The 104480-nt window shown below is 44.3% G+C and overlaps 3 protein-coding genes and 1 pseudogene across 4 annotated transcripts; 1 reads left to right on the top strand and 3 right to left on the bottom strand.

Moving 5' to 3' along the window:
- Positions 1-845: 845 nt before the first annotated feature.
- On the bottom strand, positions 846-33959 carry LOC114704273 (protein argonaute-1). Of its 2 annotated transcripts, none has more exons than XM_028885423.2 (19): positions 33878-33959; positions 29080-29263; positions 26622-26742; positions 26025-26206; positions 25491-25627; positions 25124-25258; positions 24903-24990; positions 24154-24301; positions 20022-20141; positions 19531-19653; positions 19272-19396; positions 15598-15782; positions 10068-10227; positions 9814-9904; positions 8728-8922; positions 6982-7116; positions 6375-6476; positions 5881-6080; positions 846-5672 (listed from the first exon to the last, which is right to left on the bottom strand). In XM_028885423.2, exons 1-19 carry the CDS (start codon positions 33900-33902, stop codon positions 5564-5566), a joined length of 2565 nt encoding a protein of 854 aa, XP_028741256.1. In that variant the 5' UTR covers positions 33903-33959; the 3' UTR covers positions 846-5563. The 2 variants fall into 2 exon arrangements, with proteins under 2 accessions (XP_028741256.1, XP_037058830.1); XM_037202935.1 differs by having other exon boundaries at positions 19522-19653.
- LOC119087452 (translation initiation factor IF-2-like) lies at positions 33717-34776 on the top strand. The gene is made up of 2 exons (XM_037202934.1): positions 33717-34291; positions 34582-34776. The coding sequence occupies exons 1-2, from the start codon at positions 33760-33762 to the stop codon at positions 34662-34664; spliced, it is 615 nt and encodes a 204-aa protein (XP_037058829.1). The 5' UTR covers positions 33717-33759; the 3' UTR covers positions 34665-34776.
- Positions 34777-61274: 26498 nt separating this feature from the next.
- On the bottom strand, positions 61275-100488 carry LOC114704270 (protein argonaute-4). The gene is made up of 18 exons (XM_028885421.2): positions 100231-100488; positions 91138-91303; positions 87810-87930; positions 84642-84823; positions 84341-84477; positions 84114-84248; positions 81709-81796; positions 78832-78979; positions 78343-78462; positions 78099-78227; positions 77777-77910; positions 76318-76502; positions 74879-75038; positions 73039-73354; positions 72793-72927; positions 67673-67774; positions 67113-67312; positions 61275-65048 (listed from the first exon to the last, which is right to left on the bottom strand). Exons 1-18 carry the CDS (start codon positions 100247-100249, stop codon positions 64940-64942), a joined length of 2586 nt encoding a protein of 861 aa, XP_028741254.1. The 5' UTR covers positions 100250-100488; the 3' UTR covers positions 61275-64939.
- LOC114704272 lies at positions 95327-96324 on the bottom strand (annotated as a pseudogene).
- Positions 100489-104480: the final 3992 nt, after the last annotated feature.

Consider the following 104480-nt stretch of genomic DNA (forward strand, 5'->3'; position numbering starts at 1 on the left):
CTCCCCTGCGCCTCCACCTTCTACCCAGTGTGACTCCAGTGTTTCTAACAGTAGTTTCCTATTTTGCCTAAGCAATCTTAGGGTATGTTTATGGAAACTTTATTCCTACCTGAAATCTCAAAATCTGAGGCTGGCAGGGTGCTGTGGGCTTCAGATTCCAGTACACAGGAGGTGGAGCTCGGAAAGTTGTGAGGTTGAGGGTCCCCAGGGATACAGAGCAAGAACCTCAAAGACAACTCTATGTATACCAGGCTAATCATCTTTCATCAGGAGAAGTACCATATTCCTTCTATAGTCTCACCGATCCCATCTTGATGAGAATGTCTCAGTATACTCATGTTCAAGTAGAAACATAAGCTCTAGATTCTCCCATCAGTCATGATGTCCTACTAATGTTACGTCCTGCTTCTCAAATCTGCCCTTACCTTTCCCTCTGCACTGCTACAGCTTCGAGCCAGCCACTTGTAATCTTTTGTACTGGAAGACTTTGTGACCAGTGATCTCCCCAAGAAACTTTTTTTTTTTTTTTTTTTTCCTTTTTGAGACAGGGTTTCTCTGTGTAGTTTTGGTGCCTGTCCTGGATCTCGCTCTGTAAACCAGGCTGGCCTTGAACTCAGAGATCCACCTGGCTCTGCCTCCCGTGCTGGGATTAAAGGCGTGTGCCACCACCGCCTGGCCCAAGAAACTTACAAGACATCCTGTTTTTATCAGTTTTGAATTGTGCCTATCTTCTTCAACAATACTTCTGGCACAGAGTTTTGCATGTTTGTGAAATGAAGAATACACAGAGACCCTGTGAAGTACGATTGGACGACAATCTATTACTCCATCCTAAAGCCTATTGGTGATGTAATTAATCCCAACAGTTTATTTTGCTGGTAGGAAAAAAACAAAAAACAGAGACTGAACTTTAGAAATAAAAGCCACTGTTGTCTTTATAAAACACAGAATTGTGCTGCTGCTGTTGCTTGCTTGAGAAGGAACTGTACATTACAGCTGCTGGGGTAATTCACAATGGACGGGACAAGGTACAGCTCAAAGCAGGACACGAACACAAGTCTCAATGGGGAACATCGCAAACAAGTACAGCCGTGGGGCTCGAGGGACTTCCCCATCCATGCTGGACTCGAGAGGAATAAAAAGTTCAGAAAATAAAGTGAAACCCAGAGTAGTCACACATGCCCACCACATGGCCGCTAAGTGCAACACCACACATCAATCAGGCTGGACTGTGTGCACAGGAAGTCATTTCATTCTTCCTTATTGCTATAACACCAGAGGACTCAGTGCATTGAGACACATTGTCTTTACTTACACAATTCTTGGAGACGTTCTGATTTCCCTTTTTAAGGAAGGAAATCTGCCTTCCTTACATTATTCTGTTTTGTTTTGAGCCCATTCTTTCCATTCCCTTTCCTGGGCTATCGTACAGCAGCCAGAGGTTCTAAGTCAGTAGGAGCAGAGTAAGGGGAGAGCACCAACCCAGCCTCTCTCCTGGCTCAGGGAGAAGGCAAGTCCTAGTAAGTGGGGAGAAAGAGAAAACCAGAGAACCCCTCTTTCCCAGTCTGCTTAGAAGGCCAAGTAGCAAAGACTGCCTTGCATATCCCTGCCATGACCCCTGCCCAAGGAAGGCATCTTAACTACCATCCTGGGTTATCCAAAGCCCAGGAAATTAGAAAACAAAACAAAACCTTTCCTGACATAAATTTCCAAAACTGCCTTTTGGCTAGGTGAGAGGTGACTCTTCTACCCTGAAAGGGAAGAAACGCCATCCTCCTTTGTGATGCCTGATGCCAGGTCTACAACATTGAGCAGCCTTGTAGACATTCCATGGGCCAACAAAGAAAACCGTGTCCCTGGCATCATTCCCACAATTCTGGTTAAAAAAGAAAACTGTCCAAAAACATTGCTGCTCAGTCAAAGAGGAGGCCATAGAGAAACTACGCTGCAGTTGAGAACTAGATCTTTAGAGTAGTTCCATACTTTTAGGTTCGTTATGTTCAACTGTAGTCATATTCCAAGCGTACGTTCCCAATCACAGTAGCTCCAGGCCTATCCGAGGTGGCCAGCACTAGCACCTCAACCGATGGTCACACTGGACTGAATACAAAGCAGCACTCTCCTTTACCACTTCTAATCCAAACTCTCTCCATTCTCTTTTCACTCTCTTCTTCTAAATCCATTCTCTAGCCGGCTATTCCTTAATACCCAAGTAGGACATTCTCAGCAGAGAGAGGTCCCAGGTAGTGAGAAAGAGCAGCAGTGCTAGAAACAAGAGAGGAATCGCTTCCACAGAAGGGAGAGGTGTTGAAACTGCCAGAAACCCTACTGATTTTGTCGGTTAGACAGGCCTGCTGGTCTGACCTACTGTAAGCTTGAGGACAGTGCGACCCAGGGTTAACACCCTGGGCATGAGAAACAGGTTTTTGGTTTTCTGTAGTCAATGAGCAAAGCCTGACCTTGCCAACTAACAGTGGGATCATTGCAGCCATGCAGAGAATTCATTATCACACAGGCAGACAGGCAGGCAGGCCAGCCAGCAAGGAAGCTGAGTGAAGAGGGAAAAGGGAAGCCAACAGAGGGGTGAGGGAAAGGAGAAAGAGATCGAAGGTGGAGGTGGACTGACTCCTCCAAGTGCCTCCGTGGAGCTTGGCACCACGCACCACTCAAACCAAACCCAAACGAGCTGAGCCGCGCGGCAACACCACTTTTACTGCGTGCACAGCGCCTCTGAATGAGGAGAACCCACATGGTCCGGAGCAGTGAAATCTGAAGGATTTGTTTTGTTTTGCTTTGTAATCACAGCAAGAAGTTGTATTACTCACGTTACTTTTCTCGATTTTCCTTTTTATTTTTTTCTGAGACATGGTTTTGCTATGTAGTGCACCCTGGCCTGGAATTCACTGAGCAGCCCAGGCTGACCCTGAACTTGCAAATCTTCTGCTTCAGCCTTATTGCTGGGATTATAGAATTACAGACATGGGTCATCATGCCCAGTATTCTCTTGCTTTTATTTCTTGAATGGCACATAAATACCAAAGAATTAAAACTGCTTTCCAATCCCTAGCTTGAAACCCAACTGGAGAGAGTGAGGCAAAGAAAAAAGGAGAGAACAAAAACGTGTTGCTGGAGTTGTGACAGTCACCTGTTCCCTATGGGCATCTGCAAATGCTGGTGAATGATTGGACCCTCCAGGAATAGTGCCCTCATCCAAGCCCCCTAATGCACCCCAGTTGACAGCACACGTCTGTGGAGAGCTCCCTCCCCTAAGGGTGACGGAACAAGAAGTAGACTGTATATGAAGGCGATGGACAGGGCAGATGGAGTGTTGGCATCACTCTCTTTAGGCACTTGTGTAAGGAATGTAGGCTCTCCAGTGAGCTGCCTCTTCCCAGAGCCCTCTGTTCTGTTCTTCGGCTGGGACTGTGCCCATGGGGCACTCCATACTGTAGCCAGCAGAAAAAAAAGTACAGGAGGAACTACTAAACAGTCCTGGGCTTTTTCCACAAGGAATGTTTGTGCTACCTTTTGGGTAGTTACTAAACCACGTAGCCAGCCACAACTGAACCTGGACTGTTTGCATAGCAAATCTGGGTCTGTACAAGGGCTACTGGAGAGAGGTTTGGACTCCACAGGCCAGGATTCAGACCTTCCTTTCTCCAGCTGGCCTCTAAGCCTGGGCTAGATCTAAAATATCATGGCTTCATCACCAGAGTAGGGCAAACCTAAGCTCAGGCTCCTTTGAAGGGGACTCTGTACACCAAAGTTCAAATTCCCCATCCCAAGCCGTAGTGCAGGAAGGAAAGAAGGACAGTCAAGGAAAGAGGGCGCCTTGCTTCAAGGTCAGCAAGGACAAAGCTAGAACCCACTTCATTTCCAGTCCTGCAAGACAGCTGAACCCCAGAATCTCGAGAGAGGGGACGAAAAAGAAAAGCCTATGCCACCCACTCACATGCCCTAGTGGGAAACAGGAAAAATTCATTTGTGTAAACAGAAGCAATAGGGAGCAGCAAAATTCTCCAGCCTGTCCAGAGGACATGCTGGAACCTCCGTTAGTCAAAGGATCGAAGGGCGGTCCAGTGAGAGACAGGGGGGATTCACTTCCAGGAGAGAGTGCGGGGTGGAGCAGTGGAGGTACTGTCTGCAGAGAGGGAGGGCAGAGGCTGAGCCCCGCCCCAGGGAGCCAACCACCCCTACTTAGCCAGGCCAGAATACAAGTCAGGGCCACAGTCCCTTCTCATGGCTCCATGTTTCTGGGATGCAAACTCATCCAGTATGAGAGGGATTTCCAGATTTTGGCAATAGACTCAAGTTATGGTATAAAAATAACATTTAGTTTTCTGTTTTCTTATTTTAGTCCTAAAGATCTTGTGTTATGAGACACCCCAGTTAAGAAATATTGAAACAAAAGAGACTTGATCATCAGGGGGAAAGAAGCCAAGCATGAGAAATGCTACCACAGTAACTCTAGACCTGGCAGGGTGGGGGTGGGGTCAAGGAAAAGAGGGAGCGAGAGGGGAAGGCCAAGGGCCAGTCATCTCAGCAGCTCGGAGACTTGTCACATCTGAAAGTGCAAATGTCAATGGATTTTAACCATCTTGAGGTTGTAACCTTTTTTAAAAGCTCAATGAATATGGAAGTCAATTCCTTCAAATGAAAGACAGCTGGCATTCTAGCTGGAGGCTTGCTGGCGTTGGGATATTTCTTCCCTCCCTCCTGACCACCTCTCCCCCCCACACCCCGTCCCACAGAGAAAGGTACAAAAGGTTGCAGTTCTGCAGCATTACCGTTACAGGGAAGGCACTGTTACCCACCGGCCGGCGGGAGGAAGACAGGGTCGTGTCACTTCAGAGCTAAGTGCCATAGTGCCTTAAGTGTTACTGGGGGCTGGATGTCTGTCAGGGAAGAGGCATATGGGGTAGAAAATATGGAGAGGAATAATTGGGGGGTGGGGGGGTGGCAGCTGGGGAGGAGCAACCCAAACCATTAGCATTAAAAATCTCCCTACAAACTGGATTCTGAACCCATGAAAACATCTAGTATCCTAAAATATTGATCTGAGTCTGTTTTCATTTTTCTTCTTAAACAAATCTAGACCTTTTCTGATTAAGGCTCCTAAAAATTCCTTCCCTCCTCCCACCCGCTTTCTCAAGCCCCTCACATTCTCATCTAGAATTATCAAACCCAAACATACCAGCATTTGACCACAGGACTGCAGAGGCGACCCTAGCAAGCTGTCAAGCATGAGTCTGTAGCACTGTGAGGCACACGAGACAACTGTGTGTATGGTGGGCACTAATGCTGCCCCTTTTGGTCCAGTGGGGTCAGATGTAACACGATGGGGAGGCGGGGGAGGACATGAGGTTGCTATCAGATTTCTGGCTGGTAGTCTGTCTTGCTGGTCCTCTTCCCACCCTTAGATCCCCTCTGTAGATAGAAACAAGGTCTCCTATACGCCTCCCGACCCCACCTCCCTCTTCCTTGCTTCCTCTGGATTTGGGTGGTACAGCTCCCAGGGCTTGGAAAGCTTTCTTCTATCCAGTGAGGTAACAGCGTTCTGCCTTCAAGCGAAGTACATGGTGCGTAGAGTATCCTGGTGAACCTGCACAGCTTTGGCCAGGGCCTGGGGGTCTCGCCCATTGCTCTGCCCCGATATGTGGCTCCCCTCTCCACTGAAAAAGAAAAATATGCAAAGTCCTTCCTGGTAAACTGAATTGCTGCTGATTCCCCCACCCATCCCTACAGCGCCAATTCACATACCAAATTAAGAGAAAACACCAACCCAGGTTCAGGTAGGATAAAATTCACTTCCTTCTTCCGACAGAAGAGGAAAGGGTCAGCACGAGAGGCTGAAGCCAAAGGAAAGCAGCCAGCCTTTACCTGTCATGCTCCTTGTCTACCAGGTGGTATCGTGCCCGGAAAGCCACCAAACGGGCGTAGTAGGCAGGTGCTGGGATAGAGACAGAGCGTGTGCATCGTACGTAAGTGTGGCACAGCTGGTATGTCAAGATCTGGAGTTCATCTGCTGTGAACCGGTTGTCATCCCACAGGACATAATAATGGGATGGTCGGCTGGTACCCTAGGAAAAAAAGGTGGGAAGTAGTCTGTGATTGGGCAAAGGGGATGGTCGCTGACCAAAGAGCAATACTAATTAAGAATGTGGCAGGCTGGATGACCATACCCTACCCCCCCATGAAGACACAGACACAAAACTATTATAAAGCGACCTGCAGACCTGCAAGTGTCCTAGGGGTGTACTAACAATAGTTCCGCTTTTAATGTACAAGGCTGTAAGACATATTCTAGATGCAGTAGGGATAACCAACTAAGCCTTGACCCAATAAAAACCCCAAGACCTGTGCAGTCCAGCTACCTGGATGCCTGCATGGCTGCACAGATAGAAGTCAAACTCGAACGGGTGGGTGATGTTGGTGTCGACCGTGGTCCCAGCAGGGATGTTTCCACTCTTCCCAATCTGTAGAGACAAACACAACCAAGATCCCAAGACCTGCCTGGCCCTGACCAGGGCCTTAGCTGGATTCTACTCTTTCCCAGAATTCCAAGAAACAATAGGTTTCTAAAGTCAAGTGTCTGAATCCTGGTTTTGCTATTTACTAGCGAGTCATTTAACCTTTCTGAGGTTAAACGGAGATACTACTAGTACCCTCTTCACAGAGCTGCTGTGAGGAAGACTCCTTGAACAGGGTCTGGCACATACATAGGAGAAGTTCCCTTCCCCTTCTCTGGGAGCTGGTCTACATACAGGGTCTAGGCCAGGGAGCTAGGAGGAGGAGAGGAGTACAAGGGAAGGAGAGGGGGAGGAGGCACCAAGGGAAAGAAAGTGGTCAAGGATGGGCCAAAAAGCCATGGGGAAAACAGCCGGGGAGGACACACGGGAAAAACCACTAAATTCCCAGGCATTCCCTCAAAGTAAAGGGGACGGAGGAGGGTACTGGTGGTCTCCACACTTCTTCACTCACTCGCTCATTCTTGTCAGCACAGAAAAGGCGGGTGTGATGGCGTTTCTGCACCACAATGTAAGTGATCCCAGGCTGGTAGTCTTTTTCCAGTTTGATGCAGGCATCTCGAATGGCAAGCAGCTCATAGTGAAGGATCTAGGCACCAGGTGAAGAGGGAGAAAAGGACACATGGTCCTAGGTGAGTTCAAAGGCACCACTGACCTAAAAACATCACATAAGCTTCATAAGCGGATGCTCAACAATTAGAAATGAGAGGTCCTGATACTCATACTCATTTGATATGTTCCTAGAAAACCTAGGAGCCTTGGCATCAGAAGACAGTACCTATCTGGTCTCCATGCAAAAAGAGATCTTACAGAACTACATTAAGACGTGGAACTAGAAAGGTGTGGTGGTGCACACCTTTAATCCTAGAGCTCAGGCAACAGAGGCAGGCAGTTCTCTGTGAGTTTGTGGCCAGCCCGGTCTACATGGTGAATCCCAGGCCAAACTACATAGTGGTTCCCTGTCTTGAAAGAAAGGAAAGGAAAAAAAAAAAGAGACACAGAACCAAAAATTACAGAGAAGACACCAAAAATTACAATATCCAAACTTAAGATGCCAGGAATGGTGGCACATGCCTTTGATCCCAGTACCTGGGAGGTGGAGGCAGAGGCAGGCAGATTCCATGAGTTTGAGGCTGGCCTGGTCTGCAGAGTGAGTTTCAGGACAGCCAAGGCTGTTAAATGCAGAAACCCTGTCTCAAAAAACCAAAAATAAATAAATAATCCAAATTTAAGATCAAGATTTCTAAGAGTAGACAGGGTTCAACTACCAGAGAGGAGTAGATGTATACAGTTCCTGAAGTAGATACAGAAGGGGATGAATATAAATTAAAAAATAAATAAACCATATCAGGATTATAAGAAAATAGACACAGAAAGTCAAAACAGGTAGGGACTAGACTGTAACTTAAAGCAAATTGTGTGCCTTGTACGCACGCAGCCTTGGGTTCAATCTCAAGGGACATAACAGAGAAAAAAATGTTTATAAACTGGGCACAATGGTGCACACCTAGAACCCCAGCATGGAGGAGGTGGAAGAAGGGGAACCACAAGTGTGTGGCCAACCTGGGCTACAAAGAAAAAGAATTATTTGTATGGTAGAAAATGAACTTTGAAATGAGCTAAAACTAGACTTCAACAAGTTTTTAACACCAACACCCCTAAGTCTCATTTTTACCACATCTATTGACTTTACTAATAAGAATTATCTCAGATGGCCACTATGATAACTGGTAAGTAAAAAAATGAAGGCATAGAAGTCTCAGGAGCTTAATAGCTGCTGATTGCTTGGTGAAAACAGTTGAATTTTAACATAAGGCTATGGGAAACTAGGTTCCAGGTGAGACTCAGGTATGTTAACGCTGATCTGGCTGCAAATGGTGGCAGACACCTTTAATCCCAGCACTCAGGAGGAAGAGACAGGGAATCTCTGTGAGTTGAGGCCAGCCTGGTCTACAGAGGGAGTTCCAGGCCTGCAGAGCTACTGGTGAGACCCTGTCTCAAAAGAAAAAGAACCACTAGTCTAAATGGTCTTCAACACTAACTACCAAAAGGCACTAGGAAATAGGGTTGAAACAAAAGTCTATAGATACTTACTACTCTACTCCTCAGTTGTGATTCATGGCCTCTCCCAGCACCATTAGCTTTGAAAAGCAGTCCTCTGGCCTCAACAAGAAAATGAACCAGCCACTAGGAACCATACCTGGGGGAGCTGGCCCTCAGGGACCCCATCTCGGTAGAAGATGATTCGGGTGGGCTTGAAGCGGGTGGACTTGTAGAACTGGATGAGCAGCTCACGCACCATATAGGACAAGTCTTCAATGATCTCCTGCCGGGGGCGCTGCACACGCACGGTAGCACAGTAGCGGCTGGGGTGTGCGTCCATACTGCCGACCACCTGACAACAAAGAGAAAGCAACAGTGTCTAAATATCCCCCTCTCTTGCAGTGACATAATGGGTGTGGGAAAGGACCGCTAGGTAGGAATGCCACATAATTGGACAAGTTCATTTGATGTGTTCCTAGACCAAGAGTCTTGACATCAGAGTACAAAGAGATTGAGTAGGGGTTAAGATCCAACAAACACTGGTTTTAGTCTGTTCTGCCACAAAAGCAGATTCCCTTAATATGTGGTAAGAATTATTGCTTTCAGTGCCCTTGCAATACACAGAAAATACCTACGCCCATCAGAATGACATGAGCCCTAAGAATCCTAAGAATGACCTTGAACTTCTGATCCACATTCATGCAGCTGCATTTTATATATATATATATATATATATTCCATTGTTCCTGTCAAATTAAGTGCCCTAGAGACAAGACTCTCTACTTCAGAGGTGAAATGCTTTCCTAGTAGACCAAGGTTCTGGGTCTGGTACCCACTATAAAACGGAAAGGGGAAAAAAAACTAAGTGCCCCAGCTACCGTAAGGAGTAGAGACAGTTAATCTGCTTGATGGATTAATGGTCAAAGTGAAGTAGAAGTAAAAGAAAGGCCAATCCTGAAAGTAATTCCCTCAAAAGAGATTCCACAGAGGAGATACATAGTCACTTTCTTACCCTCCCCAAAACTGGAGTGAAAAAGAAAAACAAAAATGTAGAGAAAGAGTGACTGAAAGACAAAGTTTCTGGCCACAGGCTATATTATCCCTACCCTAACTCCCAGATCCTCCTCCCGCAACCCCTTCCTCCACAAGGTGCCATTCAGAGTTAGGTTAGTGGGTAACAGGGACGGTGCACTGAGAGAGCAAGGCTTGGGCATGGAACTCAGAGTTAAAAAGAATCACTCACCGCTGTGATAGACGGCTTCTTCCCGTCCCCAGCTGGGGGGTGTGTAACATCTGCTCCCAGGAAAATCACAGGCTGTTGAAAAACAGCAGAGCTGAGCAAGGAAAGAAAACAAAATGGTGAGGGACTGAGTCTTCCCTGGCTGGTACCACCCAGACCCCATTCTAGTCTCCTCCCTCTTCTGTTCCGGTCACTCTGTCTTTTCATCAACCCACAGCAGGCTACCTAGACAAAAGCAAGTGAGTAAGAGTTCATACCGCTGGTGTGGGACGAGGATGTTGTTAATGCCACCGAGTTTGACATTGATCTTGAGGCAGAGGTTGGACAGAGTCTGAGGTGAGGTCTTAACCACATTCTTCACCTGCACACACTGTGTTGCCATTCCCAAGAGTGTATCTCCAACACGTTTCACTTCAGCTATGGGCAGAGAGAGAGAAAACTGATCAGTGCATTCGGCAAATTTACTGAAAGTCTACTAGATGTCATACCTATATGAAGTTCTAGGGAACACAATGACTAGAAATATAGGGTTCCTGGTCCTTATTCTTCTAGTGCTTAATATCTAATACTAATCTTTAAAACCACAAAAAAATGTAACGATGGTAAACAAAGCTATAAAAATGTGTAAGAGGGGTCATAAGGAGCATATGATAATTGAACTGAAATCTGGAAAGGAGGGGTTTCAAAGAGGGCAGTCCCAGCAGAGGGGAAACATAAATGATGGTTGACACCCACGACCCCAGCAACTGGGAACTGAAGCAGGAAGAGCATGACTTTAACGGTAGCCTGAGTTACACGGTAAGAGTCTCAAAAGAAAACAAAACAACAACAACAAAAAAGAGCAAGCAACAGTCTATCTGAAAATAGTAAGGTATTTTTGAGTAATTCAGAGCCAAAAGAAAAGAATGTGACCCCAGTGCTGAGCTACAGAAAAGTAAGGGTAGCTTACTCAGATAGGTAGGTGAGGGGCTGGGGTCTTAGGAAGTGGTACAGTGTGTGTTTAACACCAGTGAGTGGCTGGGTCAATCCCTAGCACAGAAAAAGGCAGCCGAGTTGTCGATAAGGAAACATATGAGTTCAAGAGATATCTAAGAACTTGGTTATAGACTCTATGCATAAGGGAAATGAGCTTTCGGTCTAGTACAGAACAATGGGTTCCATTATATTTTCACACATATACCTTGTTAATGGATTAATCTTAAGTCTTTAGTTTTCCTAACAGAAATAGATCATAAATTCTTTGAGTTTGAAGCATAGTATGGATATAACTAGGCAAACAAGCATGGTGGTTGGAAGCTTTTTTTTTTTTCCCAATTGCAAATTTGTGCAATACTGAAGAACAAGTAGTAATTGAAGGCATGCTCTTGGTGGATCACTAACAAAGATGGAATTCAAAGAGAAGATAGTTTTAGAAACTCCTGGGGCTAGGAAGCCAAAAAGTCAGCAGTTAAAAAAAAAGTTGAAGAAAGCCTTGCATTTGCAGAACAAGCCAAAGAAGATGAGTGCAAAGAAGGAGGGTTCACCAGAGACAGGGGAGCCCAAGGCAGTGTAGCAGTGTGAGTACCAAAGGAAAAGAAGAAACAAGTAATTCACAAAGTCAGATGCAGCTGAGAGGTCAGGTAAAATGGGAAACATTAACGTTCTTTGTATTTAGTGATACTGAAACAACAAGAAAAGTTCGTAGAAACAAGAACTGTTTTAGTGATATATAATACGAACATAGAGGAAGAGTTTGGTATGTTTTCAATGGGAGCATATTTAAAAGGCTAAAGAAATCCTTTTTACTTCTCTAAAAGAGTGAAAAGTTAGTTACAAATCAACATTCAGAAAAGCCAGACAAAACATCTTTTTGAAGACAGCAGAGAAACGCTAACCACACAACTCAAGAGACTGGAACTTCAGAGAGGGAGGAAATCTCACAGCCATGAACTATCCACATTCCGAAGATAATGTCCCCTGTATCCACTTGCTGACTCTAGGAGTGAACAGAAGGCTGAGATTCCAGCCTCAGCAACAGCAGTGGGCAACTGCCAGGGACAGAAAAGCGGCAGAATATTTGCTCTCTTTACATTTAGATTATTTCCAAATGGCAACATGAAAAACAAATTAAAGAAAACAAAACAGTATCTTCAAGCTGGACATGGTGATATATACACAACAGTAAGTTTGGTTCCAGCATCCACGTCGGGCAACTCACAACTGCCTATAACTCACATGCTTATATACAGGCACACATACACATACTTTAAAATGCAAAAAAAAAAAAAAAACTTAAAAGAAGAATCTCAAATGGCTGAAAGACATTTAAAGAAATGCTCAACATCTTTAGTCATCAGAGAAATGCAAATCAAAACGACTATGAGATACCACCTTACACCTGTCAGAATGGTTACGATCAAAAACACTAATGACAGTCTATGTTGGAGAGGATGTGGAGCAAGGGGAACACTCCTCCACTGTTGGTGGGAATGCAAACTTGTACAACCACTGTGGAAATCAGTATGGCAGTTTCTCAGAAAATTGGGAAACAATCTACCTCAAGATCCGGCCATATCACTCTTGGGCATAAACCCAAGGAATGCTCAATCATACCACAAAGATACATGCTCAACTATGTTCATAGCAGCACTATTCATAATAGCCAGAAGCTGGAAACAATCTAGATGCCTGTCAACTGAAGAATGGATTAAGAAAATGTGGTACATATACACAATGGAGTACTACTCAGCAGAGAAAAACAATGACATCATGAAATTTGCAGGAAAATGGATGGAACTAGAAAATATCACCCTGAGTGAGGTAACCCAGATTCAGAAGGACAAACATGGTATGTACTCACTCATAAGTGGATACTAGATATAAAGCAAAGAACAATCAAACTGCAACCCACAGAACCAGGGAGGCTACCTAGCAGGGGGCACCCTAGGATGACTGCGGCTTATAATAAGTTTTAGTTTTGCCCAATCATGGGGCAAGCTTTAGTGAAACATTTCACTATTAGGATAAGAATTTGTACTGTATCAAGCTGATGAAAGAAAATGCTGGCCATACTTTCAGGAGGGGGGCTAAAATCTTTTTAGATTATGGATTAGCCTATAGAAAAATGTCTGCCACAAATCAAACAGTGAAGGGGAAGATGAATAGGAATCTCACTTACACAACTTAAGTAAAACACAGCTCTCTGAACAGATGAAGATAGGTCTCTTCTGTATCCCAGAATCTAATCAATATTTATATGTATAATTCAGCTATCATTTGGCTTAAAAGGGCTTATTGGGAAATGTTATCATTTTTACTATTTTCTACAGAGAAAATATTTTACTGTTTAAAATAACCCTGGACTTTTGAATTATAACCTGTTTTTATGTTCAAGCTATCTGTGTATTATTTCTCCTACAGTTGTACATAAAATGTTTTTACATTCAAAAAAAGGACAAGTAATAAAGAATTGTATTACATGAAATATATAGAATATACAAATTTATAGAGACAGAAGGATTAGACGTTATCTCAAAATAGAGAAGAAAATATAGAGCAATGATTTCCTAAGTACAGAATCTCTGTTTTTGTGATGGAAAAGTCCCATAAATGGACAGTAGTATCAGGACATAATATCGTGAATATAATAAATCAATATAATTAATGTAATTAATGAATATCATAAATAAAATTATTGAATGAATACTGCAAATGTAATCAATGAATACCACAAATGTAATTAATATGAGTATAATTAATGAATATCATGAGTGTAATTAAAAATTAAATGATTAAGTAATTAATTAGTTAATTTTAAAAAGAAAAAAAAAGCCAAGCATGATGGCACATGCCTTTAATCCCAGCATTTGGAAGGCAGAGGCAAGCGGATCTTTGGATGAGAGGCTATAGTAAATTACAGCCCATCCAAAAAAAAACAAAAAAGCAAAACAAAAAAAGGACATATATATCCTCTAAGTAAAATGATGACAACAGAAAATAAGTATAATTTGAACTAGGTTTTGAAAGGTGGAGAAAACTAAGGGTAAGATGGGCAAAGAGCATATCCAGACAGTCCAAGCAAAGGGGAAATGATGGGAGCAAAACACACCCAGAGAGGAAAGGACAATCACAGAGTGATCGTTTAAAGGCCGGCTCTTGCCAAGGCCTCCCTAGAAGTTGCTTTCACATAACCAACTCAGCAAGCCTCCAGCAGTCTGGCGATCCGCCTCAGCTGGTACACTGGTATAGAAGGACTGGGATTGGGATCTCATTTCAGAGCAAGTGACTTTACAGTACGTTTGTTACGTGAACAGTACAGGAAAAAGGTGAAAGGTTACACGACATCAGGTCCTGAAAGTCCTTTATGCAGTACCGAATGAGGACCTGATCTTTCTTCCTTGAGAAGAAAGATTAGAAAAGATGATCAATAAACCTGCAGAAAGAGAGAGGACAAACAAACGGGAACTGAAGAGAATTCAAGAACTGGTTTTAAGATAGTAATAGTACTAAACCGGGTAGTGGTGGTGCACGCCTTTGATCCCAGAAGCAGAGGCAGGTGGCTCTTGGTGAGTTCAAAGCCAGCCCGGTCCACAGATGGAGTTCTAAGACAACCAAAGCTATACAGAGAAAACCTGTCTGAAAAAAAAACAAAACAAACTACACACACACACACACACACACACACACACACACACTCTCTCTCTCTCTCTCTCTCTCTCTCTCTCTCTCTCTCTCTCACACACACACACACACACACACACACACACACACACACACACACACACATATATATTATCATATTACGGTAATAGGTAATGGCCAAAGCAACCAAAATGAGTGAGAATATCAATAAAAGACAGATAGAAGGAAAAAGAAAGAAAATCTTAGAATACCAGGTATTCCTGGTAATGACAAAAATAGAGACAGGAAATGTATTCAGAAGTCAAAGAAAGAAGAGAACAAAACCAGGTCCTCAATCCTAGACCTGCCTGAGGAGAAAAGTAGACAAGACAGAGGGAAACAAGTTAAAAAGTAAGAGGCTGCTGAGGGAGTGTGCACAGAGAATGTAAAAACAACTCTTTCAAAGGGAGAAAAGCAATGGGAAAAATGCGTAAAGACATTGCAAAACTGTTGCAATGTGCTTCAGGACAGTTAATCTGCAGATGTGTACAGGCTGAGAGGCATGAAGTCCCAAAGGTACCAAAACTGGATGAGAACAAAACCAGAAGTGAAGGAAAAGGACAGCACAGTTTCTGAAGCAGGCAGAGATAAAGGAGAAAAATGGAGTAAGAGACTTACTGTCATTTGTCAAATGAGAAAGAGGAAACAAGGAGAAATGTTGCAAAAAGCCCAAGCTACTACTAAGCAGAAAAGTAGCAGATGCACCACATGTTCAGCTTGAGCTCCTAACATCCTAATAAATAACACACTCCTAAGTGACAGCTACCTGGCCTGACCCATCTCTGTATCCCACTACCTCAGCCTGCCAGAAAGACCCTGTCACAGAGGGGCCTAGGAAATGGGATGGAGTGTAACAGGTAAGTAAAACCAAACGACTCAATTGTTCAGACAGAATATTTCTCTGACTTAAAAAACAACAAACAAAAACTGAACATACTGAAACACTCACAAACAAAAAAAAAAAAAAACAAAAACAAAACAAAACAAAACAAAAAAACAACAAACAAAAATCTGACATTAGTGAACATCTCTGGCTAAAGCCAAAATCCTCCACTGACTCCTCCCTAGAAGCCCCTAGAGGGCTGCTGTGAAACGAATCCCATCATCACTGTCCCCAGAGAACTGTACCATACACAGGCGTCTTCCCTGGCAGGATGACGATGATGAGCTGCAGTCCCGAGTAGGTGTTCTTGAGATGTCGGAACATGGGCTCCACGCTGTCTGCACCTTGTGCGTACTTGCAGAAACAAGGCTGACCCTGGATGGGCATCCCTGCATCCTTGGAAATCTTCCGCAGCTGATCTGTGAAGTTCCTGTAGCACAAACATGGTCATGGCAGAGTGTGATAAACCCCACTGAATCTGATGGACCAAATGCCTCCATCTTGGGTGTTCAGCACTGTGAGAGTCTAACATGAATGATCCAACCACAGCTGACGTAAAAAACTACATTTATAGTAGAGGAAAAAAGACAGAGCTTGCTCAACTAGAGAGAGCATTAAGGGAGCTGAAGAGACAACAGACAAGGAACCTGTGGGAATTCTCAGGGCTCTTGTCTTTCTGTGTGAATGAGACCTGTGGATATCTGTACTCCATTACATGTCCACAGGGGAAAAACACACACACACACACACACACACACACACACACACACACACACGCCTAAGTGCAAGGCTCTTGTGCCCAGAGTAAAGGAGGGTCTACCAGTGATGAAGAACAGAAGGTGCTCAGGAAAAGATGAGCTAGGCCCCTACTCGCTCACTAAGGCCAAGGGCCAGTCATTACGCAAGCCTCTTTCCTCTGGCTCTAGGCTTTATCCTGAGAAAGGCCGCAGAGTTGGTAAAGTGGGTGGATGTAGTACAGTAAAATAACCAAGTCACATAAATATACAAAAATGAAAGGCAAGCAATTAAATTTGTAAAAATCTTATCATTTAAAGTAAATCAATCAGCAGTGAAGTGCCTGTCTGGCATGTACAAAGATTCACACTCAGCACTGAAAAACTTAATTAATAAAAGCAGTAATCAACAAAGAGAACAGAAATGAATGTTTCAAAAATATATACCACATATATATCAATGACAGTTCAGGATGTATTTTTCACATATTTAATAAAAATATGTAAGGTAGATACAGTATATTTTATGCAAGTTTAAAGTCACATATACATCCATAAAAATGTGTAAGATTATAATGTTATTTTTAAAAAAAATCTTTTAAACAAACAAAAACTAATAAATAATAACATTAAAAAACCCCAGGAGAGTCCTTGCTCTGGAGGAGGTGGGAATGGGGATGGATTGGGGGGAGTGCAGGGACGGGGGAGGGAGGACAGGGGAATCCGTGGCTAATATGTAAAATTAAATTAATTATAAAATTAAAAAAAAAACCCTACAATCTACAGGTCTCAAGGCACACATACACTTATAATCCCGACATTTGAGAGTGAGTCAGGATGACTGCCATGAGTTCAAGGCCAGCATGAGAGATACAGAGTGCCACTCAAAAACGAATGAATGAATGAATGAATGAATGAATGAATGAATGAATAATAACTCACTAAAAGCTAACCATTGCCTCCTGTAAATAAGAGGGCTTTAATGGTCTGCTAACAGCTTTCTTCCTTTACTCTGCTGCACACAACTGTAGTATAAGCTGCCAAACGTTCATCAGTCATTTTCCCAGACTTCATTACTGACGGGTCTTTACTTCAAGAATGAGTATTCCCTTCCTTCCCTCCAATACCAGACTGTGATCAGGATACTATGTCAGATGATCTAGAATATAGAAGGCCGTATCCTAACAGTGACCCAGCTACAGTGATAAGGCAGACAAAAATCAACAGACCTGACTATGTTCATCCATCACTGACCAATCTCCAACTCCCCAGGCCTCCGGCTCCCCCAGTCTTCGTGAAAAGGACGCTTTTCTCTGTGCTGAGCCCTATGTCCTCCTCTAGACTTGGGAGCCTTTGCTTTATTTACTTCCCAGAGTTTCTAAGTTCTAGTTCTAACTTCTACTTCCTATGCATAGTCTCCCCAGAGTCTCCTCTGCATGCCATAGTTTTCATGGCTGAAAACTCAGGAATCTCTCTCTTTGGCCCAGCACCACGCACTGTGAGGTACCACTGATCCAGATCCACAGTCATGTTTTTATGCCCTGCATGTAGGAGTCACTGAGAGAAAAAAGTGCTTGATGCGCTGAACTCCTCCAAACAAGAGGCTGAAGCGATAGATTTAAAGACAAGCAAACAACAAAACACCTAGACAAGCACAGGACAAAGGGGCAGAAAAGAGACCGAGCTACCAATGAGATACAGGTGAAGAGCTGGGAGCCTTCCAGTGCAGCTACAATGCCAGACCAAATACCAGACCAGCCTAGACTAAACCCGACGGATCCAGGAAAGGAGACTAGAAAACAAATAAGAAACAAAAACTCCGATGAAGAGAAATGACAATTATGATGGTGGTGGCTACGTGTCTGTGTGTGGTACGGGGAAGGGAGGACAAGGGCCTGGAAGGTCTGGATCCGGCAGGAGCTGACAGAAGTAATTCTATCAAAGACACAAAGGGCACAAATCTCCGTTACCCTTTGTCACAACCAAAACGGTCAGCTCCACCGACCTCCCCACTACCAGAATACGATGATCCAGTTCTCATCCACAGAGCCACCGCTTAAAAGACAGCAGAAACTGAACCGCACCTTTTATGTATGTACACTTATTGGTACTTTAAGCTAACTCAATAAAAACCAAAGACTGCAGGAAAAGTGTCAAGTGACATTTCTGTTTACTTATTTACTCACTCGGGTCATTACTTCTCTAACCTGTTTCGTTAAGACAGACAACTGTCTTTCTCTTCCTCGCTGCCATCTACTCCCAGCCTCAAGGACGATGATGGGCCTCTCAATTCATGTGCACCTACTGCAGGTCACTTGGATCTCACTTAACTGTGTACTGAGGAGCACAGCTCAGAGGACCAGCTGCTGGTCCTTGACAGGGGAAAAAAAAAAAAAAAAAGCTTCTAATTAGAAATGTAAGTTCCGCAGCTCAGATCTGATTGGCTCGTAACTCTGACCCTTTCCTGATGCGCACACTTTGGCCCCCAGAGGCTCACACACTTGAATGCCTGGTCCCCAGTCGGGAAGACTGTTTGGGAAGGAGGAGTGGGGCTTGTTAGAGGTGCGTCACTGGAAGGGGGGCTTTGAGGTCTCAAAAGCACATGCCATTCCTGTTGGCGCTCTCTCTTCCTCTTGCTTGATCAGATGTGAGCGCTCATCTATTGCTCCAGCGCCATGCCTGCCTGCCTGCCGCCATATCCCTGCCATGACTGGTCAGACTCATCCTCTGGTACTATAAGGCCCAATAAACTCTTATTTATAAGTTGCCTTGGTTGTGGTGTTTTATTATGGCAATAGAAAAGCAACTGAGACACCACCTACTCGCTACCAAGATGAAAGAACATAAATTAGTCACTTAAGTGTAATGTTAGCATAAACACGATAGTTATTACTACTACTACTTATTACCAATTATGATAATTAGAACAATAAAATGACTCGGGCCTCCCTTAGGAGAGTCATATCCTAAAATTCATCTCTGATATAGAGATGGCTCCTGAAGTCTTCTGACTACATTATGCACAGAAAAGGATAGGCAGAAATGAGAGTCAGAAAAAACAAAGTAAACAGAATTAAAAGAGAAAAGGCAAATCGCAGTTCAATCTTGACCCCAAGAGGTTATGGAATCAACAGCTCTGGGATCCTTCCTACCCACCAAACCCAAACCCATCCTTACTTGAGCACTTCTCTCGACACTGTTTTTGGGGTGCGAAGCAGGCGATGGCCCAGACTTTGATCTCAATCCCATTGTAGAACTGTTTCCCACGCATGTCCCAGACTCCTTGGTTGGGCGTGGCAATGGCCCGGTTCTAGGGACAGGCAGAGGGGGCGCCCAGGTGAGCCTCAGGAGAGCCATGTGAGAAGGGAGCAAAAGCCCCTAAGCTGTGCGACCCAACTCCCCCCGGGGGCCCCAGAGATGCTGTCTGGCCCTGACCCTGCTCACCCGGCCGCCGTACTGCAAGATGGGCGCCGGCAGCACTCGCCCCGTCACCTCCGTCATGTCATCCTTCACTTTGATCCCAAACTCCTGGATGTAGGGATCTAAGTTGTAGCTGGCATTCTTCATCTGCAGGGCAAAAGAAGGGGATCTCAGGAGACCAGCAGCTTGGCAATACTGCTCACGTTCTGGGTCCCGAGGAGAGAGCCCTGAAGAGAAGCTGAGGCTGCCAAAAATTAGCCCTAAAAAGGGGTGGAAGAAATAGAAAATGAAGGGAGTGGAAGTGCAAACGGGAGCTGAATTAGAACGGAGGGAAAATGAGAAAGAAGTAGCTACAGGCTCAAGAAGCAAGAGCAGCCCTGCAAAGCCCCAGACACATCCAAACAGGTTTCCTGAAGGTCGGTCTTGGTGGACCGACCGACCAGTAAAGCATCTATGCTCCCAAGGGCCCCAGAGGCTCAGTGAACAAGCATGCACTGCTCAGCAGTCCCACTGACCAGGCGACTGATCTCCTCCTGTCTGTCTGGGGCCGACCTAGCTGTGGCCTTTATCATGGTGGAGGTCTGATTGTCAGTCAACTTCTTAATGCACCGCTGCCCGGCCACGATGTTACAGACCTGGGGAGATGAAGGGACAAGTAGTCACGGCCCGAGCACAGCCTGTCCTTATCGAAAACGGGGAAAAGGGCTACAGTCGTTGATACAAATACATGCGACCAAGAGTTTGCGATGCAGGTCTGTGACCAGGTCTCAGGTATTAAATGAGAATAATTACAATCCCACAGGGTGTCCAGGGATTAAATAAAACACTTACAGAGCTGAGCACAGTTCTGGAACACTGCACTCAGTACATTATAGCATACATTATTATTTACCCAAGGACTGAGTACACAGCTCTTTTGAATATTAAAAACCCAATATAACATAAGCAAATCAGATTCCTATGGCAGTTCTCCAGTGGTGGCAGGAAGTATGTTGCTCCGTCTGCAACCAACCAGGAGGAGCAAAAATAGCTAAAAGTTCCTGAGCCACTGAGGTAAAGAAAGTACAGGAACCATTATTTCCTTTTTTCTTTTGTGTGTGTTGAGGACATGATGTGTGTGTGTGTGTGTGTGTGTGTGTGTGTGTGTGTGTGTTGGGTATGCTTAGAGACTGAACTAGGGCTGTAAGCATCCAAAGGAGGTACTCTACTGACTGAGCTGTTATCTCCAGCCACAGAAATCACTATTTCTATTGGCTGGCAGTATTCTTTATTAGGATGAGGACCATTCTGCTATTTGGCTCCTCTGTCTGTACACAAGATGGAGATTAAAAACAATGCCTAGGGGCTGGAGAGATGGCTCAGCGGTAAAGAGCACTGGCTACTCTTCCAGGTGACTAGGTTTTCAATTCCCAGCACCCACAAGGCAGCTCACGACTGTCTGCAACTCCAGTTCCAAGGGATCTGACACCCTCACACAGAGTATATACATGCAAAACACCAGTGAACATAAAAAAAAAACCAATGCCTAGTGACAAATAAAACTTAGACTTCTAATCAGGACACAGGGACAGGAAAGTTTATAATGGAGTAGAAAGGCAGCTGGTCTCAGGAGACTTGTTGAAGTGAAGCTCTGTACTTCTAAATGATGTCACCTTGGGCTTGTCTCTTAACTGCTCTGAGACTCAGCTTCTTTCATCTCAGCTATGATTAAAAACAAATAAAAATCACTAGCTGTCTCAAGATGCTGTGAAGTCAAGAAAATGTGTAACTTGTTCTGTATGGCTAATGTTCTGTAGGGCTGATGTTCTGTATGCACTGGCTTTAGTCCTGGCTCCCAGAGTTCACACTAATGGAAAGCTAGGTCAAGGGCACCTGCTTTTAAATTCCACATTTCAAAGCCTACACATGAGCACCCAGAATTGTTGAAATTGACTTTCCTAAAGATGCTTTCAACTGTGGCACCCCACAGGCAGTTCCAGCTTCAGAACCTACACTGCCAGAAAGAAAAGGACTGTGGCGAAACTGGAACTCTGTGCAGTGCTGTGGGAATACAAAACAGAGACGCTGCTGTGGAAAACGGTACTGTGATGCCTCACATTAAATATATGATTACCATGGGAACCATCAGCTCCACTGCTGGGTACGTACTCAAGAGAAGAGAAAGCAGAGTTGACAGGTGTTTGTACAGCTTTGTCCACAGCGGCGTTATTTACATAGTTGCTACTCAAGTGTCCATCAGCATTAGAAAATATAAATCAAATATGGTATACACATACAGAAGCGTATTACACCTTAAAAAGGAAGAGAATCCTAACATACCACAACATGGATAACCCTGAGGACATCATGCTAAGTGAAATAAGCCAGTCAAAAGGATAAATATATGCTTATACTTGCATAAAAGACCTAGAGGAGTAGTCAATTCCTAGAAAGAGAAAGTAGAACAGGCTGCCAAGGCTGAAGGGGAGGTTGGTCTTTAAAGGGTTTAGTTCCAGTTCCAGATGAGGAACATTTTCTGGAGACAGACAGTGATGAGAGTCGAACAACAATGTGAATGTACTTAATGTCAGAGAATTCTACACTCAATGGTTGAAACGGTAACTTTCATGTTATGCGCAGCTAAAAATTTGAAAAAGATTGATGCAGGAATGAGCTGACCTGAACATGAACGAACAATTTTGCTGAGTCTCAGAGGCCTGAATAACTGCTTAAGGAACACAAAGACCTCGGTTGGTGGCCCTGGTTATTCTTAGCTCCCAGCAGTGGAGCTTCAAATGATCCACATTTTCTTACTTAAACCTGCCATGGATTTCCAAAATAATTCAAATAAACCTCTCCTGACTAGAAACTGGAACTCTCATTCACTGCTGACAGGACTGTGAAACGGGAGACAAATCCGGCAGCACTGAGGGCGTTAACAGTCATGTGTAAGTTTACTCTGATGTATGTCTTCAAGAGAGATGAGAACATAATCAGAGCAACAAGTCAGCGAATGCTTACAGCAGTATTTCTTTCCTATCAGCCAAAAAGCGTAACACAAATGCCCGCCAGTGAGGAAGAAACAAAATGATGTAGCTACATAAAGGAATAACACCCTGATAGCAATGAGGGTGAATCTTGGAACAATTGTGCTAAATGAAAAAAACCATTCACAGCCAGGCATGGTAGTGCACACCTTTAATCGCAGCACTCGGGAGGCAGAGGCAGGCAGATCTCTGTGAGTTCGAAGCCAGGCTGGTCTACAGAGCAAGTCTCTGGACAGCCAGGGCTACAGAGAGAAACCCTGTCTCAAAAAAAAAAAAAAAAAAAAAAAAAAAAAAAAAAAAAAAAGAAAAGAAAAAGAAAAAGAAAAGAAGCCATTCACAAAGGACATAGACTGTATGATTCTGTTTATATAGTCTGTCCCAAACAGGCAAATCCACAGAGATAGAAAATAGCTTAATGGTTACTAGGGACCATTAGGGAAAGAAATACAGGCTTTCTTCTGGGGGTGATAAAACATCCTGAAATTAAATAGTCATGATGTCTGCATAATTCTATGAATATACTAAGTACCACTGAATTATACATTATCACATTTTTATAATGTCAATTATGTCTTGATAAAGCTATTAAATCTTTTTATATCCTACAGCCCTCTGCCCTCAGAAAGACCCAGACTGTCTTGCTTTAGACATTGGTAGCTGTTCCTACTGCCAGGAAAGCTTGTCCCTGCTATTATTACAAGGATAACAGCCATAATTTGGGGCTCAGATCAAATGTCTCCTAAAAGAGGCTACCTTTGACAACAATAACTAAAATAGTTCCTTGACCTCCTCACATCCTTACTTCTGTTCCTTGACCTGCTTTATTACTTTTTCAGCACTCACTACCATTTGAAACTACATTCGTGTTTATCAATTTGTTGTCTGTCTTTCTAGAAGAATACAAGTTCCATGAGAGGAGGTACCCTTCTTGTCTACTTAATTTCTCTATTTCTAGTACCTACATCTATATATAACATATATTATGAGCTTAATAAATATTTGTTAAATAAGCAACAATACAAGTCAAGGTATGTAATTATGTAAATGATGCACCTTGAAAACTATTGTTTCACATAAATAATATTGTTTAAAATTTCAGCTTGCAGCACATGTCAGTTTGGCTGGAACTGTCCCTCAAGACCTCAGTTTATATCTCCGAGAACATATTGCCTTCACCCCCTTCCCATGTATCAGCTGCTATTAAACAAGTCAGAGCTCTTGCTTTGCTTTCCTCTCCCTTCAGTCTCATTTTCTGGAACCCTAGAAGTTCAAAAAAAGCTTGAGTTTTAAATTTGTAGAAGCCACTTGGCGGTGGTGGCGCATGACTTTAATCCCAGCACTCAGGAGACAGAGGCAGGCGGATCTCTGAGTTTGAGGCCAGCCTGGTCTACAGAGTGATATCCAGGACAGGCACCAAAACTACACAGAGAAACCCTGTCTCAAAAAACCAAAAAAAAAAGGTAAAGAATTTAGCAAGCAGGAAGTCTATATGTCACATGAAAACAACCTTGAACCTTCCTAGAAATCATCTTTCCAAACTTGAATATGAGCAGGGGAGACTATGACTGGCTCAGCAGAGCCGATGACCAGTGTCAGCCGAGCCATTCTCTGGTAGCCTTACCTCCAGGGGCAAATAGGTATGCTTCTGTTCTTGCCCAACTTGTAGGCAGGGCAGGTGGGGGTACTTCAGCTGAAGGTTATATTTCTGCTTGAAATACTGTGCCACGGTGCACTCCACGGTCTGTCCACTCTCCAGCTGCAAGGGGAACCTGTTTGGAGGAAGAGAAGGAAGTATCATAATTCAGCATCCAACCCCACCTCTCTACAGCCCCAGCCGAAGGCTTCAGGCCTCACTGCATCCTCTTTGGTCACTGCCACTCATGGGAAAGCAAGCGAAGGCTACAAGGCTTCACTGGACAAGCCACATATTTGATGGACAAGTCTGCAACAGTCAACTGCATCTGACTCATCTGTACTTCTAAAGCCTGAACAGAACAGATACTAAAGGTAAGAGTCCAACAGCCTGGCATCAAGAAAGGGGATGGCATCTGATGATGTTCCTACAGCTAACCCAGGGATCCTGACCTTAGCTTTTTTCAGGAGGAAGAATAAATTGAAATGTTCTCTATTTACGGACCCAACAGTATCGGTGGACCACGAATGCTCTATAGTAAAGGTCCAAGGAGGAAGCCAAGAGCTCAAGAAGGTAAAACTCATGGGGACAATCAAACAATCCGGGACTCCCATGGCTTCTCTCCGAGCACAGGCCAGTGCACGTCTTATTCTGAAGCACAACACGAGAAGGGAGTGGGTTCCCGAGCGTGGCCCTCGGCTACCGGCTGACCGTGCTCAGCCATGCTGCCAACTTACGTCTGATGACTAGCAGGGCGGCGGGTAACATTACACACGCGGTATTTCCTCTTCATCTGTCCACAGTGGGTCACTTCCACCTTCAGGCCTGAGATACACACACCACTTGTCAAGGTTGAAACGGGTTGCTCATGGTCCCTTGCTTGGCCTCTCCCAGGGAGATTTCCTCTTAGGGTCAGAGAAGGCAGCGCTTTCCCTTCCCCATGTGAGTGGGTCCTCACCTTTTATCTCCTTGGTAAAGCGAACACGCTGGGAATCCGTGAGGGGCTTGGGTTGCTCGTCTATGTTCCTGATGTCCAGGACCTCACACATGAACTCAATCACTGGCTGTGCTTTGTAGAAGGCAGTGGCAGAGACTGTAGGGACAGGGGAGAGATAGATTGGCTCAGATGCTTTCAGAAAAAAAAAAAAAAAAAAGCAAGCATTACAATTTATACCCTCTTCTTTACGGGTACCAGGATAGGGGCAGGGTGTGCCAGGGCTGCAGGAATTAGACTAGGAGTGTGGCTGCAGAGTTGGGAGGGATGAGGCTGGGACTGTGGTCACTGGATTCAGGGTGCCCCTGGCTCCATAGCTCTCCCAACTCACCATCAATGTTGAGCATCATCTTCCACATGGCAGGGCGCACAGACTGGTGAAAGCCGAACCAGACCTCGCGCCCACCCCCCAGCGGGTGGTAGTAGCCCTCAGGCGGTGAGAAGAAGGAGCGGCCCACAGGGGTGTACCTGGCAGGGACAGGCAGAGAACTGGTCCCTCGGGCACAGGCCCCCACCCTGTGAGGCATCCTGGGCACGGAGGAGCCCTGGCCTGGAAGGCAGGACACCAGGGCTTTAATGCCAGCTCTGTTCTTGGGCCAACAGTAAGACTGACCTTGTACAAGTTTCTACCTTTTCTCTGCCCTGCAGGGATAGACGGAGTGAGGCTATAATAGTATCTAAGGATAGGGCCAGGGATCTAACCATCTAAATGTATATATATATATATACTTGCCTGACACATGGTAGGGCCTCAGTTTCTTTTTCCCAATGACACACTGTGGGACCTTAACACGCACTCCCTCCCTCCTCCCCCAGCAGCAGTTTTGCCAACACCTATAGCCTAGGTAATAACTATACTCAGTACCTCATAGATGCCAGGTGCCTCATGGCCACATCCAGGGCTTGCACAGACTCCAAGGGCACAGGGATCTGGCCACTGACCAGGGCTTCATGCAGCATACGCCAGCTCACAATGGCTAGCCACTTGATGGAGACCTTAAAAATTCTATCTTTCCCTTCCCCAGGGATTGTCACCTCAAAGTCAACCTTCAGGACAGAAAGAAGAAAAGGGTCACTATCACATTCCCCCAGACGAGTCCGCCCACCACACTCACTGTCTCCCACTCCATAGATCTGCCATGAGGCTTCCCTCAAGTCACTAGGGGCTCACAAACAGACCGCAGAGTAAAACACACACCCCTCTTTCCAAGGATGATGTCCAGTGCTGCTGGCCCTCTCAACCTGGAAGAGAACCCTTTGGGTCTATTTACGTCTGATCTTGGTCTGTTTGGGGACAGGCACACAGCACACTAAGTGTCAACCCTGAGCCGTCATGCTCCCAAAATATACTTTCCTGCACGAAAGAACATAAGGCTCTCTGGACTGCCAGACTCTAGCTGGCTTCTGTGAGCTCCATTCCACGGCAGACCCATCCCAAGCCTGGCCTCATCCCTAGCCTTACCCTCTCGTTGCCAATGGGCAGAGCTGTGACGGTGTAAATGTTCTTCTTTCCATCATACACAGGCTTGCGGTCCCCAAAGATCTGAGGCTTGAAATGCTGGACCATGTATTCCACCACCTCCCTGTGGAAGACAGACGGGGCATGGGGAAGCTGAGTGGAAGCTTCAGGCTTCTGGAAACAGGTCAAGCTTCAGGCAATGTCCGTCTATTGTGCTCACTCCTAACGTCTACTCTATGACAGTACTTGTCAAGCTTCAGCATGCCTATGAGTCGCCAGGAGGTTTCATTACAATCAGCTTCTGATTGGCAGGTCTACAGTGTAGCTTGAAAACCCACATTCTGACATCCTAGGTGATGCTGCTGGTCCTCAGATCACCAAGACCCTCACAGACCTTCGAGGGGAGAAGGGCTCGTACCCAGGTCTACTCTGAACCTTCCACAACCTCTAACTCCCAGTCTGTGAAGCAAAAACAAAAGGGGAAATATCTGAACTAGACGAGAAGTAAAATAAACTGTAGAATGAGTTCATCTCTCCAGCTCTCCGGAGTTCTACGACTTTTCTCTCCGTTTTCACCTTTTCCCCAGTCTCACTTCTTGTGTTCTCCTATTTAGTTCCCACGGTCATATTTTCAAACTCTCAGCCACCCAACTATCTGACCATTCCACTTTCTAAACCCAAACTCTTATGTACTGCTACAATATAAAACACACAGCGGTACATTAGAAACAATGGTAAAACACATGGTTTCAATTCCAACTAGGTCAGTGCTACTCAGAAATTCGTCTTGGTTACTTACGTCCTTCATAGGCTGACTATATGAAACCTTTCCCACCAACTTCTAACTGCCTTTTATCAAAAAGCAGCTCTAATATCAATTAAAAAAACAAACAAACACTGAACGGCAGCTAAGGCCACTTTGAGTTCCCAGACACAAACACAAACATGCTTATAGGCACCCATCCTTCCGCTAGCATTTGAAACACCCTTTTCATAGATTATTATATATGAGTTTATTAATATATACATTTCATAGATTATTATATACATAATAGAGCCCTATTTAAATTCATTCATTAGAGAAATACAATTCAAAATTAGAACAAGATACAAGTATCTACTTACCCATACACAAAAAAGAAAAAGAATTGTCTATACTAGTTTGGTGTAAGTATATGCAATAGAACTTCTGAATTCTTGCAGGTTGGGTTGAATGAAAATTGGTTTTATTAAAATCAGCTTCTGATTTGCAGGTCTACAGTGTATCCTGAAAACCTACACTCTGACATCCCAGGTGATGCTACCTCTAAAAACTGACAATGTCTCAATTTAAACAGTCTTGTACCAGCAATCCACTCCTAGGATTTTATCTTACAGATATACTCACACTCAGTGAAAATATGTATCTTTATATAATAGTTAATAGTTTCAATCTTGTAGCAAAAGTTTAGACTCTATGTAAATATCCCTCAATAAATCAAGCAAGTTATATGGCCATTCCATGGAATATCTACTGTGCTACACAAAATAATGAGGCAGATCTTCACATGCTAGAACATGCTATTTTCCAAAATATGAAGCTAAATAGGAAAATGGACAATACAGAACAAAGCATATAGGACTGTACATTAATATTACATATACATATTTTTGTGCATACACAGAAAAATATCTGAAAATACACTCAAGATTGTTTTAAAAACGTACTAGGAGCCGGGCAGTGGTGGTGCACGCCTTTAATCCCAGCATTCGGGAGGCAGAGGCAAGCGGATCTTTGTGAGTTTGAGGCCAGCCTGGTCTACAGAGCGAGATTCAGGAAAGGCTCAAAGCTACACAGGGAAACCCCGTCTCGAAAACAAACAAACAAACAAACAAACAAAAAAGTGTACCAGGGACAATAATTTTTCACTGCCAATTCTTAAGGTTTTTAATTGTGAATATGGTTTTCAAGTAATAGTAAAACAGTTTGATCTGCTTCTTCAAAGACTAATCCTTCCAACTATGCATCCCCCAACATTCTCCTGCCTTAGTAAGAATATCCTGCTCTTATTCCTGCCATCTCTGAACTTGCCTTTTAACCTCTCCTTCTCTACTAGCTCCTTTACCCAAGTTCGTTCTTAAAAGTTGTCTACTCAGCCGGGAGGTGGTGGCGCACGCCTTTAATCCCAGCACTTGGGAGGCAGGGGCAGGTGGATCTCTGTGAGTTTGAGGCCAGCCTGGTCTACAGAGCGAGTTACAGGATAGGCTCCAAAAGCTCCACAGAGAAACCCTGTCTCTTAAAAAAAAAAAAAAAAAAAAAAAAAAAAAAAAAAAAAAAAAAAAGTTCTCTACTCATCCATTTCAACAAATGCTGGAATGTGCTAGGTACTATACTTCACTCTTATAGTGTTCTCAAGCCAACATGTTCCCTCTTTCCCTGTTTAATAAATTGGACTTGGAGCCATCCATGTGCATCACTTACCGGTTGACTCTGCGAGGACACTTATCCGGCTTGATGTCCACCTCATAATGGTAAACGTCAATCTTAGGAATGTCCACCTCAAAGTAATTGGCCAGAAGCTTGATTGGTTTGCCCACAGTGCCAATGCCAGGCCGGCGAGGTGCCTGGAACACCTGCTGCAGGGGAGGCAGGTAGGCACCTGCAGCTATTAAGACAAAGAGGCCAGTGAGGATAGAGTCTGGCAATCTTCTAACTACTACACGGCCTCTCAGGCCCAGCCCGACCAGGAGTGTGGTCTCTTTCCAGTTTCTTAACCTAGCAGGGGCCTTCCTTCCACTAGCTCAGACATTCCCAGGCTCATTGGCTTTTCCGATGCTTTGCTCCATTTTGATTCTTGTTTTAAACCTTTCTTCAGTTAGGAAAATGTGTATCTTAAACCTCATCAAGTAAATGTGTAATGAGTTCCTATCACATGAAGGAGAAGGGACCAAATCTGGTTCCTAGCTCACAAAACCCTTCCTTCTTTCTATGGTAGATTGAGACACCTGTCTCTACCAGGTATCTGGCAGACTAGAACATTCTCTGCTAGGAGACACTCACGTCACTCATCACCATCCAGAACACAGAATGGCATCAGGACTTTGTAACTATACCCTCTGTTAATGTGGATAGGAGAACGACCCCGAGAAAACCGGGCTGGGGGTGGCAAGGCCAGTGCCTGAGACAGGGCTGAGATGTGGAGTGTTTGGAGCTGGAGGGAGATAAAAGAAGACTAGAGGGGTGGAAAGTATCTGGAGACTAAGAAAGTGAAGAGAGGCTGGTCGGGGCAGGAGAAAAAGGCTTGAATTGGTCAGAAAAAGGAGTGAGGCCTGCAGGTAGGGCTAGAGAGTTGAGGGGTAGGGAAGGAACTGTCCAGATGAAGGATGGAGAAGGAGCAAAAAAAAAAAAAAAAAAAAAAAAAAAGCTGACATGAAGAAAGAGCTAGATGCTCTGGGAAGGGGAAGAGTAAGGAAGACACTGAGTCAGGAGAACAGAAGACACTTTCCATGCTTCACAAATCTTCCCACACAGAGGGTCCAAACAGCAGGAGGGGATCAATTTCAAGACACAGGGGACTCTTGGGAAAGGGCTAGGATAGGCCAGCATGACTGCTACTCCAGTCTTATATTCTCTCTCTCTCTCTCTCTCTCTTCTCTCTCTGAGTTCTGTGTGTGTGTGTGTGTGTGTGTGTGTGTGTGTGTGTGTGTGTAGTAAGTGAAGCCTTTGTCCTCAGCTACTATTGTTCTTGCCAGTAGAGGACCAGCCCAGGTGGAAGGAGAGAGAGAGGGATAAACTGGTCCAGAACCTCCTTAACAGACAGAAAAGACTCAGGGCTGGAAAGGGGCAGGAGGGCGGGGAGCATCTTCAGCAAGGGTGTCAGGAAGAGGCCAGAACCAAGTGTGGGAGGTACACATTTCCCAAAGCTGAGGTGCGTGGTCTCCCTCTAGCCACCCATCAAGTCAGCCCCAGCCCCTTTCTGCAGAGGGAAATCCTAGTCCAACCCAAAGGCAAAGGGCCTTCAGAACCCAGCTACAAGGGAACTGAACTACTCACACCTATCCCAGAAAGAACGGAACAGATACTGCAGACAAGCCCACGGGCTGACAAACACCCCTATCACAGACAACCTGCCCTTTCAAATCTACTACTGTTCTACACACACCCCTCCCCATCCTCTACTCAGTGCTTCAAAAGAAGGGGCCGTGCCTGACTTGGTCGCAAGCACAGGTATTCAGTACCCTCCTATGAAACAAGTGAACAAACACACCCATAGGCATGGCCCCGAGTACACAGACATGCTCACAACTGTCCCAAACAATCCTAAACCTGTACAGGAGAAGCGGTTGACCCCTTTGCTAGGGGGATATCTTCCCCTCCCCAATTCTGGGGCTCCATTCGCCTTTTGTGTCTCCTCGACTGGGAGGCAAATCCTGGGAGAAAGACATCACTCCCCCGGTAGCCCCCCAGAACTAGGAGCTGGGCGGAAATGATAGGGAGTGGGACGCACATTCCCCTCAGAGCTTTCTCTCCCTCAGAAACGGACAGCACACCAGTGCCTCAGGGCACTCTCCTCCCCAGGATTCAGGGAAAAAGAGGCACACATCTCCAGTTCATCCCCAAACTAGGAAGCCAGAAGGAGAGGACAACTACCTCTCTGCCATTCTCTCCCCTGGAAAGGCCCCAGTTGTACAGTCTCCACTCCCCCACCTCGCCCTGCCCCCAGCTTTTAGACCGAGAAAGGAAGACACTTCCCCTCAGACCCAGACAGGGACAGACGGCCACTTTGTGATGCAGATGAGGGCCCCAGCACAGAGGACAAAGCTCCAGCCTAGGGGGAAAGGGGCGGGGCCCTTCCCTGCAGACAAAAGCAAGAAGGGAGGGGCCCTGAAAATGACACTCCCCCTCCCCCATCCCCAACCAGCACTGCGAAGGAAAAGTAACAGACCTCAAGGCCCAGGCTCAGGATTCCTCCCCAATAACTCAGAGGCTCACACCATCTAAAGAACCTGACTGACTACTCAAAGGGCATGCACCCTTGGTAAGTTAGGCGGTGAGTAAGAAAAGACTAAGAGACCAATCTCTCCAAAAGTATTTGTCCACAAACATTAAACACCCACAGACATAGACACAAATTACAGAATATGCACATGAGTTTAACCATATGTTCACACTTGAATGTGATCCGAGTCAGTTAATAAACATGCACTCTGTGTCAGGGCCTCCAAGCGCCAGGCAACTGCTGCTAACACGGAGAAGTCGGAGGGTATCTCCACCCTCAATGCGCTTCCAGGCCAGTCCACATGCCTGAACACACCTGCACATTGAAGGCACATCTGGACATGAGCAACACTGCCTTAGTTTTGAGCTTCTCAGAACAATTATTTCAACATCTTCCAAGAGAACAGTGTTACTGCCTGGTCCCAGAAGGAAGCAGTTATGGAGTCTCCATCAGAGTCCCCAGCCTGAATTTCGATGACATCTTTTGATGAGGCAAACTCTACGCCACTAACATTTTCCCAGTGATACAGCTGACTCCCATGCGTCAGCCCTTCTTCACCTAGAAGCTCCTTTCCCGTAACAAACAAATCCATTTCCCCAAAACTCACTAGACAGTCATCAATATAAAGTCATTAGGAACCTAGGTCCACGAATCTTCATCAGCGTGTCTGGACGTGGGTGGCCTAACCACCCTACTCTAGCCCACAGGTTGTTGGTAGGGGTCTCCAACCTAGAAAACTAGAATTTGCACTCTACCTTACAAGGCTGTTTGTGTTTGGAAGAACACAGTCACTACAACACATCACAGATCTTTGAATCAGAGACTTGGCAGAGTTTTAAGATCAATACCACTGGCCTGAACAACACAGATGTTTCCCACAATCTTTAAAAAGTAATCTAAAGGAAAATCCTGTGGCCATCCCCACACCAGATGGAAGGAGGTAGTGAGAGATATCCTAAAGGATTCTGGGTCCAGATTGTCCTTTCTACTACAGGGTAAGAGACCTAGAACACCAAAGGTATCGTAAGTCCACAGTCTTCTCTGGGCAGCCCTGCCTCAGTTTCTCCTCTATTCTTATCTACTTTTCTCCTGACTATAAATAGGAGAAAATAAGTTAGAGCTACTATCACGGTCAACGCTGTAATCAAGCCCCCACCCCCAACAACTTGTTTCTGTCAGACTAGCTTGGTAACCTTGGGTCTAATGACTTGCCCCTGATATGGAAAAAGACCCACCGGGAAACAGGCGTCACAAGAATATAGAGAGATTACACTGTAACATAAAGAGCCAGTTCAAGGAAAAGGACGCTATCCTTGGGTTAAAAGCTCCATTTCTCCTCAGTAGTGGTCTAAAAACTTGAAAACCATGTGGGCCTGGTCGCTCAGTGACCAACACTCTTCTAAGGCCTATCTTCAGGGAGAACCAGCTCCCAAAGCATGGCTTCGGTCCCAGTCTTTGCTCGTGTGGCAGAAAAAGGCACTCTGGCAGTTTACCTCAGCCCATTCTTTGGCAAACCGCTACCGCGGGGCTTAAGGACCAAGTGTCAGAGACCCCAAGACAGAGATGCAGGCAATTTCCATTTGCACTCTGCCAACAGAATCTAAGAGAATGCACACATCAGTGCGCTCCTTTTCCAAACAGGGCAGAGGAGGGGTAGGGGTATTCAAACAGCCACGCCCCCACCACATAGGGCAGCCCTTTAGGCTGGTACCTCCGCGCATGCTCCCGCGCCACCACTCAAGTGCCCAGCCTAAGGGGGAAATCCCTGGGCTTAGATCCCCACCCACTGCCCCCTGACCCTCACCCCCGCTTCAGGCCCAGGCAGGGCGGAGCACGGAGCCCAGCTCTGGCGCCTTCTCCCTAGAGACATTAGCTTAGCCCGGCCCCACACGGCCGAGCCCCCGCCCCTGGCAGGCGGTAGCTCCAGGCCCATCTGTGTCGCCCCCCTCTTCTCCTGGACACCTGGAGCCCGCCCCCCTGCCACCTGCCGGGCCTCCCCATAGGCCTCCCCAGACCTCACGGAAGGACTCGGGTGCATTCAGGCCCTTCTCCCAGATTACTTCCCACCCTCGGGACTGCACACTGCTTCCTAGGACAAACACAGCCCGGGTCTCCGATCTTCACATGGCTCTCCGCCGGAACTGCACACAGCCCCCTTCAAAATGGGGCCCCCCTCGCCCCCTGAGAGCCCCTCTCCTCACTCTGGAACCATGCTTTTTCCCCGCGGGAGCCCCCAGGGCTTTGGAACACACACCGCTCCCCGCTCCCGAGGGCCCTTACCTGCTCCCGAGGGTCCCGCTTCCATCCCATATACCCGTGTGGAGGACAGGGGCCGGGAGACTGAGGAGTCCAGCGTGAGGGGCCTAGGTGCCTCGCACTTGCACTGCTCGGGCTCCCGGGCCGGGCTCGGCTCCCCCCCGAAGCCCGGCCGCTCGCGCCGTCGCCCCCGCAGCCTCCGTTGCCGCCGCCGCGGAGCCTGCAGCAGCTCCCCCTGCGAGCGCCGAGTAGCTGCCAGTGCGCAGGCGCGACCGATGGGCCCAGGGGGCGGACGGGAACGAGTCAAGCGGGGCGCTCGACGGCAACAAAGGCCAATGGAGAGGGGCGGGGGCGCGGGGCCCACGCAGCGGCCCCTGGCGGCCACCCGAGGCCGTGCAGCCTGGCGGGAGGGCTCCGGTGGCGGAACCGCGCAGTGGCGTAAGTGGGGCGGGGCCGGGCGACACCCCTTCCCCGGCTGCAGCCTGGGGCCCTGTCTTTTCCCTAAACAGGACCCTGGGAACCTACCCGCAGCCCCCGCCCTCGGCGGCACAGAGCCTGGTTCCCACCTTATTCCCCGGCCCTCTTCCCCTCCAACCCCCCATCACCAAAGGGGCCCTGCCTCCCACCTCTCCCAATCACCCTCATCCTTTAAGTCTTGACTGCCTCTGCGAAGTCAGTATTTCTGCGTCCCTTGTCGCTGATCTCACTGACACCACCCTCTCTTCCAGGCCGCGTGCCGGGCGCTGAGACCATAGAAGTGCTAGAGACCTTGCCTACTCTGGAAGATGTCACAGTTTCAACTCAAGTGTAGAAACAGAGCTCTCTATCTGCAGGACCCGGGAAGCACCTGCCTCCACTTTCTCATCTGCAGCGTTTTCCTCTTACCAAATCACTTAAATGACGTTTTGCTAATTTGGTAAACCCAAAGGCTAATTTTCCATTATTTCTCTTTTATTTTTTTAAGACTTTACTTGGCGTCTTCATTTTCTTAAATCTCCACATGCCTGTCCTGTACAGCTTTCTTTAATAACTCCTGTTGTTTTGTTCACTGTAGTTCCAACCTGAGTTTTAGTCTCCTCTCCTCCCTCTCCCCTTCACGGCTTCATAACGCTTAAAGCCCAAGTATCTATATCTAACCACGGAGCCGCTTCATTGTCCCTACTGTCTGCTGGACAGCTCCAGCAGGCTCTAACTTCACATTTAAGTCCAAACCTAACCCTTCCCTTCCTCCCACAAAACATACGTACTTGTCCTATCTCAATGAACGCATCTTCATGCCAAAAATGTCTCCCTTGCCCATTTAACTGTGTCTTGACATGCTTGACTCCTGAAACACTCTCAAAATCATTCTCTGTTATTCTCATAGCACCCATACCTTGTGTGGGTACGTGGGTACTCTCCATACCAGAAACATCACACCTACTTCCTTGGTAATCTCAAATATCATTGGGCATATCCTTCCCATTTGGTCTGCTGCACTCACGGGATAATTATAGTGAAACTCAGTTCATCACACACACACACACACACACACACACACTTTTTTTTTTTTTTTTTTTTTTTTGGAGACAAGGTCTCGCTATGTACCCTTGGCTGGCCTGAGACTTGTTATGTAGACCAGGCTGGCCTCCAAATCACAATACCCAGTTTCCTCTGCCTCCCAAGTGCTGGGATAAAAGCTGTGTGCCCCCAGACCCAGCTTCTGTGTATTTTCCAAGTCTGCTTTACACCAGATACTATGCAAAGGCCTAGGACGTAGGAGATGGACCTTGCTGAGACTTTACTAGTAAGATGAACTTAGGACACCCATTTTTAGCATGCCTAGCTTCTCTTCAGCAGAGTTTTTCAAACAGGAATCATCACAATCACCTGAAGGGCTTGTTAAAACACTGGGTCGTGCTCTGCCTCAGAGTGTGAGTCATGGGCCTTATGTTGGATAAAAGAGTGTATGTTTCAACTAGGCAGGGTGGAAGGAACATTCCTTTAATCCCAGCACTGAGGAGGCAGAGGCAGGTGGATTTCTGTGAGTTCAAGGCCAGCCTGGTCTACTTAGTGAGTTCTGGGACAGCCAGACGGTATAATGAGACCCTGTCTCAAAAAACCGTGTGTGTGTGTGTGTGTGTGTGTGTGTGTGTGTGTGTGTGTGTAATAACTTTCCAGATAAGACTGCCGTGGCCCTCTGAGGGCCACACTGAGGACTACTACTCTCCACTGGTTAAGAAGAAAGCTCTGGAGCTGTCTTGGTGTCAATCCTTGCCCTGCCATGCACTAGCAGAGTAACACTAGACGAAACCATTTCGCCTCTCTGTGTCTTGGTTTCTCTTGTGTGTGATGGTGATGGTACAGTATTTACATCACCGGGCTGTTGTGAAGATTAAAAGAATTAATAAGAAAGGCTTTCCAACAGTGCTTGGAGGATGCGAACATAGTAACAGCCGCTGTCACTGTCGCTCATCTGCCTCCCACACGGCAAGTTCCTTAAAGATGGGTCGCATCAGGTGCATTTCTGCCTCACTCAGAGTCTAGTGAATATGTGCCTATAATGATCAGCAAATTTGGGTTTAGCTGAACCAAAGAGAGCAATTAAAAAAAAAAAAACTTTCATAAAATAGCAAGACCTTTGCCTGGGTTAAGTGAGTGGGAAGCATTTCCTAAGAGCCCGAGTTCCCTTTGGTTAAGACTCAGCCTTGTGCTTAATTTTAAGGAAAAGGACTGGTCACCACTCTGACTGATCTCCAAAGTGTACAGTGGAGTCAAGCTTTGGCCCAGCTTTCAGAGTTCTTCTGCAGACTGCCTCCATCATTAGGAATTTCACTCTCAGCTAACAAAAGTGGTAAAGGAAAATTCAGAGAGCATTTTGTCTTTCAGGCTGATAAACTACTTTCAGGGCCTCTTTTTTTTTCTAATTATTACGTTACATTTTTGGTTTTTGTGTGTGCACACCATAGCATGTGCATGGAAGTCATAGGACAATATAGGTCACAGTTACCAAACTCAGGTCATCAGGCTTGGCAGCAGTTGCCTCTGCCACACTGAGCCATCTTGCTGGCCATTCAGTAACTCTATACATTCCTGGAAATCTATTGGCTCATTCTCTCCAGTTCATTCCTTGCACTGTAGTCCATTGCTAACACAAGAATCTCTACATTATGTGTCCATTAACACAAAAGCTTAATCTGTGTGGTCACGCTAACACACAGAAGGGGCTCTACCATCTGTGTCACGCTAAAAAAAGCTAATCTGTGTGGTACACAAAACTACATCTGTTACGCTAACACACAGAAGGGCTCTACCATCTTTGTTTGCTAACAACAGAAGGGCTCTACCATCTGTGTGGTCCACGGCTAACACACAGAAGGGGCTCTACCATCTGTGTGGTCCACTGCTAACACACAGAAGGGGCTCTACCATCTGTGTGGTCCACGGCTAACACACAGAAGGGGCTCTACCATCTGTGTGGTCCACTGCTAACACACAGAAGGGGCTTCTACCATCTGTGTCTATCAGTCTAATCACCTTTCCTCTTAGAACTTTTTAGAACTGAAACAATAAGAATGGTAACAAAAGAAAAAAACCTGTATCCTCATCTGTGCTTTCCTCTTCTGAACATTAAAAACATTGTGGAATACAGGCACAGTGATATATGCCCATAATCCCAGCACTCATGAGGCCAGGATAGGAGAATCTGTTGAGCCCAGGAGTTTGCTACCAGTCTGGGCAACACAGAAAGACCCCTCAAAAAAAGAGGTGGGAGGAGATGGGAGAAGGGGAGAGAGAGAGAGAACACAAACAGAACGAGAACAAAGAAACCATTGTAAGTAAATGGGAAAATTCAAGGAAATAAGTAGCAACATATAGCATTCATTGACTAGTAATAACTAACTAGGAACAATGATGATAAAATACAATTTGATTTAGAAATAAGCAGGGAGATGTTTGTGATTTGTATAAGAAAGTGTGTCTCAGGGTTGGGGATTTAGCTCAGTGGTAGAGCGCTTGCCTAGCAAGTGCAAGGCCCTGGGTTTGGTCCTTAGCTCCAGAAAAAAAAAAAGAGAAAAGGAGAGAGACCAAATTCCTCAATGCAAACACAGTAATAGGACTACTGGGCTTGGTATTCCAGTCAAAGCCAAGTATCAGGCCTCCCCAGATCTTTGTACTCCTGACAAACAAAGAAACAAGGATAGATTTGAGCTAATCCTACAATTAAAAAACAAAACCAAACCAATAAAGATGGTAATTTCAGTGAAGCTTTGAGTATAATGACAGAAACACATGAGTGTTTCATAAGAACTATAAGGAACTGCGAGTTAATCAGATAGCAAGCAGATCTTATCAGATAAAGACAGAAAAAAAAAAAAAAAAAAAAAAAAAAAAAAAAAAAAAAAAAAAAAAAAAAAAAAAAAAAAAAAAAAAGAACTATAAAGAACTGCGTCTAATCTAGCCTAGGATAATCAGGGTAAGTTTCCTAGACACATGGGAGAACGAGCAGAAATTAACCAGGCAAAGGAGAGATAAAAGAGAGGTGAACGGAGCCATGTCAGCAAAGAGAGCAAAGGTCAGACCCGGCACACAAGACTGGAACTATCAGGATTATTGGTGTTCTAACATAAAGACAGAAACAAAGCAGTGATATGGGCTAGAGAACCCCACATCCAAATCTCCCCACTCTCTCCCTAGCCCAAGCCAGGGGAGGGGCTGCAAAGACATCAGGAGCTGTCCCTGGTTCTGACACCCAGGCTGGAGATAAAAGGACTCAGAACAAAACCATGGCTTCTGCGGCATACCTCCCCCCAAACCCTGGCCATCTATCTTAACCCCGTAGGAAATGTGAACTAAGAACTTAACATCTTCTTCGTTTGTTCTTTCTCTCTATCTTTCCTGCCCCCTCTCCTCTGCTTTTGGTACTGGAGACTGAATCCATAAGGCTTCCCACTTGCAAGTTCTCTACCACTGAGCTGTATTCCTATCCTATACAAGCCAACTCTCAACCCAGAGTCTACCTGAGTGTTACAAAGCTGTTGGTGGGTGGTGAGGTTAAGTACAAAATTAACTCCTATTATTGTCCTTCACCTCCATTAATACATGAAAGAAGCTCAATGGGAAAACATTCATAGTAAATATCACCTCAGTAGACCAACAACCAAGGAAAAGGAAAGTCTACATTAACAGAACAATATGATTAGCAATGATACAAAAGAAAGTCAGTATGGAGCTGGGCGATGGTGGCACATGACTTTAATCCCAGCACTCAGGAGACAGGTGGATCTTTGTGAGTTTGAGGCCAGCCTGGTTTACAGAGCTAGTTCCAGGACAGCTAGGAATACACATTGAGAAACCTTGCCTCAAAAAACACAGAGAGAGAATGATTATGGAATAACTATATATTCACTAATTTAAAAAAGAATGTTGCCATTGAGATCAGTATAATATTCTAGAAAGCAATTTGACAGCATTGATCAACAGTCATAACAATTTTCCTACTCCTTGACTTAAAAGTGCTGTGGGCTGCAGGAATATATCACAAGAACTCAGCTGGTTATGGCAAAGTCACTACCTGGAGAGATCAAGGATTTCCTCCAGAGGAAGCCAAATTCCAAGAAGCTTTTGGTGTTACTTGGCTTGTTATATATCAGCTGTCTTCTGTTATGAAAATCATGTGTGCCTTCATAGTTTTCCCAATTGACTTTTCCCTAAGAAGGGCTAAAAGTATGGACTGATCACTCTCTGGGCATACACATTCAAGGTATTTGGAGAACAGCCTCAGGAAAGGCTTTCTCTGGGATCAGATATCTCCCTTGGCCACTGTCAAGGACTAGCAGTAATAACAGTCCACATGCAAGTCTCCTGATTTAAGATAAATTCCACAAGGAGACACCGCCTAGGTCATGTGGACCTTAAGTAATAGCTTTACACAATTTAGCTCGGACCCAGCCTAACTTTATAGACCTTTAACTCTTTACCTAACCACTTCTAGGAATATTTAGATAACTTTCTGTGCTGACAGCTATGTTCAGTCAGAACCCCAGTTCAAGCCTCCCTGTAATTATCATCATTGGCAGGATCTGGCCAGGTCCATCCCCAGATGGAGGAAAATACCTTATCAGAGATACCTCTGTACTCTCTAAGAACAAACTTAAGCATTCAGGCTACCTGTTTGAGAAGGCCTGGCGGATGTGCCAATTAAGCTTTACTTCCTCCTTTCCAAATCTTACCTCTGGTTCCAGATCTCTCTTTAACTATCACCAGAGGCATCTAGCTGTACACAGGTTGCCTAGCGACTGAGCACACTTTCCCCCATCCTGCAGAAAAACGGCAGATAGCTTGGACAGATAGGAGCCACAGGAAAAAAAGAAGACAGTTTTATTTTCCCCCATTGATGTAGCAACTTATAGATTCTTAACATTTTCTACTAATCATATTTAAGACTATAGTTGAGCATGTAAGATTCCCTCTTCTTAGATATTACCCGAATTCAGCCTTTAGTTGATTCATTTCCTCATTGGTCACTTCCCTTTGGGGTTGCAAATGATAATTAACAGTTATTGCCTCTCCATGTGATTCTTATCACCCCTCTGCTTGACCCTGGAAGCCCAGCTTTATATACCAGGACTTCCAGGGCACAGGGGATGGAGAAAAAAGAATGAAAGAACTAGATGGGTAAGAACTTGAGAGGAACAAACTGAGATGGGGAAGAACTAGATTGAAGGGCTAGAAGAGAGCCTAGAGGAATGAGATGGAAGATGAGGAAGAGCCAGATGGGAAAGTACTAGCTGGGTAAGAACAAGCTGAAGAGGACCTAGATGAGGCAGAATTAAGACGAGAGAATTAAGATAGAACTAGAGGGAGCAATAGATAAGTATAGAGAGAAATCAGGCAAGAAAGGAGCTAGACATGAGAACAGAACTGAAGCTGGGTATACAGGATGTTATGCCAGAGGAATTAAAGCAAGTAGACTATAGAGCTCAGTGTGCTGAGATTCTATTTCCTGAGAATAGTCCTCGCCGTTAGTAGTTCTCTCTCCTGAGCCCCTGGGATGTATAATATTAAGGCTGGTCCAGCTAATATTATACAAGATAAAAGTCCACCTTGTACATACTGAAACACAAATATAGGAGGTGTTTATAAAGGCAAATATAGGTAAAAATCTCAGACCTACCTCATGTAGACATGAGGCCCTGAGAAGACCATAGTCTTACCAAAAATTTTCATTTGTATAGTAGGCAAATATCAAGAAATACAGTTAAAAGTAGAAATACAAGAGAGAAAATGGAAATAGAGTAAAAAAAATAGGCAGAGGAGTTTCAAACCATTTGCCAAGAAGACAAAAGAAACTGAGTCAGTAAGCAAGAATACACACCCAGACGCACACAGTGCTGTGGGTGAGTTCCACCAAGGGTTGGAAAAATGAGAGATCACGGGACATATACTTTGGTATAAACCGTATCAGAAAACAGTAGAGTAGTTCCTGAGTCGGTGTAGCCATCTCACCAAAGCCAGTGAGTACTGCACAAGAAAGAACTATCACAGGCCGGTCTCACTCACTCACTAAGGTAAAAATAACAGGAGCGACATCTGGTACTGCATTTTGATTTTGGTTTTAAATCAGGGTCCACTAGGTAGCCCAGGTTGGTCTCAAACTTACAAGCTTCCTGCCTTAGCCTCCCACGTCAGGGATTACAGATATAAATCACTGCTCCTGTGATCAAGACGAAGCACATAGCTGAATGAAGTGGTACGTGCCTATAACAGCAGCACTCAGCAGGGCAGAGACAGGGGGACCACAGCAAGTTCAGGATAGTCTGCTTTATATAGCAAGTTCTAGGCCAGTTGGGGCTATAAAGCAAGACCCTGATGAAAAATTTAAAAAGAAGTTTTTTTTTCGAGGCAAGGTTTTTCTGAGTAGTTCTGGCTGTCTTGGAATTCCCTCTGTGTAGCTAGAGTTTTCCTGCCTTGCCCAGTCAGAACAAATCTTTGTCACCCGCCAGTCCCACAGCCACTCAGACCCAACCAAGCAAACACAGAGACTTATATTGCTTACAAACTGTATGGCCGTGGCAGGCTTCTTGCTAAGCTTGTTCTTATAGCTTAAATTAATCTATTTCCATAAATCTATACCTTGCCACATGGCTTGTGGCTTACTGGCATCTTCACATGCTGCTTGTCATGGTGGCAGCTAGCAGTGACTCCTTCTACCTTCCTATTCTTTCTTTTCTCCTCCCTGTTAGTCCTGCCTATACTTCCTGCCTAGCCACTGGCAATCAGTGTTTTATTTATTGACCAATCAGAGTAATTTGACATACAGACCATCCCACAGCACCTCTATAGACCAGGCTGGCCTCAAACTAGATCTGCCTGCCTCTACCTCCTGAGTACTGGGATTAAAGGCATGTACCACCACACCCAGCTTTCTCTCTCTCTCTATTTTGAAACATACTTTTTAAAAATTTAAATAAATAAAACTTTACTAAATTTGATCTATCCCAAGAATATAAGGCTGATCTATTACTAGGCAATCTATAAAAGTCAGACTAAACAAGGTGATCTACTCATAGAGAAGAATCAGTTAATAAAATTCAATACCTACTCACAGACAAAAACTAGTAAACCAGGATTTTCTTAAACTGGATATTTATCAAAGTCCTATAGCAAATACTTTAAATTAATATTGTAAATAGTAAATCAAACAAATACAAATGAACTAAAATTAATATTATATGGTGGAACTTGTCCAAGTGTACACAAAATTGAAGTGATTGGTATACTGAACTCTCAAATCTTCATCATCTAGCTAGCAGAGGAATAAAACAGAAATTCAATTCCTTTTTTGTTTTGTTTTGAGATAAGGCTGTTCTTGAATTCATTATAGCCCAGGGTAGCCTTTAAGCAATCCTCCTGTCTCAGTTACCTAAGTGCTGAGACTACAGATGTGAGCCACTGTGTGTGTGTGTGTGTTGTGTGTGTGTGTGTGTGTGTGTGTGTGTGAGTGCGCACGCGCAGAGTATGTGTGGAGGCCAAATAACCTTTGGAAGTCAGTTCTTTCCTTCCACCATGTGGATGGGTTCTGGGAACCAAACTCAAGTCAACAGGCTTGGAAGCAAGAGCTTACCCATAAGTCATTTTGCTGACCCTAAACTTTGTTCTTAATAATAAACATTAGAGCTGGGTGGTGGTGACACACACCTTTAATCCCAGCACTTGGAAGGCAGAGGAAAGTGGATCCCTAAGTTTGAGGCCAGCCTGGTCTACAGAGTGAGTTCCAGGACGGCCAGGGCTACACAGAGAAACACTGTCTTGGAAAACCAAGAAAAAAAAAAGTTTGAGACTTATGGGACTGTTTCAAAAAAAAAAAAAAAAAAAAAAACAAAACTAACTAGACATAGAGTGGTACACACCTGTAATTCCAGCATGAAGGAGGCAGAGGCAGGGGTAATCTCGCTAATTTCCAGGCCAGCCTCACTCTCAAATAAATGAATGAATGAATAAACAGGGCTGGGACTGTATATAGCTCAGCTGATAGGGTGCTCTGCCCAGAATTCACAAACCCTGAGCGTGATCCCCAGCACAGCATAAACTGGGCATGGTGACACATATCTACCATCCCAGCACTCAGGAAGTGAAGACAGGAGGATCAGAAGTTCAAGGTCATCCTCAAATACACACAGAGCTTGAGGCCAGTCTGGGATACACAAGACCCTGTCTCAGAACAAAAAACAAACAAACAAATGAACAAACAATAACAACAATTATAATTTACAATGGCAATATAATTAAGAAGGTATAAGGATATACAGAAACTTACTTTTTTTTAATGTCCTGAGGGTCTGGAGATACATAGCTCACTTGGTATACTGTTTGCCTAACAACCATGAAACCCTAATCAATTCCTTAACCAGTAATCCCAACACTTGGGAAGCAGAAGCAAAAGGATCAGGGGTTCAAATCTGGCGTGAGCTACATGAGACCCTATCTCCAAAAATAGAAAAAGACATGAACCAGCTCCAGTAGCTCATCCTATAATTCTAAGTACTTGAGAAACTTCACAGGAGGATCAGAAGTTCAAGGCCAAAGAACAATTTCAAGACCAGCCTGGACAGTTTAGTAAAACTTTGTGTCAAATTTTTAAAAAAATCTTCAGAAGGGAGGAAGATTGGAGATGAGGCAGAGCACCTGGGAGAGGAGGAGGCTCCACTGTTCACTGTCTTCCCCATGCTCAGAGGGGGGCACCATGGAGGCAGAAGGGTTGTTGGGGAGAGCAGGACCGGCAGGAATGCCTGCAAACAGGTCTCTGTTGCTGTAATAAACACATGACCAAATGAGCTTGTGGAGGAAATGGTTTATTTTATCTTAGAACTTCCAGGTCACACTTCATCATAGAGGGAGGTCAGGGCAGGAACACAGAGGCAGAGCTGAGCAGAAGCCATGGAGGAGTGCTGCGTCTGACTTGTTCCCTTTTCCTCCCTCCCTCCCTCCCTTCCTTCCTTTCTTTCCTTCCTTGCTTTTTTTTTTTTTCCAAGACAGGGTTTCTCTGTGTAGTTTTGCGCCTTTCCTGGAACTCTGTAGCCCAGGCTGACCTCGAAACTCATAGAGATCCACCTGCCTCTGCTTCCCAAGTGCTGGGATTAAAGACATGTGCCACCAAACCCGGCTAAATGGTCTGTTTTTTTTTTTTTACACCAGTGAAAACCTGCCCATGGATGGCACAGTCTCACCCATGAAATGGGCCTCCCAACAGCAATCATTAGTCAAGACAATGTCTTACCGACTTGCTTACAAGCCAATCTTACAGAGGCATTTTCTCAATTAAAATCCCCTCTTCCCAGCTATGTGTCAGGTTGACAAAAACCAACCAGCACGAGACAGATAAAAAGGGACATAGGGGTGAATATGACAAAAGTACATAATATGCATGTATGACCATCTCAATATAGGGCCTAGAGAGATGAGTAAGTGGTTAAGAGCACTTATTGTGCCGGGCAGTGGTGGCACACGCCTTTAATCCCAGCACTTGGGAGGCAGAGCCAGGAGGATCTCTGTGAGTTCGAGGCCAGTCTGGTCTACAGAGTGAGATCCAGGATAGGCACCAAAACTACACGGAGAAATTGTCTCCAAAAACAAAAAAAAAAAAAAAAAAAAAAAAAAAAAAGTGCTTACTGTTCTTACAGAGGTCCCAGGTTCCATTCACAGACCCACCTGGCGGCTTACAACCACCCTTAGCTCCAGTTCCAGGAGATCCAACACCCTCTTCTGATCTCTGAGGATACCAAGCACACATGGTACACAGACATACATGCAGACAAAACACTCATACACATAAAATAAATACATGAGAATCTCATTATGAAATGCATTATTCTACACGATTAATATATGCTAATAAAATGTTTTTAAACAGCAGGAGAGATAGATTTGACAAAGGGTCTGCAATAACTCTATAATAAATAATTATGAAAATTTTATTGAGAAACATTAAGGTACTAAATAAATGTTGAGAAACACTCTTCTCTTAGGCAGGACATCTCATGACTGTATTCTGCAATTTGTCACTGAAATCATTATTAAGCCCCATTGTATTTATGTATACATAACGTGACAAGCCTTTTTATTTTTTATTTCTTTTGAGATGGAGCAGTTGTGACCCAGGCATCTGCTCCCGCTGGCTGACAGTCTTATTTTAAAAGGTGTATACATGGCGCTGAAGACGTAGATGGCTCAGCGGCTAAGAACACTGGCTGTTCTCCCAGGGTCCCCAAGTTCGGTTCCCAGCACTCATGTCAGACAGTTCAAAACTGCCTGTAACTCCATCTCCGTGGGAGTCATTGCTTTCTTCTGATGTCCATGGGCACACACACAAATAAGAGTAAAATTAAATCTTTTTCTAAAAAGCTATGGTGGCTCATGGCTGTGATCCCAGCAACTCAGGAGACTTAAGCAGCGTAGTTATGAGTTCAAGGACAGTATGAACTACTTTGGGCTGCAGATGATAAGACTCCGTCAGAAAACAAACCAACCCCAAGGTAATGCATATAGATGAATTAAAAAATAGTAGATACATAAAAAGAATAAGGCAGAGAAATTGGTCTAGTAGGCATCAAATCTTATTATATAACTATGGTATTAAGACAGTGGGTAGTAGCCTAAAGTTACATAAGATGGCTAGTACAATAAAATACATCAATTATCTCTTGTTCATACACTCTACTCATGGATGCCTGAAACTGCTCATAGAATTGAACTCCATACATATACTTTCCTCAACACATATATACCTTGGAAAAATGGAAGAGAAAAATGGTAAGAGACAAAAAACAATAGCTAATAACATAAAACAGTTTTAACAGTCTGATGTAACAAGTAATGCAAATGTGTTCTCTCTCATCTGTCCATTTTTTTGTTTTATTTTTTTGTTGTTGTGGTTGTTTTTTCAAGACAGGGTTTCTCTGTGTAGTTTTGGAGTCTTTCCTAGAACTCACTCTGTAGCCCAGGTAGCCTCAAACTCACAGAGATCTGCCTGCCTCTGACTCCTGAGTGCTGGGATTAAAGGGGTGTACTTATCTGTCCATTATAGTTTACCTTTTCATATAAAGAAGCACTTTATGGCTCCCTGTGGTAGATCTGAACTGCCAGCATCACTACTTAGTACACTGACCATTGCTAAGTAAAATAAATACAAGCATTCCAACACTACAATAGTCAATTTAATAACAGAAGGTCACCAGGTGATTAACTGGTAGATAACATACACAGTATACATACATGGGTAGACAGGGCTAGACCAAGGAGATGTCCATGTCCCATGCAGAGCAATTTCCATATGAATGGTATACAGTCTTTCTCTCTCTCTCCCTCTCCTTCCCTATCTCTCTCTCTCTCTCTCTTCCTCCTTTCCTTCCTTCCTTTTTTCTTTTCTTTTGTTTTTGTTTTTTGAGACAGGGTTTCTCTGAGTAGCCTTGGCAGTCCTGGAACTCGCTCTAGAGACCAGGCTGGTCTTGAACTCACAGAGATCCACCTGCCTCCTGAGTGCTGGGATTAAAGGCGTGTGCCACCACTGCCTAGCCAAATGGTGTGCAATTTAAAACCTATGAATTGTGTTTCTAGTTTGCATGCTTGGTTGGCTGGGTTTTGTAGCATTGGGGATAGAACCCAGGGACTCAGGCATGTTGGGTAAGTGATCTACCACTGAGCTACATTGCCAACTCTGCCTTTATTTATTAACTTTTCTTTCTGATGTAGAGTTCCAATAGACTGCCTGGGTTGGCCTACCCCTTACTTTGTTAACTTGTAATGTTTCTGCGTCAGCCTCCCCGGGATCTGGGCTTACAGGTCTTTGCCACCAAGCCCAGCTTGAGAACTGCAATTTAATATTTTCATGCTCTGGATGAAAGAAGGTTAACCAACACCATGGAAGATAAGACAGGGGGAAGGGAGACTACAGGTCAAAGTTGAGAAACAGACCTTATTGAGTAAAAACAGTACTGGTATGGCTGAAGTGGCAACGTGGACGCCAGGCAAGGGACAGACTAGCCAATAACAGAGCCAAGCAACTGTTTATTGATACAGAAATAATTAAATTAGAGTTCTAACTCATTTCACACACAAAAACCAATTCCTGTAAAAAAAAAAAAAAGTCTTGAAAACTGTGTGAAGACAAACATGTAAGCACTTGAGGTGTGGAAGAATTCCTAAGCAAAACGAAATAGTAACCATTCAAAAAGATTAGTGAGAGGCTGGGCAGGTGGTTCAGAGATAGGTATTATAGAGAGAGCATTATATATATATATATACTTACATATATACATATACATAAATACACACACATATATGTATGTATTATGTATCTCACTAAAACAAGTCAAACAATGGTGGTGTATGCCTTTAATCCCAGAACCCAGAGGCAGAGGCAGGTGGATCTGAGTTTGAGGCCAGCCTGGTCTACAGAGTGAGTTCCAGGACAGCCACCACTACATAGAGAAACCCTGTCTTGAGAAACCAAACATGAAAGAGGGGGAAAAAAAACTAAAACAAAACCCTGAATACTGATAATTGTGGGAGTCCAGCTCCCACCTTTTGAAGGGTTCTTAGGAGGAGGAGAGAGGGATAAGAAAATACTAGATAGAAAGAGAGACCTATCTGATGAGAAGAAAGACAGAAACATAGGATAGCTTCAGGAGGGCCTGGACCAATACCCAACAGCCTTGAAGTTTATTCAAAAAAAGCTTTTTATAAAATGCCAATGGGAAAGGCAAAAGACCTCCCCCTTGCTAGATAAAGCACACTGTACAACCAAGTGTAGACCCTTCCAAACACTTGGTAAACACATCCATGGTCAAACCATCCCCTTATGCAGCCCTGTTGGGTAAAGCGAGTTCAGATTCTCTGACCCTAAGTTCTTACTAGGAAACCTCTGTGGGCTTCCACAGATAAAGTTTCTCTGTATTAATGTTTTAAAAATTCAAATTAAAAAGTTTATCACTAATTACACAAAACTCAAACATATCCAAAAGCAACCTACTGTAGCTTGAGTTTTCCTGCCTTGCCCACAATCAGAACAAATCTTTGTCACCTGCCAGTCCCACAGCCACTCAGACCCAACCAAGCAAACACAGAGACTTATATTGTTTACAAACTGTATGGCCGTGGCAGGCTTCTTGCTAACTGTTCTTATAGTTTAAATTAATCCATTTCCATAAATCTATACCCTGCCACGTAGCTCATGGCTTACCGGCTTCTTCACTTGCTGCTTGTCCTGGCGGCAGTTGGCAGTGACTCCTTCTGCCTTCCTGTTCTTTCTTTTCTCCTCTCTGTTAGTCCTGCCTATACGTCCTGCCTAGCCACTGGCCAATCAGTGTTTTATTTATTGACCAATCAGAGCAACACATTTGCCATATAGGACATCCCATGGCACTCCCCCCCCTTTTTTTTCAAAAGGGAAGGTTTTAACCTTAACAAAGTAAAATTACATATCATTTGGGAATTTGGGCGTAGCTTCTCTTACTACTTCCTGCTGGAGGGGGGCGCTGTATCTTATGGGGATACAAAGAAAATTTTAGGATCATGGAATAGTCCATGAGGCTGTATTGTCTGAGCCAGTTGCCTTGAATCTGATCTGGACATTGGTTATCTGGGTCATGGTGTCATCGGAGACCTTTCAGGAGGGTCTTGGCTGGTCAAACCTGATGTATCTTAATCTGGAACAAATCCATAGCCTCTGGCTTTCTGTGGGAACAAAAGCAGAGTCTCCTTTCCAAAGCAACACATCCTTACATCCAAATTTTGAAGTCAAGGTATCTTTAATATATACATATTGGTTTAACTCAACATCTTTTACGATCAAATGTTTTTCTGAAGTTAAAATTCCCAAAGACAACACAATCCAGATTCTCTGTGTAATATTCATCTTTACATGGCTTATTTTTTATATTAATTTTACTGTCTCTTTAAAGACTTTATTTTTTATTTTTTATTTTTTTTGAGACAGGTTTTCTGTGTACTTTGCGCTTTCCTGGAGCTCACTTGTAGCCAGCTGGCTCGAACTCACAGAGATCGCCTGACTCTGCTTCCCGAGTGCTGGGATTAAAGGCGTGCGCAACCAACGCCTGGCAAGACTTTATTTTTTAAAACTATGTATTTGCCAGGCGGCGGCAGCAGCAGCGGCGGCGGCAGCGGCGGCAGCAGCAGCAGCAGCAGCAGCAGCAGCAGCACACGCCTTTAATCCCAGCACTCGGGAGGCAGAGCCAGGCGGATCTCTGTGAGTTTGAGGCCAGCCTGGGCTACCAAGTGAGTCCCAGGAAAGGCGCAAAGCTACACAGAGAAACCCTGTCTCAAAAAACAAAAACAAACAAACAAAAAAACTATGTATTTATTTATATAACTGTATATATCACCTTTTTTGTCTCTTTCAAGCCTACGTATATTTTACACACATTGTAAACTATTACATCTGGGCTGGAGAGATGGCTCAGAAGTTAAGAGCACTGCTTGTTCTTCCAAAGGTCCTGAGTTCAATTCCCAGCAACCACATGGTGGCTCACAACCATCTGTAATGAGATCTGGTGCCCTCTTCTGGCCTGCAGGGATATGTGCAGACAGAACACTGTATACATAATAAATAAATAAGTGTTTAAATAAATAAATAAACATTCAAAAAAACTATTACATCTGAATCTGTCTTATTGTGAATCTATTGCTTTAAACTGCAGCATTTGTAAAACTGAACTGGTGCTATGGCTGCTGGCTCCACCCACTTCAGCTTCCCAACATTTGGTCCATTTACCACTAACTCTGGGAGCTATTGTGGGTTTATGCTTTTATCCAAGCAGCGGGTAGCCCAGAAACCTCTTTTTTTGTTTTGTACTAGCAAAGGCTAAATTCACCATGCAGTTTAATGTGCCACTTGCAGAGGCCTCATTCCCGCCATACTGCAGGTTGAGCGCACACACCAGGAACCCACAAGTAACTCAAACCGGCAGCTGCCGCTCATTTGAGAGAGACAATTAGGAAGCTGTTTTTAGCTCTGTTTTAGAATCTTTTCTTAGGTTTTAGGTGGAAACTCTTGCCAACACTTTGGGCGCCATTTGCTGCTAGAGTTTTCCTGCCTTGCCCACAGTCGGGACAAATCTTTGTCACCCGCCAGTCCCACAGCCACTCAGAGCCAACCAAGTAAACACAGAGACTTATATTGTTTACAAACTGTATGGCCATGGCAGGCTTCTTGCTAACTGTTCTTATAGCTTAAATCAATCAATTTCTACAAATCTATACCTTGCCACGTGGCTCATGGCTTACTGGTATCTTTACATGCTGCTTGTCCTGGTGGTGGCTGGCAGTGACTCCTTCTGCCTTCCTGTTCTTTCTTTTCTCCTCTCTGTTAGTCCTGCCAATACGTCCTGCCTAGCCACTGGCCAGTGTTTTATTTATTGACCAATCAGAGCAACACATTTGCCATACAGAACACCCCACAGCAACCTACCTATTGGTTTTGTTTTTGTGTATTGAGACAGGATCTCTCTACACAGGAACTCACTATGTAGAGCAGACTGGCCTCAAACTCACAGAGATCTGCTTGTCTGCCTCCCAAGTGCTAGGATTAAAGGTGTGCAACACCATGCCTGGCTACATTTTTAAAAAATTTTTATTTATATGTATGCAATGTTTTGCCTATATGCAGAGCTTGAAGAGGGTATCAGATCCCCTAGAAGGGGAGTTAAAGGATAGTTGTGAGCCAAAACGCAGCTACTGGGAATCAAACCCAGATCCTCTGCAGAAGTCAGTGCTCTTAACTCCTGGGCTATTTCTCCAGCTCAATAAATTCCTTATGGTTTACCTATACAAGTGCACACATGTGATGCGACAGAGAAGCAAAGGGGGAGGCTGGAGAGTTGGCTCAGCTTTTGTTGTTGTTGTTGTTTGTTTAGCCCTGTCTATCCTAGAGCTCACCTTGTAGACCAGGCTAGCCTTGAACTCACAGAGACCTGCCTACCTCTGCCTCCTGAGTGCTGGGATTAAAGGTGTGCGCCACCCCTGCCTAGCTAAGTCAGTTCAGCTGTTAAGAGCACTTGTTGATCTTGTAGCGGACCCAGGTTTAGTTCCTAGTACCCTCTTTATGAGTCACAGTTATCTGTAACTCCAGTTTTAGGGGCCTAATGCCCTCTTCCGACCTCTGCAAACACCCCCCACACACACACACACATACACACATACATACAGGTATGTGTGCAGGTAGAACATTCACACACATAAAATAAAATCTATAAATCTAAGAAGAAAAGCAAGGGAACCAGAGGGATGGCTCAGTGCTCCACTGCGCCTGCGCAAGATCCCAGCCCTCACGTCATCAGGCAGCTCACAGCCGCCTGTAACTCCAGCTCCAGTGCATCCAGACACAAACAAATAAAGAAAAACAAATAAAAGATATTGAAAATTGAGGAAATGGCAAACCCAAATCCCAGATTATAGTTATAATGGAAATATAAAAGAATGGAACCAGATGAAGGATGATCACACACAACACTTTAAAAGGTAAAGGCATAAAACAAAACAACAAAAAAGTAATGTTCTCACCGGGTGGTGGTGGTGGTGGTGGTGGTGCACGCCTTTAATCCCAGCTTTTGGGAGGCAGAGGCAGGCGGATCTTTGTGAGTTCGAGACCAGCCTGGTCTCCAAAGCGAGTTCCAGGAAAGGCACAAAGCTACACAGAGAAACCCTGTCTCAAAAAACTAAAAAAAAAAAAAAAAAAAAAAGTAATGTTCTCTTTCTTTTTTGCCCACTGAGTAAGCAGAATCGTGGCTATGCTGGTTATTACATTATTTTGCTTTATAGTATACATGAGAAAAATATTTTTAATATTAATTATTAATTCCTTAATTTTCTCATCTTTAAATAAGGGGGAAATCATTCCTATCTTTAAATAGTTGATGAAAATACATTTTTTAAAGGAAAGACTCTAACAATGAGAAAAAATTTTAATAGAAAACAGTAAACCAAAGCTTTGTAGAGAGGCATCCACTAGACTCCATCTGACCAATAGAAGAGTCACTTCAGGAGAGAAGAGGGAAAAAATCGAGAAGAAACGATCAACAAACAAAATAATCTTTCTCAGATGTTTCCAATGAAGAAGACACATTGTTCACTTTGTACACCCAGAAGAAAACTCCTACCAGTAATGCCAAAACATGTCATGAAGCATGCTTACTGCTTTCTTTTGTTTGTTTTAGGGGGAAATAGGGGCAACAGCCACCACCTCCAATGAGCACGGTGCCTGAAAAAGAGTTGGGGTGCTCTGTTGAAACAGTTTTAAGTTTAGAAACTTTGAAGTCCTGTGTTCATCTTCAGAAATCCTCATTACTTATGGATCAAAGGAAAGACTTTTATGTGTATGTACATATATATGTATACACATACACAGACAAAATAACAGAATTATATGTATATGTATACATACATACAAATGTATATCCTAAGGGCTGGCCAGATGGCTCAGTTCAAAGACTGTGGCCAAGTAGGGTAAGCTGAATTCATCCCAGGTTCCTCACGGTGAAAGGCAAATACTGATTTCCACAAGTACAGTATTGCATACACACCTTTACAGACACAAGAAATAAATGTAAAATTAAAAACAACACTTAAATTCCTGGACTTTACATGCTGTGTGACATGAGATTGGTCAATCTCTGACAAAAAAAAAAGCATGATGGAGTGGTACATGGGGATGCTCTGGTAACAAGGATAATAGCATCATTAAGATGTGGAGTTCACAGGTGAAGAATTGCCATAGACCGCCTGGCCTGGCTCACATGCCCCACCAGGCATGTGATTGATTGGTGAGCTGGGGAAACTGAGCATGCACCATCTAGCCCCATCCCTCCTCCCTAACCTCAGCTGCGTGAAAGTCAGTGTTCCTAACAGTGAATTCTCTTCAGGTTTAATTGCCATTCAACAGTCTGGTATACTTGTATTTAAAAATGTACAATCTGTTTTAATTAGTTTAAATTTAATAATAATAATAAAAAAAAAAACCGGGGGGCTAGGAAATGGCTCAGTGTTAGCTGAATAAGCATGAGGACCCAAATTTGATCCCCAGGACCCACAAGGATGTTGGTCTCTTCTTAATCACAGCTGATTCTCAGTCTCAGCAAAACAATATCAATTGTCCTGATAACACAAAGGTGTCATTTCAGTGGAGCTGATCCCTTGTTAATCACAGCTGATTCTTCAGCCCCAGCTGACTAGAAACCAGGGATTTTTAATATAAAATAACATAGAAGCAACCCGAGGGAGTACATGCTTCCCCTGAAACGTCACACCCAGGCCTCTGTCACTGTGTTTCTTTAGGCATTTTTATCTTCCAGGCTCCCACAGAGCAGTCTATTAAGTTCTGAGCACTCAACAGCATTCCCAGCCTAAAGTTTCAAAGTCCTTCCAAAAGGCTCCTCAAAAAAACAAAACAAAACAAACAAACAAAACAAACAAACAAACCATAGTCTGTCACAGCACTATTCCCTGATCTTAATACCACCTTAGTTTGCTTTCCATTGCTATGATAAAGATCTTGACAAAGAACAACTTGGAAAGGGACCAACAATCCACCATGAGAGAGGGCAAAAACCAAGAAGTCAGGAGTGCAGGGCAAGAACCTGGAAGCAGGAACAGAAGCAGAGACCATGGGGGAACCCTGCTTAGTGTCTTGCTCACACAGCATGCTCAGTTTGCTTTCTTAAACAACCCAGAACCACCTGCCCAGAGGTAGCTGGCTGCCCACAGTGGGCTGGGCACTCCCCCATCAATCATCAATCAAGAAAAGAGCCCACAAGCATAGCCACAGGTCAATCTGATGGAGGCAAATTCTTAATTGATTTTTCTCTTCCCAGATGACTCTAGCTTATAGCTAATCAGCACAGCAGCGTTATTCACAATAACTATAAAATAGAAATGTCACTAAAATCTTTTTAGCACAGTTTCATATATGGTATAGTATACTGTAATAAAAATGAGCACATTTCATTACGTGGAACAAGATAGCCAAGTCTCATAAATATAACATTGAGGGAATGGGCCAAAACCAATGGGCTTCATTTATATATATTTCAAAATAAGCAAAATTCCTGAGTGCTACCAAGTCAAGATAGCTTGACTATTGGAGGCTGGAGAGATGGCTTAGCAGTTAAGAATGCTTACTGCCCTTACAAAGAACCCAGGTTCAGTTCTAATCACCCCGGGGTGGATCATAACCACCTGTAACTCTAGAACTAAGGAGGATCTGATGCCATCTTTTGATCTCCAACAGGCACCTGCATGCACATGGCACATATAAACTCAGGCAGGCACACACATATACAAATTCATTCATTCATTCATCTTTTTTTTTTTTTTGGTTTTTTGAGACAGGGTTTCTCTGTGTAGCTTTGCGCCTTTCCTGGAGCTCACTTGGTAGCCCAGGCTGGCCTCGAACTCACAGAGATCCGCCTGCCTCTGCCTCCCGAGTGCTGGGATTAAAGGCGTGAGCCACCAACGCCCGGCTCATTCATCATTTTTTAAAAGACAGTGGCTATTTTGTTTACAGCTTAGGCTGGCCTTAAACTGCATGTGCACTATGACATGTGCATGTCCCAGTTTCTATGTATGTGTACACACATATAAATGTAATAATTTTCTTAAGACCCAGGAGTGAGAGTGTGGTTCAGTCATAGAGCACTTGCCTAGCATGTGGAAAGCCAGCCATGGGTTCAAACCCCAGTACCAAGAAAAATAAGCACAAGCCGGGCAGTGGTGGTGCACTCTTTTAATCCCAGCTCTCGGGAGGCAGAGGCAGGCGGATCTCTATGAGTTTGAGGTCAGCCTTGGGCTACAGAGTGAGTTTCAGGACAGGCTCCAAACGCTACACAGAGAAACCCTGTCTCGAAAAACCAAAAAAAGGAAAAAAAGAAAAAGAAGAGAAAAGAGAGAGAGAGAGAGAGAGAGAGAGAGAGAGAGAGAGAGAAAGGAAGGAAGGAAGGAAGGAAGAAGGAAAGAGAGAGAGAGAGAGAGAGAGAGAGAGAGAGAGGAGGAAGGAAGGAAGGAAGGAAGAAAGAAAGAAAGAAAGAAAGAAAGAAAGAAAGAAAGAAAGAAAGAAAGAAAGAAAAAAAGAAAGAAAGAAAGAAAGAAAAACACAAAACCTGGAAAATGTCCATTGATTTGCAGCAGGGAAGTTAGGATTAATTGTGATGAAAGCAATACCCGTGGCTGGAGGGAGCAGACCACGACTGAAGAGATCCGATGAGTCCCTAGGTCAGGTCTAGCTAGAGGATCAGACGAAAAGGGAAATAATGAATTCTGGTATTGGATGAGGTTGGAAGTAGTTCGCATCTGCTGAATGGGAGAGGTCTGAGCACACATGAACACTGGAGAGGAGGTGAAAAGAGAAGGAACGATTGAAAACACTGGACTGAAATAAAGTGTGTGGTACAGGGAGTCCGTGAAGGAAGGGGCGGGGCGCAAGATGCAACATATAAGCAGGAAAACTGAGAAAGAAACAGAAGAGACTCTACTTACAGCATTTTCTAACTTAAAAAAATTCTACATCTCTCTCTGTGTGTGTGTGTGTGGTGGAGGTCAGAGGACAATTTGCAAGTTGCAAGAAATTGGTTCTCTCCTTCTACCGTTCGGGTTCTTGGGTTGAAACTCACTCCCTAAACCAGGCTGGCCTTAAACTTGTGATCTTCCTGATGCTGCCTCCCGAGTCCTGGGGTTTTAGGTATGCAGAACCGTAACTGACAAGGAGTCTTCTTTTCCTTCAGTTTCTCGAACAACTGGTTCTATCTCTGGGTCTCTCCCTTACCCTTTGCCTTTAAACAGCTGTGTTCCTCAGGACTCCATGCTCTTCCCATCTGCATGACCCCTGTTACCACATTTGGATGGTTTTAATCACCACCGACATACTGAAGTGTCCAATTCTTTCTCCTGTCCAAACACAATGCCCTCCAATCCAACTTCTCTGAAACTGAATTTACTATCTTCCTCCTTCCCATAAACCTGCTGTTTCCCTATGTTCTTCCTCTTAGTGGCACTATTGTTTACCCACCTACCCAGACCAGAGGCTGGGATCCCTTGTGAGCCTACCTCCGTCCCCTCACTTTCCATATCCACTCAGCCACCGAGGTCTTTCCTATTTTCTTTCTTATCTCTATTCCTTCGGACCGTACCTCACTGCTCAAGTTCAAGCCTCATCCATGTTTGCTCGCAAAAATTACAAAAAATGTTGAGCTTCTCTTAGCAGAATTTCAGCTTCCAGCTGCCACAGCATTCTTGCCGGCAAAGCTGGCACAAAGCAGAATCTGTGCCTGTAAGGCAGTTTCTAAACTCTTTAAAATGCCATTCAAGCCCTGTCCTGTAAAGAATTGGTGCCTGACCCTTATTCAGCTTTATCACCTCCACTTCCTTCCCCTCCAGCCTTTAAAATTGAAGAATCCTGGGTTGAGCTTAGAGCGAGGTGGTACGGTGCTTGCCTAGCACGAGGGAGGCCGGGAGTTCGACCGTTTGCATTGCATTAAAAACTGGTGGTGGGAGACGTAGAGGTGGAGAGGTGGCTCAGCTGTCAGGAGTATATACAGCTCTTGCAGAGGTGCAGGGGTTCATTCCCAGCACCCACAGTAAGCATCTCGCAACCCTTCTGTAACTCCAGCTCCAAGGGATTTTGGAGCCCTCTTCTGGCTTCCGGCATTTTTGTGGTAAGAATGCCTAAAGGTTGGCTTTCTTGGTGATTTTCAAGAAGAAATATACCAACACTTACCATGCTGTTCAATAGAGCTCCTGTGCTAATTCTGTCCCCCTGAAACTGTATCCTGTGACAGTCACCTAGCTTGCTCCTGACATCCACCATCCTACTCTAGTTTTTCTTTTAAAAAAAGTATTTATTCATGTATATGAGTGCTCAGTCTTCATGCACACCAGAAGGAATCTGATCCCACGACAGATGGTTGTGAGCCACCATGTGGTTGCTGGGAATGGAACTTGAGACCTCTGGAAGAGCAGTCTGGCACTTCTAACCACTGAGCCATCTCTCCAGTCCACCCCCCTCTACTTGTAAGAGACTATTTTATATTATGCACACAGATGAGATTATGCTTGCCTTTCTGTGCCTGGCTTGTTTAATGTATCAACCATCTTTTCCATCGTGTTATCAACAAGACAGGATTTTAGCCATTTAAAAAAAAAATTAAATTTTTTTTTTTATGTGGGGCCTGGAGGGATAGCTCAGAGGTTAAGAGCACTGACTGCTCTTCCAGAGGTCCTGAGTTCAATTCCCAGTGCCCACATGGCAGCTCACAATTGCCTATAACTCCAAGATCTGATACCCTCACACAGACATACATGCAGGCAAAGCATCAATGCACATAAAATAAAAATAAATAATTAAAAAATGTTTTATAGCCGGGCGGTGGTGGCGCACGCCTTTAATCCCAGCACTCGGGAGGCAGAGGCAGGCGGATCTCTGTGAGTTCGAGGCCAGCCTGGGCTACCAAGTGAGTTCCAGGAAAGGCGCAAAGCTACACAGAGAAACCCTGTCTCGAAAAACCAAAAAAAAAAAAAATGTTTTATGTGTATGGGGTGTTTTTGTCTGCATATATGTCTGTGCACCAAGTGTATGTCTGGTGCCCACAGAGGACAGAAGAGAGCAAAGGATCCCTTAGAACTGGAGTTACAAATAATTGTTGGCTGTGGGAATTGAATCTGGATTTTTCTGGAAGAGCAGTCAGTGAGCCCTCAGCGATTTTTTTTTTCCCCCGTGGCTAAGTAGTTCTCCGTCACTGTGTTTATATGACGGGTCTTGCTGTGATAGCTCAGGCTAGACTAGAACTTGTTATATAGACCAGGTTGGGCTTAAAGCGCGCAGCAATCCTTCTGCCTCTATTCTTTATGACAGCGAACTCATCCGTTCTTCCAAGAAGCATTCCTTGGGCCAGTGAGATGGCACAGTGGGTGAAGGTGCTTGCTGCCAAGGCTGATGACCTGAGTTTGCTTCCCAGGAGTCACATTGGTGGAAGGAGGAGAACCAGTTTCTGCAAGCTGTCCTTTGCCAGACAGGCACTCCCAATAAGTGAAAAAGGCTTCGTTGAAGGTTCTCTCTCAGAAATCTTAGAGCTACCTGTTTACCTGATGCCTCACCCCTGGCTTACTAAACAAACTCAATGGCCGGCGCTTACTCTGTGCCTTTGTAATTCTTAGCCTAGAACAGAACCCCTGGAAATGTTGGTTAAATAGTTCTAGTCACTTTTGCTTTTGCTTGGTAAACTTACAGTTGCTTTCTGTTTTCTTTTTTAAAATACTCCCTTATCCCCCTTCTCTGTAAGAACTTGCCGCTAGCTTCTGGAGACATTAGCACGGGGGAAATCAGAGCCAATAGAGAGGAAAAGACACAGAAGAGGCACATGCCCTACAAAGGTGCTGACCAGTCTCTCTCTCTCCCCACTATTTACTGGCCGCAACAGGAGGGACATGAGTCATTCCTGGCTGTGGTAACACCTGTTCCCTCCGGCCCTTGTAATTCAGGGAAAGACTTTAGTATGATATATAGATGGTATGTAAGGAAGGCCACTCTCCTGACTCCCATATAAAAGAGGGATTCTGTCTCCCGAAAGAGGAGTAAAAAACCATATTCAGACAATTATAGCTACTCTAATCTGCTCTGAGGAAGTAGTTGCCTAGAGTCTCCTTGTCTTCTTCTTCAGCTTGCATGTGTTTTATGATCTATCCCACAGTTGCTAATACTGTAAAGACTTTCTTGACTCCCATGGCAAACTCTTTCTGTTCAGAGCATCTGTCACTTTATGCTCAACATAGGCAGGTGAAATGAAGTTAAAACATGGGTTCAAACTGGAGCTTTGCCACGCTGGTGGTGTTATTCGGCCTCCCGGATGCTGATTGGCTAGTTTCTATTTTTGCATTGCTAGGGATTGAACCCATGGCCATATGCACACATAGCACAGATGAACTACGCCCCTAACCCAGTAGCTCTTTTTTTCTTGAAAATTAAGATCCCACTATCAACCTCAAAGAGCTGCTGCTAAGATTAAAGATGTCTTTGTTCAGTGCCTGGGGAGCAGACATTCATGTTAACTGTGCAGCCTCTTCCTCTACTGTATTCCTTGTTGGAATGAACTTTTTCAATTGTGCATGTGTCTGAGATGTGTGTATGCATGTTCACATATGTACGGGTGCATGTGTGTAAGTATGCACACTCATATGTCCATGTAGAGGCCTGAGGCTAACATTGGGAGTATCCATCACTCTCCACATTATTCACTGAAGCAGGGACTCAAAATGGCCACCAATGTGGTTCGTCTAGTTAACCAGCTTGCTCCTGGGACTTTGTCTCCACCTTCTAATTGCTGGATTACAAGCAAACTCCGTGTCCACCTGGCTCTCATGTGGGTGCTGGGGATCTGGACTCTGGTCCTCACACTTGTATGACAGGCACTTTATTCACTGAGCCCTCTCTTCAGCTTCTAGAATGAACTGTTTGAGGAAACTGTTAACTCTTCCGTGTTCTGAGTATCTAGGTGGAGACTGCACACACCTCATTTGTGAGGCGTGTCTAATAAATGGCACATGAGGAGGAGAAACTGCAGATGGGAACCAAAATCCACCTTCTCGGGAGTTGGTTGTGTGTAGGACTTTCCCTCCTGATGAACTAGATTCCCCAAGAATCAAGTCCAGATTAAGCAAACCCCTGCATTATCATTATAACTCGGCAAAAGGGTTTTGTTGTTAAGTTTTAGAAGTCATGAACTGGGTGGGCATGGTAGCTCACATCAGCAATCTTGGTTCTGATGCCTGAAGTAGGAGTAAGAGGTCAAGACCAGCCTGGCCTACACAGGAAGACCTTGTCCCCAAACTAGAGACTAGAAACTCCATCTTGTGTGAATTTGGGGAGCTTCTCTAGAGAACTTAGTCATAAATATAAGCATCTGGCCAGGCGGTGGTGGCGTATGCCTTTAATCCCATCACTCGGGAGGCAGAGGCAGGTGGATCTCTGTGAGTTCAAGGCTGGCCTGGGCTACAGAGGGAGTTCCAGGAAAGGTGCAAAGCTACACAGAGAAACCCTGTCTCAAAAAACCAAAAAGCATCCTGCCACACTGTCTTCTTGGGACTGTCGGTTTTGTCTTTGAGACAAGCATGGTGTAGTGGTTTGACTGAGAAATGCCCTCCCCACCCCCCAGGTTCAGGCATTTGGATGCTTGGCTCTCAGTTGTGGCACTGCTTGGGGGAGGCTATGCAATTGTGCAGCCTTGCTGGAGGAAGTCCATCGCTAGCAGGCTTTGAGTTTACAGCCTTGCCTCATTTCTGTATCACTTTCTGGTATATGCTTATGGTTGGAGATATGATTCCTCAGCTTCTTGCAGAGAGAAGCTGCCATGCTTTCTATACCATTGTGGACTCTCCCTCTAGAACCATAAGCAAAGGGAAAAATAACTCCCTCATAGGCTGTTTTTGGTCATGTTTTATCCAATCAAGAGAAAAGTAGCTAATACACAGGGTCCCACTCGAAAACCCAGGATGGACTGAGAACTGAAATGATAGTCCTGCCTCAGCCTCCAGCTTCTGGGATTACTGGAGTGAGCCACCACACCTCCCCAGTCTCCTTAAGACATCACTCAACCAAGCTTCCCATTGAGCAGTACCCAGAACCGTGGTGAGTCGTGTTGAAGTTTCCATGTGTGAAGTGGTACTGAAAATCCTTCAAAACCTCCCAAATGGCAATTCCTAAATATAGGGCAACCCAGAAGTCAACCACAGTTGTTCCACCTCTCTTGATAGCCATGTATGATGCCATTACAATATCACCCATATTTATTACACAACTGACGAGAAAAACAACTCTTAGCACAAGAATGCCAATTTATCTCCCCGACCCACCCACCCATTTTTGGACACGTGAACACAAAATATCCCTGCAGACCAAAAAAAAAAATTTTTTTTAAACAAACAACCATCACCTTATCTCACACAGGGATACACACCCTTCCTTAATAGCTTAGAAAGTACCTCGTATTGCTAGAGACAGACATCCAGTCCAAATTAATAAAATAATTTTAAAACATTACAACTCTAACCGTAGAGAAACAAAAACCATACCATGAGTCAGATGAACAAACACAAACATTTTCAGCCAGTAGACATAGGAAGAATATGAATATGTCAATAGCAAGGAAAAGAAAATGGTTGGCCAAGAAAGATCTTTCCTTTAATTTTACAATAAAAAATTCTTGGAGTTGAAGCAATATTAATACAATGCCCTTAACCTCCGCTTTCTTAAAATGAAAGCTGAGCTGCCACCTTGCTGCTGAGCAAGAGAATCCTACAGTATATCCACAGAGGGCCACGAGGGTGGAGAGGGTGAGCCTTGTTAAAAGACAGTGGATCACCTTTTCCCACGGGAAGGAGTAGGCAGCTGAGCCAAGTGGGTAAGCACTGCTATAGGATATGGGTTGGGCACCAGATTCTAAAACACAGACCATCGAGGACATGCCTGCTTGTAAATCACCCCCTCTGGGAGCAGCACGTAGACCGTACAGTGGTTCGCCTGCCCAGAACGCTGGCTGCACCGAGCCAGCTGGTTCCCTTTATAAGCAGCTCGGGACTGGACAACAGAATGCAGTTGGCTCACCATTCGGGTCTCCCCCACTCTAGTGTCCCGTGCTCCCGGGCCCGGAACTGTTGTTCTTCAGCGCTGCTGCACTGCAGTCTTCCACACTACGTCACAGTGCCTCACCAGGCTGCCTCTAAGAAAGCCCAATACTACTTCTGGAGAATGCACACCTCCCGTTGATTGACACATGCATAACAATTCAGTCCGTTTCCAGGGGGGTAACTATTTGAATTGTTAACCCTAATTAAGCTTAAACTATGCATTCAGATTTGATAGTATTACTGCAGGTCTGATTCTGCAGGGATCACCTCTTAACTACTCATCCCTCAGCAAGTTTTCCCCCAACAATCCTAATTCTTCCACATTTCTTTCCATTTGTCTAAAACAACAGCATCACACCTTTAATGGTACTGTTTTCCTACAAAAGTTCGCCTCCTGGCTTTTCTTCCACCTCCACGCAGATTGGCCCCAGCGTACTAGGACAGACTGAGGTGTTTCAGACATTCTGTTCAAGGTCAAATATAGAGCCCAACTATAGACAAGTGGATCGGGGCTTCTGGTATCCGGCTTGCTCCCTGTTCCAGGAAGATGACATGAGTTTCTTCTGTGCGTTGTTAACCGGCGAGCCCGAGGCACTCAAGTGCGGGTATGGTGCCCGCTGGCTGGCAGGCCAGCCAGCCAGCCAGCCAGCCACCAAGAGTTCACATCACAGGCTCCAGGTGAGTCCTCTTCCTAAAAAACTCCCTTTTTGTCCTCCTCTTGGGTCCACAGTGGCTGTGCTGAAGCATATTTTCTGTGTTCTCCCTGAACAAGTGTGAATAAAAGTGGCAGTCAGCCACTCATTAACATGTCCTGATTTGTACTGTGAGGTATTTGCAAAAAAAAAAAATGAAAATCTTAAGGAGCGAGCATCCGCCGTCTCTTCACGCCTGCCTATGTTGTGCTTCAGCCACAGGACTTGCTTTTCTCCACTGTCCGCTGGAACTAAGGATGTCTACACTCATCCTCATGTGCAGGGGACTTGGTGGACATAAAACTCTCTGGGAGACCAGCTCAGCCAACACTGGTGGCACTGCTGAGCAACAGCACGTGGAAATGTAAACATTAATGTATTTACAAGCTTGTATAAAAGACTGAAGGAGAACAGTGCTTCGTATTGCTGGCATTTTGAGAAGGCTAGTTTAACAGATTTGGACCTTGGACCAACCAGTGAGTTCAAGCAAACACCCTTCACCATCTGATCCAGTGTTTCTCACCAACAGTTTCTAGAGACGACAGAATTGTTTTAGTATATTGTGCCTGCCTCTTCCCCAGCCCCTTCCTCAGCCTTGAGGAGTGAGGCTCTCCAGAGAGCCTCTTACCTCTCACTCCTTGCCCTTCCGGGACAGAGAGTAAAATGTGGGCTGGCAAACCATGGTTAGAACTACCTAGCCTATGTAACGTTGTCCTTTACAAAGTTATTATCTACACTAACTACAGAATACATCTCCCCTATGTTCGAACTGATGCTTGCTTTACATCAACTCCCTTTGTTGGACAAGGAAAGGAGTCCTGTCTTCCTATGAGGGAATCCAGAATCTACAAAAAGGGGGGGGGGGAAATCAACCTCTTCTACATAGTTTTAGGTGAAAAAGAGGACAGCAAAGCTCCCAAGCACATTTCAGACTGAAAGAAGAGCAAAGAGAACTGTACTGTAAGCAGCTGTGTGTACAGCCTTGATTCCCAGGGAAAATGGGAATGCTGGTACTTTTTTTAAGTGCAGCATCACTCAATGTGCCTTATACATTGGCAAAGCCTGGCCAATCAGGAAGCATCCTGATTCCAGCTTATTTTAAAAGAAAAAAAAAATTGACAGGACACAGACTATGACTATAAAATAGGTTAAAAAAAAAAAACAAACAAATACCAAATAGTTATTTTAAAGGGCATGGAAATATATGTGTTTCAGAATATTCAGGTTATGAAATATTAAGAAATAGTTGATAAAATCATACTAAAATTTCATGTAGAAAACTATCTCGTCGGGGAGAGAGGGGAGGGGGGTCTTAAAAACACTTATTGCCAAAGTTAACTTTCTATGAGAGAAGTCTAAAAATCATTTAGAGCTAACCAACCACATAGCAGCATAAAATGGGCACTTTCAAAAACTTGGGAAAATACTAAAAGCTATTTTTTTTTTCCAAATAGGGAGGAGAGCTTTTACTTTTTACCATGGCAGTGTCAGATGTCCCTGCGACATGCATCACACCTGCTCATGTCACAGTCACCAAAGCCAGCCAAGTAAGAGAACTGCCTGTTCGCATTTGCAACCAAATATAGTGCAATTGTCGGGCAGCCTGTTCTGCACAGCACAGGCCCGAAGAGATCAGTAAGATAAAGCAGTGGAAGTAATAAAATTCTGTAAAACTTTCAAAAATTAAATGCTCCTTAAAGGCATTTGCAGTGGTGAAGTCAGAAATCTCCATTAAAAAGTCTATGGACCCACCTAGTTAAAAAGTGGCGTGGAAATGAAACAGGTCGTTTGGTTTTTCTCTCCCACCTATGCATACACCCCACTCAATGAACACAGGAAAAAGGAAATACTCCTCTTATAAGACTAGATGCGGTGAATACCACAGCTAGCAAAATTCCCATAGAAACCCTCCTTGGAAAGTAAGTCCTTTAGAAAGTAAAGGCTGATCAGCCTTTGCACGTTGAGGTAAAAATTGTCCAGTGCATCAGAAAACATAATCTATGAGTTTCTATTCCTTTTTTTTTCTTTTCTTTTCTTCTTCTTTTTTTTAAATGGCTCAGTTTTGTTGATGCATCAGACAGGGCTGCAAAGTACAGATTCAGTGCAACTATCTATTCCGAGCTGCTGGTAGGGACCACTTGAAATCAACGTGGCACTATCGAGAGGCAGTAGGCATCTGAAACATTTGAGGATGTGTGGGATGCCAAATTGGTTGAGTTCTTTTCCAAGACTCTCAGGCAAAATACATAGTGTGCTGGGTATCGTGGTGGATCTGCACAGCCTTAGCCAAGGCCTGAGGGTCCCGGCCGTTGCTCTGTCCTGACACATGACTGCCTTCCGCACTATAATGAGAACAAAACAAAACAAAAAAAACAGGTGTTAAGAGAAGACTATGTCCAACTTCAGTTTTTCAGATAGCACAAATAGTACTAGATTCAAGAATATCTTGAGCTCAAGCTGGGCTACTCAAACAATTTTTCCTTAGACATGCTTGTTCAACTGAAAAATATAGTACAACTTATTTAATGGATGGTTGCAATAATTAAATAAAATAATATTCACAAGGACCAGGTGTTTGGTAGCACCCACATAAGGATTTCTACTGTCCCTTCTGTCTGGTTAGTTCCTACTCAACCTGCAGGCTTCAATTACAAGTCATTTCCCTCTTAGAAATCTTCCCTGACTCTCAAGTTCAGGTCAGGGTCACCTAGAATATGTTTTCATAGACAGTTCTTCTTTCCTTTTATAGTGCTAGACACAACCAAAATGAAATTGTTAATTGGGACATTACTAGGTATTATTGGGTATTTTTTTTCTTCACTGGAATGAAATCACCAAGAGAAGAACATCCTTCTCCTCTCCCCCCTCTCCCCCCCTCCCCCCTCTCCCCCTTCTCCTTTTTCTTCTTCTGAGACAGGATCTTATTATGAAGGCTTCACTGGCCTCAAACTCATAGAGATCCACCTGCCTCTGAGGTGTGCACCTTCATGCCTGGCTGAACTTCATTTTTACTTGCTAACAATACTAGTTTCCTAAATTAACAGACCTAGCAGAGTGCTCACAACTTTAAACACCCATCTTCAGGGTGGGCATCATGTAACATAGGAGTCTGGCAAACCATCCTTTTCAGTGCTGCAGAGTCCATCTAGGGCTTTATGTATGTACGCTAAGCACGGCACTCACAACGGAGCTACACCTTGGCCTCTGACCTCTCTTTAAATGCTGATTACTATCCTAATCACCCTTGACTTCATCCTTTCCTCCCCAACTTACTTGATTCTATCCCAGGAAGAGCGTTTTACACTTAGCAAGGACAATCTTATTCTAACACAGTTTTCTGCCCCATGCCTGCTGTTCCCTTTTAATATGCTCCAGCCAAAGAAAACTTGCTACTGTCCAAAACTGTCACTCTCTCTCGAGATCCTTTATGGCCACTGTCCTCTGCCTGGAAAATCCTCTTCCCTTTATAAAGCTAAGCCCTGCTCACCCAGCTATAAAACCTTTGCCAGCCTTTCCTCTGATATCCCACTGCAGTTATCTATACTGAGTCAGACTAGCTGTCGGCTTTACATTTGCCTTTATTATCTCCATATTGAAACATAAAATCCCTGCAGGCAAGAAACATGGCTTACTAATCTTGTTATTATTTTCTAGTACCCAGCACAGTATTGAGCACACAGTACCAAATAAATGTATTAAATGTGTGAATGTATATTGGAGAATGCAAGGTACAAAGCCACAGCTGGGCCTTTTCTGCAATAGTGTATTTTTCAATCCCTTACAGAAATAGACTTGCAGTGGAATGTCTACTATTTAGCAACTGAATTGAGACTTGGGGAAGAGCCCAGAAACTACTACACTTGACAGATTGCCATTTGGGAAAGAAAATTAATGCAAAGAGCTTATTTAGCCACCATTTATTGGCAGCTCAGTAATAGGTCAAAATGTCTGAGTCCCTTGAGATCCCTATCTGGGAATGAGGATAGTCGCCCCTTCTGTTTCCTCTTAAGCCCTGGCTCACTTTGGTCATTTCTGGATTGTACTGGAAGCAAAATCAACTAGGTGGGACTCCCTCATGCACGAACTAGAATCCACAGGTTCTGACTACTCTGACGGGAGTCAGGGTGCTGTGCTGAGCACCTTTTGAGGCTGCCTGAGACCTCAGCAGAACTGAAATGCAGTTAGCTCTGCATGAAAACCACAAGCAGCTCCAACGAGACACTGCTAGAGACACAAGTTTAAACAAGCCTGAGCTCTTCTTGGACCAAAAGTCACATTGAAAGCTCTCAAAGCCTCATGCACTTCTAATTTGCCTTGCAGGTTAAATCTCTTTAAAGAGTTTTCTATAAAGCTTGTTTTTAAAACATGCTTCCACAACAGGAAGAGATTTTTTTTGAGGAACTTGCCTGTCATGATCTTTATCCACCAAATGATACCTTGCCCGAAATGCTACCAGCCGGGCATAATATGCAGGGGCAGGAATGGAGACCGAGCGCGTGCACCTTACGTAGGTGTGACAGAGCTGGTAAGTCAGCAGCTGGAGTTCATCTGCAGTGAAGCAGTTGTCATCCCACAAGACCTGGTAATGTGAAGGGCGGCTGGTTCCCTGGAGGGAGAGTTTTAGGATTAGTGTATTTCATAGGACCTGGCTAGCTAGGAGAAAAGAACTGAAATCCAACTATTAAGCTCAACAGTAAGTATCTCTGCCTCACACACCTACAAGATCTCTAGAGCAGAGCAGTTAACAAAGCTTAAGCACAGTTTTTTTTTTTTTTTTTTTTTTGTTTGTGTTTTTGAGCTGAGGATCAAACCCAGGGCCTTGTGCTTGCTAGGCAAGCACTCTACCACTGAGTTAAATCCCCAACCCCTTAAGCATGGTGTTCAATGACAAGTCTCCTCAGGCTAGATGCTGAACTGGCAAATATCTCCCTATCAGGTCAAAGATCTGGAACAGCTTCCAAATTACCTGAATTCCTGCATGACTACAGAGGTAAAAGTCAAACTCAGACGGATGCGTGATGGTACTATCCACCGTAGTGCCTGCTGGGACATTGCCACTTTTCCCCACCTGTTAAAAAAAGACATGTACAGTCAATCATCTGAGTAACAAGCTTGTTTAAGGCCATTTTTTTCCATTAATTAGAAATAAGTTAGCAAATTGCTCTTATATGAAGTCTCAAAACTAGATTAATTCAAGATGTTAAGCCAGAAACGGTGATTCATACCTGTAAACCTCAGCATTTGGGAGGTTGAGGCAGGATTGTTTAAGTTCAAGGTCAGCAAGGTCAGCTTGGGCTACACTGTGAGGTCCTGCCTCAAAAAATAAGTTGGATTCCATTGTAACTTTTCCTTAGCCCAGACACCATCCTAAAGCATTTTCTTTTTCTTCTTTTTTGTTTTTTGTTTGTTTTGTTTTAAATTTATTAAGTATACAGCATTCTGTCTGCATGTATGCCTACGGCCAGAAGAGGGCTCCAGATCTCATTACAGATGGTTATGATCCACCATGTGGTTGCTGGGAATTGAACTCAGGACCTCTGGAAGAGCAGTCAGTGCTCTTAACCACTGAGCCATCTCTCCAGCCCCTGGCTGTTTGTTTTTCCAGAGTTTCTCTGTGTAGCCCTGACTGTCCTAGATCTCACTCTGTAGACCAGACTGGCCTCGAACTCAGAGATCTGCCTGGCTCTGCCTCCTGAGTGCCCGGCTCTTAAGCATTTTCTTAAGCACGTCTCCAGAGCCTCTTCTGGGGAATCTAAACAATGACTTTATCTATAGTTCTGTAAAGCAATATTGCCACATATTTATAGATGACAGTCTGTATGCAGAGAAGGGGGAAAACAGCATTTAAGGAATGAGAATGTAGCTCAGTTGTAGAGTCCTTGCTTAGTGTGAAAATGATTCCGACTCTGGGTTCAAGCGCCAGCACCGCAACAAAGAAAAACTCCAAGATAGATAAATATCCCCAGAAGAAATGGCTTTCGTTCCTCATTTGAGAGAAAAATAACCACACACAGCTTTCAGCAAAAGATAAGATGAAGATCTTTGAACTGGTTCACCATGTTCAGCAAAGCTCATACTCTCATGGGGTCAGTCACAGAAGGTCCCCCGCAGAGGTTTTCCCGAAAGCTCCAACTGAGATGGAATGAGAAGACAGCTCACATCCAGGCCAGGCCTCAAGGCCACACACCTCGAACAGAGCCTCAACCTAATCATCTATAATATCTGGTGATGACTTTTTCTAAAATCCAAAGGTTCTCCAAAAACCAAAATCAAACTTCTAGAAAGGCAGAGGGGGGCTCCAGAATGCACTGAACAGCAGCAGAATTAAATCTTGTTCCTCAGCCTATGTCTTCTGTTGTTCAGTAGAATTTAATGAGAGAGTTTAATTAGCACAGAGGTACACGTTCCCGTGGGGTTTGACTCCTTTCTAACTACTATTCCTTCCAGCTATGAGCACATAACAATACATATAGAACCTGGAGTATGGAGAATTCTTCCTTCAAATTCATATTAAGCTTAGGTATCTAGCCAAACCAGAGAGTATCTCCTGCTTATTTCAAGTTAAGGTTTCAGTTACTTGTGGTCAGCCAAGGTCCAGAGCACTACTATAGCGCAGTGGAGAGCACTTGAAGACTTCTGAGCAGTGGGCTGTGTTTTAGAAGCCAGCCCCATAGCAGGAAGGGGAGCAATGGCGAGGAACAGACTGCTGGGGTCCCGGCACAACAGACACGCAAACTCGAGGTGAGAGGTCTGGGGCAGCACACAGGACCACCACCTGACAGACTGGACATGGCGGGGACAACAAGGCAGGAAAGAAATTAAAAGTGACTCTCAAGTTTCCAGTTTGGCTTGCATAAAGCACAGTGATGCCAATAACAGAATCTAAGGAGAACCAGGGGAGGTTCTGGATGGGGATTAAACAGTAAGTGGGAAGTTTGGGCGTGTTTTGCTTGACATGCCTATGGTAGACTGAATTACTGGTGCCAAATATTTCTGTGCCCCTCCCTGGGGGAAGATTATACAGTTCCACCCAGCTACCACAGGAGCGGCCATGTGAACTGCTTTGATGATAAAAATGTGGCACTTCTGGGCAGAAGCCTTAAGGGCTAGCACACAGCTTGTCTTGTATCTCTTCCCTCCCGCCACAGCGACTGGCAAGGTTCCAGACGGGCTCTGTCAGCCTAGGTTCCAAAGGGAGGACAACAGGGTCACGGCGGCAGCAGGGCCACCGTGACGGTGTGATGTGAGCAAGAAATGAATCTCTGCCAGCCACAAGGAAGGGTTCTTGCTGTTATCACCACCACACAGCCTGCTCTGTGGAGACGAGCCAAAGCGCAGAGCACCTGAGTCAACGTGTCTGGTAGATAACTCAAAGCACAAATCAGGAGTCTGACAGAGCAATCTAGGGTAGAAATAAGCCTAGAAAAGTGGATGGAGCTGAAGACAGAGTATTGAAAACAGGAAGAAGGGGCAATGAGGGGCTGGAGAGATGGCTCAGTAGTTAAGAGTACTTGCTGCTCTTTCAGACATGGGTTTGGTTCCCAGCACCCATACTCCTCACACCCACGTGTAACTCCAGCCCCCAGGAAATCTGCCCCCCTCTCTAAAGATCTCCGTGAGCACCACGCATGAATGTGGTACACATACATACATGAAGCAAGACACTCATATACATAAAATAAGATAAATGAATCTAATTTTCTTAAGTAAAGATAATCTGACTGCATAGGTGAGTGAGAAGCCTGAAAAGTCATATTGTCAAAAGTGAGGCTAAGAGGTCAGTGTGGGAATCTGACTGGTTGGAGGTGAAGACACAGAGGCAAAATTTCAGTTCTCTCTTGAGCTCCCTACTTCCTGATGATCAAATATGAAATTTGTTGCGATGGTACACTTGACAACAAGCCAAGTGATGATTCTTCTAACAGGAAATTTACAAAAGAGAAAAAAAGATGAAATAGCAAGTGAGAGGAAGAAGCAGAGGTAACAGATGTTTATTGGGGGAACTGGAACTGACGAAGAATTGAACAACCTTTGTAATAGGAGAAGGCAGCCATGGAATAAGAAAGATGAGGGTCTCTGAGCTGGCTCAGTGGTTGATGACCTGCACTCCATCTCTGGAACCTAGATATAAGTTGTCCTCTGACCTACAAACACCTACACACTAAATTAATTAATTAAATACAATTTAAATATTGTAAAAGAATGAGAAAGACTTTAAAAAGAATCATTATGAAGTGAGGCTCTAGAAAAGGCAGAAAGAAGTGGAGTCAAAAGCACAGATGTGGAGATTAGCCTGAGATTTGAGGAAGGAGATAATAAAAGCACAAAAATCACATTTGAAAGGAGAGGGTAGGTAACTGGGAAAATCCATGCCTTCCAGGTCCCATCTTCACAGAAAACAGAAGGCAGCAGGATTCAGAAGGCAGCTGTGCTTGCCACTGTACTGGCAGAGCAGAAATAGGTTTTTGTTAGTGTTAAGACATCAAGGATAGGACTTAAAAAAAAAAAGATTCAAGACAAAAACTTATGGGGAATAGAGCAAAGAAAACAATCACAGCATTTAAGGTTTAAGGTTTGCTCTCATGTGTCTATAACACGGTTCACAAATACATAAGTGATTTGTTCAGCCAGCAACTCCCATCGGCCTGAGAGAAGCAAAGCAAATGAGCAAGTAGATACATTTTGGAGTTGGAGGCAGGCAAGAGGGCACGTTCAGAGAACTGGAGACGCTGTTCAGGGTATAAAGTAAACTAAATAATTAGAACTGTCAATCCTGAATGATTGAGAGCTATAGGAAAGAAAGATAATTCAGGGTCTGGAAACAGCTCCGTGGTAAACTGCTTTTTACCATATTTGAGACCCAAGTTCCATTTCCAGCACTGGGGTTAGGAGGTAAGTAATCCAGATTTCCTCTCCACTCTACAGTGAACTGCATAGACAGCACGTTTAAAGTGGAGCAGAGAGGAAGCCATGGCAATAAAAGAGGGGTGACAGACAGGCAAGCATTCAGATAATCTGTATCATCAAAATCTAAGGAGTATTACTGAGTCAGAGTTTGAACAATTAGAGGACAAGGATTTAATATAAACCGACTAGTAGATCTGGGGTCCGTGGAAAAAAAATGCGGGTCTTCCGTGATGCACAAAACACCTCATCTCATCCTTGGAAAAGAGACAGTTTTGTCCTAGAAAACAACTGGAGGAGCCAGCAAGCTTACACGATTGAGCAACAGAAAAGATCTGGTCCTTCCTAGGCCTGGACAAAATGAAATAATGTCATGAAAAACATCCTAAAAGCAGTCATCCAATATAATATTCTTGTAACTTACCCAAAAGACCAAAACAAAGAAAGTGAGCTGAGCACTTATTGTTAACTACAGATGTCATGTGACAGCTGCCTCCAGCTCCTGCCACCGTGACTTCCCATCACGATGGACTGCACCCTCACAGTCTGAGCCAGAGTGACGTTTCCATCAGGTGTTTACTTACAGTGATAAGAAAAGAAACTCGCCAGGCGGTGGTGGCGCACGCCTTTAACCTCAGCACTCCGGAGGCAGAGGCAGGCGGATCTCTGGATTTGAGGCCAGTCTGGTCTACAGAGTGAGTTCCAACACAGCCAGGGCTATACATAGAAACCCTGTCTCAAAACAAAACAAAACAAAAACAAAAAAGAAAAGTAACTAATACACAATTCCCCAAACCGTCTCTCCAAAATTCTAGAAACCAGCATTCTTGTTACAAGAGAAAAATTCATTCTCTTTTTGTTTGTTTTTGTTTTTCAAAACAGGGTTTCTCTGTGTAGCTCTGGTTGTCCTAGAACTTATTCTGTAGACCAGACTGGCCTCCAACTCAGAGATCCAACTGCCTCTGCCTCCCAAGTGCTGGGAATAAAGGAGTGTGGCACCACCATCCAGAAAGAAACATTCGTTCTTAAAACTCCTGTTATCCAGAACTTGTCACCTAAGTTGGACTGCACTTAATATAGTCATTCAATTATCATTAGACATGGCCAGTTTTAGAGGAATACTGTATACATCTCCTCAGAACCACACAGCCAGATGAGGAAGTTTACAGCATGACCTCTTACCCTTTCTGTTTTATCTGCACAGAAGAGCCGAGTGTGATGTCTCTTTTGCACCACAATGTAGGTTATCCCAGGCCGATAGTCTTCCTCCAAGCTTATACAGGCCTTTCGAATTGCTAATAGCTCCGGCCAAGCTACCTAGGAGACAGAAGGGGGATTTTGTTTCACGGAGGCCTCAGCTCTCAAGCAGCAGACTGGGGGGTGCTCTGTCGGAGTGCTGGGAGGAGGGCACTGGGCTGATGGGAGCACCTGTTTCATCTGTCCCTCGGACACCCCTCCACGGTAGTAGATGATACGAGTGGGCTTGAAGCGCGTGGACTTGTAGAACTGAATCAGTAGCTCCCGAGTCATGCTTGTCAGATCCTGCACAATCTCCTGACTGTAGAGGAGCTCCTGAGCAATCTCCTGCCGAGACGTCTGCACCCGAACTGTGGCACAATACCGGCTGGGGTGGCCGTCCATGCTGCCCACCACAGCTGCGATAGACGGCTTCTTCCCGTCCCCAGCAGGCGGGTGAGTGACATCTGCTCCCAGGAAAATGACAGGCTGCTGGAACACTGAAGGCCTGTCCAGATTTAAGAAGACAGTGCCATATGGGTACAAATCTTTTGAGTCTAGAAAAACATATCACCAAGATAACTGTAATCTTAGACAAGAGGACCTATCCCCATTAGGAAAGAACATTAGCCTTCCAAACACAAATCTCTTTAAGTTGTGAAATTTAAAGAAAAGAGAATCAAGTCCATTTTTCTGTTTTATTTTTATACATAATATTTATCACTTATATCACATATTTTACTTATTTTTATTTGCACACACAGACCTATACAATTCCTACAAGAGAAAGAATTTTGTTACATCATGGTTATTACTACTACCTAGAACATAGAAATTCCTTAGCTCATACTTGGCTAAGTTGGTAAATATTGGTTGAAAATACAAATTCATTCAGTGTAATTGATTCCTCTAAATAAGGAATCAAAGAAAAGTATGAATGATTTTCTGATAAAAGCTAGTTAAAAAAATCCAGGTGTGGTGCTGTCTATAACTCAACGCTCATGTCAGGAGGTGGGAGCAGGAGGATAAGGAGTTGAAGATCACCTTTGGCCCTGTAAAGAGTTCAGTTCAAGACCAGCTTAGGATACATGAAACCCAATCTCAAAAGGACATAATCCAGACATGATGGCACATACCTACAGTTCCTAATACTTAGGCAGGCAGATTTTGAGTTCTAGGCCAGTCTGGTCTACATAAAAAGAACTTGTCTCAACAAATAAATGAATTTTTAAAAACACATAAGAGAATAAAGAATGTACAAGGCCAGAATCCGAGCCTAAGAAGGTATATCAGGGTCTGGAGAGATGGCATGGCCAGGGTTAAGATAGTAGACGGCTCTTCCAGAGCATCTGAGTTCAGTTTCTAGCATCCACACTGGGCAAAAAAAAAAAAAAGAGGCAAGAGCTGTGCCAGTAAGCTACAGTTCTGGCCCTGGGAGTCGTCCATTTGGAGTGGGAAGAGAAAGCCTGATAGAGTCTGGAAACACTCTAAGTCTTCGTGGTGGTGGCTACGTGGGTTACACAACACTACCTAAGAAACAGTCGCTCCCTGAGATGCGAATTTGAGATGTGTGGCTTGTTGGGTTTGCCCTGGTGGGAACGGAACCCAGGGCCTTGCATCCATTAGGCAAGTGCTCTACCACTTAGCTACATCTCAGACCTTGGTTTGGTTTTGTTTGAGACAGGGTCTCACTGTATAACTTTGGCTATCCTGGAGCTCACTATGTAGATCAGGCTGGTCTGGAACTCATAGACATTGGCCTGCTTCAGACTCCTGAGTTGCTGGGATTAAACTTTGTACCATCACACCCAGCTAAATCCTTGGTTTATCTTTTTCTTTCTTTCCTTTTTCTTTTTTTGAAACAAGGTCTTGCTAATATAGCCTAGACTGGCATGGAATCCACAATACTCCTGCTTCATTTCCCCCTAGTAATGGTGTGTACCACCATATCTGGCTGGAAGGGTGTCCTTTATCATAAATCACATAATTTAGATTTTTAAATAAAAGTGGGAAAAACAAGTCATGCCCTTACCTTTGATGAGGTACAAGTACATTGTTAATTCCTCCAAGCTTTGCGTTTATCTTCAGGCAAAGGTTGGAAAGGGTTTGGGGTGAGGTCTTCACAACGTTTTTGACCTGGACACACTGTGTGGCCATACCTAAAAGGGTATCTCCAACACGCTTCACCTCCGCTATAAAATAAGTCAATAAATTAGTTTGCTTTAAAATGCTTCGTCACCTAATGTGAGTGAAGGGAAAAGTACTGAACATTAACATTCACAGACTACACAGTGCTAGGTGCAGGTCACCTAATGTGAATGAAGGGAAAGTACTGAACATTAACAGTCACAGACTACACAGTGCTAGGTGCAGGTCAAAGGTGCGTCTCCCTTTCCTGCCTTGCCGCAGCTCTGGAAAGCAGCCCACTTCCTTATTCTTCGGGTGCTGCCTGCTGCCACTTGCTTAGTCCCTTAAGAGCTCCTCTTCCTCAGAACTGGTCTGGAAAAGGAACTCATCTCCTGGTTCCTCGCTCCTCAGAGCACACACCAGCCCTTTGAATTTGACTTTTCTCTTGGTCTAAACCTTAGAGATACACAGGAAGTGGACAAAAGCAGCAAAGAGAAGAAGGTCGGGACGTCGGTCTTCACTCGAGGGTAACCAGAGAAGCCCCTGCCACTCTTCCACAGACACCAACGCAGCCCATCCTCTTCTGCAAGCGGCAGCCCCACCCCACTGCTCTGTATTCTCCCCACTCTGAGGATATTCTTAAGTGCTCTGCGACTTCCAGTTCCCTGGACTATGGAAGCCCTACCCAGCATTTCCGCCCCTCTGTCTAGTCACCCTCCCACCCCCCCACCCCCCACAGGCTGGGTAAGGCCTTACGGCTGGTTATATCCACAGACACGGTGGCAGAAACCTTGTAAACAGTGTCTGCTCTACCAAGTTGGGTCTTGGAATGAGAAGAATGTGGTTGTATGGAGCAGAGGCCACTGTCTATCATGAATAGACACAAAAAAGGAACAGGTAATAAATCTTGGCCAGGATGTGGCTCAGCTAAGAGTACTTCCTACCATGTATGAAGCCCTGGGTCCAACCTCCTGTACCATACAATCAGGTGCAGAGATTCATTCCTAGAATCTGAGCACTGGGAAGTGGAGGTGGGATTCAAGGTTCAAGGTCATTCTCTACCACAGAACGAGTTCACGACTAGCCTGACCTACATAAGATCTTGTCTCAACAAGAGAGAGGGGGTCGGAAGGGAGGGGTACAAGAAAGAAAAGAAGAAAGTGTCGCCATGTTGTATCCCCCCAAGCAAAGCACTCTAGCACTAAGCTGTCCCCTCTACACTTACGGGCTGTCTCTGTGTCTCAGACCACTGAGAATGGAGTTGGAACTGAGGCATCACCTAGCTTATCCTGTCAAACCCGGGACTTGAAATCATCCCTCATTCACCATTAAAACAGTTCATACCGTATACTGGTGTCTTTCCCGGCAGGATAACCACTATCAGCTGCAGGCCCACATATGTCATTTTCAGATGTTTAAACATGGGCTCCACACTGTCGGCACCTTGTGCGTACTTGCAGAAGCATGGCTGACCCTGGATGGGCATCCCCGCATCCTTGGAGATTTTACGAAGCTGGTCAGTGAAACTCCTGTTAAGACAGACGCAGTGGCACAGTGCTTTCATTTTCACATGTAAACAAACAAACAAAACTTTCAGCAGTTGCCAAAAACAGATTGGCAGTTGTACCACTGCAATTATAACAGAACAATCTGTATTAGTACACTACGGAATCAGTTTGGATTTTTATTACTATTTTTTTTGTGGTATCAGAAATTAAACCCAGAGCTTTAAATATGGTAAGCAAGCATTTTACCACTGAGCTATATCTCCACACCCCATTTTTTTAATTTCTAAAAAATTATGATTCAGCTGAGACTTAGGGACTAGAATAGCATTTATATTCAAAAGATTTTTAAAAATATAATCAAATAAGTAACTCAGAAATGAAAAAAAACGGGATCACAATTTTAGGTAACATATTTTGGTAAGGCTGGTAAAGAAGAGGAGGTTAGCTGGTGTTCAACTGAGAACATCTGAAGATAAGTTTAGAATTAGAAAACAAAACTTGTAATAGGTTTGGTTCAATAAATCAACATTAATTTTTTTCATTTTGAAGTTTTAAATTTTAAATTTAAGCTGGGTGGTGGTGACGCACGCCTTTAATCCCAGCACTCGGGAGGCAGAGGCAGGCGGATCTCTGTGAGTTCGAGGTCAGCCTGGTCTCCAAAGCGAGTTCCAGGAAAGGCGCAAAGCTACACAGAGAAACCCTGTCTCAAAAAAAAAAAAATTTTTTTTAATTTAAGAAATTACTTCAACCTATGCATAAATTAGGGTCTTGTGATTTAGCCCTATCTGGCCTGAAATTTGCTGCGTAGACCAGGTTGGCCTCAAACTCAGGGTTCCACCTGCCTCTGCCTCCCCAGTGTTGGGCTTAAAGGTGCGTGTCGCCACACCTAGCCTCAACATGACTTATTTTGTATATTTGCTAACATCTTGTGGGATTCCTTTTTTTTTTTTCAACCCAGTTCTGCTTCTTGATTTTCTTTACCCTTCTCATGGACTTCCTTACACAGAAGGTGTATCTATAGGAGGTGATATGACTGATACTCTTTAGACAGTTTTCCCGCCTGAAGAATTGTCCAAATAGCATGGCTTCAACCTCGTCACTCACAAATTTCGACTCTAGCTATGTGGAAGCTGAGTTAGAGTTTATAACACAGCACAGGGTCTCTTCTGTAGAGCCAGATGACATCACTATGGGCGGATATCGGGGGGCCAGTGCCAGGGTACCCAGCACAGTCACATAAAGACGGCATTTCCTATCTAGAAGGGGTGTTACTGAGCTGAAAATGGGATACTCACTTTAGCAAATCTTCCCTACATTGTTTCTGAGGCGCAAAACAAGCCACTGCCCAAACTTTAATCTCAATGCCAGCATAAAACTGCTTTCCTCGCATGTCCCAGACACCCTGGTTGGGTGTGGCTACTGTTTTATTCTTTGAAAAAACAAAAAAGAAACAAAAGAAAAGAGAAAAGGTATTACAATCTAAGACCATTTTTATGTTGAAGAGGGAACAAACACAACTTTATTTGGTACGGTCAGAAGACAGAAGGCAATAAGGAGCACAGAGGCAGGTAAGTTCAAAGGTGTCTCTTTTATGGGAACGGTGTGGAAGCAGCTTACCCGGCCTCCGTACTGCAGCATGGGAGCTGGGAGGACCCTGCCTGTGAGCTCTGTCATCTCATTGTGGACGACGATCCCAAACTCCTTCAGGTATGGGTCAGGCCCACCCACCATGCTGTTGCTCTTTACCTAGGGAAGGGAAAAGCTGCACATGAAACCAGACAGGAACTGTGCCCCTCAGGATTGTTTACTCTTTATTTGTTCATCTCACAGCGGGCTGATCTGGAGATTGCGATTTACTGACCAGTCTACTGATTTCCTCCTGTCGGTCAGGAGCAGATCTTGCTGTGGCTTTGATCATTGTGGATGTCTGATTGTCTGTGAGCTTCTTTATACATCTCTGTCCTGCCACTATATTACAGACCTGCAAAGAGACAAAGAGAAGCCAGGTTTTATAGAAATGGGCTTATACATGAAGTCTTTGCCCATTTCCAGGAAAAAAAAATAGTTATAAAATTCTATGCACAAAATACTTCAAAAAGACTAAATTCTACCACTAGTTTAGAACATCTTTTGTTTGTTTGTTTGTCTGTTTGTTTGTTTTTCAAGACAGGGTTTCTCTGTATAGCCCCTGGCTGTCCTGGAACTCGTATGTAGACCTAGCTAGCCTTGAACTCACAGAGATCTGCTTGCCTCTGCCTCCCCAGTACTGGGATTAAAGGCATGAACACTTTTTTTTTTTAAAGAAAAATTAATTCAAGAGATTGGCAAAAGAAAATTTCATTTGGCTTACCTCAAGTGGCAAGTATGTATGCTTCTGTTCTTGTCCCACCTGAAGGCAGGGCAGATGGGGGTACTTCAGCTGTAGACTATACTTCTGCTTAAAATACTGAGCTACTGTACATTCCAGAGCCTGACCATTTTCTAGCTGCAAAGGAAAGCTAGAGGAAAGAAAGTGTATTTAGAACTTTTACTATTTTTTAAAGAAGTAAACAAAAGCCACTAACATTTTCTATGTTGATTACTCATTTAAGAAACAAAGGTCAAGGGCTGATGATGCGGCTCAGTGGATAGAAAGCTTGTTTAACATGCTAAACAGTTTTTGATCCCCTGTGTTTGGTCCCCAGCACTACATAAACCACAAAAATAGGCATGGTGATACAGGCCTGTAATTCCAGAGTTTAGGAGATGGAGGCAGGAGAATCAGGAGCTCAAGGTCACCCTCACTTACATAGTAAGTTTGAGGCCAGCCTAGACTACAATAAAACTCTCAAAGGAGTTGGGGGAGGCAGCAAGATGGCTAACTAGGTGAAGGTGCTTGCTACCAAGCCTGACAACCGAGTCCAGTCTCCGGGACTCATGTGATGGAAGAACAGAGCCAACTCCAGTAAGAGAGAGAGGGGGAGAGAGAGAGAGAGAGAGAGAGAGAACATGTGCCCGCGCGCGCGCGCGCACACGCACACGCACACGCGCACGCGCACACGCACACGCACGCGCACGCGCACGCGCACGCGCACACGCACACACACACACACAAATAAATTGTGAAAAAATAAACAAGGGTCAGGGGCTAGGGGTACAGCACAGTGATAAAGCCTTTCATTCAATCCCCAGCACCACCACCAAAAAAATTGAAAGAAAGAAAGGAAGGAAGGAAGAAAGAAAGAGAGAGAGAGAGAAAGAGAGAAAGAAAAAGAGAAAGAAAGAAAGAAAGAAAAAGAAAGAAAGAAAAAGTCTGATTACTTCCAGGTAAGTCATTTTAGTATTGTACCAGAACAGTTCCATTGAAATTTCAATGTTTGTTGAAGCTGAGCAAAAAAAAAAAAAAAAAATAATAATTTTTTTTTTGTTCCACAAAAGACCTAGGTGTGGTGGCTCACACCTGAAACCCTAGTACTCAAGAGAGAGAGGCAGAAAAACCACTTGAAGTTTGAGGCCAGACTGGATGTATTTATGTCCACTGTGTGCATGCCTCAGAGTTTAGTAGAGGGCCGATGATCCCTTGGAACTGGAGTTATGAACAGCTGTGAGTGCCATGTGGGTGCTTGGAACTGTATCCAGATCTTCTGCAAAAATAACAAGTTCTAACCACTCGGCCTTCTCTACAGCCCATCTTGCTGGCTACTGAGATGAGTAACTTCAAATAAGCACTTAGAGTCCCCCACATACTTTTATTTGCTTAAGAGAAATTTTTTCTAAATGAACAGAGTATAGTTATTAGAGCCACATTTTTAGGTCTCCAAGTTGTCAGATTCCTAAGCCAGGGCAAATTATGTAGTTTGGAAGTGACAAGACTAAATACACGGACTGGGGAGATAGGTTAGGAGGTTAAAAAAAAAAACTCACTTTGCAAGCCAAATATCCTGAGTTCAACCCCAGGATTGTGCAGTAGAAAGAGAAAACCAACTCCTAAAAGTCTTCCTCTAACCTCCACACATATACTATTGCATACTGATGTGCACACGAGGTGTATGTGCGCATGCACAGGCACACACGTGTGTGCATACAGAGAGCACCATGGATACAAAGTTATAACAAGAACTCCTAAGTAACCAAAATAATGTAAGATTTATATATATATTTAACATTACTTACTTACAAAAGCCAGTATTTTTTTTCATGTCCGGACACAAGTTTAATGATCCTGATCACAAGAATGAATCTGCCATATATAGTAATTTTATAGGCACTTCCAAACATATTGTCACTTAGGCACAGTACTCAATAGACTACAAGTTGTGTGGTTGGTTAGAAAGGCAAGATTGAGTAAATGGAAAGGAACAGGCTACTGGAGACAGGAATACACGACTAGCTGGGAGTAACACCAAGCTATAAAGAAAGGGAGAGACAACTACACAAATATGCAAAGCAGTATTTGTCTCCCCACAGAAGCCTGTATGATGGCTAGACCCTAGCAAAGTTGCCAAGTACTGAGAATTATAGTACTATAATAATTGATGCTAGTTATGACAATCATATTCTTTTTAAAATTCTTAAGTTTTATTTGTATATACATATATGTAGTATATGTGTGCGTGTGTGTGTGTGCGCGCGCGCGCACACACACACATGGATCCAGAGGTCAACATCTTCTATCACTCTCAACTTACTTTTTTGAGACAGAGTCTCTCACTGAACCACCTATTGACTAGGCTGGCTGACCAGCAAGTTCTGGGGACCTTCCCATCTCTCCCCACAGGCACTAGGACGACAGATATTCATCACCATGCCTAGCTTTTATGTAGGCAATGGAGATCCAAACTCAGGAGTTCATACCTATACAGCGGGTCCTGTACGGACTGACCATCCCCCCAGTGCAACCTGATCTGTGTAGTATACTCGGTTCAAAGGGTAAACTGAACAACTATTCAACAAATATCTAAAATATGTTTTAAAGCTTTTGTGGTAAGTGAAGATTCTCGTGATCCCGAAACCACACTACTGTCTTTGCCAGTGTCAAATTGCTACCGTATTTTATTGTTAACTTGGGTTTTTGTTGTCTTTTCTTTCATTTTGTGATTTTTCAGTTTTTGAGACAGGGTTTCTTGGGGTAACTTAGGCTGGCCTCAAACTCACAGCAAGTCTCCTGCTTCAGTCTCCCAAGCACTGAGATTACAGGTATAAACCATCATTTGTGGCTACCGTATTATTTTAGATGTGATCAACATACGTTTGATGACTGGCTGGCCGTCTTGTCACATTACAAACTCGGTATTTTCGTTTCATCTGTCCACAGTGAGTCACTTCAACTTTGAGACCTGAAAAAGAATTTAAAAAAAAAAGGCTAGATTATCAGTTTTAATTAAAATCATAGTGACAAAACCAAATGTTGTCTTCAAAAAGTCAAGGAGTGGCCAGACATGGTGGGACACATTTTTAATCTCTTTTTTTTAAAAAACTGTGCTCTCCGAGTCTTGTGGCTACTGCTGAAGCCCAACATGACAGAGACCTAATGGGTCATGAAAAAATCTACCCTTCTGATGCCAATGGAGATTGAGAGTCCAATATGGCCAGCTTTGGCAAGCATTAATGTAAGCCTAGGAACTGTAGCCATGAGATTGGATTCTCCAGAAGAGCTGCCAGCCAAAGTCATGCTCAGATCAAGAAAAACCGGCCTTGGTGGTTCATGTTCCTGGAGTTGTATCCATGCCAGTGGATGTCCACACAATCCAGAAGAGAATTCGACATTGCTGCTGCCGCTGTTGCTGTTATAACAATGGCACACACCACTGCTACTGTTTCTGGTATTACCATTTCATAATTGCTTACTACAGCTAGCACAGTGGAGACCCTGGCAACAAAAGTAGCTACTATAGTTAGTTAATCTTTGATTCTATTGGGCATGATAAATTTAATTCAGTAGTTATATACATCTCAATTGGCTTTGAAAATTATAAATTTATAAACTCAAGTTCCAATTGCTTTTGGGATACTATCTTACAAGGACTCCAACATACAGTATGGCTCGATAAGGAAGGGAATGGCTCGTTGCCTTTAGCCTACTGGCTATGGGTGAGATAGGACCTCTGTTGGTCTTTTCTGTATCGAACACACAGATTGCAAGCCCAGTGCCACTTTGAGATCTTTGGCAGCAATTAACTATGCAGCTCACACATGATTGAGCCGGTATGATAATGAGTATTCAGAGATGGGTAATACCTGGGGGGCACTCACCAACCTAAGACAGAGCACCTGTGTGGCCTGGGCGGGCGTCTCCATGACAGGTAAGGTGACCTGCTGACGTCCCACGCAACCCAAGTCAGAAGCTCATTTTTTAATAAAAGGGGGACCTGCAGGGCCCTGGCCCCCGTTTTGGGTAACTGTTGCCTTGCTTACGGACCTTGACCTTGATATCCTCCCAATACTAATTCCCTGCCAGGTTCCACCCTCCTGAATGCTTAAGGGAAGTTCCTTGTCTGTGTATCCTGAATAATGGGTGTTAACAGCTTAGATGCAAGATTGTAAAACATCAGTAGCAGACTTCTGCCCTCCAGGGTCCTCCCATTGTGCTGTAAGCCTGTAATTAAGACCTCCTACCCCCTTCAAAAAATGACATTCGACATTTAAAATTAAATATATATATATATATGTATATATTATTGAATGAATACTGCGAATGTAATCTATGAATACCAAAATGTGATTAATATCATGAGTGTAATTTAAAATAAATAAATAAATAAATAATTGTGTTCTCTTTCTCCCCACATTATTTTTTTTTTAAGATTTACTTATTATGTATGCAGTACTCTGTCTGCATTGCATGTGTGTCTGCACACCAGAAGAGGACACCAGATCTCATTACAGATGGTTGGGAGCCACCATGTGGTTGCTGGGAATTGAACTCAGGACCTGTGGGAGAGCAGCTGGTGCCCTTAACCGCTGAGCCATCTCTCCAGGCCCATCTTTATAATCTCTTTAATTTCAGCACTCAGAAGGCAGAGGCAGGCAGATCTCTGTGAATTAGAGGCCAGCCTGGTCTACACAGCAAGTTCCAGGACAGCCAGGGTTGCAGAGTGAAACTCTGTTTCAAAAAACCAAACAAAAAGTCAAGGAGCACATTACTTTGGAAAGAATTCTCATGTTCTCCTTACCTACTGCAGATAACAAAGATTTCTCCACATACACACAAAAGGTCAATAATTTAAAACAGGACCAAAGCTGTAAGAATATGGAGACAATTTCATCATATAAAGGCAAAAAGATTCATGAAACTCAACCAATTTTTGTTTTTGGGACAGAGTCTCTCTACATAGTTCAGATTAGCCTTGAAGTTGTGATCTTCCTGCCACAGCCTCCTGACTGCTGAGATTACAGGCATGTAGTACCATGCCTGACTACATAACTGACTTCATTATTTCAGTCAATAAGTTTTTGTAAGTATCAATGTTCTGCTGTTTCTTTTCAAGTCTAAGTATATACTGAGATTCTGTAGTTAACATGGCTAAAGAACTTATCCAAAGCCCCACTGCTAGGCTATCAGGCTAGGAAGGGACCCAGGTCTGTCTGACTCAAGCCCAGATCATCTGCACTGTATTGCACTCACTCCAAGATGACAGTAACACAAATACCTACCTCTAATTTCTTTGGTAAACTTGACACGCTGGGAGTCCGTTAGAGGTTTCGTTTGTTCATTGATGTTCTGAATATCTAAAACCTCACACATGAACTCAATGATAGGCTGGGCCCGGTAGAAAGCAGTTGCAGATACTAACAAACAGAAAAAGGATACTTAGCATCAAGGAAAAGAAAGGGTCCAAACCTATCAAACGGAAACCAGAGTTAACAGAGTTCCAACCCACCATCAATATTGAGCATCATATTCCACATGGCAGGTCTCACAGACTGGTGAAAGCCGAACCAGACCTCTCTGCCGCCTCCCAGAGGGTGGTAATAACCTTCAGGAGGTGAGAAAAAAGAACGGCCCACAGGAGTGTACCTGAAGAGACAGGGGTTTGGATACTTCATGCAAAACATTTTGAGGTCAGTTTGTGAACTGAAATCAAGTTTGAACTGTGACTATGTCAGAACCTTTGCATGGCTAAATTCAATCTGTGAAAAATCCTGACATTTGTGGGAAGGGATTCAAAGTAAGGTGCTAACCTCATAGAGGGGAGATGCCTTGTAATAACGTCAAGTGCTTGTACTGAGTCGTCCGGGACTTCATTCAGGTGCCCAGCTAAAGCCTCCAAAAGCAACTGAAGGCTCACAACTGACACCCACTGCACAGACACTTTGAAAGTTTGGTCTTTACCCTCACCTGGAAGGGTCACCTCCATGTCAACCTAGAGAAAAATACATACATACAATCAGGTTTATAAGGTTGTGGGAAAGACCCTAGGAATATTCATTATAGTATATGCATAATGGATATTTATCTTAACACTTTTTGTAATTGTAGACCATTTGAAACAATGTAATTGTCTGTAAGTAATTGCTGTGGGACGACGGTCTGTATGTCAAATTGCTCTGATTGGTCAATAAATAAAACACTGATTGGCCAGTGGCCAGGCAGGAAGTAGGTGGGACAGGGAGAGAGGAGAATTCTAGGAAGCAGAAGGCTGAGGTAGAGAGACACTGCCAGCCGCCGCCATGTCCAGCAGCATGTGAAGATGCCGGTAAGCCACCAGCCACGTGGCAAGGTATAGATTTATGGAAATGGATTAATTTAAGCTATAAGAACAGTTAGCAAGAAGCCTGCCACAGCCATACAGTTTGTAAGCAATATAAGTCTCTGTGTTTACTTGGTTGGGTCTGAGGGGCTGTGGGACTGGTGGGTGACAAAGATTTGTCCTGACTGTGGGCAAGGCAGAAAAACTCTAGCTACAAATAATTTAATAGAAAATATTATACAATAATTAAAAATAAGGGGTCAGAGGGATACAATTGTAGGTAAGTGCTGATAGTGCCAAGCCTGATGACCTGAGTTTGACTCTGGGGCCCTATATGGTGGAAGTAGAGAACAACTCCCACAAGTTGTCTAACTTCAACATGCTCACACACACACATGCTCACCACACACACATGCTCACCACAGCAGACATGCTCACCACACACACATGCTCACCACACACACTCACACACACATGCTCAACACACACACATGCTCAACACACACACATGCTCACCACAGCAGGCACAGACTCACCACACACACATGCACACATATGCACAAATAGATAAATAAACTTGTTATGGAAGGACAAACATTGATGATTCTGCTTAAATGAGGTACTCAGAATAGTCAAATTCATAGAAATAAAAGGTAGAATAAATAGTGGTTACCAGAGCAAGTGGCAGTGAGGTACATGGAACTATTGCTTAGTGGGTAGAGAGTTTCTATTCTAGATAATAGAATAGACAGTAGTGCAGATGCACAACAATGTGAATGCTCGTGCCGGGTGGTGGCGGCGGCGCACGCCTTTAGTCCCAGCACTCGGGAGGCAGAAGCAGGCGGATCTCTGTGAGTTTGAGGCCAGCCTGGACTATAGAGGGAGTTCCAGGAAAGGTGCAAAACTACACAGAGAAACCCTTGTCTCGAAAAACCAAAATAAATAAATAAAAACAACCTTTGTGGGCATCACATGTCCATGTGCACAAACACACACAGTCATGTGTTGTGTGATATTTTAATTGTGTTCTGACAAATAAAGCTTGCTTAGAGTCAGGAGGAACTAGCCACTAGCCAACCAAAATTAACCATAGAGGTTTAGAGGACTGTAGACAGATAGGAGACAGGAAGTAGTAAGGTGGGGCCAAGAGAGGATCTTGGCCCTTTTGGAGGAAGGGAGGAGGTAGAAGGTGACTGGTGGCCGCTCCCTGCTTCTCTGATCTTTCAGGTTCTTATTCTGATATCTGACTCTCAATTTTTTATTGATGAAAAAATAATTAGATAAATATTTTAGTCATGCACATAAATGTCATAAAAACATATATATTTGGGTTTTTAGAGACAGAGTTTCTCTGTGTGACAGCCCTGGCTGTCCTAGAACTCATTTTATAAACCAGGTTGGCCTCAAACTCACAGAGATCTGCCTGCCTGAGTGCTGAGATTAAAGGTGTGTGCTGCTACCACCACCTGGCAAAACATAATTTTTAAAAATACTTCTTTTTAGCCAGGCGGTGGTGGTCCACACCTTTAATCCCAGCACTCGGGAGGCAGAGGCAGGTGGATCTCTGTGAGTTCGAGGCCAGCCTGGCCTACAAAGCAAGTTCCAGGACAGCAGGACTGTTACATAGAGAAACCCTATCTCGAAAAACAAAACAAACAAACAAACAAACAAACAAACAAAACCCTTCTTTTTTAACTCTTTGTTTTTGGTTTGTTTGTTTTTAACAAAGGGTCTCACTATGTAACTCTGGCTGGCCTGGAACTTGCTAGGTAGACCACATTGGCTTGGAATTGACAGAGATACACCTGCCTTTGTCTCCTGAGTGCTGGGATTAAAGATGTGTACCACCATACCTGGTACTGTTTTTTCCTATTAAAGTAAATATTTAAGAAAGTACTGTGTGGGGCTAAAGAGATGGCTCAGTAGTTAAGAGCACTGGCTGCTCTCTCAGAAGACCCAGGTTCAATTCCCAGTACCCACACAGCAGTTCACAACTGTCTGTAACTCCAGTTCCAGGGGATCTGACACCCTCACACAGACATACATGCAGGCCAAACAGTAATGCATTTAAAAAAAAAAAAAAGAAAGAAAGAAAAAAGAAAAAAAAAAAAACGAAGAAAGTGCTGTGGCATTATTTTCATAACTGAAGCTAGACAGCACTTTGTTCAAGTGCATGGTTAATGTGGAAATATGGACTAGCTGTAAGGATGACAAAATCAGTGTGGCCCTGGTGTTCCTCTCACCGTTCATGATCAGCTAGCGAAGAGTCTGCAGTAATTGTGGAAAGATCTATCATCACAATGAAAAACAACTCTAAGAACTGAAGAGAAGGAGGCTGTGAGTGTAGCAGGTGTGCAGCCTTGAGTTCAAGCCCCATAGCAAGAAGAGGAACAGCAGCAGCAGGAGGAGGAAGCTGGCAAAAGGCTGAGAAGAGGTGCTTGCCAACAAACCTGACAGCTGGAATTCAATCTCTTGAAAACCACACCGGGGAAGGAGAGAACCAATTCACATGCACTGTGGCGTGCACATGGCTCCACAATTACTGACTAAAGGAATAAAGAACTAGAGTGACCAGAGAGGCGAGCAGTCGGCCGCTTGTAGTTACTACCATGTAACGCAGAGTCTCTCCTGCCCAGCAGAGTCTCTCCTGCCCACTTACCCTGTCCCGTCCAATCGGCAGTGGATGTGCTGTGTACATGTTTCTTTTGCCATCATAGCCGGGCTGCCGATCCCCAAATATCTGCATCTTGAAGTGTCGCACCATAGTGTCTACTACCTCCCTTAACAGTAATGGAGACAGTGGCAGTTAGCTTTGAGACGTGATCAACAGAAAGCAAAGTGTCACCATGCCTTCAAATATACTCTGTGTGGGACCATGAGGAAAAAGTTGAAGTCACAAAGCTAACTCAAGTATGAAAAAAAAAACCTTAAGTAATAAGTGAGCACATAAAATATACCTGTAATCCCAACACTGGGGAGGTGGAGGCAGGAGATTCAGGAGTTCAAAGTCATCCTTGGCTAAACACTGTGTTTGAGACCAGCTTGGACTACATGAGACCCAGTCCCAGAAAAAAAAATAGACCAATGAGATGGCTCAGCAGATAAAGGTGCTTGCTACCAATCCCAGAACCCACATGGTAGAAGAAAACCGTACACACACAAAATAAATTAAGTAACTGTAGCTTTATAAGAATAATCTGCCTATTTCAGACATCTAAGCTTTGCATGGTTGTTTAACCATTACATGATGGCATAAAATCAGAGACGGGAGGCATTGGCGCACGCCTTTAATCCCAGCATTCAGGAGGCAGAGCAAGGTGGATCTCTGTGAGTTCGAGGCCCGCCTGGTCTACAGAGTGAGATCCAGGATAGGCACCAAAACTATACAGAGAAATCGTCTAGGAAAAAAAGAATCTGGTTTAAGAGTTATATATTCTTCATAAGAAAGGATAATTCGTTTCCATCAGCGGTCTTGTATTCAAGGGACAATAAAAAAAAAAAAGAAAAAAAAAAAAAAAAAAAAAAAAAAAAAAAAAAAAAGGGATAATTCTCAGCTGGTCTTTTTTCTTTTGGAGACAGGGTCTTATGTAGCCTTGAACTCCTAATATCAAGTGTGGGGATGACAGGCCGGGTTTATATGGTACTAGGGACCAAATCCAGGGCTTTATGGATAGTAGCAGGCATTCTACTACTGAGCTACAGTTTTGGCCCCCATCCTTGCTTTATTTTTATTGTACTTATCACCATCTAATAAATGATATGTTTTATTTGCTGATTTATCAAGTTTTGACCATTAGAATATAAATTTCTCAAATACACAAACATTGCCTCCCCAACAGTTTAGAGGGTCTTTTCCCTCTCCTTCTACACCTATTTGATTATGAACTCACAGGGGTAGACTCCAGCAGCCTGCTCCTGTGCATCCATTCTCACAGCGTGCACCTCTGTGTGGAGGTAGTGGCCTGTCAGGTGAACACATGTACTTTCTCTTTGATGTCCTTCTTTTTTGTAATCATACTCTTTCATGATTTTCAGGAAGCTAGCTCAGCTCTTAAGAGAACTTAATATGTTCAGTATGCTCATTCTCTTGGCAAGAATCTTGCCCTTCCTTTGTTTGCATACAGCAACATCAAGAGCATTCTGGCAAACAGCAGAGACTTCTGACTTGTAGGATGGTAACACTTGTAGGTGTTTGTTTCTGAACAGCACCCATCCCTCTGATGCCTACAATTTCACCTTTCCTGTGTATTCATTCATATGTGGCCAAAGGAACTTTGGAAAGGCCTAGACACAGCATGCCTTTCCTCTTCCCTCTTGTTCACCATTCTGCTGAGTTCCTGAAAGGCTGTAATCTGAGCTGAAAGGCAAGTTTGTGCTGAGCCAGGTATGGTGGCCTGCACCTACAGTCCCAGTCCCCAGGGCTGTTTAGGGTCTTAAGTTTACTTCCTTCATGGATCTCATTCAGTATCACAGCTTTACCAACAACACCAACAATGTTCATGACTCTCAAATGCCTACCTCCAGCACACCCTCTCCCCTGAACCTCTTCCCTGAATCCAATTTCACATACTCTGTACATCTAATAAATATCCTGACCTTAGCATGTCTAGCAGATCCTAGGGCTGAAAGCAGTTAAAAATAGTTAAGTTTGGTTCCCAGCACCCATGTTGGGCAGCTCACAACTGCCTATACCTCCAGCTTCAAGGAAAATCTGACACCCTTTCCTGGTTCTCATGGATAAACATACACAAACACATACACACACTTGAAAACACATGTCCTCACTTAGAAGCCAAGGCTGTAAGATCTGAATTCAAGTACACTGTTTTTGTTTGTTTGTTTCTGTTTGGTTTGATTTTGACTTTTGGTTTTTCGAGACAGGGTTTCTTTGTGTAGTTTTGGTGCCTTCCTGGATCTCACTCTGTAGACCAGGCTGGCCTTGAACTCACAGAGATCCACCTGGTTCTGCTGGGATTAAAGGCGTGTGCCACCTCCGCCTGGCTCAAGTACACGGTAAACCAATGCTAGTCTGGGCAACATATCAAGACCCTGTGTCTCAGAAGAACAAACAAATACTGAGTATGGGGTACGTGCCTGCAATTCCAGTACTTGGGAGGTAGAGACAAAAGGATCAGGAATTCAAAGGCAGCCTGGGCTATAAAGAGACCCTATCTCAAAATAAATAACTAAAATAAAATAAACAAGTCAATACAGAATGCAGTGCTTGTTGAACAGATTAAAAGTAGCTATTATTAGCATGTTTATTATGAGTGATCTCAGTTATATTCCAGCTGAATAATCATGAGCTTACACAACACTGAACTGTACCAGAAAGCCAAATTATTGCAGTATAAAAAAAAAAAAAAGATAAACCAAAACCAAAACACCCCCTAAGTATCATCAAATAGCTTACTTGACAGCAGAGCAAGAATCTTAGTCTAAGAGGCACTGGGGGATGAGCATGTGCAAGCAGAGACATGAGTGAAGTGAGTATATATGTGCTTTTGCTACAGGGTGTCTTCATATTGGTAACTGACCACAACACATTAGCACCTTATCAGAACCCCACTTGGATAATGCCAGAAATAAGCAGGGCTTCTCCTGGGGCTTTCTTTTTGATACTCTAAGAGAATTCTTACATCAGTACACTTTCATTACAAAGTGATAAAATCTGAATCTCCAGATAGTTCTACTTCCCATATACTAACATCTGCATCTATTGTTACAAACTTCTGGTACCTTTGATTGTTGATGACCAGTGACACAGTCACTTTATCATACAATATGTATTTATTGATAGATAATGATATATCCAGCAGAGTTGGTTGCCAAAACAACCAAGAGGATCCCATCATATACTTATTAAGAGGGTACAATAATGACTACCTGCTGAGAGACTTCAGAAAACAATATGATACAAAGTAAATTATGTGAATTAGATACACATATCTACAGATATACAGACATCTACTCTTTCTAATCCTTACCTGTTGACTCTACGAGGCCGTTTTTCTGGTTTAATATCCACATCATAGTGATACACATCTATTTTAGGGATCTGAACCTGAAAATGATTGGCTAACAGTCGAATTGGCTTCCCAACAGTTCCAAGGCCAGGACGACGAGGTGGCTGGAAGAGGCTGGCTGGAGGTCCTAAAGAGATTGAAGACATACACTATGTTATTAGGTAATAAGGAGAATATTCTCTCCATCATAATGACAGTTACAATTATTGAGATCTGATTCATCAGTGAACATATTCTGATATAAAAATCTGGAATCTCTGGGGCTAGAGCGATGGCTCAGAGGTTAAGAGCATTAGAGCATTGGTTGTTTGTCCAGAGGACTCGAGTTCAGTTTCCAGCATCTACATGGCAGCTCACAACAGTGTATAACTCCAGTTCTAGAAGACCAATGCCCTCTTTGGGCCTTTGTGGGCACCAGGCACACATGTGGTACAAACCTACAGGGAAAACACTCACACACATAATTGTTCTTTTTAAATTGAGGTACTGAATATACTAAATTTCTCTAGATTTCTAAGTAGTTAGCCATGTTGCTATTATTTTTAATATAAGGATCAAAGTTAGACAGGCAGTTATGATTAATCATCTCATACAGAGGCTTACAAAATTATATACATTTAAAAATAACATATAGCGGGGCTGGAGAGATGGCTCAGAGGTTAAGAGCACTGACTGCTCTTCCAGAGATCCTGAGTTCAATTCCCAGCAACCACATGGTGGCTCACAACCATCTGTAATGAGATCTGGTGCCCTCTTCTGGCCTGCAGTCATACATGCTGTATATATAATAAATAAATAAATCTTTAAAAAAATAAAAAATAAAAATAGCATATAGCCAGGCATGGTCACACACACCAGTAATCCTTGTACTGAAAATGATAAGGGAAGAAAATTAAGAGCTCAAAGGCAGAACCCTCTCTCAAAAAATAACAGGTACCAGTGAGGTGGCTCAGTAAATAAAAACTCTGCTGCCAAGCTGGACAACCTTGTTTTGATATCCAGGACCCACAAGGTCAAAGGAAGGAACTGATTCTGCTTGCATGATGTGTTCCACATACACACACACACACACACACACACACACGCGCGCGCGCTCACACACACGCGCGCACACACGCGCGCGCACACACGCGCGCGCACACACACACACACTGAATGCTTTAAGATAATTAGGGGGCTGGAGAAACAACTTAGCCATCAAGAGCACTGACTGCTCTTCTAGAGGACTTGGATTTAATTCCTGGAATTCACATGGCAGCTCATAACCATATCTGTAACTCTAGTTAAAGGTGATCTGATTCCCTCTTCTGGCCTCTGTGGACACTAGGCATGCACATGGTACACAGACATACATGGAGGCAGACACTCAATATAGATAAAGTTAATAAAATAATAATAATAATAAATAAATAAACTCAGGAGCGTGATATAGTGCATGCCTTTAATTCTGGAACTTAGGTATATGCCCATGTGTGCGTGCATGGAGGCCAGAGGTCAACATCAGTTATTCTCATCAATCAATCTCCACCTTACTTTTTAAAGATATATTTATTTTATTTTTTATGTGTATGAGTATTTTGCCTGCATGTATGTATGTATGTATACCACATGCTTGCCTGGTGTCCATGGACGTCAGAAGAGGACATCCTAACCCCCTGGAACTGGAGTTAGAGATGATTGTGTTGTGAGCCACCATGTAAGTGCTGGAAACCAAGCTGGGTCCTCTACAACAGCAACAAGTTCTCTTAACCACAGAACCCTCTCTCCAGCTCCCTCAACCTTACTTTGAGACAAGGTCTCTCTGAACTAAAGCACATTGATTGGTTCAGCTAGACTGGATAGGCAACAGGAGTTCCTAAGTCCTGCCTGTTGGAGCACTGCCCCTTCAACTTCTGCTTTTTCCATGGATGCTGGGACTCAGGGCCTCATGCTCGCACTGCCCACTGAGCCATCTCCCCAGCCCTACCAAATACATTCTCATATTTAGTTCTCCATGAAGTTATGTAATGAATAAACAAAATAACTCCCCGTTTACTCAACTCATTTGTACACACAGCAGCTCTCTGTCTCCCTTCCCCTCCCTCTCCCTCTGGACTCCTCTTCCCCCGCAGAACAGAACCTCTATTAACCTCCATCAGCAAAGGACTGTGTAGACACAGGCTGCAGATACTTATCTGACCAACTCCCTCTAATGAGAATATCAAGTGGACACTGGCCTAAAAAATAAGCATCTTTTCTATTATGAATAGGCACTGAGCAAAGTAGGTTGTGGTTACAACGGAAAGTTACAAGTTCTCTTACTGAAGTGACATTTCACTGAAAACAGAGACGATTCACTAAAAAGGAAAAGCTTTGAAATACTTGTCTGCTCTGTTCCAACATCACTTAAGGACGACACCACAGCAAGTATCTTCATGAAATTTGTATTGACAAATCACCATACAATAATATAATAGTTAAAGTACTGAAAATATTTTCCCATTACTCAATTAATTGTTCATTTTCCTCCTGATTTCAAACTTCAAATGTAGCTGAGATGCAACTTTATGAGAAAGATCCATTCCCTGTACACACAAGACCCTGTGTGCAGGGTAGGACTTAGCTCAAGTATAAGAAATCACTTGTGGACCAGCAAGATGGCTCAGCAGGTGAAGGCACTTAGGTGCCAAACTTGAGTTTGACCTATGACCACATGGTGAAAAGAGTGAACTGATTCATGCATGTGTGCACACACACCATAATTTTAAAAAGTAGTAAGTTGTTGCTGGGCGGTGGTGATGCATGCCTTTAATCCCAGCACTCTCGAGAGGCAGAGCCAGATGACGGATCTCTGTGAGTTCAAGGCCAGTCTGGTCTACAGAGCGAGATCCAGGACAGGCACCAAAACTACACAGAGAAACCATCTCGAAAAAAAAAAAAAAAAAAAAAAAAAAAAAAAAAAAAAAAAAAAAGGAGTTTAAGTTGCTAAACTATCCTGTCTTCTATAGGAGACTCATAAATTTTCAGAAGAACTAGAATTCTAGTTCATGGTTTCCACACCTAACTTATCACCCAGCAAGTTGTATGAATTCAATAAACATGGAAGAGTATCATTAGTTCCAGACAAAAACAAAACAGAAACATCAACCCTAATATGCAAAATGTGACAATTATTTTTCAATAAAGCAAAAGCACATAATATATTTAAAAAGCACATATGAAAAGTACTATTGTGATGCACATAGATCTATTCTGGGTGTGATAAGGCAATTACTAATCAAGCCAATTAAATCATATAGACAAATCAGCTTTGTAAAAAAATACACTTAATCATCATAACATAATTAGAAGGAATCTGTTTTTATAAGAGAAATTTGGAAGCAAAAACTTTGATCAAATGAGTTGCCTATGAATCTGATTTTTAATAATGACTGGATCAAGGCCTCCCATTTCTCCCCCAGATTTCACAGGGTTTTGATGATCTATACTTCTCTAAAGGACTTAAAGGCAAAGGGACTGAAATAAAAGAGATCCAAAGAAAATTGGAAGTATAGCTCATTGGTACAAGATGCTCCTACAGGTAGTACAGGATGAGCCCCTGGCCTGATCCTTAGCACCAAAAAAAATTAGAGTAAAATATTTTATGTCTCCTGTTTTTTGGGTTTTTTTTTTTAAACAAATGAAAAGCATGTTTTTCCCCAGTCATAGCAAAATACATATATACACATTTATACAGGCATAAGCTATTTCCAATATAACATGGTTTTGTTTGCTGAATGTCTTTAAAATAAGATTCACCGGCCAAGGGCTAGAGAGATGGCTCAGAGGTTAAGAGCACTGACTGCTCTTCCAGAGGTCCTAAGTTCAATTCCCAGCACCCACATGGTGGCTCACAACCATGTGTAATGAGATCTGGTGCCCTCTTCTATGTACATAATAAATAAATTAAAAAAAAAAAAAAAAAGATTCACCAGCCAAGAGAATAGTCACTGTTACTCAAGAATAGTGGCTGGGCGGTGGTAGTGGCACTCGCTTTAATTCCAGCACTCAGGAGGCAGAGGCAGGCGGATCTTTGTGAGTTCCAGGCCAGCCTGGTCTACAGAGCAAGATCCAGGAAAGGCACAAAGCTACACAGAGAAACCCTGTCTAGAAAAAAAAAAATAGTGTTTCAAATGGAGTACAGTTTCAATTTCTTTTTTTATGTTTTTGGTTGAAAGAGTCTTACTAGGCCACGCTGTTCTCAAACTTGGGAACTAACAATCTTCCTGTCTCGGCTGCATGGGCCTTGGGTGCTCGTTACAACATGAATGTATTTCTGGCAGATTTTTCAAGAGGTGGTTGTGAGCTGACTGCAGGCACCTTAATAAAAACCATGGCATCTTGATGTTCTTTCATACTCATATTCTTGGAAAGAGTTGACTCTGTCATTGGGGTAAAGTGTAGTTAGGTTTGTAAGAACTCAGGCTTCACTCTGGCCACTTTCCGGAATTCTTTAGTGTGGGTCTTAGGGCATTGCATCTCACACCAGCTGATGGGAACCATCTGGATACCTGATTCACTGTGGGCTACCACTACCCCTAACTCATTTCCAGCAGCAGTAGTCAGCAGATAATTGGACTGTGCATCACCGAGGGAGATAACTTTGGCCAAAACTATGTCACCCGGGCAGAAATTTCAGCCTTGTCTTTTTCATTTGCTCGGACATCTTCCTTGGGGATAGTTCCTCAAAAAGCATTTTTTAGTGGTGTGGACCCCCACATACAAGATGTGTACTATGGCAAAATGTGAGTTGATGCTAGAGACTATTTAGGTGACAACAGCGCCCACATCTGGAAGTAACTAGGACTGTTTCTCTCATAGACATCACAGGAAGCTCTTCTCCCTGGTCTTCCTCAGCCAGCAAGGAAAAGATGTAGCCATGCAGGGTGTAGGCGCCGCTACCGAGGCTGCCTTCCTCTAAGTTACACAGTCGTTCTCCGGGGATGGAGTATCTCACAGGCAGTGCCATGCTTGCCCCTGTCCAAAAACCTCCTGTTCTTTGAGATTTATTTTTGTTTTATATGTATGGGTGTCTTGCCAGCAGCATGGGGCACAGGGTCCCCTTGGAACTAGAGTTAGAGATAATTGTTAGCTCCCATGTGGGTGCTAGGGATTGAACCCAGTCCTCTGGAAGAGTAGTCAGTGCTCTTCACCACTGAGCCATCAGCGCTGTGTCACCTTTTTTTTTTTTTTTTTTTTTTTGACAAAAGAAAGGTTAAGTGAGTGACCACTTCTTTTAATAAACTTAGATCTATTTAGAGATTATATTCTAGCCAGGCGGTGGTGGCTCACGCCTTTAATCCCAGCACTCGGGAGGCAGAGGCAGGTGGATCTCTGTGAGTTCAAGGTCAGCCTGGTCTACAAAGCGAGTTCTAGGAAAGGCGCAAAGCTACAGAGAAACCCTGTCTCGAGAAAAAAAAAAAAAAAAAAAAAAAGAAGAAGAAGAAATTATATTCTAAATATTTCATTCCAAAAGTCAGTTTCTTTGAGTTGGGCAGAATTTATTTAGTATAACAACAAAGCACAGTGGCTAAGCCTCAGGAACCAAAATACCTGAGTTCTGGTTTGGTTCTGGTCTTAACGCTGTAGTGAGGACTCCAGGAGATGACGTCTATAAAAGGCTTACCATAGCACCTTATAACAGTTATATATCCAATAAGTGTTAGCTATTATAATGATAGCTGCATAAAGGTTATAGTTATTTAATATCCACAGATGTTCTGGTTTTATATTCGTGACATCCCTACAACTTTTTGACAGTCAAAAAAAGGACCTTTCTAAAAACAAAGCATTCATGATTTGAGATCACCCTTAAAGAAAGAGGTTGTCAGAGCAGGAACAAGACATCCCACTCTGGTCCTCATTTCCCCGTGGAACTCTGAGTCTGGAAGTCATTTGCGCTCTTTGAACCTTGATTTTCCATCTGTAAAAGGAGGATAGATGTCTGCCTTGTCTACTTCCCAAAGGATCAAATGAGCTAATAGGCTCTGTTCGGTTGGTTGGTTGGATTTTGAGGGTTTTTTGTTTGTTTGTTTTTGTTTTGATAGGGTCTTACTCAGTAGCCTAGACTTTGGACTCACAGTAATCCCCCTGCTTCAGCCTTCCAAGTGCTGGGATTACAATTTTAAATCACCTGGTCTGGCTCAAATGAACTCATAATTAAAGTATTTGCTTTTTAAAAAATTATTTATTTTGATGTGAGTATTTATTTTTTGTGTGGGTGTTTCTCCTGCATGTATGTCTGTGTACCACATATATGCACTGCCCACAGAGGCCAGAAGAGTGTGTTGTATCCCCTGGGACTGGAGTTACAGTTTCCCAGCACTATATGGTTGCTGGGAATCGAATCCGGGCCCTCTGGAACAGTACCCAGTACTCTTAACCACTGAGTCATTTCCCCAGCCCATATAAGTATTTTACAAATGATAAAAGCACTACAAAGGGCTGGGGAACTGCAATTCAAATGGAAGGGCAGTTGCCCATCATTCATGGAGCCCTGGGCTCCATCCCAACCACTGCAAAAACAAATAAATAAACAAGCAACTACAAAATAAAAAAGAACCATGCAAAAGTTAAGGTTATAATCACTATAACCAAAATGAATGATAAAGGTCATCTAATTTTCTAAGTTACAGACAGAAGATGAACCCGGGCAGTGGCAGAGGTAAGCAGGACTAAGAGGCCTCCAGGGATTGATTTTTTTTCCCAAGAATTGTTGGAGCAGAAGCTCCAACACACATCGGGTGGCAGCGGCGGTGGCGACACACACCTTTAATCCCAACACTCTGGAGGCAGAGGCAGGGGAAGGGGAATCTGAGTTCACCGCCAGCCTGGCCTACAGAGTGATTTCCAGGACACCCAGAGTTTTTATACAGAGAAACCCTGTCTCAAGAAGCCAAAAAAAGAACCAACACACTAGATCTAGGCATGGTCTCATGGAAGTAAAAAAGTGCCTCTCCAGTTCTAAAACAGCCTGGAAGCAACACCCTCACAAGACCCAAAAGACTCCCTTTGTTCCGATTCCATGTTCAACAAGCAATTACTATTTGTCATTAACTAGGTTTCCAAGGTAGTCAGATACCAAGACCAAGTCTGCTATATAGCAGACAGGAAAAGTTACTCAACAGAGAAGACCTATGTAAAATTTCAGCTTAATCATTGGTGTCTTTTAAATAGGATTAATGAATATTCATTCTCTACAAATTAAGCAATTCTAAGAAAATGGCTAAGTCTTCTGACCTGCAAAATCTAATAGAAATCAAACCGAAGAGGGTGGGCAGCTGGTTTCCTGGGCAGTTCCTTTCATCCCCATGCTGATTCTTTTCATGCAACTCAGTTTGTACACATAGTTACAGCTAATAATTGCAACAGTTGCTTCAATTACAAGTTACTCATGGGAGGGAAAAGAAGAAACATTTGTTGAACATCTGTACTACTCTTGACAAGAAGACTTCTCACAAACGCAGCGTTTCATTCTCACTTCAGTCTTACAGCACATAGCAGCCTGGTTTTATAGAAAAGGAAACTGAAGTTCAATAGAATTAAGTGGTGGGGAAGTGATGGCGGAGGCAGGGAGTTATACAAGTATGAATGGAACTCTGACATAGTCCTAAAGCCATAAACAAGCATGCTTTTACCTAGGGAACCAGGTCTGAAGTAACAGCATACTATGTTGAGGTTTATCCAATATATAACTAACCAGTGTAGCCCAAGCTGCTTCCATCTCTTTCTCTTCCTTTCCCCAACCTCCTGGAAGCTGAGATAAGTATGCAACAGCGCAGCAGGCTCAAATCTGTTTGTTTATAGTCAGGGTCTCAAGAAGCCCAGGCTGACCTTAAACTCCTGATCTTCCTGCCTCCACCTCCCAACTGTCAGGATTATAAACTTATGCCACCATGGCCTGCTAAGCCTATTCACTTTTCTAAGGCCTATGAAATTTGAATGTGCGGACCTTTAATTGTTTAACTTTAAACAGCAAATGAAGATAGGGTTTAATTACTCAGTTATGTGAATATGTTCAAGTAAACAAACCTGCCGAGTTTCCAAATTCAAATAATAAACCTAATTTTCTATGTACTTAAAAAGCATACAACTAAGTCCACTATATAGATAGACAAGGTTTGAATATGAAAATTAATTCCATTACTGCCCCTAAATCTTGCCCTACTTAGCCAAGTCATTAGCAACCTGTTGGGGCTTGAGACAGAAGCACTAGGCTCCAATCGCAGAGCATTCAAGAGTCTGGAATGCTTCCTTGGGTTGGGGCAGAAAGGGAGATAGCCAGGGGCCACCCATACCATTCATGAGAGTTTGGAATGCTTCCTTGGGTTGGGGCAGAAAGGGAGATAACCAGGGGCCACCCATATCCGAAACGAATCCCACAGCTTCAAAAATACTTTCTCATTTGCTCCTCGCAAGCACTCATAACCCAATTGAGAGAATGCAGGACATTGATCTCTGTGTTGGGGAGTCCTGGCTGACGATTCTCCTGTCATTCAAGGTCTAGTCCACAGCACTCTTGGGTCCGACAAACTGACAGATACCAAACTTCAGGACCTCGAAAAAAGAATGGCTTTCAGGGGCTTGGGGGTGAGTGGGTCTCCCTCATCCGAGGAACCAGCTGCCAGTGCAAAGAAAAAAGGGGATTCGGCCCCACACCAAGAGCAAGCACCCTTGGTAAAGGTGGGAGGCCTTCCAGGTTTGGGCCAGGTCTCCGCGTGCACCAGACCCACGGTCCCTGTCGAGGCCCGGGCTAGCCCCGCGGCGACCGTGGACAGGGCTCTCCTGAGATCTGCCCTGGCTCGGGAGACTCGGGTCACCTCCAGAGCCTCCGTCGCTTAGACCCCAAGTCTTCAGCCCGGGCACGGTTCCCGCCCCCGAGGGACGGGGGACCCTTCCTTCCCGGGGCCTGGCAACCCGCATCCGGGGCCGCACGAGCAGCGGCGGGGCCGCGACAGTCCCTTCCGCCGGGTCCGTCCGCCCTCCCCTAACCCCCCCGAGCCCCGGGTCCGGCCCCGGCCTGAGCGCGCTCCTCACCGGGTCCCAGCGCCTCCATGGCGGCGACAGGGGCTGCCTCGCTCCGGTCCCCGGCGCCTCCCGCTCCGGGCCCCGCTGCCGCCGCCGCCGCCGCGTAACGCTTGCTCTCGGGAATATTGGCGCGGAAGGGGCGCCGCGAAGACGCGGGCGCTGGGCAGGGGCGGCGGCGGCGCGGCGGCGCCCGGCCCGGGGACAGGGACCCGGCTTCTCTCACGGCTCTTCCGGCCTCGGCGACAACAAAAACAATCCCCGCCGCCGCCGCCAGCGGGAGCGGGAGCGGGAGGCGGCGCGCGCCCGCCGGGCGGGGGGGGGGGCGGTGCCGGGCGCGCGCACCCGGAGTCCCGGCCGGCGGCGAAGGGGGCGCGTGCGCGGCCCCGCAGCGCGCGGGGTCCGGCGAGTCGGCCGGGGTGGGGTGGGGGCGGCGGGCGCGCGCCCTGAGGGCCGAGCCCAGAGAAGTCGGCGCGGCGCGCGCCGCTCGGCGGATCCTCCTCCGGCGGCGATCGGTCCTCGAATCGGCCCCTCGAAAAGAGCGGGCTTCTAGCCCTTGCGGTCCCCGCGGGCGCAGTCCTCCTCCTCTTCGTCCTGAGACTCGCCTCGCCCACCCCAGATGACCGCTTCTCCCTCACCCCCTACCCCACCCCGGAGACCTCAGGCACAGCCGCCCTTCATTCATTCCTTCAGCCAACAACACACACACACACACACACACACACACACACACACACACACACACACACACACACACCCTCCAGTCACCTTCCTTACCTGTGCTGCAACCACAGGTCCTCTTCTTGGTCCCACGACAGGTCAACATGGCCACGGAGCCTCCGCAGCAGTCCACACTCCAAGGCAGCGTGTACCCCCGCAGGCGCCAGTGCTTCAGGTTTCCAGACAGTCAGGGCTTTATTTAAGACCGGACCCTAGTCCGGGCGTGGTGGCACACGCCTTTAATCCCAGCACTCGGGAGGCAGAGGCAGGCGGATCTTTGTGAGTTCGAGGCCAGCCTGGGCTACAGAGCGAGATCCAGGACAGGGTCCAAAGTCACACCAAGAAACCCAAGACAGGACCGTAGGGTGTCTAGTCAACTGAATGGGGCGGCGGCGATCTACTAGTTTAAAGGCATTAGGCATTACACCGTAGTGTTCTGGTTTGCTAGGGCCGCCATTGAGTATCGCAGAATGTGTAGCTTAATGGAGATGCATTTTCTCTCAGGTCTGGAGACTGAAATTCTAATAAGATAGGGTAGCGGGGGTTTCTTCTGAGATTTTCCACCTTTGGTTGTAGATGTCTGTCTTCCTGTGTGATCACAAGGCCTTCCCTTTGTATCTTCTGTTTTTAGGTTTATTAATATTTTATGTGTCTAAGTGTTTTGCCTGCATGTATGTATTTGTGCCTTCAGAGGCCAGAAGACCGCACCGTACCCCCGGAATTGAAGTTACAGATCGTGTAAGCTGCACTAGGAATCGAACCTGGGTCCTCTGCAAGAAAAAAGTGTCCTTAACCACTAAGCCATCTCTACAGTCCATACCCTCTTCTTCTTATGAGGAAGATGCTCAGTGGGTAAAGGCACTTTCTACACTGACAACCTGAGTTCCATCTCCAAGGCCGATATGGTGGAAGGAGATAACTGACTCTTGGAAGTTGTCCTCTGACCTCCACATGAGTGCCATGGGTACACCCTATATAAATAAATAAATAAATAAATAAATAAATGCTTTAAATTGTCTTAAGAAACAAAACCAGGGGTTGGGGATTTAACTCAGTGGTAGAGCCCTTGCCTAGCAAGCACAAGGCCCTAGGTTCAGTCCTCAGCTCCGGAAAAAAAAAAAAAAAAACAGATCCTGAGTGGTGGAGGAGGAGGAAGAGTTCAAGGCCAGCCTCAGCTACCAAAGAATTCAAGGCCAGCCCCCGTGCTTTAAGAGACATTGTCTCCAAAAATAAACTTTTAAAAAATAAAATAAGAGCCGGGCGGTGGTGGCGCACGCCTTTAATCCCAGCACTCGGGAGGCAGAGGCAGGCGGATCTCTGTGAATTCGAGGCCAGCCTGGTCTACCAAGTGAGTTCCAGGAAAGGCGCAAAGCTACACAAAGGAACCCTGTCTCGAAAAAAACAAAGAAATAAAAAATAAAATAAAAACCAAGTCAGGTATTAGCTTAAATAACGATGGGGGGGGGGCAGAAAATTGGAGGAGAAAGTATTCACAAAATAAATGTAGGCTGGGGAGATATGTCAGTCAGTTAAAGTCCTTGCTCTCTAAGCATGACCTGAGTTCAATCCAAGTTAAAAGATGCAGCAGCAGTAGGCGGCCAGGCATGATGGTCACACTTGTAATCCCAACACTGAGAAGGCAAAGCCAGACACATCACTGGAGCTCACTGCCAGCCAACTTGGAGACAAACAAACAAACAGGATAACGCCTGAGGAAGATCCCTGAGCTGCTACACACACACACACACACACACACACACACACACACACACACACACATAAGAAAGACTGGTATACAACTAAAAGGAAAAGAAAAAAAAAAATAGAAGCTCGAGGTGTTTGGTTTGGTTTGGATTTTGTTGTTGCCAGCAGTTGTGAGACAAGGTCTCAAGTGTCCCAGGCTGACCTAGAACTTGCTGTGTGACTGAAGAGCCAGTAGCGAGGGAGGAGGTGTAGGTGGGACTTCCAGGAAGGGAGAGTAGGCAGGAGGAGGAGTTTAGGATCAGAAAGAAAAAGAGACGCCAGATAGACAGCCGGGGCCAGACAGACACGGAGGAAGCAGGAAAGTAGGACATACACAGTGAAAGAAAGGTAAAAAGCCACGAGGCAAAAACGACGACGATGAAGAGAAACAGGTTAAATTAAGTTAAAAGAGCTAGTGGGACAAGCCTAAGCTAAGCCCTGGGTTCGATCCTCAGCTCCAAAAAAAAAAAGCAAGAAACTGGAGCATAAAATGTGCAGTTCCAGTCGGGACTGCAGTGTTGCGCCCCCTCAAATACCCCAACCCTGTCTTTGTTTGCTACTCCATTATCTCCATTCCATTCTCAAACTCAGTCCCTCCGAGGCACCCTTTACCCTCTTCCTGGTCACCCTTTCTATTGCAGTTCTGTAATCACTAAATTGCCCCGTGTCTCAGTTCGGGAAGCCTACCTACCCTCCACTTCCTGCTCTGCTTCCTGTGTGGCTGAGAAGCCATGCCTCAAAACCACTTCCCCTTCAGATGTCTCTGCCCGTGGCTACTCAGCCCCCTGTACCTCACACACTTCCAGGAAGGGGATGGGTAGAGAATTCGCCTCTATTGCCAATACTTGAATTATTATTTTTTCCTGTTAGGTCCTCTTGTCCCCTGGCCACCACTCTAGGGCCTCCTTTGATGATGCAATCAACTCAACTCCTTGCTTGTATCTCGGTCCAGGCCTATACAGGTCCACACTGCTCTATAAATCCTCGAGGGTAGGTCTGAAGCGTGATCCTAATTAGTCTCTACTAATGTTCAGACAGAATAGAGCATCCTGTCTCTATGAATCCTTAGACTGAATAGGGACTGAGATCGTGTCTCTACCTACCTTATATTCCTGTCTCTGCCTCCCATGTGCTGGGATCAAAGGCTTGAGCCTCCCAAGAGCTGGGATTAAAGGTGTGTGCTACCGCTGCCCGGTAGCATGCCCAGTGGTAGCACACATCTTTAATCCTAGCACTCAGGAGGCAGAGCCAGGCAGATCTCTATGAGTTCGAGACCAGCCTGGTCTACAGAGAGAGATCCTGAACAGGCACCAAAACTACACAGAGAAACCTTGTCTCAGAAGAAAAGATGTGTGGCTTCCATGGTTAACTAGTGGCTAGCTCCACCCTCTGATCTCCAGGCAAGTTTTGTCAGAACACAAACAAAAATCTCACGCAGCAACACAGGTCTCAGGCTTTATTCAAGTATTCAGATTTGTGTCTCTGTTTCCTAACAACCTTCCAGGTAGCAAATGTCTTTGGGGTTAGAGCTTATGGAATGAATGAATGAGTGAACAAGTGATGTGTCAATGGTGGAAGCTACAAATGGTATAGGGTTGGAGTCAGATTCTAGATGAGACTCTCTGGGCAAAGTGCCAAGCTTCTCTGAGTGAAGATTTCTTTGTTTAATCAGATGGGTCTGGGCTCCAATTCCTGTTCTGTAACTTACTAACCCTAAGTACCTCGGGCATGTCCCCTCACCGGCTGAAGGTCATCTCAGAAAGGGAGCTGAATTCTCTAAGCCCAGTGTGTGCTCTTGT

The sequence above is a fragment of the Peromyscus leucopus genome, chromosome 2 (assembly GCF_004664715.2).
Source record: "Peromyscus leucopus breed LL Stock chromosome 2, UCI_PerLeu_2.1, whole genome shotgun sequence".
Classification (NCBI taxonomy): domain Eukaryota; kingdom Metazoa; phylum Chordata; class Mammalia; order Rodentia; family Cricetidae; genus Peromyscus; species Peromyscus leucopus.

What these genes read in the sequence shown, in the direction of transcription:
- LOC119087452 (XM_037202934.1), top strand. Translation starts at nt 33,760, where the DNA reads ATGGGGCCCCCCTCGCCCCCTGAGAGCCCCTCTCCTCACTCTGGAACC. An exon ending in TGGCGGAACCGCGCAGTGGC is followed by an intron (nt 34,292 to 34,581) that starts GTAAGTGGGGCG and finishes CCTCTCTTCCAG; the next exon opens with GCCGCGTGCCGGGCGCTGAG.
- LOC114704270 (XM_028885421.2), bottom strand. An exon ending in CGGCCTCGTAGAGTCAACAG is followed by an intron (nt 87,931 to 91,137) that starts GTAAGGATTAGA and finishes ATTACTGTTAAG; the next exon opens with GGAGGTAGTAGACACTATGG. An exon ending in GGGAAAGACACCAGTATACG is followed by an intron (nt 75,039 to 76,317) that starts GTATGAACTGTT and finishes CTTATTTTATAG; the next exon opens with CGGAGGTGAAGCGTGTTGGA.
- LOC114704273 (XM_037202935.1), bottom strand. Translation starts at nt 33,902, where the DNA reads ATGGAAGCGGGACCCTCGGGAGCAG. An exon ending in TGTCCTCGCAGAGTCAACCG is followed by an intron (nt 26,743 to 29,079) that starts GTAAGTGATGCA and finishes TGTCTTCCACAG; the next exon opens with GGAGGTGGTGGAATACATGG. An exon ending in GTGCTGACAAGAATGAGCGA is followed by an intron (nt 6,477 to 6,981) that starts GTGAGTGAAGAA and finishes TTGTCTCTACAG; the next exon opens with ATTGGGAAGAGTGGAAACAT.